This window comes from Pithys albifrons, chromosome 2 (assembly GCF_047495875.1).
Source record: "Pithys albifrons albifrons isolate INPA30051 chromosome 2, PitAlb_v1, whole genome shotgun sequence".
Lineage (NCBI taxonomy): Eukaryota > Metazoa > Chordata > Aves > Passeriformes > Thamnophilidae > Pithys > Pithys albifrons.
This window is the reverse complement of record NC_092459.1, coordinates 48,814,441-48,932,304: the sequence shown is the minus strand read 5'-3', so window position 1 is coordinate 48,932,304 and position 117,864 is coordinate 48,814,441. Positions and strand designations below refer to the sequence as shown.

Sequence of the window (117,864 nt, the reverse complement as noted above, 5' to 3'; positions counted from 1 at the left end):
CCTGCTTTTTCCAGAGAACAAAATTGTCAGTAGGATGGAGAATGAGTCTGATCACTGCAACATCCACTATTTTAACATATTCTCATTTGAGCAAATTTGAGCCTTGTGCTCCTCCAGATAAGAGCTGGGAAATTGTACTAGGGCTTGTGGAAGCAAGCAGCCCTGAAACGTTGTATTGCATGAATCGAGAGGCATTCTTCTAGCCACCAAGTACTGCTGGTCTGTCACAGACACGAAGCTTGCATAGAGCTGCTCTTTCTTCTACTCTCTTCCAGTCTTCTGTTGCATCTCAAGCCATCGATCCCACCAACTTACAAAGTAGCAGTGACCACTTCCACTCCTCCACAGATGTGTTATCAGAGCAGCTATTACCTGTCATCTATCACATCCATATTTATCAAAACCCCAAGTGTGCTCATATTTGCCAAAAGCCCAAAACCTCACTGTAAGTAATAAATGAGAGACTTCAAAAATGAGGAAGACCTGTGAGAGTCTGTCTCAGAATCAAAGATGACATTTAGCCTGAACTTTCTACTCTTATACTTACAAGTCTTTCTTCCACTGTGTAAAATATATTTCTTTAATTGCTGATTAATCAAACTTTTCTTCACTGTTTCCATGTCCCTGTCTTACTTTGTTAAGTGATGATGTATATATGACTCTGTCCATAGCTGCCCATGTCAGTGCATCAATTCTTAGTGTAACTCACTGTGACAGTTCAGCTTCTGGTTGCAAGGTCTTTGTTTTGAAGTTATGGTAAAATCACATTTGACCCTCTGACTTTTCTGTGATGTTTTGCTGGCCTGAGCACTTCAGAGTTTGATTCACGGTATTTCCATGGGATAATAAAACCTCTCAGCTACTAATGGTTTTGTCAAATCTTTTGTGAGCAGAATTCAATGTGATATTGTCTTTTGGTATTATGGAGCTAAATATACCTTTATGTTCCCTAAGAACAGGATTCTCCTTTGCTATGATGCCAGAAGATCCTCAGTGACATGGGAATTAACTGATTGGTTCTGCCCAGGGGGCAGCTAGGTTCCACTCTTGGGAAACAACCATTTGGAATCCTGCTGAAGAAAAAGAGGGACACCAAAAGCTCTGACAGGTGGACAATCCTACCCCATGTTTAAGCTCCCTGCTGCTGCAGTCAAGACTCCACCCATATGTACAATTTCAGTGTTTGGAAGACAGAAAGGAGAGGGCACTTATAGAATTGGGCTAGCTGGAGCCATAAGTACCATGAATGTTACAGCATTTTTAGTGCCTAGAAATTTTTATTATTATTTTGTTGTATGTCCACTGACAATTGTGATCCTAACAATATTGCTCAATACTGAGTGAAATCTAATTATGAAGCAGAAGTGTTAAAACATATGTTTGGCTTTTTATAATTTTCTATTCAAGAATTGCAGATAGATTAGATAGATAGATAGATAGATAGATAGATAGATAGACAGACAGACAGACAGATAGAATTGCCTTACTTTGTCTCAGAGTAAGTTTTCTGTGTCTAATCTGTTCACTTCGGCCTCCATTTGTAGTTAGTGGAAAAGATGTCTCCCAGGGATAATTCATATCAGGCACATTACCCAGTGGAACAAGTAATTTTCTCAACAAATTTGTTTCTCTTCCTTGTCTGTACTAAAAGGCTAGGAAGCTTTGCTTAGTTTTAGGTGAATTTTGTAATGGTGTAATGCCACCAAAATTCAACAGATTCTGTTACACAGTCTGGAGTAAATATCAGATGCATGTGCTCTGTAGCACAAGAGAATTATTTTTTTCCTGTAATATAGATGTGAAATATTTTTTATATCAGCATTCAGGTATTGCACCATTTCATCTTACTTTTTCTTGTTGCCAACACAGCACACTGAAACAAAATGTTTTTTTAATTTATCAGTGTGACTACCCAGTAACAACAATCTACTTGAGGGGTTCTCTGTTTTGAACTGTGAAACATTTGGAAGATAAATGCAGCAATAGAAATACAATTTGTCATTTATCTGTTCCTATGTAACTGCATGATATTTACTTGAGTCTTGGAAACTATTTCACTTCATATCCTCCTCAGACAAATGAACTACACGGAATCTCTGACATGATGTAGATCTCAGAACTATTTGGTAGGTTCTAACACCTATTTCTTTCCAAATATCTTGACAGTACAATAACAGTACAGTATGGTATATACCATTATTCTATAAGAAAATAATAAAGTAATTTCTCGTTATATCAGTGTTTGTCATTCTCTCTGCTTTGACATAGCATGGATCTGTTTAGCTCCTTCGGAAGCTCCATTTCTGGGTTTTCCTGATTCATTGCAAGAAACAATTTTAACCACCACCAATTCAAACAAGACAGCTTTCCCATTTATTTTGGTCTTTTCCACATCTCAGTGTTTACTTTTTGAGAGTACCTTGCTCTTGAAAATAGTAATGAAAAAAAAATCAGTGCACTTAGCTAAAAGCTCCTGTATTTCATGCCGTCACTGGCAACACCTTCTGAAAGGGTATAACCAGGAATAGGTAAGTATCTACCTATTAATTAAGGGCTCACAGCTTTGAAACATCCCCCATAATTTATATTTATTATTTCTAATAGTTATTTAATTGTTCCTTTTAATATATTAATTGTAATGATGGCTTCAGATCATCACTCACTAATAAGGAAAGATTCTTTGCTTTTGCATTCTTACCGCAGCTTCTTTCTGAGCCCTTCTCAATGTACTTACACCTCAGCAACTTCTTCTAAATAATTTTTCTAAAAATTTCCTTAGTTCTGGTGTCTCGAGTCATTGGTTTCGTGAATGCAAACCTTAGAGTGAAACCTTAGAGAAAGCAAAGGGAAAGAAAGAGAAGGAGCCTTACATTTTTTCCTACCAGAGAGAAGGATACTTGTATCACCTGCAGCTGCCATTCAGTGCTGTGGCTTCTCTGATGCGTGCAGGAAAAGGAGGTGGAGAGAGATGTAATGCATCAGAGAGGTGACATGCATGAGGCAAGGCAAGGCAAGTGGCATCCTCTACTGTGGGGCTGGAAACATCTGCTCACAGTGGGGAAGGGAAGGAACATCCTTCATTGCCCAGCTAGTCCAGTCCAGCAGCTAAAGCAGGGCAGTACAACCTGCACTGGTGCCTTTTGACTTCAGTAAGCTGTGTGAAAACCACTCCCAGCGTGATGCTGTAAAATCATGCAAATATGGTTGAACTTCACCTGTGCAGCCAAGGCAGTAAAATGCTAATATTCAGAACTATGCAACTGCAGTCAGCATGAACTGCCCAGGGGGATAACCATGTAGCAATGTGCAATACATGTGCTTATTTACACGAAAGTACCACAAGAAAACAAATTGATTACCTGGAAGTTGCTATTTTCCTCATGCCTGACTATACTCATCTTCTTTTTATAAGGTCTCATTCTGCATGGTTAGCAATTTCCCAGCCCACATTATATCACCCTGAACTTTCTTTGTTTTCATAATGTTGAAAATCTTTTCCCAGCTTGGTATTGAAAAGGTCCACAAACCTTGACTTGCCAATAACTTTACAAGCAGCATCAGATCTGTGAAATCAAAGGCTTGTCTGGCAAGTTAATTCAGCGTAGAAGCTTTTGATTTCCTTTGTAAAGAACAATTGCTCGCATCCAGTAGATGGTGATGTTTAATAATGTATTTCCTGCTCTGTCTCCAGATGATAAAGCCAGACATCTCTGTCTGTCTCTGCATTTGGCTATTTTACTCACTACCTCTTCCTATGATCTTTAAATGAAAACCTGTCCTGTTTTGTATAGAAGTGGACTGTTTTGTATTCCTTCGCAAAGAACAAACCTCAAAATAAATAAACTATGTATTACACTAACCCCTTCCCAGTTCACATATATCTCTATCCTCTACAAACACAGGGAGACTTTACACTCAGTAGATAGTTGAAGTAAACTGTATAGTCTGACCTTATGTAGCTACATGTAAGTAAAAATTTTCCATGCTTGCCTCTCTCTTGAGTTGATGTTCACAAGTTGTCTCAGGTTACTTATCTCGATTTTAAAATGCCATTTTTCATTATGTATTCCTTTTTCATTTGCCAAACTGGGAGAAAATGTTTGTATTCATATAAGTACATGCTCCTACAAGCTTACAGACTGAATAGCCACTTCACTATTCATGTATTTGCACTGTGCTTTGGTGGGCAGCATCCAGGAAAGGAGTAGTAAGGAGGCCAGCCAAGTTTTTCACTGGGCAGCTATACAAACATCTTGTGTTTCTCTATGAATGACCCAAGAATAGAGCTGAGCTTAAAGAATATGTTCACCCTTGAAGAAGTGGTTTTGAGAGTTTCTGCAGATACTCCAAGCAGCTCTGTTAGCCACACTTCTTCTTGTACACCTATCCTATCTGCAAACAGCTGCTAAATAGGTGTTAACAGAAGCAAACTACTAAAGTCAAGGGACTATTCTTTTTATGTAAAGCTGAGGCCTACAGGCTCTACCACCAGCTGGGTAACACTTGCTAAACTGCTGCATTCACAGACAGCTCACTACTGCTGAAAACAGGTTGTTTTTCCCTTTTGTGTCTCTCTGTCCACCCTATTCCTGGCCACACACTCCTGCTGCTAACATTGTGCCAGCTTCAGCACTAGTCATACACTTCTGTATCAGTTTAATTCAGTGAAATAACAAAAACGAAGACCAGAAGAAAACAATGAAGAGCTTTCTGACATTTCAATGAGTTAAATCAGCCCAGATGTGTGAGAGAGATAGAATATGGGCAGGATGGTACAGGTGGGACTGAGGGAAACAGAAGGAGGATGGGGTAGGATAGAGGAGGTATGTGAGAATGAGATTCAAATGGAGTAGAGCAATATTTTCTCACTTTTGTAGCAATAAAATCTGCTGAACTAACTGTGGAACCATAGACCTATTTGTAAATGTCATGGGTGATGTGCAAAAGGTGTTTTTTAGATTTATACAGCCACCTTTAAACAAATAATCTCACACAGTTACCATGCAACTTTACAATTCTGTAATATAGAACTAATGTCTCCTCTCCCCTCCCCTCCCCTTGCCTCCTCTATTTTTTAGGGAACATTACCAGTGTCCTTCCAACTAGGCATGAACAGAAATATGCTTTACTAGGAATCTACAAAGTGCTCTGTATCTGAGTCTGGTGTTCTGCTGCTTTGAATAATTCTGGTTTTAACTCCAGAAAAATCTTTTTTTTTCTTGAGATCGATTAGCAACAGTCTACAGAAACAAGACCATGAGTCTGCCCCTTTGCATATGCCCATTTGCAGCATATGCTCTGTGGTGAGAGGGATGAGGCTGTTTCCTGGATGGAGAGAGATTCACGCACTTCTTAGTCTCTGAGTTACAACAATTTCAGGAAAGGTTTTCTAAGGTTAGGAACCAAGTGTTTGCCATCACTGGTCCCTATTTGTCACTGATGAAATTGTGCTTCCCAGTGAGGGATATATTGTAGCCAACTATTTTTAAATTTTGGAACAGAAGTAAAAAAAAATATTATTTTAAAAAAAATTATATGTTTGGACAATATTTTAAAAAGCATTTAATAGATACTTTATGCTTAACAACAGACAGTGTTGGAGCAATTCAGTGCCTGATCCAGAGGCAATAGTATCCTTTCTACTGACTTCAATGGGCTCTCCATTAGGTCTTTATTTGCTAAGTAAACACTAGATAAAAGTTCAGGTTTTCGTATGTACACAGTCACAGAATATTGTACTCTAAGTAAAATCATAAGTTCTTGCTGGTAACAGGTTCTGGAATTTGCCCTGGGGGAATATGAATTTCTGTATCTCTGTCAGAGAAATTATGTTGCTTACTGTCAAAGGTCACACTGTTTCCAGAGCTTCTGAGAATAAATACTGGCCACAGATAAGATCCTTGGGATACCTGGGAGAGTGGACAGAAACCCAGTCATGCCCTGGGGACGACACAGTATGAAGACACAGAGAATCTACATTAATAGGGGTTCCTTGGTAAAGAGAGACCAAGTATACTCAGGTCAGGTTCCTGGTGGTCAGGGTGCTTCCCAAACCACTGGCATTAAATAAACAAGCTTGCTATTTCCTACTCTGTTTAATACACCAAGCCAAATATATCACTAAATATCTTCTCAGCTCCAGTGAACCTGAGCAAGTCCCTTCCTTCACCCAGAACACCTTCAACACCACCTGTTCCACCTGCTTCATGTTTTGAAAACATCAGAAAGGTCTTTGCTGTGACTCTTACCAACAGATTAAGTGAACAGAATATTTGTGTAGGATTTAGCAGTACATCCCACTACAATCTGAACCAACATGTGTATGGCACACTGAATGTTAATGGCATATTGAAGTGATGGGTGGGTTATTATGAGGGTACTCAGAAAAGGGTGTTTTAAGAGACAGGTTTTATTGCTTGCTTTTAGCATGTCTGATTTGCCCTTGGAAAAGTCACCTGCTCTGTGTGTAAAATGAAGTTAAATAGTTCCTTGGTTTGAGTTAGCCCAAAAATATTTGAGGGGAAGAACTGTTTCTTTTTGTGCATAATGTGCTATAGTTGCTTATAGTCTCAAACTTCAGAAGCATTACAAGTTATAATATATGCTGATACATACTTGTGGTGAGACATGGGACCAAGTTGCTCAGAAAAGTTGTGTGGATGCCCCACCCCTGGAAACACAAGGTCTTGAACACAAGGGCAGGCTGGATGAAGCTCTAAACAACCTGTTCTAGTGGAAGATGTCCTTGCCAATGGCAGGGGGGTTGGAACCACATGATCTATAAAGGTGCCTCCCAATCCACACCAAATATGGTTATATGGTGGTTCTATAGTATTTATTAAAAGGACCATTACAATCACCTTGCACAGAACAAAGAAGCTCTTAATATTTTTTACAGGCACGGTTTTTTTCTTTATAAGGACTCCACAAAAGATTCTCATTTATCTAAATTCCAATTAAATGCTACTGCTACATTTCATTAAAAACAAGGCACTTGTGAAATGCGCTGTTTACAAATTGGAACTAGCATAAATAAACCAGACTGAATAAAGTTTGGACCTAGTGAGAAAGAGAAAGAACCCATGGGAATGAAATTCCTGATAAGAAAGTCTGGAGATGATGTAATTTTCAAAGTATTTGTGTTGGATCAATGGTATTAAATAATTCTGACCCGAAAATTTGCTTTCCATTTCTTTTCTTTCATGCTTCCACTAACATTTGTTTCCTAATAATGCAATGCATATGCTACATTGCCATGTATTAAAACTGCTGTCTTCAAACACCTTGGCACTTAACAGATCACACTGTGTTTTGAATTTTAAGGTATGTCGAGGCATTTCTAAACATGATAGTCTCACAGTGAATCTGGAGATTCATCATGTTTCAGTCCTGGAGGGTACAGATCAGTCTTGTATAGCCAAAACATCTCTACAGAATTAAGCTGTAAATTACCCTGGTGTAATTCAGAAAATAATTCAGTTTTCTGTTTCCTAATTTCTTATTAATGAGATAGGACTAGACATGGCACCTATACAGAGACCTTTCTTACTGCCTTGCTTCTTAGAATCATGCTATTATGAATTATCTTTCATTAGCCTACAGATATATTCACAGACTCTAATGGGAACCATCATCATATACCATCATCTACCTACCATCATTGTCATCATTATTATCATCATCATGTTTTTATTGTGCCTGGTTGATGATTTATGAGTGCTCATATTTGAAAATAGTGGCATTACCTTTTAAAATAAAAATATTTTCTCAAGAACAATGAGAAAATATTTACAACCTTTTAGTACATAAAGAAGACTTATAAGAAAGATGAAGAAAGACTTTTGGCCAAGTCCTGTAGTGATGGGACAAGGAGCAATGACTTTAAATCGAGAGAATGTCAATTTACTTTGTGTATAAGGTAGATGTTTTTTATTATGAGAGTGGTGAGACACTGAAACAGGTCACCCAGAGAAGTTGTCCCACCCCTGGAAATTTCAAGGCCAGATTGGATGGAGCTCTGAGCAAGCCAGTCTAGTGGAAGATGTCCTTGCCTATGGCAGAGGGTTTGGAACTAGATGATCTTTAATGGTCCTTTACAGATTGAACCATTCTATATATCTAAGAATCTGGTGCCAACATACAACTTCTTAGATAAATGAAAGTCAAAGAATTCTGCATCCACATAAAGACAGTAGTATCTACATTTCGATGTATTTGAGATAGAAGAAGGATTTGAAAAGTTATAATATTGTGTACCAAACAAGTGTGATTTTTTTATCACTAGGAATGATGTGAAAACACACTTTCCCCAGTGAGTGGTGGGAATTTACACAAAGAAACTTATGTATGAAAAGAAGGAAACATTCTGATTTAAAAACAAAACAAACAAACAAAAAATCCAAAGCAACAGTAGAAAAACACTATATGGATTGGACTGAAACTCCTGAAGTTCTTTTTTGTTTCTACCCTTCTGGATAATAAAGGCAATATAAAACAATTTTGCTGTTGAAAGAAGTGGAATCTTTAGAGTAACCTGTAGTACAGGATTTTCAAAATGGCTCCATCTAACAGAAAACACTGGTAAATATCTCTATCTTATAAACATATGGATATTTAAATATACCTTTACCAAAATACTAACTTTTTCCCCTTTTTTTTCAAAACAAACTTCCTTGATTTTCTATGAAATTATTAAATTTCTGTCTGCCAGTGTGACAATAACCATTTCATCTATATAGGTAATAATGGGAGTACCTTAAAACTGAGGGAACTTGAATGCCTGAAAATCTACTGGAGAAAATGTCTGAAAATCTCTGGAGAGAGGTAAAAAAAAAATAAGGCCAAAAACTTCATATAGGTAATGTATTTTGAGGACTGAGTGATTGCAAAGAGGTTTAATACCAAACTTAAGATCAATCATGGTTTTATATACTGTTAGCTACTTTGGATTGTATTTCTCAAAGGTATATATAATCAGAATGCTTGTGGAAGTAACTGCAGATTAATGTTTTGATCTGTTCTTGAGGTAGACAATTCAAAGACAATTTCTTGTCAGGGAGCCAAAATGACTTACAGTAAGATCTTCTTTCCTATTTTCTTGTTAGCCAAAGTCAGTAATGCAGTATTTTTGTGTATGTAAGCTTTCCTTAACCAACTGTGCACGATATTCTGGAAGAAGTGTGTAGAATCTTATGTTAATCTACAAGATTTTAAGAGTGAATTTTTTCACAAGAAACATCCCCAATGAATTTAAAATAGGATTTTTTCCTCTTTTTTTCTCAGTCTTTAACTCTGAAGATTGAAATCAGCCTCCAAAGTGACTCCCATGGATTTGCTGTTTTGGGTTGTTTTCCTTATCTGAAAGGAATCTTTAAGAGTGTCACCTGTTCTGCCTGTACTCTCTTTGCAGATGTATGTTTACTTTTATAACACAGTCAGTTAAACCTTGTAAGGTAAACTGAGATCTTTTAAGTTCCCAAAAGAAAACTAAGGTAGATTAAAAAGTCCAGAATTAGTGTGACTACAATAACCTTGAACTGATAAGCATAAAACCTGAACTGAGTTAATTAAGGCATAAAACCTATCTCCCTTCAGGAATTAGCTGAATAAGAAGCTTCTAACATGTTATATCCTGTACAAATATAAGGAGGTTTAGGTTCTCAGAAACAGAGTTCCCCAAGACCTGCTGGCTGAGCTCAAGACTGCCTACAGTAGTTTGTCCCAAGCAAACCCTCCAACCCCACTTGGGTCTTCTATAGTTTGGCATCTGTGGACACTTACACCTCCTCAACACTACTGGAAGTAGCTTAATCAAAGAATCTCACAATAGCTGATGTTGGAAGGGACCTCTAGAAATCCTCTAATTCAATCCCAAGGTATCTTTCTCTGTATTAAATAACTCAGTGTTCAAGGAGAACATAATCAGGTTTGTACTAGCTCAGATACGTGGTTTCAAGCAGTGACAAGATGGGAACTCATACGAACTCAGAGCAAACGAAGGCCAGCTCTTTTCCTGGTGTGCCATTTAGATACTGTCAGCCAGCACATTTGGGAGACACGTACTCAATTTTCTCCTCTATCTGAAGGATCTTAAAACCGTGGTTTCCAAAAGTGTTCTTGATAAATTATGAGAAGAGAGGGAAGCAAATGATTTCTCACTTGTTTTAATGTCGATAATTGCATAGAGTAATTGAACATTTGGATGAGTATGTTTATGATATCTTTTAGTGATTAAGGCATTCTCTTAAAATAGGGTCCACCTGAGTTTCAGTCCATGTGTCCAAAACTTTTTCATTTCTCTGATTCAAATTACTGTTTAATACTACCAGTTCTGTTTTATCTCCAAAATGACTAAAGAAACTTGCTGATATTTTAAAAGAAATTTTTGTGGGACAAACACTGTAAGAGTTAAAAAGTCACTAAAAGTTATTTAATGATAATAAGTACAAGGTCACCAAGATGGCTATCGCTACTTCACAGAATCACAGAATATGCTGAGTTGGAAGGGATGCACAAGGATCATTGAGTCTAACTCCTGGCCCTGCACAGGATCATTCCCAAGAATTACACCATGTGCCTCGTAGTATTGTCCAAATGCTTCTTGAACTCTGGCAGGCTTTGTGCTGTGACCACTTCCCTGGGGAGCCTGTTCCAGTGCCCAACCACCCTGTGGGGGTTAATATCCAACCTAAACCTCTCTGACACAATTTCAGGCCATTCCCTTGGGTCTGTCACGGGTCACCATCAGAGAAGACATCAGTGTCTGCTCCTCCTCTTCCCCTCATGAGGAAGTTGTGGACTGTCATGAGTCTCTCGTCAGTCTCCTCATCTCCAGGCTGAACAGAACAAGTGACCTCAGCTGGTCAGGTAGTTTTCTGTCCCTTTAACATCCTGTATTCAAAACTAACACACTCAGATCCTCCACAATCCATTCCTTTGGAGATGTCTAAAAATTGTGACCACTTATATTTTTAAAACCCTATATACCTAATTTTATTTTAGGATGTCTTCATTATTAATAAGGCTGAGAGACTTGACACCGATTTCATATCTACTTGCCATTAGCATTTTCATGTGAGATATCTCCAGCCTGACTTTCTTGCAGATAGGTATTTCCAAAACATGCCAAGTATACTAACAAATACACCCCCTGGAATTTACAAATATATTGAGTCTTTGAGGAGGGTTCTTAATATTCAAGCCAGAAGGACTTTCTCAAACAAACTCTCAATGACATTCCAGTGAACAGAAGGCACTGGGAGAAGAAAGATTTGAGCCCCTTTGAGCCCCTTCTTTTATATAGGAAAGATGTCACCATAGGGTTGTCTATGGCAAAAGGACCCGTGGCCTCCAGCTCCTCAGGAGAAAGCCCGAATACCTAAGCTAGAGGTTTTCTTTCCCTCTGGGTGACCCTTTCACTACAAGCTGGGAACAAATATTTGCATTGTCAACAGATGAATGATATTTTTGCTCTCTCATTTTTCAATTAAGAAAGGAGAAGATGGATCAAAGGAGAGAGATAAAACCTGACGGAAAATTCTGAAAATGGCACCTTAGTAAGCTGGGTCATACCTACTATGCTGGTTCTTATGAAAAATTGTCCTGCATCCAACTTATGCATCTGACTATCTTGGCCAAATGGGATAGGGGCAGCCTTGGTGTATTATTTGAAAAAAGCCCCAGTTAATCTACAGGTAAATCCAATTTTGGAATGGCTAAAAATATTTGTCATCAACATCAGAAAATTTAAATCCCCTTGATTTTTCATGTCAAAATTGTATTCAACTTGAAATTTAATATAAGTAAATATACTCTGAAAGATCAGAGAAAGAAGCTAAGAGAAAAAAACAACTCTGATCTGAACTACAAAAAAATGTAGAAATTAGCTCTATTTCCCCTTTCACAATCCTGGTTTAATTTCTTTTATCTCCTTCGTAAGTAGCAGAGATGCACTGAATATGCATAACATGAACTATTAACTAAAATACTTCCTATAAAAGAAATAACTGTGAGGCTACCCAGGATGGCCCCGACAACTCCAAGGAGGAGGTTGAAGGCACTGTCATAGCCCTCCTCTGTGCAGATGATCCAGCATCTCAGTTCCACAAGAAGTACTCCAACAAGGTCATTTGCACTGGGGGAAATTCAACTTTCAAGGAACAACAGGAGGCACATTATAATATTGTGACCTGATAAATGAAAACAGCATTTGTCCTTCCCATGATGCAGCTCAGCTGACACCCTCTAGAGGACAAACCCAATGAACTTGAAAATTGAGTTAGTTTGTTTCTCAGGAATTAATGTGACCACTGGCTTCCATCCAAATTCCATTTCACAGTTGATGTGTTTATAATTTTTATGTTTGTTTGGTTTTTAACATCCTACATATCAAATAATGGGTATTTATCTTCCCATTTTTAAATTTTAATTAATATTAAGCTATATAGGGTCCTAAGAAATAGAAGAACTTTTAAAAGGTACTTGAAATTAAGTCATGAAATATATGCTGCTTTTCTTTCCCATTGTTTAAACTTCCTTAAAGGAAACTCAGTCAATCAAAATCATTGGGTTAAATACAATGGATCTATTGATCTAGAAAGCTGCAACTCTAGCCAATATTTAATCTTCTTAAAGTAAATGATGGGATTTTGTTTGAATGCTGCTGGGTTCGTCAAACAGGGCTGTTGCCATTATGTCAGGGTTGGTCCTGTCTTGAGTGAGGAGGAGTTACTCTACTCTTTAGAACAATGGTGAAAATATTCAAATTTCTTCTTTCCTTCCTTAACTATTTTGCATGCCTGGCAGAGGATTTAGCTGTCTGTTGTATGTAGGTTTGAAAGCAGCACAATTAAAACCAGTTTAAAATAGAAAGCAATGAAAAATATCTTTCTCCTTTAACAGTATCTGACTGGATGGCCTCCAGAGAAAAGATATTCCTGTTGGAATCTAAGTCATTAACTTCTCCACAAAAAAACCCAACAGCTAGGACAAAGAAGTTCAGCCAAAATGTTGGTGTTTGTTTCCAACACAGTATAGTCTCTCTTTGCTTGACCAAGCTACCAAAGGTTGCAAAACTTCCTTCTGCACAAGACCCATAACCCACCCAGGTCTAGAGGGGCAGGTGGTCCATTTACAGGCGGGGTCTAGAGGGGCAGGCGGTCCACTGCTGTGAGGGTACACTCAGTTGGTCTTATTCAAGTTCCCCTGGCTTCTCTTGTATGTTTTGAATTATAGATCCTTTCTAGAGGTATGGCACTGTTGCCAAAAATTTGTAAGCTGTAAAATTGCAAACAGTAACCCTCAGGATTAGCGCTGAGCTTGGCAGAACCATCTGAGCTGTTCCAATTCTGGTCTCTGCAAAGGGAAGCTGAAGTTCAGGTGGAAGAAGTAACCATTTTGGAATGGCAATAGGTAACGCTGGGGCATACATAGATACTAACAGAGTATCTTTGTCTCACAACAGATCCTCCAAAGCCTCTTAGAATTCTCTTGTGGCTCTCAGAGTAGTTTTGGGACTGTTAGGTACTGTTTACCATCTTTGTATAGTCCATTAAAGGCTGCATTCTAGAGATGATGGTGCTTCAAGATTCTTATACTTGATTCTGCCTGCCAGGAAATACACCTATGCAGATAACTGTGAAAGTCTAGTGCTGTGTCAATGATATGTCACTGAACTAGAAGTAAGGAACATTTTGTATTATACATGTATTTCTATTGCATTTAAGTGTGAAAGAAAAAGGATATTTGCAAACTGTTTTGGTCAGCTCTGCAGTACTAGAATAGGCTGAGCTATCTCAATAAGACTTCTAAGTACTTCTCATCACTAGTAGCAATTACAAGATACAGGTCTTGAAAACAAGTGAAAAAAATAAAACCCTTTTCTTTTGAAAATACTGTACACTGTGACATAAACTCTATGTAGCTGAATTGGAAGCACAGCTCATTTTGTAGTGTTTTTACAAATAACATGAAATTACCTACCAATTATATGTGATGCTTATTTTGTCAACTTTCACTTCCCAAAGTGACCAAGTAAGGGTTTTAAACTTATAGGTAAAATTCTCTTCTATAGAAGTTGATAGGTTCTTAGAGACTGCCCAGAGTAAAGTTCATTTTCTGCTTGTAATCATAAATCATAACAAATCTGAAGTTTCAAATGATCAGTACTCTATTTTCATTGAGTCCTTAATGCAATACTTAGTGTTAAGCCCTTAAAAGTTACATTTGACACTAAGGGTATATGGCTGAATATTTCTTGTGACTTGCTTAAGGAAATGGCTACATCTAAATAGACACAAGTTCTATACACAGAGGTATATGCAAGGTAAAGGAAACACTATGATATGTGGAACAAGGCTTTAATGTGCATTACATTGCTGGTAAGGAATGAGTACATGAATATTTGCAAGTGAATGTCTCGTAACTCAGAGTCAGTGTGTGAGTACAGTTAATGCTGTTATAAGTCAAGAGTAAAACTTTTGGAATTGCTGGAATTTTTGCGAGTCAATGTAGAAGCAGAATAAGCTCGTATCAACATCTGCCCATAAATGTATGGGATCAGATACATTAAAGAAAACAGAGGCAGTGGTTTACTGTGTGCACTGATCCAGCAGTGAGACAGCAATATGGAAAGAAAGAAGGCAGATGAAAGAAACACAGATTTTTATAATATAACAATGCTAACTTAAATAAGTATTAACATTTGCATTTGCAAGTAATATGTCTGTTGCATTTGCAATTACAAGAAATATTTTTTGTAAATGGATACTCTAACTACAAAGAGACTAGTGAGAAAATGAGCAAAATATAATAATTCAAATAATTTATATGCCATGCATTATACTTATCAGAAAGAATACATAACAGACATCCCATTTCTCTTTTTGCTTGCCAGGAAGTAATTCTTGACTCAAATTTTCTGTGTAAAACTCAGCTTTTATACCACCATAGACAATAAAGGCTCTGACTGAATCTGGGGTTTTTTTCAGTGTTTTGGCATACTACCAAAAGAAGCAAAATCTGAAGAAGTCATTAAAAGAAAACAGAAATAAACCAATGTCAGGATCAGAGGGAGATTATTGTCAGATCTGTGTCCCTTACGTGAATTGGTACTGTTTATTAGCTTAAGTCATGTTGATGTCGTAAAGAAGTTCACTTGGTGTTTACAGTTGGAGTTTATGGAAGCCAGGAGCCCAGACTCTGCTTCCCTTTTCCCCCCAGTTCCCTTCTGGCACAGTGCCTGATTCCTGTGAATCTAAGGGGAATGGTGACAGTGAGAACAGCTATTTCCCATTTCTCCCACTGCACAGGAGCTGCTGTTAGTGTGCTGGTGTCCTCAGTCAGGGGGGGAAGAAAGCAAAAAGTAGAACTAATACTATTTTTTACCACTGTTCTGTGTTTATCACATTAACCAGCCACAGAATCAGCCTGGCCTGTAAATACAGAACCTGATCCAAAGCCCACTGAATTCTTTAAGAAATGGGTGAGACTCAGAACCATGAATATTAATTTAACCAAACAACTTTTATACAAGGATTTTTGAACATATAGAAAAGGGTTGAAAGAAAAGCAGGTTTTTTGTAGCTTGGGGTTGGGTTTTTTTTTGGACCAGAGTTTGACCTAAAGCACACTGTGGCAGCAGAGGTCTTTTCTCAGTACTCTTTGGACCAGATTCTTAAAATATTGTCACAGAAGTATCACTACCATATTACATGATTGCTTCTTTGCACTTTGCACTCTCTTGGAACGTATTCAAAACAAGCCCAAATTTATACCAAAATATTTGCCATGCTTTTCAGATAATGTATAATAAACTTTGAACATAGCAAAACAGATTTAATGGCCAACATTTCCTTTTAAACTCATTTATCTTTCTCCCTCCCACTTCACTCCCACACCCCTGCACCCTCACATTGTTAGTCACAGCACTACTGTAGTACCTTCAGTAAAATAGCCTTAGCCAGTGAAGCAAATACAAGCACCTTAGGAGGTGTGACTAACTTTTGAGTGCAGCCTTTGTCCTTTGCTGCTCTTTACATATGACACAGGAGCCCTCGTTGCCCCTGCAGCTGGCTTAATTGACTTAAAGCTGGGAGAGAGGAAGTGAAACAGGAACATGGCATTTATTAACTTTTTGATCCCCTGCTTCGTGATAGGCACTGATATTGCTTTCTCTTGCCATAATGTTGATGACTTTGTGGGTGCCAGTTCTCCGGGGGACATTGTTATTGGAGGCTTGTTTGCAGTTCATAGCGAAATGCTGCATCCAAAAGAAGATCCCATCAAGCCAGTAATTCAGAATTGTGCTGGGTGAGTAATACTGGAAATTACATATATAGTAAAGAAGAGATTGCTGAAATTGGGCATGTAGCTCTTATATTAAGGTCAACAAGTTGTGGTCCTTTTCCTTTTCTTAGTCCTTAAAAAATACCTTGGACATCAGATAAATTTTACATAAATTAACATAAGATGATGGAGTACAGCAAAATTAGAGTAAAAATATTGTGGCTGCTCAAGGAAAAGAATGAGCATTTGATCCCATTTCAGTCTTCATAGATAATCAAATAACCTTGGAGGTTTATACTGAACAATCATTTAATTTCTGTGGAAATGCTAATTTGCTATAGGTCTGAAGGACTCTGTTTTGCAGCTGATCATTATTTGTTATGAGGCATGATTTAAACAAAGGCAGACTATTCCATTTTACCTAAGCCCACAGTCAGATATGCCCCCTGCCTCACAGGGTAGCTCAGTTATAATCTACAATAGTGCCTTGCACATGACATTGTAATCCTTTTTATAATTACTGTAATTATTACACTTTTAATTATAATCGTGGCATTATGTTAGAGAATAGATTACATATAAACACCATGTCATGTATGCATTCAGGTTGAGAGTGCCCATCAGAATATTTATTTTGTTGGCTCCAAATCCTGCTGTGCTTGAAACATCATTTTTCTGGAATGCATGAATAGGAAATCTGGTGCAGAATTTGATTTTAAGTATATAATAAAGCTTTACTAAGCCCAGGAATCCCAAGTATGTGTTTTGTTTAGTGTAAATACAGGTGCAAATCCTCAAATCCTATTTGAATTTTACATGCAACTTAATCCCACATCTGAACCCAATAATCAGACAGGCATGTAGGTATCCATTTGGATTTATATCAAAATATTGATAAAGTCAATGATTTTGTCAGGGTTCTATTATCTATGGAGTCGTAATTTTTCTCAGGTCCATCTGAAGTTTAATTTAGTTCCCAAGGTTTATAAACTTTAGAGAAGCTTGCCTGAGAGGAGTGTTGGTTATATTGCAGACACTTCTGCTAGCACAGTTCAGATGAAGTATCTGTTATAACATCCACTGGAGATGAGGGAAAAAACTGTACTAATTTCTTCAGGTCTAAAGAGGATTTCAGAAGCATCTATGTGACCTCTAGAGACTTCAATCTCTGACATATTTTCTTCTATTCTGAAATATTTAGTACTTTCTTTTCTTTGCTTCAAGCTTTTGGTGAAAGTAAATACATTTTTAAAAAGCTTACTGGCCAGAGGAGTTAAATTGAAATATTTTCACTGACATTGGCAGATATTCCAGAAGATATCACTTGCAAATTTTCATGTAGCATGAAAATCAAATTTTCAGTCCGGGTTTTTTTTTTCCCATAAAAACACTTTTTTGGACATATATTTTAAGTTTTGTGTTCATTTTAGTTAATCCCCCACTAGATGAGACAAAAATATATGGCTTCTAATCTTTTGTACACTGAAATCCAAGAAAATCACACTAAACTTACTATCCATCATTTCTTCTCAGTAGTTGTCAAATTCTAGGGCATATGCTCAAAACAGACTTTGCTTCAGCCTTGTTCCCAGCAATGTTTTTCTAAAAGATACCTTCTGTATTTCCTGACAGCTTTGAAATTCAAGTTTTTCTTCAGACCCTTGCAATGATACATGCTATTGAAACAATCAACAATTCAACGCTGTTATCTGGACTTACTCTGGGCTATGAAATATATGACACATGTGCAGAAGTCACAAAAGCCATGGCATCTGCTCTGAGATTCCTGCCTAAATTCAATTCTTCTGAGGATGCTGTAGAGTTCAAGTGTAACTACTCAGACTACATCCCAAGAATTAAGGCAGTCACAGGAGCCAGCTACTCGGAGGTGTCAATGGCAGTTTCAAGGCTATTGGCTTTGCAACTAATCCCACAGGTAGGTTTGAGAGAATTATATTATTTCAGACAGAGGTCAAAATTTACCTTAGAATAAAGGTGAAGTTCTGATCTTAGGAACTGAAAAAGTCACATATTTATTACAGGGCAGGATTTGGTTCTGCCTAAGGATTTCAGGAGAGGTGGACTTCAGTTCCAAATGGAGGATTTGATTCGCTTACCTAAACAAAAAGAGTAAGGAATATTTTGTGCCCAAAGCACATGCATCTGAGCTCTCAGGGTGATGCTGGACTCTTGTCTGCCTGGCTGTGCCATTAGTCAGTCCTGGTTGTCCCAGTTACTCCAATGTACCTTGGATGACAGTGAAGCACTTTGTTCAGACAGCAAAGTTCCAGCCACCATGTCTGGTCTGACAGGTGGTGAATATGACAATACTCAATCTCAAGCTAAAAAAAAAAAAAAAAACCAAACAAAACCCCCCACAAACAAATCAAATCTGAACAGAAATTTGTGAATGCTTTTCTACCCAAGAGAAATTAAGTGTTAAAGGCACTTAAAACCATGGACAAAAAAGTGAGGAAGATTGCTTTAAAAAACAGATTTACTCCTGTTACACTTCAAGCAGCTGTAGAAGAGATAGATCCACACTGGTCCTTTATTTCTGACCTTGCTAGGACTAGTACAGTCCCACAATTGTTCCTTGGCCAGTGTTTATGTTCCTACTTTCACCACTGTAAAAGTGTAAAGATCAAGGCTGGGACCAACAACGAAAAAGCAGATAACTTCTGCACTATCCTGTTTACACTTTCTTTTTGGCAACTGATATAAATTAACTCTGTAAAGTAACAACATAGTCATCAAACACATGGAAAGGACATAAAATCTGAACTAAAGATACCTTCTAACTGAATCTTCTCCTCTGCAATGGTAGGAAGTAATTCTGACCTCCTATGCCACCAGAGGAGCTATAGTAAGTATGAAAACTAAAATGCCACACTTGAACATAATCAAAAGGCAGCTTATATGAAAACAAACTTTCATCTATGCATTAGGGCATAGTTGGAAAATAAGACCCAGCAGATATTTCTTATCAATATCATCTGCAATATTCTGACATCAGTAAGACTAGGCATCCCCTCCAGACAGGTGACTTTCATTTTGGAAAGCTTAGATTTATTTTTTAAGAATTGTCAAGCAATGTAGGCAAAAATGTTCCAACCAACAGAAAAGGATTAAAACTAGCAAAATTTAAATAACAATGTTCTGTTTATGTTTTTCTAGCTACATTCACAAGAAAAATTTAATAAATATTTTGTATTGAAGAATTAGAGCATTCTGTAGTATTCGTTACCTTTTTTCTTTTTTCTGTGAGGTTATTCTAACAGATTTAATGATCCTTTTTCATATATAATAATTAAATCTTGGAAAGAAAGTGTGTATATGTATATATATATATATATATATATATATATATGGGTGAACTGTACTAACACAGTCAGTGATAGAAAAACACTGCAAAATATAAGAGTACTAGAAATTTGAATAGCAATTCAAGAAGTAGTTAATGCTTCCAACATTTTTAATATCATTTTGAATAGCACCTGAACAGAGTAAACCAAAATTTTTATACCATCATAACTGTCATATCCATTTTGAAAGGTTTTGTTCTCTGCCTTCACTGAACTTTATGGATGAGGATGAATGAAAGGTGGAACCTGGTACTGGGCACAAGTCTGCATCCTAAGATCAGTGAGAGGGAACTTGCCCTGTTTGGCTGCAGCTTGTTGATCTCACTCACAGGAGGAGGAAGGCTGGGCCAGGTTGGAAGAGAAAGCAGTCATGGCAGCTTTGGATCTCTTTTAGTCCTTTGGAGGAAACCAACTGTGTAACTAAATTCTTCACTTTTCCTAGGTCAGTCCTGCATCATCAGCTGAAATCCTCAGTGACAAAATCAGGTTTCCTTCTTTCTTCAGAACTATCCCCAGTGATTTTCATCAGACAAGAGCAATGACCCGCTTGATCTGTGAATCTGGGTGGAACTGGATTGGAGTAATAGCCACTGACGATGACAATGGGAGGTTCGCTCTGGAAAGCTTTGGGGTTCAGGCCATGGTGAACAATGTTTGCATAGCTTTTAAAGAAATGCTGCCAGCCTATCTCTCTGACAGCACCTTTCACATCAAAGTTGATCATGCAATTGAGAAGATTGTCAAGGAAACAAGAGTAAATGTTATTGTTGTCTTTATGAGACAGTTCCATGTGCTCAAACTATTTAAGAAGGCAATTGAGAGGAACGTTAATAAAATCTGGATTGCAAGTGATAACTGGTCAGCTGCAGTCAAAATCAGTACAATTCCCAATATCAGACAGCTGGGAACCATTGTGGGATTTGGATTTAAAAGTGGAGATATCTCCTCATTCCAAGACTTTCTGAGAAACCTTCACGAAAAGCCCACTGAAAACAACAAGTTCTTACATGAGTATATTATGCTTTTGTCAGTCTGTGCACAGCTGGAATATCATGATTTTCAAACATGCATTTCAAACCAGTCCCAGGATGATCTACTGGAAAACATTGAGAATAAACATCAGGTCTGGAGAGATGATTTTTTGAATGCTAACATTGAACCAGGATTTATCCAAAGTACTATACTTGCAGTCTATGCCATAGCTCATGCCATTAAAGGGCAATGTAAAGATAGAAACTGCAAGAATCCCTCTGCCTTCGCTCCCTGGGAGGTATGAAGTCAATTCTTTCAGGTTTCATTCTTTCTGACTAATTTTCATCTCGTGTTTGTTCCCATGTTCCTGGATTTACTAGCTTGGTCCTTTTACTTAATGACATTTTATTCCTCTTCCTGCTTTTCTGCACCTACTGAAATCGCAGACTGTGACAGAGCAGCAGTATCAAATTGCTGCAGTGATAACTACACTCCAGTTTTGTCTTTCTTTGACCCATGTGTTCTGCTGTACATATAGATGGCTCATGGATGGTGGTAACTGCATAACCACCATCTCCTTCTTGATGAGTGCAATAGCAATGGCTGTAAATATGTCATTCCACAAGTGTAAAAGGAATCTTTAACTTCTGGGCTTCATTATCTACCCTAGCACTTCTCCCATCAGATTCAGAGTGCATAGAGTAGGCACCATCTTGAATGAAGGGTTCATTCTGTAGGCTCCTTGCTGGAACATCTTGGTAGCTACTCAAGTAGGATAAAATAAAATATGTAGTCAATCTATAGTGGACTTACCAGCTCTTTGACTACTAATGGTTGGTCCTGTTGCTGTAAACCACTGTAATACACATCTATGAGTGCTCTTGAGAGATGGGGATACTGCAGAACAGGAGCACTGATCAGAGAGTTTCAATTTTCCTCTCTCTCTCTCTCACCATTGTATATGTTTTGTCTTAATTCAAGTATTTTCCTCTGTATTGAATCTCTGTTTGAAACTGAAAATGCAATACATTATTCCTTTGTCTGATCTCAATTTATACTGAAGTGACTGGCAGGAAAATTAGACATAGTATTTAAGATAGGTGAGGTAGTCATCATCACACTCTACTGGATGGGAAAAGAAGTGGAAAAATCAGGCAAGTAAACCTGACCTGACCTTTTACCCAAGAACCTGCTCAGGAGTATTCACTTTTACACACTTTTACTCAGAGGATTAAACAAATGTTCATCTAAAAGTCAAACAACCATTCTGACTTGCTCTGACCTCTTATCCTAGGTCACAGCAGGTCAAACCAAGATAGAGAATTTGAAAAAAGAAACAACAAAAAAAACAAAACCAAAAAACCAACCAACAAGCCAGTAACAATCAGACTCTTACATGAATTTGTAAATGCCAATGGGACAAATTCAGGACTGCTTTGTAGGAATGCAATTTTATGGAGCTATATTTACATCATTGTTGAACTAAATCCCAAATCATCAAAATCAAAAATCCTTTTGAGTTGTTAAGCACTTGTGTGAAGAAAACTGAAAGTGATCATTATTTCCCCTGTGCTGTTTTCATAACATGTTTTTTCTAGACTAAATTTAAACCTTTTGGTAAGGAAGAGAGAGAGAGAAGCTTAGGATCCAAATAATCCATATCACAGATCTTCATATACAGAGAGACTTTGCAAAAATAATCATTGGTTACATCAAAATGTTGCTAAACATTAGCTCCTTCTATCTGAAGCTGTAGATGTATTTGAAAAGCTCTGGTATCCTCATATTGTTAGAGAATTGGAAAAGTGGAGAAGAGAAATATTAAAAGACTAGTCTGAGTATAATCAACAAAAAATAAATGCTATTCAGTTGCACACAACTATGCAGCATCCAAATCAAATGCACTACTGGTCAGAAACACACTGCTGCTTTATAAATTACATGACCTTTCAAAAAATTACATTATACATGAAAAATGGTGTATTATATACACAAGATATGTTACATATATTTCACAAAGTCTATTGAGCTAGTATACCAGTCAGCATGTTTGCTAAATGTTATGAATATCACAAATGGATCCATGTAAGAGTGTGCCTTTCAAACACAGTTGAACTCAGCCTTTCACCAAAATATTGAATTTTTTCCTTGTCATTTAATGTCTATTGCCAACAACTCACTAGGCCTGCAAAACAATAAAGCCTTGTCTTCAATTAAGAACCACAGTGGCTAATAGAAGTCTTATGATCTCCCCATGGACTGGGAGTGGGGTTTATGTACCTTAACCTGTCCTTTTCTACATTCACACAGGTCTTTTTGATCTGGCTATTTGAGATGAGGGAGGCACAAATTTTCCCCTGTTGAACACAGTGGATTGAAATATGAAGCTGGACCCATTACCTTATCAAAGAGTTCTTGTTTTGGTATTTCCTATGACCTATCAAATATGGCCTTGCACTTCTTTGCTGTCGTGCCATTGATCTCTTCATCTGAGCAAACTGGCATGTATTGTTCATTTAACACTTCTGAGTCTCACCTTGCCATACACAACTTCAATCAGAGTCATAGCTGAGAACAATGCTAGAAATTTTCAGATATTTTGGGGGAATTTACTCTGAGAGAAAATGCTGCCCAGATTGAGTCTGATGACTGTACAGTAACAACAGGAGCACCATCACTGTTGCTCTTACAAGCAGAGGAGTGCCAAAAGACTATTAGTTCTCCCATGTAAAAATATTTTCTCTAAGAATATCATATCAAAATTTCCAAGGCTGGTAAATATACTAATATGAGTATTCGTACACACTGCATAGAGTTAAAAAATTAGGATTTTTTTATTAATAGATTTTTAAGGTCAACAAGATTGTCTATATGATGTAATTCTTTAAACAGGTATAAATAAATTTAGATTTGAATAGTTCTCTTACTCCTAAAAACATTTTTTTTCATTTGCTTAATTATTTTGTCACACTAACATGATACTGATGTATGTTATCATTCCTTATGTACAGCTTCTTGAAGAACTCAAAAAAGTGATAATCATTGATGATGATAATAAAGAATTCAAGTTCAACTCCAATGGAGATATGAGCACCAGTTATGATGTACTTCTTTGGAAAGAAATTGACGGCCACATGAAAATCACCACTATGGCAGAATATGATGCAGAGAAAGGTGATTTTATCTTTGAGGATGAAGAGAAAAAAAAAGATTTTCTGGATTTGAAGGTAATTTTTAATTTGTTGACCTAACATGTGAAATTTGTTTTATATGATTTCTTCTCCCTCCAGCATTTGCAACTGAAGCATGTGTCAGTTAGAAATCTCTCTTGTGGTTGAATGTTCTCCTTTAAGAGCAAAGAATCCTTTCTGAGCATATTCAATCACTTTCATGCACCCTGAGATGCATGTTAGCCTGTGAGCAACAATTTAAATTGATTTATTTCCCCAGAATTCTCCCAGAAGGTTTCCTAAGATGAGAAGTTATGTCTGTCCTGAGGATGCTACTCCAGAATGTCTCCACCTCCTTATGAGCACCATCTGGGAGGGAGAAGAAATTGCAGTGTACCTCAGGACAGATTCTCTTTTTTACAAAAAACCTCTTTGGATGGGGACCTGACCCCAGACCACAAGAGAAGGCCCTGATCACATACCCAGGATTGGGGTTTTGTGACTCAGAGATGAATTGTTGAGGGTCAGGAATGTCAGAGCTGTAGTACAGAGAACCCTCTAAAGTGTCTCCCCCAGGCCAAGGTGTCTCTCCTGGGCTCAGAGCAGCTGAGCAGGATTTTGGGATCTCAATTGTGAGGCAATTCACTCAAAATCCCCATCGGATGTTTCTGGACCTTCTTTGGAGCTGAGCCTCTGCAGTCTAAATTCAGGTTCAAAGCTGAATACGAGACTTAGATCTAGATTTTAAAGGTACATATAAATCCAGTGATTGGCATTCAGGGCTAAAAATTAAACTTATCAGGTAGATAATGCCCCATTCTATCACCTGTTGACCATGTGGAGAAAATACATGAAATATGAACTCTACCATGACTTTTTTCAACATTACTTTCAGATTCCCTTAAAATATGTATGACACCCAAAAAAGTGGGTACAAATTGCAGTATTACTGGAGGAGGTTTTTTTAATTTTTGTTCTCTGCACACTGCAGAAGGTTCAGTCAACATGCTCTCAGCACTGCAGACCAGGCCAGATGAAAAAGGTTACAGAAAGTCCACATACATGCTGCTATGAGTGTGTTTACTGTCCAGAAAACCACTACAGCAATCAAACAGGTAAAGAACTGTGATCCAAACAAAGGTTTATTTAGACATCAATACAATTGTTTTATTTGGATATGATGTGGCTTGACAACCTTGGGTTTGACTTTGGAATGGGATTTAAATATTTGTTTATGTTCAGTTTCCCATAAAACTTGGTGTAAATGCTTCTTAGAAGACCAAACTTTAAGCAATTAGATTGTCCAGGTGGCTAACATTATCCTTTGTTAGGATGGAAATTATGGCTGATTTATCAGTGAGACTGACTCTCATCAAAATAAAGCCTTGCTTTCCTGTCTTTCCACAGTACACCCAGTTCAACAAGGAAGAATTACTTAACTGTGAGGGTGGTGAGGCACTGGAACAGGTTATCCAGAGAAGTGGTTGTGGATGCCCCACCCTTGGAAGTGTCTGAGGCCAGGCTGGATGGAGCTTTGAGCAACTAAGTTCAGCAGAACCTGTCCCTGGCTCTGGCAGGGGGGTTGGACCTGGATGATCTTTAAGATCCTTTCCAACTCAAACCATCCTATTAGAATTATGAATCTATGAAGTACAAGGCTTATGTATTTTGCTTACCAGAACATTTTTTTGTCTTACCACAAAGTACTATGCAGTTTGATATAACTGTACAGTAATATTTTCTAGTACCAAGTCTGATGTGTACTTTACCAGTGGTTCATATACAGGTTTAAGAAAACATTTTCAAAGCAGAAAACTGAATATGGAGGAGTAGGATGGAATTAAGAAAATTCTGGCACCATGTACTTTTAGTATCCTGAGAGCAGAAGAAAATTAATTTTATTTTCTTATTCAATTAATTGTGAAATTTCTTCATTCCAGAGAATAGGAATTTCAAAGTAAAGGAACCCTTCAGATCATAATCTAAAGCAAAGTTTGTTCTTGCTATTGTATTTCCAAAGCAATCTGTAACAAGAATGTTGGGGTGTTTTCTTGTAAAAATAGACAAATGAAACAAAAATAGTTCAAATTTTTGTGAGAATTGATTATTTCCGAATTATTGTTCAGGTTTTAGTTAAAGTTTACCTGTCCAGAGCTCTGGCCAGGTCACATATCGTGCTCAGTGATGAGCAAGACAGTTTTAGAACCCTGGTCATTCTCCCTACACTCTCCCTGCCCCTGGTTACAGGCAACCCTTGCTCCCAGCTGGCAGGGGTTCGTCCTTTGCTCATTCTGCCACTGCCACCGCAGCCCTGCAGCTCCTCCATCTGGATGGCCATAGCAGCAGTCAGATGCAATCAGACACGTCGTTTCCCTTTAGCATCCCCTCCCACGTTGCTCCTGTATCTCAAGCCCCGAGAATCCACTTCTCAGTTCATTTATTTTGGCTTTCTAAGTTATCTTCCTTTTTTTCTGCTTTCAGATATGGATTACTGCTACCGATGTAACAACAAAACCTACTGGGCTCCCATCAATAGTACCACATGCTACAGAAAGACAGTCTACTTCCTTGCCTGGACTGACTGGTTTGCTATTTTCCTCCTCCTTCTGTCCACTTTTGGGGTTGTGTTGGTTTTGTCAATTTGTGTAATATTTACTAAAAACTTGAACACACCAGTTGTAAAGGCATCTGGTGGGCTGACTGTCTGCTATATTATTCTCTTCTCCCACTTCTTAATTTTTTTAAGCACTGTTTTCTTCATAGATGTACCCACAGGTTTCAAATGTAAAACTAGGCAAGCACTCTTTGGCATAAGTTTTACACTCTGCATTTCATGTATTTTAATAAAGTCACTAAAAATTTTGCTAGCCTTCAGCTTTGATCCCAAGCTTCAGAATTTCCTGAAATGCATGTATAAGCCTGTTCCCATTGTGGTCATCTGCACTGGAGTTCAAGTTATCATTTGCACCTTCTGGATAATATTTAGGACACCTTTTGTAAATCGAAATTTCTCAATTCCAAAAGCAATAATTCTGGAGTGCAATGAGGGGTCTATTGTAGCTTTTGGGATTATGTTGGGCTACATTGCTGCCCTAGCCTTTATTTGCTTCATATTTGCTTTTAAAGGTAGGAAGTTGCCAGAGAACTACAATGAAGCTAAATTCATCACTTTTGGCATGCTGATTTACTTCATAGCATGGATTGTGTTTATCCCTGTCTATGCAACCACATTTGGCAAATACTTGCCAGCAGTAGAAATCATTGTTGTTTTAATATCCAATTATGGAATCCTCTGCTGCACTTTTCTTCCAAAGTGCTATATCATCATTTACAAGCAAGAAACAAACACAAAATCTGCTTTTCTCAAAATGGTTTACACATATTCCTCTAAGAGTGCAGGCAGCGTTGCTGTTAGTCAGGTTTCTTTGGATTCAAAGTCTTCCAGCTTCCGAGCTACTATCTCAGACTCATGTGAAACTGAGAAAAACTCTGTGAATGGAAACTGCCATTTCCAAGTGCCTGGGCAGCCACTAATAAAAGGCAAAGTTCTTCCTAAAAATGCTGCAAGAACTACGGCCAGGAAAAGAATCTCCAGCATATGACTGGCCAGAGTTAAAGTATGGAAAGATAAAAAGCCATCTTAGAGGGGCATTTTTCTTTCAAATCTCTTTCCTTTTGGCATCCCCAAGGAGAGCAGACCACATGAAACCTCTCCTCCTGTACTTGAGCAGTTATCCATTACCAGATCTGAAAGACTTCCCTAGCTCTGAGAGTCCAGCCCTTTCTCCTGCAGGCTCCAAGATGTGCAGTCCCCTTCAGCAGCTCCCCTTCTTCCCCAGCCCACTCACACAGAGCTGTGGGAACCTATTCTGTAATCTCCCTTCCTTGAGTGGGGCAGAAGCATCACAAAATTATTATTTCTTACAGTCATGTAGGTGGGATCACCTGAGTTTACTCCACTTCTTTTGCCTCTTTGATACCCAATTGTTTAAGGAGCTATTCTTCTCATCTGGCCCCATTTCACAGATCAAAGAGAATGTTGTCCCAGCCTTTGTTTGCTAGGATAAACAAGCTGAGTCCTTTAGTCTCCACTTTTAAGATAGGCTTTCCATTCTCCTGAACTTCCAAAAGTAACGTTTTTCATCTGGTATCAGTGAATCTCTTTTTCTGTCTCCCCAAAACTACACACTTTATTATTTCAGATGGGTGCTCCACTAACCTTTAAAGTTCCTTGAATTTACCGGGATGGTAATGAACTAGATGCAGTCTATAAGAAAATTAAAGAAGTTCTTTGGAGCTCTGCAGTTATACATGTGTTAATTTAGTCCCCTCCCCCCCCCCCCCCCTCCCAAGAAATACAAGGATTCACCTCATGCACCACCTCTGATGTGCAAGGAGAGAGAGCTTACTGTGTTTGTCCCCAGATGTCCTCTTAGCTGAAAGTGTAAGGACAACCTGTAATGTCAAAACTTAAAGCCACTAATTGATTCCTCTCATGAGCATAAATAATGTAATGACCAATATCAGCATGGGTGCATCCAAGAAATTTTAAGGGGTTTAATAAATACTAAAAAATATGATTTTCATTAGGAACATGCCAATGCAAAATGTACATAAAAGTAGCACAAGATTGAATGGCCATGATCTGCATTGGAGGAGTCTCTGCTATGTAGCTTCATGGGCAAGACTGTGTTGTGCCTTCTGTACAAGAAGCAAAAGGTGCATTCAGAGAAGGAGGAATTTTTCTGTCAGGGTAATGGTACCACAGAGGTTTTTAGACTGTAAACGCCATTGTCAATCCAGAATCAATAAAAATACTATTCTATATTCTGAAAGCCTGGAACACAGAAACTTATTTTAACCTCTGTGACATGTTACTGTGTAATAATATTAAATTCCTTGAGTTTTGCTCATGCTTCTGTTTTAATCTGGAATAACTTGTTGTACCAGGCCAAAATAAAGTTTCAGTAGATTGTGCCATTGTTATGTAAATATATCTATTTTTATAAAATTTTTATTTATGTACTCTGAACCTTATTCATATTTTTCTATTTGTATTTTATTAAAAACAGCTATAAATCACATTTCAAAACTGGACATGGGCAACAAAATTATGACATGTAAACTATATATGTACTGTGTATCTATGAAGACATTTTGAAAGGATTTGAATGGCAAGGGTACAATTTACCTACAGACTTGTGTGATTGCATACGTTCTGTTGCTGATGGGAGGAATGAAGGTTTATGCATATGTGTTTATACGATGAATGCTATTCACACCTCAGTTGTTGCAAATACTTTTCTGAATATGAAGTTATGTATGATATTAGGTTACAATTCCTGTAATTTGACTGTAAATAGAGCAAGAATTCTCTCCCTAAAAAAGAGAAGCAAAGCTTACATTGCACAACTGTCAGCAATCAGCTGGTTAGAAAAGTTAATTTGGCTCAAATGTCATACCTGTATTTATTGTTTCTAAAAGTGTTGAGTGCAGCATGCCTTGAAGCTATATGAAAGGGAATGATTAAAGCCATATTGCTATTTAAAATTGAGTTTGCTTACTTAATTTCCTTCCCTCTCCACATAATCTTCTGTTTGGCCTTGGACAACAGCAATACAGACACCTGTAAGGTGTTTCCACTGTAGATCTCAGCCTGCATCTTAGAAATGTCCTTTAGGTTGAAAGTTGTATGTGGTAGGGCATTCCACCTGCAGGAGAATGAGGTAAGTGTATAGAGGAACAGGGCCTGGTGACAGCAATGTGAAGCCCTCTACCGAGATATCTTTAAAGAAAGAAACCACATATAGCAGAATTTCAAGGGAGTCTTACCTGCTATATCTAATTCTCCAGCTACGTGGGTCTTGTTCAAAGCACAGTCAATAATGGAGCAGAGAGGATATAACAGATTTGCTAACTAGATACCCTATACCCAGCTGTGTTATGTGCTTTAATTGTCTTGTCTAAAAGAAGCAACTGAAAGTATGTAGGTATAACATAAAGGGATTGTGCTACAGAGGATATGATAAAGCTTAAAATAGGAGTCCATTAAGCTAAAGAAGCATTTGTGCACATTCACTTGCCCAGAGCAGTTAGTATTCCACTAATCTTAACTGTTCCTGTTACCAGTCAAGAGACAGGAAGTGAGCCTGAAACAGACTTTCATCCCCACAGCACAGACCAGGAATCAGCTTCCAGAGTCAGTGCAAAGCCTCATCATGGTGCTCTCAGAGCTATGGTCCATAGGTCAGGTCATGTAGGCCCAAAGGGGTCAGCTTTTTTTTTTTTTCTGGCTCACAACACGCTCTCCTTACTTACTTTGGAAATGTACTGAAACTAATTCTCAAAACACTAACATCCCATGGCTCATTTTCTGTCTCTGAGAGCAACAGAGAGAACAAATGTCCCAAATACACTGCTGTCCACAGAGAAATCAAATGTGAGAATGTCATTAGTTGAGGTCAACAGAATGCTGTCCTGGATGTAAAATTTTTGGTCTCATGCATTGTTAGTAGTGTTAAATGATGCATTCTGAGGCCACTATCACACAATGTGCAATATCTTCAGCAAGACTGAAGACTATGAAGGACACCAAGTGTTTCAAATCCTCTTCTCAAGGGCAAAATTCTCTCAAGATTTCAGTAGCTCCATCTGTGGAAATGCCTTTCAGTTGCCCAGAATCTTTAGAGCAGTTCTTTGGCGAGTGCTGAATACTATCTATGTGAGCTCCAGACTACCTCCCATCAGCTCTGCTGATGACCATTGGAACTATAGTGACTCTAAATGTGTGGGTTACCATCATGAATAGTAGTTATTAGCAGTGTTTGGGATGCTGTTTATAATGTACAATGCTGAGCAGCCCAGCCCAGATGTGCTGACTCTTCCTACGCTTCCCAGCTGTGTCTCCAGGGACAAGGAGCACTGCTTAACACTACACCATTCTTTTTGAGCAGGGAGAAAGCAAAGTATCACCCTCTAGGTCATTTCTATTGATGTGTCTTCATCTCCTTGACAACATTCTGAAGAGAGCAGAGCTGCTTAGGGGGTGTATGTGAAGAACATGGGAAGCTGGTGTAGAGCTTTGCTTCAGGGAGCTAGAATCTTCTCTTTAGAGAAGAAACGAGATTTTTTTTTCTGAAATAGAATATGGGAAGATTGATTTTTTAATTTTTTTAAACTTGTTATGAGTTAAATTTTTTGAAATGGCTTTGATTTTTAGCAACTATAAGGACATATTGCTACTTTAATCATTTTGGAATAAAAGCTGTACATGTATGAATAAGAAAACATATGCATGGGATCACTTATTGAAGAAAAAATAGTTTTTTGTATGTCTTTCCAGAATAAAATATTCAAATGGCATTTTGAAAAAAGTTCTAATATCAAGGATGCTAGAACTCACTTTGGTGACCGATTTCTCATTTCCTCTATCCAAAAATTTGCTTTCAGAAAAAAATGCTTTTGGCTACAAGTTTGCAACCTTTCAGAAAAAGGTTTTGGCTACAAACAGTTTAAAGATCCTCATTTATGCTGTCATACTGAGCACAGGCCTTTAGCTGTTGCTGGGCAGTGATTCATCCCTGGGGAGTAAGATTTCCTCTGCTTATCAGTGGTCATTCTGGCTTTGGCTGATGCACATAAAATCTTCTGCTGTTTGGTGCATCAGACACAATTCTGTTGAGATATTGTCTAACACTGTCACTGGTATCATACTGACACGGGCTGTTGCTTAATAAAGGTGTATTCTGTGCTGACCGAACCTTTTATTTCAAGGATATGTTCACACTGAAATTTATTTGGTTGTTTGTTTTGTTTTGACTTGTGTGTTTGGGTTTCTTTGTTGTTTTGTTGTTGTTGGGTTTTTTACATGAAAGGAAAACCAAAAGAAAATGTCAGAGGTATATGATGAGAATCAGTATGTTTGAACCTTCTGAAAGCAGTAAAATGAGAGAAACAGGGATGTGGGCAGGTCTGTGTTACAGAATTTGAATTCATCTTGCTCTGAAACATAGAATCATAGAATGGTTTGTGTTGGACAAGAGCTTAAAGATCATCTAGTTCCAACACTCCCTTGCCATGGGCAGAGACAGCTTTCACTAGACCAGGTTGCTGAATACCCTGTCCAACCCGCCAGGGATAGGGCATCCATAACTTCTCTGGGCAACCTGTGCCAGTATATCACCAACTTCTCAGGAAAGAGTTGCTTCCTAATCTAAACCCACCCTGTTTCAATTTAAAGCCATTACTCCTTGTAATAGGTGTTCAAGACTCACTACATATCCTAGTAAAAAACCTCTCTCCAGCTCTCTTGTAGGCCCCCTTTAAGCACTGGAAGGCTGCTGCAAGGACTCCCTGGAACCTTCTCCAGGATGAACAACCCCAGTGCTCACCCTGTCTTCACTGGAGAGGTGCTCCAGCCCTTTGGTCATCTTTGTGGCCCTTTTCTGGGCTTGCTCCAACAGGTCCTCGTCCTAACACGAAGCTAAACTACCGCGGCTGTTTCTTTAGCCGAGTTTTGACTTGAACGCTGACCTTTCCACACTGGAGCTGCAGTCCGTGAGTACGGTAGGTGAATAGGATGCCTTCTCCGGAGGACCGTGCCGACGGCCGTCCTGTCTCGCCTCGCCTTCGGGCGCGGCTGGAAGGGTCCACGGGGCGGGGCGGGGCCGGGCGGGGCCAGGAGCAGGATCAGAACCGGGACCGGAGCCGCTCTCGCCGAGGCAGAGGGTCCCGCCGCTCCCCACCCCACTTGCCATGCTGCCGGCGCGCCTCCGTCCCGGGCGACTCCTGTCGTTCGTGCTGCTCCGCCCGCCCGCGTCGCGCCGAGCCGCCGCCGGGGAGCCCGCCCGGAGCCCGGGCACCACCCGCGGTAAGGGGGCATCGTCCGCGGTAAGGGGCAGCCGCCGCGGCCATGGCAAGAGGGGCCGCGGGGTCTGGCCCGCGGCAGCGCCCCGGGGCTGATGGGGAGGTGTGCGGGCGGACCCGGTCGAGGTGGAGCGGGGCAGAACTGCCCGGTGGGGCGGCCCGCGGATGGCACGGCAGCTCGGATGGTCCCGAGTCTTATCTTGCTGGCTTGGGTACCCACGGCCGCAGGCGGCGGGGCGGTCGAACTGGACCAGCAGGAACACTCGTAGCACACAGGAGTGCTCCAGGGACCGCGCGGAGGTCACTCTGAGTTGGCGAGACGTGGAGGTCTTATCCCTGAGTTGCTCGTCCAACGAGAGGAGGACGGTCAGGGGTTTCCCCTTCCACCTTTACTATTGCTACACTCCTAGTACACGGTTTCACGGGTTTTTTTTGTCCTAATCTTTAAGCTGAGCAGGCTCACAGGGTGGTTGCAAGTTACAAACCTTCGAAGTTTGACAAAAAAATCCTACTCTGGACTGGACGTTTCAAGACAGAAGAAGAGATTCCTCTGAGGATTCCGTAAGTGCACTGCCCTTGTCCAAGGGGAACATGGAGTTGAAGGGAAAACAGTGTCGTGATTCTGATCTAAAGCTTTTTTACACAGTTTAAAACAGTCAGTTTTTCAACACTGAACACTTGGAAACAGAGGGCAAGAGAATTTCCTGTCCTAGTTAGAGGTTAAGATGAGAAAATGTTCCTTGCTGGAGTCCCCAGAGCCTGGGATTAAGAATTGGATCCATCTGAGTAGACAGCCTTGGTTACATTTATGTACTGCCTTGTTTGTTTTGCTTATTCCTAATGTGCAATTGGAGAAGGATGTTATTGGTAAACAATATTTTCTGTTTATAGCTCCCACAAAGGGTTCTGAGGGAGCTGACTGTCACTGAATGATTACATTCAAAAATCTATGGTTTATTACAGAATTTGTGTTAAAAATAGGGAAGGAAGTTATGAGAGGAGCATCACCCACCAATGAAAAGCAAGCGCTTGATGTAGCCTTAGCCTTCCATTCTTGTTGACCCACTGGACTAGATGATCTTTGAAGGTCCCTTCCCACCCAAAACACACCAATTCTATCATTCTCTGACTTGCTAAAAGTTAGCATTCCCCATGGGAGTCAGCCACAAAACACATGAAATGCCTCTAATGTCAATTGCTGCCTTTTCTTAGGATGTTAGTGTGTTAGATGTCTGTCTCCGGAGCACTACTTTTTGTCGTCACAGTATATCCCTGTCTTGGGTGACATGTTGAGAATAAGCAGCATGCAGAGCTGTGCAAAACAGGTACATCCTCTGCCTGTTCCTTTTAAGTTCCTGACAGTTTCACTGTTGTTTGCTGAGCTGGACAGTGGCTTTCTGAATGGTCTAACCTCTCCTAAGTTGTATTAGTCTCACCATCTTCCCCTAGAGAAAGATTCAGACAAGGTCTCAGAAGCTGCAAATGCTATTTAAGTCACTGGGAGGTGTTTACAAAGGCCCATTGCATTTGCCAGTCCATATGCATACACACACGCACACAGATCATTCATTTCTGCGCAGGAGCTGGCCTGGCAAGTGAGTGTCACCACCTTGTGCTTTCTGAGTGAGCAGTCTTTTTAGAACTGTAAGACCATAAAAAGTAATATACTAGAAGTAGCTAGCAGTGGTATACTGGAGATGAACACAGGCACTGTTTGACTGTTAAAAAAGAAAAAAAAAGAATTGCAAGATGTTGCTACCTGTGAGCACAATGTAGCTACTGAAGATAATTGTACCAAAGGACAAATCTGCAGGTTTTTATTCAAGGTTATTATGGTTTGTTTGGTTTTTGTGTTTTTTTTTTAACAGCTGTCACTGACTTCAGCAGAGATTTACCCCAAGTCTTGATTAAGGATTGAGAAGCAAAGGCCATAATGTGCAATTAGGGAAGAAAATGGTCATGTCTGTTTTCCTTAAAGCAGAGGACGTGAAAATCTGCTTCAGAAGAGCTTCAATTAGTGCACTGTGAAATGTGATTAGACTAATATGCCACACTAATAACATTTATGGTTTTGCTGTTCTTGCTACAAATGGATTATTGGATTAATAATTTTACATGCTAGGTCTGATGTGTGGGTTGTTTTGAAGATGATTTTTACTATTGTACAGACCAGAAGCAATTAACTTAGAACTGTGGGCATTGTCAGTGACCTGCAAGAAACCTTGTGTGCACACCCCATGCTCCTGTGTGCCCTGGCAAGAAAGGGGGTAGTGTGGCATTGTGATTGGGATTTGCCCAGTTCCATTGCATTAAGCCTTAGAGAGAAGCACTGCATCCCTCTGCCTTGGTACTGGGCTTTCATGGGCAGAAATTCCACTGGAAAAACTCCAGATCTACCCCATCCCACCACATTATTCTTTAAAGTAAAGCTAAAAGTGCTTTGGGGGAAAAGAGACCATTACACAATCTTTACTTACAACACAAAATCAATTCTTTATGAAACTATTCTTTTTACATATATAGTTGTGGTTTTATACATACATACATACATACATACATACATATAAAACATACATTTGTATTCCTTATCTTACAAATACATATAAAGCATTCCAATGATGATTTATGAAAGGAAAATGGAACACAGCCAGCATTATTATGAACATCTTAAAAACTGTACTCCCATGCAACAGTACACGTCCGGCTTGGAAAAAGACTGAGCTGGAAGCTTTGGGACAATTTTCATAATTTCCTGTACTGCTGGTTCTGATGCTGTGAAATGACCCTTCCCCTAAAAACAGGACTCTGAGCACATTAGTGTAGGGTAAGATAAAAAGTAAAGGTCCTTTAATAACACAGGGCCTACAGCCCACAGGAATACATGACATGCATGTGCCTCAGTTCTTGTTTCCATGGCTTTTATAATAAGATCCCTCCAATCATTGCTTTACACATTTCTCAGTCCAGCCCCAGTTCCCCCCCTGGTACAACCCCTGGAATTGGGTCTGGGGACATCAAGACCCTCTGTCTTCATCAGCTCCTCTTCCTCAGGCACACAAAGGTCCCTTGGAGTTCATTCAGTTCTGGCTTTTGGGTCACTCTGACCTGTGTTTATGTTTCATTCTGTAGGCCTTCTGATATCCTTCAGCTCTACCTTGGAAAGGAGTCTAAACAAGATTAATTAACTAAAGGAATTTAAGCTCCATGTTCTGGGACAGGGGTAGTGATAGAAAGGCATTAAACTTAAACTGTTAGAAATATTAACCCTCTAAAAATCTACAACTACTGTGTTCCTAAAATCTACAAAATGTGAAAATCAGAACAAAAACTCCTTTGGCATCAGTTCTGAGGAGCCTTCTCAGAACAGGAGGGTGGAAATGGGAGCTGCACCAGCATGGGTTGCTGGGTCATACACCTCTCTTGCAGCTACTACTGCCAAATGGAGGGCAGAAGTTCTCGCTATTCTGTCTTTGACAATCAGCCAAAATAATCATGCAGATTGTCTTGTTTAGGTTTACTGTAATAATGAGGTGGCTGATATCAGCTGCCCACTTTCTGTGAGACTGCTGCTTTAATAAAGAACTAAAACCTCTAACACATAGCAGTACAAACTCTGCTTTAATCCAATCCATGTATTTAAAGTCCTCAGCCTACAGGACACCATCTAGACAGCTTAGATATGACAGTAATTGATTTATGAAGTTAATTTTGAATAAAAGGAACTTGCTTTCATCCCATATGGTTGACACCACATTTACTTCTCCATCTGTTCAAAACAGATAAACCCCCTTAACTTTCACTATGTTTAAATAGAGCTTAAGGCAGTTTCTGGTGTATTTACCCCAGGCATTTAAATGCAAGTATTTACTGCCTGAGTAATTTCTTCAGCTTAAAAAATAAATCAGTCTAAGTCCATTAAATGTTGCTTTTCCAAAGGAAATGGATTAGGATCAGAAAATGAGTGGTACATAACCAACCACAGCAAGCTGAAGATCCTTGTTTCAGAAGCTAATTCTATTTTTATTTTTCAATTGTGATGTCTGTGATGCTTTGAAGAAGAGATACTTTACTCTTTTGTAATGATTCAATTCAACAACTTTAACTGCAGGCCAGAGATGCTAGACAAGGCAAGAAATAAAGCTCGAGTGAAAGCTTGTTACATCATGATTGGACTCTCAATTGTTGCCTGCTTTGCGGTGATTGCCTCAGCTAAAAAGGTGAGTACAGCCTTGTAGCACACTTTGAAACGATGGAATTCTGTGAAAACTAGACAAACCTAAACCAGAAGCAGCAGCTTATACCTGCCCAAGTTTTAGCTAATATAGCCTGTTAGTCCCCGGGTCTGTGAGCAGTCGCTGCCCGTTCCTGAGGTTGGGTAGCTTTCCCTGGGGGGCATCGTTACTCCTACTATGCTACTCTTCAGATGTTTTCCTTCCACAGGCTGCTGCACGTCACGAGTCCTTAACAAGCTGGAACCTGGCAAAGAAGGCCAAATGGCGGGAGGAGGCTGCACTAGCTGCAGAGGCAAAGGCAAAGTAACTTAATATAAAACATCAAATGTCCTTATAGGAGCAAAATTAACTGTTGTGGAGAGCAATTAATGAGTTTCACCCATAAGTGGACAACTATAGTATGCACACACTGAAGCCAATTAGGGTTGTTAAAGCATCACAAGAAAGGGAGGGTCTCTTTTATTAGGGAGATATTCAGTGTACTTGTTGCATATAATTAAAGTTAGAATGTTTTGCATATGATTAAAAGCAGTAATTAATTTTAAAGGAGATGAAGTAGTTTCATAAGAATATCAGGTATCTTTGGTTAGATAACTAAAAAATACTTAAACCCAAGAAGTTTTCTGTCTGGTGACAGTGCCTAGTTTTTCAGCACACAAATCAGCCAGTTTCAACTCCATTGCACTCATGCTGTATTCAAACATGGCATGCATTTTCTAGTTTAAGAATCCACACTTATTGAACCACTAAATAAATACAATAAACATCTGTAAAATAGGTTTTATTGGTTTCTGTATGGTATTTGGAGATTTAACATTCCATAATATTGCATACTACTCATATGTGTTCTGTTACAGTAATGAGCTTGTGGCCTGGATTTAAAGATGCACTATTACTATCTGAAGTTAACATACGTAATGTAGTTTCCACACATTATATGAAGACATTGTGCTATAAGTAACTGAAATTTCTCATTTCAGATTTCAGTGAACTCTTTGAGGTCACAGTTAAAGTTCACATATCCATTTGCAGACCTATTACAAAAATCCTCAGTTGTACAATTTAATAAATTTAAACCAACTGAGAACTAACAACAGAGGAAAGGTAATAGTGCATCTTTACTATTTTCTTAAAGACAGGCCCAACAATAAATAGTTTCCAGTTGCAAACTTGTTCTACAGCTAGCATTTCTGTGCCAACTTTATTACTATTTTCTGATTGCTGCTAGCAACAGTGTTTAAAGCAAATACTAGAAAATTAAAAAGCTGTATGAACCAGTCCTTGGACAAAAGTGCAAAGATGAAAAAATTAGATATGATTTGTGTAACGAGAAAAAGGAACTAATAAAAAAAATCTTACCCTTGGCATAGTTGCATAGATTAGCTAGTTAGCATTCACATTTAAGCAGAATAATTGGTACCCTTTTAATTAAAACCAAAATTGTATATTTTTATATAGCCTTCATAACTGATGGGACACTTCAGATCCATATTAAATATGAAACTTTAAGCGATTTTCATATCACAGTTTTATTTTGTTTTCCTCTCCATATTAGTTTCATCTGTTTAGGCAACATCATCATAATCATGCCCCTACTTGCAAATGAGAACAACAGAACTGACCTTAAGTAATAATCTCTGGGTTTATATTGTTCATTTTTGTGCTTTTAACAAAGTATGATGTAAACCCAGTGATAAAATAGGAGAGGCCATCCTGTATATTTATCCTTTAAAGAATTTTTGGGGGTTTTTTTTAACAATTTTAGGGTAAACCAAATGTTAAGTTTAAATAATGATTTTCATTATTCAAAGTCTATCAGTTTTAGTTCCCTTTTAAACAGTTCCACTTAAATGCATCAGAGGCATGAAATATAGTTTATCTAAATGCGTAAAGTGCAGTCACTAACTGTTCACACATATAGAATAATATATCCACACAACTGAAATCATTCCTTTGAAACAAACAGAATACTTCAAATGTCCCCTTTTCATTTTCAAGTCTTTCAATCAAGATTTTCATAGTTCAGATTTGGTTTAAATTAGAGAGGATTACAAATGTAGTTTTTACAGGGTTCTTCAAATAAAAAGCAGGCACAGCTGGTTGTTATCAAAACAAGGTTGTTAGAAACAAAGGAATACCCTGTTACCTGAATAATTTTCTTACACTAGAGTAATATTGAAATTCAGCATTTGCTACTAATCTTGGTAGATTTCCATGAATGTTACCCTGTACTTTGATAGATGGGGGGTGAGGGGGAGAGCACGTGAAAGGAAGGTTGGTGTATGAAAACCTAGAAGTATTACGAGTAAAAAGGACGTAAGTACAATCACGTTACATGGAAAATTTGGCAGCTGTACTCAATATTATCACACTATTCGAAACTGCTGTATGCTGTACAAATCTAAAGTGTCATTTGCTAAAATATCTCATTATTCAGAGTTCATAAAGTAACTGCACTCATATACACTTCTTACACTTCTATCTTCCACTAAAAAGACTTCAAAGGAAGGTTTCTTCCCTCCAACTTACACCTTAGTCAAAACTGACCATTGATCTTAGAAAATCCACTTCAACTCCCACACTCAATTACAATATAGAATATATTGCTGTAACATCAAAGACAAACATCTTAGAATCTTAACTTGCATGTAAAAAAAAATCTAAAATATAAAATAGTACTGCAAATGATACCACCTTTAACCTGTATTTTTCAGTGCATTGAAATACTGTTTAGTAATAAGCACAGTGCCATGGGTGAGTGATTTGAAGTTTAAACTGCAGCTTTTTATGAAGCATGAAACACTCTCATATGTCACGGATTTCACTTAACCCAGGAGTTTGATGTTAATACATTAATTACAGGTAATAGAAAATAGCAATACTTCAGAGAAAACCCAAAGTATTAATTTCTCCAAATGAGATATACTACTAGTACACCAGAAACACTATTTATATGCAAGTTGAAGCAGAGTATACATTTTTCTGTATTCAAAACTATTAACGTAAATATTAGAATTCTATTTCTTTAGGTGTTTAACAGCAAACACTGTATATTGTAGAGCCTAAATAATTATATAACAGTAAGTTCTAGTTAGTTTTGGTGTCCACATACTTAATGCTATTTACAGTACAACAAACTTTTCCTTCAACTGGAAAGGGGTATTTCTATTGTCTTATCAAAAGAAAGCTGAATTTGTTAAGGAACAATTCAAGTGGCAATAGCATATTTGGTCAAAAAACAACACCTATGGCCTAAACTTTTAAGAAGCTACTGTACTAGAAAAACAAACATTGCAATGATTCTCAAACTAAAGTGGTGTTACCATATTTTGACAAACGACAGCTGTAAACCATCTGCTTGGTGATTTGTGCAAATCACCATCTCTGTCACTCATAATTGCAGCATTCCTGTGGTAACTACAGCAACGGCTTCTACCGCAAAATGCTGCAGTTGTGGCTGACTTGTAATGCCATTTAGCAGCTTTCATTACACAGCCAACACTGAATGACCAGCAAGCTTTCTGCTGATTCCAATTTGAAAACTTCTGAAATAGCCTTCCCACATAATTCAGAAAAAACTTTTTTCATATATTCAATATTATATTAGCTAATTAGCATTATATATGTATATCTCTTATGTCTTTAAATAGATTATATAAATAAATTCCAACAATGTGTTGTAAAGTAAGTAATGCATAAAAGTTTCACAATTTAAATAAATATTTTTCACATTCCAATTCAGCTTCTTACAAGCTCTTCTTTATTTCATGCCTTCGTTTTGAAGCAATGCTTTCGCTTCAGTACAAGAGGTAGATTTGATAGACTGGGCAAGTCAAGCTTACTGCCAAAAATGCAACTGTCAGTAACTGTATTGCTGATATGAAGTTTGAGACTACATGAAAAATTCAGAACCACTACCTAAAATTCTACCAAGTCTTAGCTTAACAGTTCTTGTTAAATCACATTTAGACATGATTACTCACAGTTATTTTCTGTACATAAGAGATAATGAAAAACACAAATACAAAACAGAGAACAGTTGTCTCTAACGCAATATACAAAAGTGCATGAGCTGCTTCTTCATCTATTTTTGCAAAACATATTCAGCTTTTCCTCTAACTTTGGCCATGAAGAAAAGACCTCTGAGAAAAACAACACAAAACCCAAACAGTACAAGCATTTAAATTTTATGCTTGTGTTTCACTTCAGTAGTTTAGAGCTGGAAACCCTCCATCGGAGCCTCTTGCTGTTGAAACACAAACTGCTGCTGACTTTCATCCACCTGAGGTGCAATATTAGAGTCCTCTTCTTCAACACCAAAATAATGTTCTATGAGTTCAAAGGCCTTTTGGTAGATCTCCTGGTTTTCATGCCTCTGAAGAAATTCAATTTTATCAAGTCCTAAATTAAAAATAAAATATTTTCATAAATCAAGCAGCTTAAATGATGAATTCAAAGGGAAACATTATAGTATATAGTGGTACTTCTTAGATAAAAAAAACGCAACCCCAAATCACCTCAATTCATCTGATAACACGGATTGTTATTTTCCTAACCCATGTATTTCTACTTCTTCATTTTCTGCTATCCAAATTAATTTTAAAACTACACTAAAAGCATATCAAACTAAGAAGGAGGAGTATCTCCAAAGAAATATGCCATGCCTACAAAGAAATTGAATCCATATAGGATTAGGATAGCCTAAAACTGCTTCCTATAACAATTTCTCAAATCCTGATTTCTTTTCTTTAATTCTTTCAAGTTTTCCCCAACTCTAAATTCTATCTTCTATTATGGAGTTGTCACTGGGAACAGTTTGATATCTTTTTCCAAATTTAACTGTGAGATTTGAAGATATTATCTTTCCAAAGGCTTACTGTTTGTGAGGTAGAGGACATAACCTCTGCTCTCTTGGCTGAAGGATGTGTTTGGCAGTCAGGCAGGTTGATACTAAACTCCTGTTCAGCTATTTAAGATAATTCAGTTTTCACTTAAGTCATATTAGAAAGAGCTCATATGAAGCCTTCTGGTGACTGCAGAGGCCAAAGCAAAGAGGGTGATATAATCAGCTGTTTTCCTTTCTTGGATTTATACTCTGCAGCTTCAGCAGCCTGTGCTTAAGTAGTAAAGGCAAAAAGAGAACCCAGACATTCAATAATCTGGAGGAGAATAAATGCCATTAAAGCATTCAGTAATTATTCCTCTTACACATTAAATTGCAAAGTTCTCCAAGTGCACTTGATTTTAGAAATTAAACTCTGTAACAGGCAATTCAGATTTAAAAATGCTTTACAGAGAAGTCGGTACCATCTAATGAGATATAATCATGGTCAACTAAAACTGTTACTATCAGTTCCTGAACGACAAATGTCTGCCAATTTTCTTATGTCAGAGCTACAAAAAAGGTAACTCTCCATAAGTAATGCCAATTTCATTACAAGCCAATGTTAACATGAGTTTTGGCAAATCAAAAGCCTCAAGTCCTGAAATTCCACAAATTAGTTTGATAGTCTGCCTTTAAAACATGGTTTAATTCAATAACTCTTATAAAAAGAAAGAGAACAAAATGATTTCACAAAGAAAAACTTACATAGTTCTGTGATCTGAAGTTGATTTTTCTATTACTGATATTTACTATGCCAAAAAGTGATCCAGCTTTGGGAATCAGAAAAACAAACCCTGATCTTGCATTCCTGTTGGTAATGGAATTGTACCAGACAGGACTATGTACTAAAGTAATGAAAAATATATTTAGGAATGGCTGATAAACTTATGCAAAGCATGGCTCCAATAGACTGCGTTAAATACTTCTGGGAATGTTTCTCTAGGGGGACATTTCACAAACTGACCACAGATAAACACCCAGATGTTTTCTGTATCTAACCACTTTCCCACCATGTTACATTTCTTAATTTATGATACTTAATGTCTGCTTAGTCTTGAAGTAATTCTTATATTAAACTTACCTACAAATTTCAAAATGACTCACAATAGTTTTGTTTTTATGGTCTGGAATAAAGAAGTTCAGGTATGTAGTTTTAAAAGAAGTATTTTCTTACCATAAGCTTCCTCTATAAGGGCACAGTAAGGATTAATGCCCATTCCATTTTGCTTAGACTCTTGTTCTCCAAGACGCAGAATATTTTCAAGTCCGTTTAAAGCCACCTGTACTATTTTTGAGTCCATCACAGTCAGGAGGTCACAAAGAGGCTTGGTACAACCCAGTGCTACCAAATACCTTTGGAACAGAAATAAAACAGAAGGAGGGGGAAAGAAGAAATGATAACCCAGTGTGTTTATTTGGACATGCCAGTCTACTGCTACTGGTACTTACTTTTTCTATAAAAAGTCTCTCCACAAATATACAATCCCACTGCATACAGTTTCTAAACAACTCTCCCAAAGCTTTACATTTTCAGACACTGAAACTGTTCATTAACTGTTCCAGTTGCGTTTGACAATTTAATATCAGCTCTGGAAGATAACTCTGTGAAAGCCTTAAGTGTAAATACCAGTGAAACAAAGCAGTATTAATCAATGTATTAAATTTGCAGCATGTCCTTCTCTGACTTTTCCGAATTTCTGTTTAGTCCCTGTACAGTTCCAAGGAATTGAGGCTACGTTTAGGACTTTGTTGCTGATTGTCAAGATTCAAATGCAGAAATCAGGCAGAGAAAACAGTAACACACACAAGCTTACCTGATCTGTTCAGGGGTTCCTCCTGATGTTGCATTGGTTATGGCCCATGCTGCTTCTTTTCTGGTGCGAAATTCAGCTTTTTGAAGAATTTCAATCAATATTGGAAAAATATTTGCATCTATAACAGCCTAAGAGATGAAATAGTAGTATTTTACAATTAATAAAGATTTCAGAACACTAACTACAAGAGTTAGTGATGCTTGCTGATAAAAAAGCAAAGGGTATTTTTTTAGAAGGTGCCATACAAACTAGAAATGCTAAACTGAAATTCAGAACTATTCCAACATTGCACTGGAGCAGCCATCAGAGTACCTTCTTTTTTTGATTTCCATGTTTCTGGTTGACAGAACAGTGCTTAATGGATTGGCCCACTTAAAAATCCTAAAACACATCCTGAGTTTTTGACCTGAAGATCAAGCCTCAGAACAAAATTTCACTTTGAGTTTTGTGGTCTCCACAGAGAGATTATGTCTGTAATCAGAGACTTCATTATGTATTGTAAATTACATCAAGAAGTGACATTTTCATCTCTGATTGAAGTAGAAGGGAAAAAATCATATTGAAACATGTCCCCTGACTCAGAATTCTCATTTTTATCAATCAGAACATTTTTTAGATAGCAGCAGACACTTGGAACAATAATCAGGATTTAATAATTTCCACAAAAATACAACTCAGCATTGATGAAAACACACAGGTTTTTTTTATCCAAGAAAAATGTCCAACATTTCCACTTTTCTCTGGACAAGTTTGTGCAAGACGTTTTGCTTCAACTTTTGAGAAGGAAAGTTCCTTATTACTTTAATACATATATTACAATGCAGAAGAAAATTCTAGATAATGTAGCTGTAGATTATGTTCCCACAGGCAAAATGTAAGTCTCCATATCAGACCTAAGAGAAATATCCATTTATTTTATAGCATTGATCAAATCTCTTTGAGAGAAATTTACCAGCTTCTCTAGTACAAGTCATGACAGCTATTTTTATTTGAAATAGTATTTAAAAATTTAGAAGAAGACATTTAAGTTAGGTAAAATTATCGACTAAAACACAACTAAAAGATATAATGCAGAGTCAGTGCAGTATTTACTTATTTGTCCTTATGACGAAAAATCAAGTGAAGTAGGAAAATGAAAACAAAACCAAGTAACAAATTCACAGACTTTACCTGAATCTGAGCTCTGTTTCCTGCCGTTATATTAGAAACAGTCCAGCATGCTTCTTTTCTAATAGATTCCTTGGGACTACTAAGCAAGTGCAGGAGACAGGGCAATGCAGAGCAGTTTAGAATTACCTACAATAATTTGAGAATTGAAAATTGGGCAGCACAATATACATATATATTTGCTTGTGCAATATACACATATATAAAAAAGATGAGTATTTTCCAGATTATTTCAAAAGATTTTGCAACACATTTATATTATACAAAGTATCACAAACAACATCCTGCAAACTTTGAGTGTTCAATCCTCTCATGTGTGAACAGACAATCCAGCAACTTCAAAGAATCTACCTTCAAATAAAAAAGATAAAAAGACTGACAGCAGCAAAACTAAATAAGGTTGCTTAAGGCTAAAATACGAATAAATAAAAATAACTGAGAAGTGTACATCTAATTTGTAGAGTTATTTGTTGGGGATTTTAAGAGACAAAGATTTTCTATTTAATTCCTTAGCTCTAGAGGGGAGTATTTTGTCCACAAAATACGTAATTAACCTTTTCCCTTATTTTCCTTTTATACTAATTCTGTCAGCCTCTTAGCCACAATTCTTTTTAAAGCAAGACCTGTCTTGGTATTTCCTGCATTGCTTCAAACTCAATTAAATTGCATAAAATTAAGAAAATACGCCTTTAGAACAGATTACATCAGTAAGATGATCACACACAAATTCATAGACAAATCAGGTATCACTGTTTTTACAAGTGCAAACTTGAACTGCCTTTGAAGACTGAAAAAAGGGGAAACATAGTAACTTACTGAACTCCCATTAAGAAAGGACAGGAGGAAAAAAAAGGGAAGCAACAGTCCAAGTACCACACAGGAACAAAGTAACCCACTACCTACAATGCTATAAAAAACTGTTCATTCTTGCATTAATTTAATATTTAAAATAGCAGCCAAAATTGTCAAATTAACAATAGATTTCTACAGAGCCTCTTTCAGTGACACATGGGGATACCTGTACTGGACATGCATTTTTGTCACAGTTTTTACAAAATTCTGTTGTGTCAAACATTTTTTTAAAATCAGCTGATCTTACCTGTGTTTGGATATCATCTCCAGTAACAATATTTCCAACTGCTCTTAATGCAGGGGATACCACCTTGTAATCATTATGCCTGGAGACAAATATTAAATTCCTTGATATTACCAAGTGTTAAAGCATAATTTTGCATTTTCAGTCAACATTTTTAGTTATAGAAAATACTGCATTACTTATTACACTTTCCCCCTTATTTTGCCAAATTTGACTACTGCAAGCCCACAACTGGATTGCTGATTCAAGGAACCTCTAAGGAACAACACAACTTAGAGCAATTTCTCTGCCCAGCATATCAATTTTACCCAGTTCAAGTATTATTAAATACAATACTGGAACATGCATCATTTAATGCCCACAGAAACAAAAAGGGTGTTTTAGGTGTACACTACAATTTAATAGGCCCTCCTTATAAGCACACTTCACCCTTTTGTAAGTCAATAATCCTAGAAGCCACCACACATGAAACACATATTCAGCTGCCTGAGTTGTGGGGGAAGGAAATTACTCAGTTGCCCTAGAGCTTCTATGGAACAGAAAGCAGCCTCACCTCTCCTGACAAATGAACTTTTCACAGGGAACTTTGCTGAGTTGTCAATGCTGGGAACAACTATCCCTGACCTACCCTGCAGCTCCAAGCAAACACATGGATTTAGTGCTCCTTTCTAGGAAAATAATGCATCATAAACTGCACATATTGGAACAGTTCAAAAGTGGCCCAAGTATGCCTCTGGACTTCGCTGAGTCCAACAACTCTGTATTAGAATAACATCTCCTAGAAAGGAAAGTACCACAGTGAGAAATTAATTTACAATTCAACTTTGGTCTTAAGTCTTCACCCTTCTATTCCTATAGGTACATGAAATCCTACATTAAATGTTAAAGAATATAAAGGAATACTTTGAAGAAAACTTTTATTTCACTGTCAATCTCAGGAACAATCCAAGGATCCAAGCAACCTAGCAAGCATCTTAAAAGGTTTCAGACTGAATTTATATTCATTACTTTTCACAAAAATAAATTAAGACTTGAGGTGAGAAAACAGAACTCAATTTTAACAGTACTGTAAGAGAATTATTTGGTGAAGAAAAGACTTACATAAGCAGCTCTACCAATCTTCGACATACTCCAGAATCAATAACAGCTTGAATTTTATCATTGGGACCATCTGAAAGGTAGGAGAGGGCCCAGCAAGCATCTGCTAATACATCTGGGTCACTGCTGAACAACAGTCTTGATAAAACATTTAAGCAAGGAGCAACCTAGGTTAAAGAAAAATATTGCATAAAATTAGGTGTTCTGTATTCTTCACGTTTCAAAAAACACTCTGCAAAGGCATAAATGTGAATAACTATTTACTGCCGAAGTACACAAGCACATTAATGAATCAGGACCTAAATGGAACACTTTATGATTAAACTAGATACCCAATTCAAAGTGGCAAATTGGATTAATTATGAATTTATTTAGATACTATATTAAGTATATAATTGCTCATCTTAAACAAAAACCATCTGCTTTTACAGGTAACCAGATGATCTGGAATTACTGATACTTTTTTTAATCATTCAGGGAACAAAATCTCAAAGAAATAAAGTTGGGGTTTTTATTGCTGTCTTTGTAGGAGTACTGGCAGTTATTTGTACTAATCAACCTAGGGTAGTTCACAGAGGACCCAACACTCACCAAACCAATCAAACAAGCAATATCTGATTTCGGCTCTCACTGCAGCTCTACCTTCCAGCCTTAATCTCTGGTAACTTCCGTACAGACAAAGCCAAATAAACTGGATCATCTTAACACCATTTGGAACTTGACAGGTTTCTGCTGCACAGCTTGGGAATCGCATACTCTTTGCAGAACTTAATTCTTTACCTTACAAGGGTTATGCAAATTCAGCCGCCATTATGTGTCAAACTGGTGCCATTGCAAAGGGTAAAAAGCAAAGGATCTATTCTTAATAGCAGCTCCCTACAGGGCATCCTTTTCTCTGAAGTTTTGTGCTCAAGCAGCAAGAAATCTTGTTGGTTTTTCCACTACCAGAACAAAACACTACTAAAGATATAACTTAGGCAGAGCAATTGTGAGATAATCGATTAATTCGCAATAGGAATCCCCCTTTTTTTTAGTATCTGTTCAAGAATTATTAAGTAGTAATGACAGTAATTACTAACTTATGATGTAAACTCTCTCCAGATTAACTTCAACAATTATTTAGACCCTCTTTTACCAGAATATCCAATGTTCATATTTTTCATGTGATCAACCTTATCAGGAATTAACTTCATAATGAAAACAAGAAGCTAAAACTCCTACCAGCCTCTACAGTGATCCTCTCTTTATAACCACATACTAGTGAGAAGAGGATAAAAGGGGAGAGCATACAGGCAAAAAACCTCTGTCGTCATACTCTGATTTAACTGCATCTTACAGAGCATAAAACTCAAAATTTTATTCATGCAGCATGCACTCACACACATAAAACAAACAAAAAAAATTAAAGAAGCTTCAATCATAACTCATATTCTCTAAATAATTTCTGGGGAAAAAACAGCCCCAAAGGGTTTAGTTCTGAATGTGTAATTTGTCCATCATTTCACACCAGTGAATGACTATTTGCATTTAACTAATTATAGTCTCAAGTTTTTAAGCAATGTGATTTTATTGTTCATCAGTGGCAAAGTAGATGATTTTTCACAGATACAACAGGTGGACAAGACTGTGAGGACATTAAAAACATAAAATGGAGTCTATATCCAGATTCAAAGATTCTGTTTGCTATAAAATATTACAAATATAGGTATTTAGCTTTCTGATTTCTCAAAATTACTTTATTATACCTTACTGAAGTCTGGAGGTGGGTTCTTTCCTCTACAAAGATTTGAGAGAGCCCAAACTGCATTTCTAGTTGTTGTAAGACGATTTGAATTTGTTAACAGTCTGTAAAAGAGAGACAACAATAATAAACAGTAATTTCTTATTAAAAACCAACTAATTTCATGTGTATTATTACCAAGAGTATCTCAAATCAGGATCAGAATTCCTGTTACTGGGCACCTGTTAAAATTTATTTCTCTTCAGAGGTCACATGCTGTAAATATTTTGTTAAAATCAGCTGAATTTGAACAGGTTACTTTCAATGGACATCTCATTCTATAATCACATAAAGTAAACCATTGCTTATATGAAAAATCAACTGATTTTTCCAAGGGTTTTTAGAAGGGGCTAGGAGACACAACCCTCTCTTGAATGAATTTTGATGGTTTCATTCTGAGAATGCAATTAATAATAATAAAAATAGTTCCATTAAAAAGTTAGATTTGAAAGCTCTTTTAAAAAAATGAACACTTTACTGTTTTTGCCAAATACACCACGAAAGATTCAACACGTGCACAATCAGGTTCACTTTCAGATACAGACTGAAATGTTTAGAACTGTTAATCCTTTAAACCCTCAAGGAAGGTAATCATGTTCTCCTCTGCTCTTTTAAACTATTTTACAAATGTTCTAAACAATTTTACTACTTTAACAGGTAATAAACTGGACAAAATTTGTGTTGTTCAAATTTTCTACCTGTGATGAAGCTACCTTACATACTTTCATAAACCTCAGTAAATGCTGGAATGATACTCCTAGTGAAGGGAAATCTTCTAGTGGAGTACATCTCATGTAACAACTACTCTCTGGGCTCATCTCAACAAGCAAATGGATAAATAGGAAGATTGAACTCGAAACTACTGGATAAAACTGGGGAAACCAGCCTGTTGCCCAGACAGCTGGAAATATACAGGTATGAATTAAAATCATCCTCTCCCACCTTACATATCCAGAAATCTGGCAACACAGAGTTCCGCACAATACAGAAATTTTATCCTGTCAAATAACACTTCTCTCCTTTTGCAAACATTGGAAAACTTCCAGTCATGGACTAATTAATTAAAGACATGCAGGAATCTCATGCAATCCAAAACACTGGTTTATAGCGACATAATAAAAAAAGAAGCATTCTCAATTTAGAAGAAAGCTTATATTTTTTTCAAGTATATTTTAAGTTGAAGTTTACAGTTATCTATACATGTACACTACAGTTATAGTATTAGTTTACAATACTTACTCCAAGAGGGGTGGCAATATTCCACAGTTCAAAACAAAGTCTCTGCACTCTGCATTATCACCAGCAATGTTTCCAAGAGCCCATACTGCCTTAAAAAGGAAAGCATCCAAGTGAATTTATACATGCTTGCAAATCAACTTTCACAGATAATCTACTTTCTACAGCAAATGTTTTAGAATAGAAAAAAATCCATGAGGAAAAAAATACACCAACAGTACATTTTTATCTTCCCGGAGACAGATCAACAAGCCATGAGGCAAATGGGCCTCAAAGCCTCTCTAACCCTACACACCCCAAAAAAGACAACTCATAAATGAATTTTAAGAAGTTATAAAACTACTCAAGAAAAGAGTTACCTGCTCCTGCACATCTTCGTGTTCTGAACTAAGCAACTTAATAAAAATAGGAACAGCTCCAGTTTCAATTACAACTTTGGTGTGTAGGAAAGTTCCAGACGCTATGTTTGTCAGAGCCCAAGCTGCTTCAAACTGTTGAGGAGCACAAAGACAACCACGTTAAACCACTCAGCAGTAAAACTTAAGTTCATGAAATACAGTTCAACATGAGAGTTACGGAGGTTGATTTCCCAACTTTTTTCCTACAACACTGAAATGCAGTTACTATTAGAGTACGTTCTATTCAATAACATCCTTGGCTTTTACAAAATCTCTATTTAGTAAGAACCTTCAGTAGTTACATTATTTTTACATTTTGGCTTACACCACCAACTATGAGAAAGATTTCAAATCCCTACTAACTAGTGAAAATCCCTTTTGTTTACTCTATATTAATTCTTCTAGTACGAATGTCCACGAGGCCTAAGTGCCACTCCCATGGCAAGTAGACAGAACTGTTTATGCCTACCATTAATGAGATATTTTGTGAAGATTTTCTAAAAGGGATTCAAATAAGCCTTCCAGTTTCCTGTATTTTTTATTATTTTCTAAGATTTTAGCTGAGATGTACTACAATATATTCAACACAAACAGAACAGATTTTGCTCACACATCAGTGCTGATGATCTTAATATACCATTCTGTAAATCCTCTTGAACACCTGTTTTCAGCACCCAAGTATCTGCCCAGATGAATACATCACTCTAAAGACTACTACGAAATTCACAAAAGTCAACTCACAATTTTAGCAGCAATAACTAAAATGTATGGCCTCAGTGGTTAAAAATAATTAAACGTGGTTATTAAAAAAAACAACATGTGCTTTCCAAAGCTCTTTCGGAAGGTTTCTAATCCATTCCAAACCCCCAAGGAGTACCAGCCAAACTCACTTGCAGAGTGTAATTCTCACTCCTCTCTAGAAATTTCACAAATCTCTGTACTACTCCTGGTTTTTGTATGACTTCGTCTATAGGTGGATTAGGCTCTAGGGAATAAAAACAAACATATCTGTGTAAAAAGACCAAATAAATTACTTTTTCAGTATGACATGAAACATGAATATGTTTGCAGTTCTTATAATTTCATTCAATCCTTTTATTTTCAAATGAAGGAGTTACAAACTTTTGACTTAAGAAGACTACACAATCATCTCTATAGCATGTTACAAATTAGTAAACACCCTATTATGTATAATAACAGTAGCACACACTATTATCCACTGGCATGTTAATAACACATTACAAAACACTGTTCTTCAACCAATAGCTCAGGTCAGTGGAAGGGCAATTATGATCAGATACTATTTTAAATGACCAAGTACACCTTTACCTACTAAGCTATACAAATACCAGCATCAACTCAAGAATTCTTGTCTTACAGTCCCAACAAAAACAAGTTACAGTTGTTGTTTTAGCAGACATGTAACTTTTCTCTCCTTGATTACAGAATGAGAATCAGAAACTGAATCACTGCAACAATTACTGTATGTTAGTGTGCAGTTAGTTACTGCTCTGGACACCTCAATCAAAACATCCTTGTTTTTGTTACTTTGTCTGAAAGACTTAGCATTAGAATAATGAAGCTTTCTGTATTTAGCCAGTAGGTCGGAAGAGATTTGGCACCATTTCTTTATAAACAGAACGAGAAGTTTCTGCAAGCACTATTTTAAAGTAAATCATAACTAAAGGTTAACTGACTGCAAGTATAATTCAGAGTAATACAGAAGGAAGCAAATGGAAAAATCAGGCAGTATTTCCCTACCTTTAGATAGTAATTTTCTGAATTTCTGAGTTGCTGTGAGTTGTTGATCAGGATCATCCGAAAAAATCATCTGTACCATATCTACTGTAATAACTTCTTCCTAAAAATGCAAGGAGGATTTCTTACATCTAGTACTATGCACATTAATACAGAACATTCTGAACACACTCCAAAGTATTTACCTCTGGAATAGGTACAGTAGAGCTGACATCAGGATCCTGAATTGGACTTTCTACCATAGATTCTTCATTTCCCGGGAGAGCAACATTTCGGCGTTTAAACAGCTAAATGAAGGAGAAATTTTTGGGAGACATTAGAACTTACCACAGAGTGGGTACTGATGACATAGACCTGACAAAAAGCTTTCATCAATACCAAAGAATTTTAACTACTCACCTTCCTACTCAGCCATGCAAGCGGAATCCTACATGAAAGTTTAAACAACATAAAGGAGAAGAACACTCCTATATCTGTATCTTGACAAACTGCACAGGAACACTTCAGACAGACATTTAAAAACTGATGTTCTTATTAGTTGTCAAATAGCAAAACTTTGACCCAAACTCTAGAAGAGAATTCAAGGTTTCAAATCCTTGCTGGAAATAAGAGGATTTTTTCAGTCCAGAAATAAGAGTATTTTTTCATATGTTTAAACCTAGACTAATGTTTAAGTCACAGGTGTCTCCTGTGTGTCCTAGTGACTTAAAAGGGTTTCTGATCACTTGGTTATGACGCTTTTGAGAGGTGCCTGGTGCTTCCCAAGACTGCAAAGGAAACAGATGTTCAACCTGGAGCTCTGGATTCTACTCCACAGGAAAGTCTGCTCAAGGCCTTTCACATATCCAAATACAGCTTCACCAACACTGAGCAATTCACAGCTCACCTAGAACTTACCTGCTCTTCTCTTTTCTGTTTCCGAAGCTGGATTCCTTCCTCCTCTCTTCGTCTGCGCATTTCTTGGGGATTAAGTGCATTATTCTTGTAGCTTTTCATTCTGAAGTTATCTTTGCCTGGGCTTGCCATGTTGTCTATTAAAAAATAAGAAAAATCACTCCAAACCTGCCATCTCCTGCACTGCACAAGTATCTACAGCAGCAGATGTATATTCCTACATCTGCCTGCAATATCCAGTTCCCAAACAAACATCTTTTAAGGTAGAAATCACAGAAAAATCTTTGCCTAGATAGGCATTTGTAAGATGCAGATTAAATGACAGTGCATCTCAAGGATCAGATACGTCATTAAAAGTCATAAGCTACTGTAAACAGAAATTGTGGGTCTTGTGAGCAAACTGCAAAACAAAATTTTGATTCTGTCAGCAAGTAAAAAATTTGCTTCCTCCTCCCATAAAGATGAAATTAGAAGTATTACTAATACGGACAAATCCAAGAAGAAGGGCTGCAGTAATTACTGCTTCATTTAATACCTTATGGCATTGTTTCTTTACTTTCACTGTCTTGCCAAATAGCCATACTCTTTTCCATTTCAAATTAACAAATTGTTGACTCACTCTAATTAATAGCTCTTTTATTAGGTAAGAAGATTAGGATCTATCATTTCAGGCATATCATTTGTGAAAAGATAAAAGTGATAGTTCATGATTCTGTCACTGGAATGATCAAACTGAGTAAAAAAGGTTGCTAAATAGCATGGTGCTTTTTCAAAGCTAAAACTGTAGCCTTCATCTGAGAAACAACTGGAAAAAGTATGATTCAAGACTCTACACAAACTGTCGCTTATCTGGAATTCTTCTCCAAGGAAAAAACGTGTAAACTAGAGCTCCTGAGCAGTGCACAATTCCATGTGAACTTCCATGCTGACACAATTTGGTTTTGGTTTGTTTGGATTTTTTTTATATCAGCAGTACCAAGGACTGCTGAGAAAAAAAACACAAGCTATAAGAGGAAAACAGACTGCAGACAGGCTGACATCAACAAGACACCCAAGGACTCAGCTGCCTGTTTCACCCAAACATATTTGCTTCACAAGAACCTAAGTAAACTACTGCCATCTCTGGACCACAGTGCTAAGTGTGCCACTGTTCAAAGCAAATTTCTAGCAACAGTCATGTAACTTTTGAGGCATAATTTAAAAAGATAACTTTTCCAACAATGCTACTGGCTTAACTAGTCCTAGAACAGCATCCCTTTCTTAATCACTCATGTCTTGCTAATTCAGTTGTAACAATAAAACCGTGAGGCAAAGGAAAGTGAACATGTAAAGTAACCCAGTCACCAGCTCTATAAAGAGTTAGAGAAGGTCAAGTGGAAGGAAAGTCTGATTAAAACTGTTTTCAAAGAGAAAAACTTAGGAATTTATAGCTTCGTTCCCTCCACGAGAGTTTTCGTACAGACATCATAAGGGCAAGAAGACTGACAGTCCTTGGTTTCACACCTTCTGCATCTCGATCCAAGCAAGCCTGAACTTCCGTGCTGCAAAACTACACCCGTTTTAACACCAAATCCCTCCACCCACCACATGCTGCATCTCGCCCACTTGCTGTGCCTAGACTAAGACCGATTATACTACTTTTTCTTCCCTCCCTGCCTACACAAGTCTCCCTAAACTCCGCGCCTCGCAGCATCGCCGGGTGCTGCTCAGGTAGCTTCGCCCCCGCCCAGACCGCCAGGAGTGCCCAGTCCGAGTCCGCAACCTGCCAGTCCGGGAGGACGGACGGACGGACTGATGGACATCCACCCCGACTACACACAGCGAGCAGCGAAGCCCTGGAACGTCCTCCGAACGAGGGCTGGGCAACTCCACTCCACCATCAGCAGGGCAGGGCAGGGGGATGACGGCAGAGCCCTCCTGACTGAGTAACCGGACAACAGCGCGGGGCGGCCCCGTCCCGCCCCAGCCCCGACCGAGCTGTCGTGCGGGCAGTGCCGGACCGGAGCCAGCAGGAGCCCGGCCTGCGCGGGGAGCCCGACAGCACGGGGCACGGCACGGCACGACAGGCACCCTACACCCCCCGTCCCGTCCCGTCCCGTCCCATCCCGTCCCGTCCCGTCGCACAAGCGGTGCGGTGCGGTGCGGTGCGGTGCGGTGCGGTGCGGTGCGGCCCCTCCCGCCCCTGACCCACGGCCCTCAGCGCTGCTCCGCCCTTACCCATCTCAGCGGAGCCTCCCGGCACGCTCCCAGCGAGCGCTCCCGCTCCTGACCCGCCCGGCCCCGCCGCGCCCGGCGCCGGCAGCGTACACCGAGCCAAGATGGCGGACGCCGCCCCGCCGCGCGCCGCACTGCCCGGGGGGGGCGGGGCCCGCGGCTCCCAGCACGCTCTGCGCGGCTCGTGCCCGCCCCGGCGCGGGAGGTGGCGGTTCCCGGCGGGAAGCGTGCGCGGGGCCGCTCACGGGATCCGGGCCAGTGCCATGGTGCGATGCGACGTGTGCGGGCAGGCGCTGCCCGCGGAGGAGGTGGCGAGGCGCCCCCAGCCGCCCCGGTGCCGCCGCCAGCCCCTCTGCCCGCTCTGCGCCTCGGGCTGCGCCGAGCTCCGCCGGCACATGGAGACGTCCCGCCCGCAGCCGGGGCTGCCCCGCTCCCCCTGCCCCGAGGCACCGCCCGAGTGCCCCTTCTGCGGGGAGGCGGCGGAGCGGGAGCTGGAGCAGCACGTCCGGGAGCGGCACGGGCACCTGCTGGGCGCCCCGGGCCCTGGTGAGCGGCGGGGAGGGAGGGAGGGAGGGAGGAAGGGAGGGAGGAATGAAGGAAGGGAGGGAACGGGGGCTCCTCCCGCGGGGGTCGGGAGTGTCAGTGGAGAACCGGCCCGGGATGAGCGCAGCGCGTTGGGATGCTCTCGGAGCGCCTCCTCCGCTGTGCTTGCATCCCGCAGAGCTCCGAGGCTCCTCCGTATGCAAAGGCGGGGCAGCGACCGAAGGCCGTAAGGGAACGTCCCTGGGAAAGGGGAAGCGAGAGACGGAAAGGGGAAGCGAGAGACTGAAAGCGGAGCGGCGACGCTGGAAGTATCTGCCCCGGAGCCGAACTGAGGACACACCAGTGCAGAGGAGCCCGCCGGGTTTTGCGTGCCCCCAATATGCTCTGTCGATGAAAGCAAATAGTAAAGCGCTGGTGTGGTAGGGACAGGGGGGGTTGCCTATTTAACATATGTTTGGTTGCAAAGTTTGGCTTTACCTCTTGGAGACTCGTCTTTGACGGGATCCCATGGAGTGGTTGCATTAGGTGCTAAGGAAAGGAAGTCTTCACTTCGAAGTAGAGCTAATCTCAGGGTCACAGAATCACAGACTATTGTGAGTTGGAAGGGACCCACAAGGATCATCGAGTCCAACTCTTAAGTCAATGGCCCACATAGGGGACTGAACCCACGACTTTGGCATTATTACAACTAAGTTTTAACCAACTTGGGAAAGATCCAGCCCCGAAGTATACTGAAGTGATAAACATTGGTTTGGACAGGAATATTCTCGGGAATAGAGTTGGAGCAAGGAAAATAGTTATTATTTAAAAATACTGTTAGGTTATTTTAGGCGTGGTCGGGATTTTATTTGGACTAGCAGTCCAAAGTTGCTGGTAGTTATGTCAGAAACTTAGCTGTGGCATCTTTGCTAGTGGGTAATTCCCTTAGAAGACTATCATGATGTAACAAACTATATACTGACAAGACAAACAAATGATGATGCAGAATGTGGCAGTATACTCAATCACACTGCCTAATCTGTGATTAAAATGTTTTTCTTAACAAAAAAACCCAACAGGTCTTAGCATTGAAGAACATCTTTCTTCTATGGGTGCAAATAATGCAGAGCTTGAATAGATAACTTAGTTGCCTGCATGGCAATTTCTACTTTAAAAATAGTTTTATTAAGAAGGGGGAGGGCGTTTATGTATGTAGTGTGTTTCAGAAAACTGTATGTGTCCAGCGTTATGTAAAATGCTGCTCGTGAATTTAGGTTATTATGTCACCAGGTTTCTTCCAGCCAGTTATGAACATTTAGCTTGGGCAAATGCTTTCCTGAAACAGCTACCATAGAATATTAGTTACTGTGTTTGGTGAGCCTGGGAAGGTACCAGTAATATCCGGGGACTCAAAAGGTGAGCAGCAAAGATGGAGTCAGGCACTTGTCTTTGGATCCCAGTGACAGGACCCTAGTCAAAATACAACGACTGCCATTTAAATGCAAGAACTCTTAGTTTTTTACTGTAAGAGTGCTCAAACACTGGAATATGTTGCATGGGGAGTGTCCATCCCTGAAATTCAAAAACTGACTGGAAAAGGCTCTATGTGTCTTAACTGGTTTAAATTTGACTCTGTAATGAGGGGACTAGATGATCTCCAGACATCCTTTTGAACTTCACCTGTTTTATGTGGTGCTCTCAATAGTAATACTAAAACTGCAGAAAGAATATTTAAGGAAATTCAGGAAGACCAACAAAGTAAGAATGACAGCACATTTTACTTTATTATTTCAGCCCACCATCTGCTGTGTTATCACATAAGTGTTCTCCTGTTAGCAGACCTTTTTATTAATGGTTTGATTTTTAAGACTAAGCATTTCTTTGTAGAAATATTGTCATAGCAAATTGTAGTCTGTAAGGTAAATGGGGCAAAACCTAATTGAATGAAGGAAAAAATGTCTTAAAGTTGTTATATATATATAGACACAAATTCTTTAGTGATTAAAAGTGTAACAGCTGTTCAGAATTTGCTAGCTTTCACTGGGGAATTTCAATGGCAATGCAAGCTTTATAACTGTGTCTTTATCTTAGACTGTATATCAATTAGGGTGGTGATTCTCACAAAAAAACCCTTAGGAATTGCATTAATCAAGAAACTGCATTTCTTTTTCAGACCCAGGGAATGGTGAACAGCTGTATGAATGTCCTATGTGCAGTCTTACCTGTACAAACCTTCAGATTCTCGAAGAACACGTGGATTTGCACTTAGAGGAAAATAGCTTTTCAGAAGGTACATGAAAGGATACAGGCTTGATGATACTTGAAAGCATTTACAAGTGTGAAGGTCAAAAAACTACATGATCCCAGCTTATGGGGATGAAAACTGGAATACTTTATTGAACACTTGACCACTTTTAAGGTTTCAGGGAGGCATATGCTAATAGGTAGGAAGGGTTATGGTAATTTCAGGAATTTATGGAGGGGAGACAGCAGGGGATTACAACACAATCTGATAACATTCATTCTAGATTCTTTTTTTATGTTAAGGCAGGAGACAGCTTATCTTCAAGTTGAGCATTACCAAACCTCCTCTGTTCTTGGTGTTGGAATTTCTCTCAGCCTTTGTTGACCAAGGCTTGCTGTTTAAGATTTCTAGCTCTTTTTGCTGTAAGCTGGATTTCAGATTCCTACATACAAGTATTTGCATGTTGGAGAATAAAATCTCACACAAAATTTAAATAAATATTTCTGTATTTAAAAGGGAATTGGACACACGTATTATAAAGTTAACATCGTTAATAGCAGGATCCTATCATTTGCCTAAGTGCTTTACTTAATTACACATGGTAAAAGAATTCTTCGTCTGTACATTCTTGTTGAGGAAATGAACTGCATAGTAGCCAAAAATAAAACTTAAATCAAAAAATGTTTAAAAGACATCAGTATTATATATTTGTTTTTCTAGCTCTGTAGAAGGCTTGTATAATGGAATTTACAGTGATACATTCCACTCCGATGAGCTGAAAATTTGTAGTTTATGAAAACTTTTTTTCCTCCGTTCTTTTCTGTTAATGCTTGTGCTGATTCATTAGTCATATTGTTACAGTAAAGGAGTAAAAATTAATTTTATTTATTAGAATAGCTAACAAAACTCCAGAGATTCCCTTTCCAATTCTCTGATCCTAAATTTGATTTTGTCACTTCCTTATGAGACTGCTGGCAATGGTCCTAGTAGCTAATTAGTGTGTGGTATTCAGGAAACTGGGACTTCTGCTAACAGTGAACTGAATCTTAGTAAACAAAAGCTGTCTTCTTAGTGGTAGAGTTATATGCATTATTGCCAAGTAATTGATGCAGAAACTGCATGAACTTTGTCCCAAGTCAAGAGTCAGAGTCTTGGTAGACTGAGTGCAGTCATTTCTGTTCAGTGTTTGTTGCTAATAGTAACTCAGAATACTGTAGGATGCATTTTCTAAAATTATTGCCCAGTTGTGTTGACATATGTCTGCTTAGAAAGGAATCTTTAAAAATTAAATAAATGATGCATCAAAGCATTATTAACCTTCTGATCAAGTCACCTCTCCCTGTAATGTTATTCTGGAGTAGGCGGAAACATAAGAGATCTGGAACTGGCTCAGCAGCTTCAGACTGAAGAAGATAAATGGCAGAGAGCAGAAGAAGAGAAGCGAGAGAGGGAAGAATTTAAAAAGCTGCAGGTACGCTAGTGTCTGGCAGTGGTAAACTTGTGAACAGTTATGCAATTAGAAACAGAGTATCTTGGAATTGTAGTGTCCTAAAATGTCCATACCAGGTCAGACATGTGCAAGTTACACAGTCTGTGTTGAGGGAATGCTGCAGGAATAGGATGGAAGCAAATGCAAGCTCTAGACAACCATGTGGCTCCCACAGGTGCTGGACTTGCCTGCCTTGAGCTACTTGGCTTTACTGCTTTGAGTGGTGCTTGCTCAGGACAGGGCTTGGTGCTCCCTGTGCATGCCATACTGCTCCCACCACCACACCACCTGCCTGTGCTCCACACAGCTCCAGTGCTCTGCCTTACAATGCAGCATGGAACATATTCCCTGCCAGAGTGCCAAAGGCCCTGAGCATCCTGACTGTATTCTTCTGGAATACCATCACCTGCTCCAGGTCCTGCTTCCGTCTGCCTCCCACCTCACAGCCCTGGTAACTCATTTCCCACTCCCTACCTCCTTTGCCAAACTGCCTTTGCCAAGAGAGAGGCGAGGGATGTGCCAGGTCTTCCAGGTGTGGCTTTTGTAGACCCACACATATATTCAGGAATGAAGCTTGGTCTACAACTAAAAAATAATTCTGAAGTTTTTATGTCTGTTTTTAAAAGTTACTGATAGTGATTTTGAAAAGCTGCATGCACAACAGGTGAATTTTAAAACTGTGATTTAAATCATGCATATTCCATCCCTAACAGAGGCAGTATGGCTTGGATAATTCTGGTGGCTACAAACAGCAATTTCTAAAGAATATGGAAAGAGAAGTCAATAGAGGAAGGATGCAGCCCTTTGAATATCACAAGAGAAAAGCTGACATGATGGAAAGTTTGGCTTTTGGTATAGATGATGGGAGAACAAAGACCTCAGGTAAAAATGCTGAAATTATACAACTAAGACTGTACTTTCTAGACCTAGATTGTAGTGAGTGAGCTGGTCTTTAACAAAACATATAATTGGTTGTTTAGTAATGGTTGCATCCTGGTTCTTATCCTTATTTTCTAGATCAATCTATACCATTATGGTCCTAAATTAATCAGGAAATTAAAGTTTGGTACATTCCCAATCTGTATTCTAATCTGCAGGCTTTACCTTTTTTTTCCCCCCTATGGAACATAGGGACCAAGTTGTCTGGTTAAGGGCACAGATACAGTATGTATCAAAAGATATAACTGTCTTATTTTAAGTTGGTTGCCCTTGACTGTATGGCCCTTTACTACTTAGTACTCATTGGTTCCTAATCTAAGTGTAGCTGTTCAAATTTACAGTAGCTTTTTATCTTGTGTTTAAGTTAATTGTAAAATCATGTAAGCTTGTCCCAGGTATGCACAGTGTTCCTCTGGTTACAAAATCCTAGAGAGGACTGGGAGGAGTAGACAACTACTGGATACATCTTTTAAGTGTTTTATAGTTGGTAGAAACATACAGTGCAGGTGGATTTCTATGCCCTTTGTCTTTCTTTTCAAGACCACAGTTCAAAGGTCTTTTAGCTTATTGCGAGTGGTTCTGTCTTACAAAGTATCCATTTGATTCCTGACAGGTAAAATAAAATTTCTTCCATAAAGTGTCTTGGGTGGAAATAACACATTTAAAGTTTGCATTCTTGGTAATGATTTGGATTTCAGAGAGGTGTTCAGAAAACAGTCTGTGGTGACTATGGTCTTGTCTTCACAATACCATGGCAACAAATGGCCTTTGAGAATTTACATACAGAGATTGGAGAGAGCATTCCTAAGCATATTCTTTCACATACTAAAGGAAGATTTGGAATATCCTGCAAGTGGATTATTTTAAAGTATTTACACTAATTCTTAAATTCTGTGCAATTCAGTTTTTCTCCTTTTTGTTTCTCCAAGGAAAATAAGTTGTGGGGAATAAAAGGTCTACATAGTGTGCATAAGTATTGCCATGTTTTTAAGGGGATGTTGCACTGAAGGTAGCAGGGGCGTAGGAATGTTTTATTGGTGACATACTTTTTCTATATCATTGTAAGAGTTTGTGTAACTATCACAGTTTATAATGTAGTCCAATCTGAGTAATTTAAAATATTCATTGTGAACAGTGAGAAAGTAGATTTCAATTTGAAAGCTTCATAGTACATAAATTCATCAAAGTACAGGCCATTGAAATTAAGTAGGTGCAATGTCTACTGGTTTTGTGATTTGGGTTCTTAATGTAATGTAGGATCATTAAGAAGCTTTAAAATAAATTATATTAATCTGCATCTGTTCCAGGTTGAAGAAAGAATCTTCTGAAAAATTTTATAGTTCATTTTAGAGATAAACTTTATATTTTGTCTTCTTGTAGGAGTCATTGAAGCATTGTGCGAGTACTATCAGAATGAGAACAAAGATGTGAGGCGTGTTTGGCTTTCAGCAGGAGTAGATCACTTCCACTCCTCTTTGGGTGACAGAGGCTGGGGTTGTGGTTACAGGAATTTCCAAATGCTCCTTTCCTCACTGTTGCAGAACAGCTTGTATAGCGACTGCTTAAGAGGTAATAAACAAAATGCTTTTTGTTTCACATGCCTTGGATGACAACCTGTTGGTGGATGTTTTGCCTTTTCAGTTACCCAGCAAGTCCTATGAGGTAAATGATGCCTATTAAGTGGTGGTTATACCATTGGGACTTACTGTGGAAAGCGTCAGAGAGGTGAATGCTGGCAAGACACGATGTGGTTGAATTTTTACCTTCATTTTTTCTGGTGCATCTCTGTTACATCAACTGCCTTTGATAAAAGAAGCTGAATATTTTTAATTAATAGACTATTTCCTAATAACTGTATCAACAATTCAAAAGCTTTTCTGTTCCAGATACTACACTAATTCCTAGTATACCAAAGATTCAGTCCATGATTGAAGATGCCTGGAGAGAAGGTTTTGATCCTCATGGGGCATCTCACTTCAACAACAGATTACATGGTTCCAAAGCATGGATAGGAGCATGTGAAATTTATTCACTGTTAACCAGTCTCAGGATGAAGTAAATACTGTTTTCTGTTGTTATTTTTAAGTGCTGATTTAAGTGCTGTACCTTCAAAGGCTAGAATTCCTAAGTGTCTGAGGACAAAGCCACCTTAATGACTTTAAATTTAACCAATCTGTAAAGAGATCCCATTTAGTGCAGCATGAAGCTGCAGAGATACATAAACTGAATAACTACTTAGATCATGGAGACTTGGTGCAAAATTATGCCATATATGCATAAATTCAACCATTGATTAAAAGCTTAATTTCACTAAAAGTTTCTTCTCAAGAAGAATCTGAACTTCAGTTATTTTCTATAGCTTTTAATTGGATTCTCTAGTGTATGTGTATCACATACAGAAAATCTAAGAGTAGTTTTTTAAAGCTTTACAACTTCTTGTTAGACTAGAGCATTTCTTTGTTATGTAGTAAATCTTCCAATTTGAAACAGTATATATTGCATTGCTTTGTAATTGTATGTCCCCTACTCATGTTTAAAAAAAAAGGTGGTAAGGACCACTTGATGCCTTATATTGCTGTATTTACAAAACATTCTTGGTGCAGGAGAAAGGACCAAGAAGTGAAAAAAAAAATTTAACAAACAACTGCTTGAAATTTTATTGTTGTTTTCATTCTCTGTGTTTCATAGGTGCCAAATCATTGACTTTCACAAACCAACTGGTGCTATGGGTACACACCCTCGTTTGTTTGAGTGGGTTTTGCATTACTATTCTGCAGATAATGAGAGTGCCACAAAGGTGGTGTGCACTTCCAAACCACCCATCTACTTGCAACATCAAGGTCAGTATCACTATATGCTAGTTTATTACTATTCCCTCTCTCTCTTTATGTGCTGCAATTCAGAGCAGCATTTTATAGTCCTTCATTGAATTGAAGGCATGGCTTTGTTTCCTGTAATTTTTTTTTATTTAGTCAGAGCAATGTTAAAGCTTGTATTTTGATTGGATGGATGAGCTGAATGTAATTGGGATCTCAACTTCTTGACATGTACTCTTTACTTATAACTATCAAATTTCAAGTAATGCCTTCCTTGATCTGCAACTCAGTAGTATGCTACAAAGAAGTAAATGGGATTTATATGTTTTTAAAATACTGAAACTCTATTTTGATACTAGGTCATAGTCGTACTGTTGTTGGAATAGAAGAGAAGAAAAACAAAAGCTTATGTTTGCTACTGTTTGACCCAGGATGTTCTTCCCAAGAAATGCAGAAACTGCTGAAACAAAACAGTGATGGAACTAATCTCAAACTGCTTCGAAAGTTTGTGGGTAGCCTAAAAGAAAAGCAATACCAGATAGTGGCTGTAGATGGGGTGCTCTCTTTGGAAGAGAAAGCTGTAAGTATTTCAGAAAATAGTTTCTGTACAAGAAAATTTACGACAATCTGCATCTCTTCTTTAATATTCAAATGCACATTCATATGTGTTTGCATGGTGGATTTTTTTCATCTCTTCACTTTCCTTGTTCTTTTTCTCTGCTACTTTCTGCTTATATAATCCCAGGATATCAAACCCAAACCCATTTTGGGTATAAATGAATGCTACCTTGATGCAGCTGACAACTTCTAAGTATTGTATGAAGCTTGCAGCTGTTTGCAGATGTAAATTAGGCTTTTTAAACTTTTCTTATAATGTTTTCTCATAAATAATTGTAAGCATGTAAATTACTTACATTCACAGTGCAAAATTATGTTCAGCAGTTTTTACTGTGATTTTGTAAAGCTGTGTGATGTCTGTCAGCCTTTGATAGTTGAAGAACAAAAGTGCATGGAGGCTGAGGCCTAACCATCCAATGTCTCCTCAGCTTGGACTCTACAGTTTGTGCATTCAGCTTTCTAAATGTATTTACAACTTCATATATTTAATAACACGTGTCTGAGGAACTTCTGTTTGAGCTGTTGTAATTTTTATAAATCCTTTCCACATGTTTGACTTTGGGCATTTTAACTTTTTTAAGACCGTAGTTTTGTCAGAAAACTTTTTGTCAGAAACTTTTTGTTTCTTAAGCTGTCTCCTTCCTGCACTAACAAATTGATTCTGAGGATCCATGTTCTAATGCTGTGGTCTCTTATGTTCAAGCTTCAGGACAGACTTTTATTTAAGCTATGAAATAACTGCTGACTGAATTATTTGCTCAACTGTATTAAACTTGTAAATTCAAATGAGTTATTGTCTTACCTATTTTCTAGCTCTGGCCATGTCAGAAGTATCAGTGAAATATGGCTATCCTCTCCTACTGACAAAAGCTTTAAAATTCAGGACACATTAAAAAGAAGTGTCATTTGCGATTGAGGAGGGGTGGGTTTGGTTTTAGTTTGGTACTTGGTTTAGAATGTTGTCTTGAAAGCTCCCATTTAATTAAGATGAAATATATCCCCTTATACTCCTTAAGCTAACTAAATTACTAATTTGGAAAAACCTCTTTAAACTGGTGATTTTGTTCATTAAAGTATTGTCTTTTTCTCTCTCCTCACCTATTCTTAGGCTCGCTGCCGTGCTTCTCAGGTCTTAACATCAGAGAAGATTCCTTAAAGGATACCTTCATTACCTATTTGTGGAATTTGCTGGACGCAAAACATTAAACTTCTCAACTGTGACCCTAACTCAACAATTTCTAGACTTAAACTATGTCTCCATAAATGCCTGGGGACTCTGGATAAGCACAACACCCGAGTAAACCTGTAGTTTTGATGTTCAGTCAAAACTCTGCCATCTCAATATAACTGTGATTTTGAAGTATTGCTGTCTTTGTCCTAATAGAAAATGTCTTGTTTTCTTAGTTGCTTGAATGAGCAACACATAGTCTTGTAGCAAACTATGCACTATTGTTAATAAGCAGTGGATAAAGATACTATGAAACTATTTTATTGGAGCTCCTGGTTATGGTTTCTCTCTGTAAATATATTTATGCTGCCTCTGTGACCAGTCCTGTATTTCTACAAGGTACAGTCTGTTCCACCCGAGATTAGTTTACTTTCAGTGAGCTGGCTTCCCTAGATGAATCACTCGTTAACGGAACACACAGATGGATCATTGTTGGTGTTGGCTGTGAGGCCGAAGGAAGTGCTGTCCAGAGTAGAGTGCGTGTGCTTGAGACGCGGCGGAAGACAGTTCCTTGGGGCAGATGAAGTAAATACTCCTTTTGTACCATAGATAAATTAAATAAATATATATTTTAAAAGTGTTTATTTCATTTCATCCTTTTTAAAATTTGTTTTTGTGGATGTTTTACCAAAGTTCCAACTTTTTTTTCAGACACCAACTGCACTTCCCTGCTGGGGAAGGCAAATTTTGGACCCTGACCCCTCCTTCCTGCTACACTGTCTACATGATTAAACTATGGTGACCGCTTTTGATTGCCAATAAATCAATGTCCTAACAACCATCCACAGCAGGATACAGCTTCTGTTAAAAAAACCCCTAAAACTACTCCAAATAATCATTTTGATTTGACAAAGAGCATCTAACTTTGGCTTTCCCATAAATTGTTTAGAAATGTAAAATAACCTTGCAGCTAACAAAATGGGTCTTTTGGGTGTTAGCTTCTTTCATGAGTCTCAAGGAACCAACTCTTTCTTCTCACTTTCAGACCACCTATTTTAGCCTCCTACTATGTTTTTCCTGCTTTTACCTGTACACAGTTACTTGATATGTAGCTGTTTCTACTAAGCAAAGGTGACCTCATGTAATTAGCAACAAGAAGTTCCTTCTGGAACTTTGTATCCCTGATACAAAGAAAATAAGTTACAAACAAACCCAACCCACCCAGAAAAAAAAATCCCATAAAACAAAAGAAAAACCAAACCCAAACCAAACAAAAAAACCCCATCTCCTAAAAACCACATGCTTATGTAACCACTGCGTTCCCCTGACCTCTTGACTTTAAACTTCCCACAAGAGGAACAATGATTTTTTTAATCGGAAGGAAAGACAAAATATATATATACCAATAATGCAACTATAATTTGGATGCAGTATCCTAGGCTTTGCAGTATGCTTGGGATTGTACTCCTACAGCATCTTGATGGAATTTTAATAATGCTCAGGCACCACCTATTCAAAACATTCAGCATGTTCAAAACTATGTTAACCCTGGTTGCAGTGCAGTGTTGCAACTCAGTATCACCTCCCTACCTGCATCACAGTGCATGCTTTGGACTTAGGCAGTTAAAGGCAAGATACAAGAAAGGTTGTCGGTGCCATGATTTTAAATTACTGTAATTCTGTTGCAGTTTATCAATGGGATTTTATTTAATTAATAAAAATTAGACTTCAGTCTAATCCAAAGTGCATAAGCAAATTTAAATATCCCACCTAAACTTCTTCCACCAAAAAAACCTTATCTCAATCCACTTCAGCAAACTAAGACACGCACACATAGCCAAGCTTACTCAGTCAAATTCCCTTTTATTTCACAGATGTTAATTGCTAACAAAGCTAAACAAACCTGCAGGTCAGATTGAGTCACTGAAACTTGTTCCAAAGACTTGGAGGAACAGACTTTATCCATTTTTTTTGTCACTTCAACCCTGATTATTTCCTCTGCTTTGAAATACAACAGTGAAAACATATTTAAACATTTTGTTTTACATAATTTTAACATTTTTAAGCTATACAACCTCTGCATGAAAACCAATAAATATGTTAATGTGAAAACAGACTAGCAAATTTTATTAATCTACAAATATCATTAACAAGAAACTTTATTTCATATGTAGATGATTCTTCTCAGTGACCAACTTGGAATATTTTCTGATTACTACATTTTGCACAGACTACACAGCATTCTTGGATTCAGTCCAAATTTAAAGAGAACCAATTTTCTCTTTTATGAAAAGAATGCCAGTTATAGACATACATAGCTGAAAATGGAAAGCAGCCTTAGGAATGAGTTTTTCTGCAGGTGAATTAAGACATATGAGAAGTAAATTAGGTTCAGTACTGAAGAGCATTTTAAAGTATTTTAGCAATTACACAGGAAGCTGGATGTATTAACTATGAAGCTTTCAACCCAATTGTATCTTTGGAAAAGTCAGATTCAATATCACATTAATTCACAATTTTTTAATGTATTTGGTAACTCTGCTGGAACACAGATCCTGCTTATTGCTTTGAAACATACAACACTGAAACCTAGATGCTTATCCAGAGTTTTTAGTAGCCAAAATTAAAAAGATCAAAGACAGTAGGAACAAAGGCACATGGTTAATTTATAAAAGTATTTACAGTGTCCTTGAACATTTATTTCTATCTACTAGAAATTCGTACATCTTGAATACAAAAAAACCCAAAGAAACCGTACTGAAACGTGTTAAAGGAGACCATCCGAAACAGATGTTCTCGAGTGATATGAGCAGAGAATCTTATATCCCATGAAATTATTTCTGGAACTAAATTTATAATTTTGAATATGGAATTTTCAAATATTAAAATTCATAAATTTATTATTCCTCTAAGCAATGTGGTACTTTAGTGCAACCCTCTTCAAAGATTGAAGCTGGCATAGTTAAGGCAGTCTACTAACAGTATTTAAAATTCAGCACACAGTGTTTAATCATTGAAGTGCCCACCTCTCTATCTGGAGAGCTGTCTTTTGAAACCTTCATCCACACCATCATCCTTCCAGTGATGCAGTTTCAAACACAGCATGTTTGAACACCACAGTTCTTGCAGTGTTTGGGGGTTTGTGTAGGTGGTAAGGGAGGAATCTAACTTTGCTTCAGAAGCAACTCTGCGGGATGGGTAACATCCCCAAGATGAAGTGTAGCTTCACTGCATGCTGTGCTAACCCTCACAGGCCACCAACAAGATGCTTCTAAAACTACACCCATTACATTCAAACCTATAAGCACTCTATAAATCCTGGTACTGTAATCTGCACTCCACTGATAGTGTTTCAACACAATCTGTTGCCAAAAGCAAACTAATTTTCCTAGGGTTGGTTTTGACATTTCATGGAAGTTAACTGATGCACACATTCAAAAAAAACCAAATCCTCTCATAACAAATCAACCAAACTTTAAGAGGACTTTGTCACATTCTGATTTTTTTCCCTACTGACTTGAACTAGTCATTTTGAAAATATTATTCGATTATGGTAAAAAAATATTCTAACTGTATGGAAATGGTTTCCCTTAAACTTTAATAAGGCTATGCAACAAAGGTGACTAGTGCTGCCTATCTACAGCTGATAGACTGGAGCATCAGAAATGATGTGAAATGTTCAAAAATTCCAGAGGAAAAAACCAAAAAATAAATAACTGCATGGTATGTGATCCCTTTTATTCACCAAAGCTGCACACGTATATTCCAGGTGGAAGATGGCAGAAGAGCTGCTCAGCCTTTAGATGCAGGTGTGTTTAGTGCTTGCTGTAACATCTTTCCATGTTGCTTGTTGCCACATCTCTTCAAAGGCCAATTATGAAGTGGGAAGGAAAAAATAAGAGAAAATAGAGAAGCATTTTCAGATAGATTGGTATTTCTCAAATTTCTCATTTGAAATATTAAAGTAAATTTATTTATGGTGAAAGTCATCAGAAGACCATTCTCCTGCATTTAAAATATTTTGATTTTTTCTTTGGAAAAAACACTAAAAAAAAAGAAAATCAATACACATTACTAAAACCACAGATGCTGTGGCTTTCCTGCCTGCCCCTCTCTCCTTACATATGTCCATACTGATGACAGAATCAGTTCAAATTAAGTCTAATCACTATCTAAATTAACAGGGTTGTAGTCCGGGTCATCCTCTTCATCCTCCAATTCTAAATCATCCATCTCTTGGAACAAAGATTCATCAACCTCCACATTGTTTCCAGCTGCAAAGAACAGAAACATAATTTATTTTCATGCAACTCGGAAAACAGTAACTGAACATCAAAATGCACAGGACTTTTTCATATTAGTTCTTCAATATAGGTATCTGCCAATTTCCTTGGCTTCTTATACATCAACAAGACACGGAGAAGCAAACACCACATTTTATCTTTTTACAGCTAAGGGAAGCTACTTTTCCCTCCTATCAAAACCCAGTCTAGAGAAATGTGACACAGGACCTCAGAACTGGAAGAATGAAATTAACATGTATAGTTGCCAGCAGCAAAGATCCTTTCTCCCCAGGACTGTTGGAAGTAGGAGCTCAGGACCTCACAGCTGGCATAGTTACAACTATCATAGTCACAAACACATTTGGTTTATAAAAAATTCCTTACACACCATATGCCTACATACACACATTTGCCTTCAGATTTAAATTTTACAAATACAGTCAAGCTTTGTATAGTTTCACATTTTCTTCTGAAAGAGATACTGCTGACCTGAGGATAAAACTTGAAGACTGCTGCTATTTAATTTGTATGCACCAACACTGACATCTGCTGGCCACAAAATAAGGTTCTATTATTTCACTGGACTGGAAAGATCCTTTATAACCATTTCCATCTAAAGATAATACCGTTATCCTCTGAAAATTAGTATTAAATGCTATTATAATATTAAAATACAGTTAGTAACTTCTTGCATCTTATGACAGAAAGAAAACAGCAATAAAATGGGAGTTTTTAATCATCAATAGCAAGAGGATTAAAAGTTAATGTATTAACCCCAAATCATTTGGTCACAGAGCCCAAATAGAGGTCTGTTTCTCCCTTGAGGCAGCCAATTTTGCCATTAACACCCTTCTTCACATTAGGCATTTTGGAGGAAGACAAGGTTAAATTATTCCCTCTAAAATAAACTAAACTCCCCCATATCAAGTTTATGCTCACTGAAATTCAAAAACTCTTTTTAATTGTTACTTACAAAGAATAGTCTTGACTCTCTTCTGCCTGTTTTGCAATACTGGCAAATAATGCAGCTGCATTAAAGAATTGCCTTAACTCAAAAATCAAGTATTTTAAGCTAGGACACCAAGAGGCAGTACAGCAAGTTAAATAGGTATGCGATCATGGGGAGATCTATTTGCTTTATTTCCAACAGATTTTCCAAGTTTCACATTTTTTTAGCTGTCTTACAAAATTTTCAGTTGGCATCACGTTGATATTTTAGGTGAGGTAACAGACAAATGTGCCCAAGCCATGAAGAACTCTGTTGCACAGAGGCAAATAGCATTTATTTTGACCTGTAAGATGTTTATTATTGGTGTTGAGGTTCAGAGTAGACAGAACTTCAAGACCTGTACTTTAAACCGGGGGTAAGAAGATTGGCTATTAGACAAAAAAACAAACCAAGAAGCAGGTTTTGCTTGGGATTTTTTGTTTTGCTTTGCTTTTTTTTTTAGCTTGTTTTGCTTAAAGTCCAATCACATGAATAGAAGCAATGGAAATAAGATCAGCTTAAGCTCAAAGCTGCAAATAAATATGCTTTAATCACCTTGAAAAGATTTTGTTATTATAAGAAGTTAAAATCACTTCTGTTTACTTTGAAAAACAGTATTTCTCAGAATGCTTGTCCAATGTAAAAGTAACACTGAGGTAAGACATAAAGTCAGGAATACAACACAGATTTTACGTAGGAATTTTGATCTACTTTAAGCCACTGTCTTTCAGTTGTGGAAACAAATAGAAATTTACCATCCTCCAAGAACTGGATGTCAGAAGTGTCAAGGTTGTGATCCATTTCAAACAGCTGTTTACCTAGAAATAAAATAGAAAATAATATATAAGCAAGTAGAATTCTGAAACAACTATTAACCTAAGGCAACAATAGTTAGCACATCTTTTAGCCTTTTCAAATTAACTAATTCTAGTAGTTCTTATTTTTTTTTAAACTGCTTGTTTCTCTAAGTTCCCCATTGTGTTTTTTGACTACTCATCAAGGATGCATCCACACCAACAAGGTTCTTACATGTGAAATGAGTCAGTGTTTCTAACAGTCACTTTGATGTCATTAAGGCTTTAATAAAGCGGGGCAGAAAACTACACCTTACTGGCCCACGGACTGTGTTCATTCCTTATTGCTTTAGTTTTCCTCTTGCAGTCCACAAGAAATCCTCTGTGGGAACTGGAAAAGAAATTAGCTGACTCCTCCATCTTTTTCCATATATCCCCTCATTCGAAAAGGAACTTGGATCTACACACAAATCACCAGCTCCAAGACATACACACACACTTCTGTGAAGGAAAGTAAAGTGAAGCCTTTCTGACTGGGTGGGAGGGACAAGAAAAAAAGGTCAGGACTCTTTCTGGGTAAATCACCCATCTTCCATCTACATTTGCATTGCTTATGCACAAAGAAGACTGGCTGCTGTCCATGGTAAGACTGGGGTTACATTAATGGCATCCAAGAATAAGCCTCGGTTTGGTTTTGTACGGGGGAGCTTTTATAAACTAGATTTGTATAGGGGAAAACAGACACAAGTTAATAACAAAACTTTTAAGAAAAGAAAAACTAGAAGGCTCATTTCTATTATTTCATCTCAAGTGTGTCCCCTGTACATAAAAATGTACACATTTTTATGAAACTCCCTACCATTAAAATTTCCATCTCTGTCAAATTTCATCAAAACTAGCCAAAAGTTTCAAAAGCCTTCAGAATTGAGGAGAAAACACAACAGTGATACAGCACAATCACACTGCTCATGCTTTCTCAGGTAATCAGGCTGGAAAGTTGATTCAACATCACAGGAGAACCAGTTCAAAGCTAAGTGATGCAGACTGTAGAGGAGAAAGCCCAAGATCTAATTCTTGCCTACAGGTTCTCATAAGAAAAATAATTGCCTCCACATTTTGCCCACAGGATACATTCAGCTTTCTACTGAATAAACTGTGATCTGCAAAACACAGAGACTGAACGACTGCTATGACAAGCTCTTTGCAAAAATATTAGAGCCATCCTCTGTAGTCATTGTAAGTTTGTCATATGCAGCTGCCAGTCTCTGTGTTGCTTCAGTCCAGCAACAGCAGCCCAAATTCCTACATGTGCTTGCATAATTTGAAGTCCCTGTAGGATCCAGCACAAAAAAGGCCAAATCAATACACTGTTGATGTAGATTCTTCCTGTGGCTTAACAAACACCTATTATTTCTGCCTGACAGCAGCAGCTCCAAGTGGTACACTGCCTTAAACACATAGTTTGGGAATCTTAATGATTTCAGCAGAAATCTTGTATCTATTAGCTTTCTATTTAGCTCAAAATCAGCACTCAGAAAGACTTCATGTGACATGGAGGGCAATATGCAAATACTGCATAAAGAGTTTCTTTATTACTATCATCTTTCATAGGAGAAATCACTTTTAGACTTATTATAGTCCGGTAACATTGCAGAAACTTTATAACCAGTGTTAAGACATACCACTTAATTTATTTTTGCCTGCTTGTTCTTCTTCTTTCATCTTTTTCCTTTTTATTTCTAGGAGTTCTGCATCAAACTTGGCTTTCCAATTCAGGAAATTCTCAATGGTAACAGGAGTGCCATGAAAACGTTGCTGAAGGAACAGAACACAAGGCTGCAAACACAACTTGCAAAGCTATAGGTGAAGATGAGCATTCTCTTAAGGATTTAAATTTCAACATTCCAAAAGCACTGCTTGTTGTGAAGGATTCTGAGAAATTAATCCGAACTTTGAGAATACACAAAGAACACATTCTTTACAAGGTTTTTTTGTCAAGGGAGTCTCCCTTCAGAGAATTATACGGAGGTGGAAACTCATGGAAAAACCCTGCGTACTACTTTTGGATGCAAGAGTGCAATAGTTCAAAATGCATCACTAATACAAGTTATGTACAAGTAGGCAGCACTTCTTATCAACCCTTAAGTGCAATCCACACCAAAATATTTTCCATTAAAATACATTAATCCTTTTATGTTGTTGAAACAGAAAAAAGGGATTATTGTTTCTCAGCTATTTCTCTGCCATTTTCAGAGACACTGAACCTTCCAAGTCCCATCATCCTCTAGCTATTTCTCAGGAAGTAAGTGAAGACTCATTAGTTGGATTCATCACAGCATATTCCATGAATGGAACAACTATTCTACAGCGGTTGGTTGAACGGACACGTACAAGAAAGACAAACTAGTCTTGAAAACTGGTTCCACTGCTTTCTCCCTATCCACTCAGTCTACAAAGGAAGAGAGCCCTCCTCAAACCATAGAGCCTGTCTGCAGCATGACATATCCTAGCCTTTCTTGCTCCCCATTCCCTCTTGCTTCTTCAGGCAAAAAATTATCTACAGCAACTTTGACTTCATTTGGGAAAAATCCTTGCCTCTTACTTAGAAAGTAATGCTAGATGGGATTGTGAATATGCAGGTAGTTTCTAAAAAGACTGCTTCAGAAAACAAGAAAAAAAATCACTTAAATGCACTAACAATCTTCTAGTCCCTACATTTCAATTATACTGTCTTTGAGATAGCTGTTCCATTCCCACTGCAAGTGAGAACTGCTCCTGTTTCAAACCCACTCATTTTAAAAAAGCAGTCTTTTAGTTGAAGACATTATTTTACATACTTTCTCTTCTTCTTCTGCTTCTCTCTCTTTCTGTTTCTTCTCCTCTTCTCTTCGTGTTTTTATTTGATCCACTATTTCATTTAATTTCTCCTGTACTGCTGAGACCAGAGTGAAGATCATTACCATTCCTAGATTTTCCTCTGCCTACAACACAAAGAAGGTAACTTCAAACAGAAGAACCTCAAACCTTCAGCAGCTGAATGCATAAGTATATTTAGAAAGCAGGACGTTGTGCAAATGCAGATAGCACAGCTGACACATTCTGCACCAGTCTTAAAAGCTTGCTGTAAAATTCAAATCAATCAGCCAGTTAAACCAGTTAGTAATCCCCACACAGGTGTGCAGCAAAACACAAAGATGTCCAGGTTATCAATACATTATAAGACATCTGGAAAACTTTTTCATGAATAAAATAAAACCTGTAGTAGAAATACAGCTCTAAAATCTGAGTATCACAAATCATAAGAGACAAGTCACTCTCCTCTCCTGAACTGGTTTATTCTTTAATTCTATTACATGCTCCTTGGAAGTGAGACAGTTTCCAAGGAAAACCAAACAGAACATCAGTTGACTGAAGGTCATATAAAGTAAAATAAAATGAGAGAATGCCTACTGAACATATTATGGCAATTTTAGGGCAGGGAGGACTTGTCAGGAATCCTGAAACCAAATAAGCGTTTCTTTCTCATTCCTTCACAAGGTACTCTCACTGGTCCCAATGGCTGAAGAGATCCCCTATCACCCAAAGAGTTAAGTTATTAAAAAGAATGAAGAATCAATATGGCATTTTTTAATATTTTCAAATAAAACTGAAATGGCTTATTTTCATAAATACTACATATAGAGTTAAACAAATTCACCTTAAGATAGAACTGCAAAAGAGGGGAAGCCCTGGGGCACTTCCATTTCATTATCTTACACACTGAATTAACCCTGTATTCTACCTCATCACCAGAGTTTACCAAACTCAAACCTCAAAGTCAGCCCCTACAGTACAGAATGGGTATCAGATCAGTAGCACATATTTCAGAAAACAACTGAGTTAAGAGAGAAATTCTAGCTAAAGTGTGAAGTGATATCAAGCTGTATCAAGATATTCCATTTTTCTTACCTGCTGTTCTAGCAGTTTCATAATGTCCATGACATCATTATCATCAAGATTCTCCTGTGAGACAATTTCATAAAGTGGAGTGTCATCAGGGTATTTTTCTCTATAGGTAAATTTAAGGGTTGTTTGGACAGCTACAAGATAAAAAAGACACATTCTTATGGTAGGAACTCTATATAACTTTATTTGCATACTTTTTATTGTATCAGCAGTCTAAAAATCATAAAATATAAAATATTTTTGCCTTGACACAGTCTTCTTAAACAAATATTAAAACAATATGAACAGATTTAAACATAAACCAAGAGTTTTGAAAAATTAAGATGATAAAATCTATATTTGCACAAACTATTACACTCTATTCACATTTGAAAGGTTTTTAGGAACTCAAAAACATTCTGTAGTATGGCAGATACTACAGCAGTAATGTCTTCTCCCTCATATTCTACTTAATACTTACTCATATTCTTGGAAAATGGTGAGGAATCCTAACAACAGATCTAGAGGGAATCTCAGCATATTAGCACTTTAAATTGTGTGCCTGGGCAATCAGCCTCTGTGTTGGGTTCCAGAGCTCCCCATAAATCTTATGACAAAAACACTATGTCCAGTAGAAGTTACTAAGCAGGGAACTGTGTAAGGATAATGCATTCAACCTGAAGCTGCCCAGAGCCAGGCTAACATGGAAACAATCAATGTAAAAGAAAATCAAGGTCTTCTACACATCCTCCCAGAATACCGGGAAGAAGCTTTCCCCTAGTTCCAGACTCACAGTTCTTGACAGCCCAGCAGTCTCTTCAACACAGACACCTGCTCCAAGCAGGACTTGCTCCTTCAAAATGGAACAAGACAGCACCAGCCTTCTGTTACAGTGACCCAGAATAGCAGCTTTCAAACTTGCTTGGAGCAAGGTTTGCATACAATGAGCCCATGCAACTGTTGATACTCAACAAATACACAGTGACTTGGGACCCACAGCCTCTGTTCTGGATCTGTTCCTTAAGGGGCTGCATGTTCGCAGCTCACAAACTCAACTCTTCCATGTGGCTGGCAGTTGCTAGAAAAAATCCCCTCACATGGCTGTAAGCTGCTACAAGGATGATGACAACCCATACTCTTTCAAACTACACTACAAAGCCTTTGAGATTCAGCAGAAAGCAGTCCTAGCAAGGCAGCATAACATTTCTGCAAACTAAACAAAGATCACCAAAATCCTTGAACTTCATTTGCTGAGCAATGTTTGCTGTATAAGGGCCATAAGAGGACTTAAACAGAGGTATACACAGTTGTTGGTGATAGAATTAGGCTTACACAGAAACTCCTTCTATATATAAGACATGACCAACTTACTTTCATCATTTTCTCCAGCTTCAGATGTCACAGTGATCGTAAAAGTGGTTGGCTTTTCTGACAACACTGTTTAAAGGAAAAAAAACAAATCAGAGAGAGATTCCTTAAATCAGACCATGATTTCACATCACTAAAACTTGTCAAGGACAAATGAATAAAGGAAGCTCTTGATACAGTGTTAAGGGCCTTTTTACCTTATTAATAAATACTTTTCAATTAACAGCTACTTTCCATATGATGTGACACCTGGAGTGCTCTTTGAATGAGAGCATAAAACACCAACAATACCAAAGAGTTTCTCATTTGGAAAACATTCTCTTCTGGCAGTTTCACTTTTTGTACCAATCTACGTGCCATCAAATGACTTCTGTTAGCGCATGGAATGTGTGCAGAAAGCTCCCAAAGCTAACTTGCTTTACTGTGCCAGATACGTGTGATGAGCCTCCAGTGCACTCTTGACCCTGGACTATTTTTACAGTATGTCTGCACCTATATTTAGGACAGCTTAATGTGAGAAATGCTTCTTAAAATATAAAAAAAGAATACGCAGAGTTTTCCTTCAAGAATGTACTACCTAATTAATGTACTAGAATGAAGTGTGTGAATTAGGAAACTGGAAAACAGATCAAGTGGCTCCTATGTAGATGCAGAGAATGCAAATGCCATGATCTGTATTTCACAGGCTGGAAACCTCATTGCACAATTCTGGGTGTCAGATCATATCCTAACATAAGGACTTTTCTGCATCACTGTTATAACCTATCCCCAAACTAGAACACATGCTCTCAAAGTATTCTGTGAATTTTACCTAATTGCTAATGCACTCTCTTTATTCCCCCTTCTCTTGGGCATAAAAGCATTACATGACTGAACAATAACTCTTGAGTAAACATCAGAGTAGAGGCTACCAGAGATCAATTCCTGGATCTTCAACTAATCTTTAACATAAAACTGAAGAATTGAAAAGATGTTCAGATTGAAGCAATGGGCAAATATCTGTGTGATGAAGTTAGATACTGTGTGACTTTGGGCAGGGCAGATACTGTGCAGGAAGGAAACTGGAAATGCCCTTTTTTTTTCACAGTTAATATTTGGATACTAAGCGCCCTGAATCTTGCTGGCTTAGCGAACACGGTAAAGACTCTTTAACTGTTTGATGGTAACTTGGAAGTCCTTAAAAACTGATGAACCAACGTACCCATGGTCTGAAAGTTCCAGCAACATGCCATGCTGCACCAATGAATTAAAGCTTGCCTTTGTTCCACCACAGACTAGAAATGGAATAAGGCTGAGAACATTTACGGAGCAAACAGCATCTTTAAGTACCCCAAAACATCCCGTGCTTCACGGTCGCTATTACCGGAATTGAAAACTGGTCGCCACACAAGCCAAGTCCCTAATTTCTACCTAGGGCCGCATCGTTTGAAAGGCTTCTCCAAAGCGCATCCTTCCCCCGGCACAGCGTGGGCTGGGACAGCAGGAGCCGAGGTGCGGCAGCGCCCACGCCGCTCGCCCGGCACGTCCCTACCCCCGAGCGCCACCGAGGGCTCTGCTCTTCCCGCCGAGGGAGAGCAAAGAAAAAGCCCGGCAGAAACCACCCAGGCCAGGGGGGCTCGGGAGAGCCGTGGGCAGCCCCGGCGCGGCCTCCCTCCCGTCCGGCTGCGAGGCGCGGGCCCCGCGGCTCACCCGTGAACGAGTCCGGGTAAATGGACTCCAGCGCCTCCAGCTCGTTGCGCTGCTCCTCGCTGTAGTCGGTCATCGTCGCCCGCCGCCGCCCACAGCCATGGGATCCCGGCCCGCCCCGCCAAGAGCCCCCGGCCCGCCGCCACTGCCCGCCCGGCCGCGCCTGCGTCCTCCCGGCCCGCTCCCTTCCCTTCCCTTCCTAGCATGCCTAGCGCTCGCGCTCGGCGGTGGATGCCTTTGGGCTGGAGAGGAGGGGACGGAGCGAAGGAGGCGGCGCTGCCGTGGCTGGGCTGGGCGGTGAGCGCGCAGGGAATCGGCCTGGATCCTCTTCGGTTGCCTTTACAGGGAGGCACCAGGTGCGGTGCCCTCTGCTCAGGGAATCCCCCCGGCGCTGCTGCTCGGCGTGTTTGCCATCCCGCCGTGCGGGAGCGATCCCGCCGCCACGCCCGCGCTGCCTCCCCGCCCCTCGGGACCAGCCGCGGCCGAGAGCGGAGATCGGCGGGCCCCAGTGCTTACACGTGATGGTGTATGGGCTCCCACCTGGAGAGGCAACTCCAGGCGTACTGTAAGGAGTGCACTACTCTGAGGCAGAACTCTTCGACGATCTTCCATTGAAAACTTAAAGGGATCAGCAAAAGGAGGCTCAGAGGTGACCTCTCATCACTGTCTATAACTACCTGAAGGGAAGTTCTAGCCAGGCGGGGGTTGGTCTCTTCTCCCAGGCACTCAGCAACAGGACAAGGGGGCACGGGCTTAAGCTCTGCCAGGGGAAGTTTAAGTTGGATGTCAGAAAAACTTCACAGAGAGAGTAATCAGGCATTGGAATGACCTGCCCAGAGAGGTGGGGGATTCACCATCCCTGGAGGTTTTTAAACTGAGATCGGATGTGGCACTGAGTGCCATGATCTAGTAAATGGACTGGAGTTGGACCAAGGGTTGGACTTGATGATCTCGGAGGTCTCTCCCAACTCAATTGATTCTATGATTCTGATGAGGATTCAAACCCAGTGTGCTTGGTATCACATGAGGGTACCGTGAAGGCAGTGGAATGGCATTTCTGCCAGAAATTGGAAGCTCGCTTGGGGCAGCTGGATAAATCAGTTGGTGGTACAGCTTGAAGTTAAACAGCACCTGCAAACTTCCCGGGAAATGTTCACAGTGATTTCAGGAGTTCATCGCATAGGCAGCATCACCATTATGCGTGTGCAGAACAGGAGTCAAGGGTAAAGACAGTGGGAGCTGCCATGCTTTGGGAGATACCTGCAAGGATGAATTTAAGACTGTCAGGGATTAAACAGCAGGAGACTCTGGTGGGTACTTCGTACAGAGTAGTTCTAAGGTGCAATAAGTCCTGGCCACGTGGCTAGTGTTTTTCGCATAGATACAGTTTAGAAGGCTAGAGTTTCCAGAAAACTCACTATGGACATAAAGGGAATTACTTTAAGTGAGAAAACTGGAATTTAAGTTTATTTTTGAGTTACATGACTCAGGTTTTAGCAGTCACAGTTCAGTACCAACTCACAGATTTTTCTCTAATCATTAATTGTTTTGAAAGCTGGTCCTTCACTACTCATCTATGTGTTTCAAAGAGCTGAGGAGCAAAGGGAAATACCAGATCACTTCGATACTACAGCTGTAGTACTATGGATTAATACATGCTAACAGGGTGATGGTCTCCATATCAGCAGGCTGACTTCACAGTGACAGATACAGTTAATACTTCCACTTAGTATTTTAAATTATAAACTACTAAATACAGAGCAGACAGTAGTTGGGATGGGACAAAATCAGAAACCACAAAGTTTAATTTAAAAATTAGGTGAGGAAGAAATTGACAGCTCACTCTTAACTGCAAATATTGTATCACTCTATTTGTATCTGCAAATATTGTTGTACTCTAAAACAAGAAAGGAAGTGGAAAGAATTCACGTAGAATAAAGGCAGCAGGTTTTTTTGGTCATTTGGATCCAGGCATCAGCATACCGATTTTTTACTAAACCTTTAAGATCCAAAAATCCAACAGTTGTGTGTATTCCAGGTTAGAGTGTTCCATCCTAAGTTAAAAGAAAAAACCAAAACCACAGAAGCACACAAATTGTTAAAATTAAAGAAACCCCCGATAATAGAAACTGCGGTCATAGAGAGGAGTGAGACTATTTGAGAGGAACAGCTCTGCAGATACCAAGTTCCATGTAAAAGCAGGGGAAGGAGTTGCTATAGGCTCTGGAGCTCAGATTCCCTTGCAGCCTGTGGCAAAGACCCAGGTGAGACAGGCTGTCCCCCATGGAAAGCCCATGTTCGAGCAGGCTCCTGGCAAGACTCATGGAGAGAGGAGCCCACACTGGGACAGGTTTGCTGGCAGGACTTGTGACCCTGCAGGGGACCCCCCCATGGGAACAGCCCATTCCAGAAGGGTTACACCCTGTGGAAGGGACCCATGCAAGAGCAGCCTTCTTGAAGGGCTGCATCCCATGGAAATGACCCATGATAGAGCAGTTTGTCATGAACTGCAGCCTGTGGAAAGGACCCATGCTGAAGATGTTGGTGGAAGACATCCTATGGGAGGTATCACACACTGCACTAGGGGAAGAATGGGAGAAGCACTGCCCCTGAGAAAGAAGGAACAGAGACAACATGTGTGGAACTGACCACAACCCTCACTCACCCTCCACCTGCATTACAGGGAGGGGGAGGAGGTATAAAATCTGTGAATAAAGGTGAGACAAGGAAGAAGGAAGACAGGGGCAACGTTACTTTGAGATTCAGTTTTATTTCTCATTGTCCTACTCTAAATTGATTGGTAATAAACTAACTTCTCAAAATGGAATGTGTTTTGCCTGCGACAATAAATGGTGAGTGATCTTCCCCACCGTATATAAAATCACGAGCCTTTCCTTATATTTTCTCTCTCTTGTCCAGCTGAGGAAGAGTGACAGAACAGCTTCGGTGGGCACCTGTTGTCCAGTTAGGGTCAACCCACTACCTATGAAAGCTTAAGGTTCAAATGAGTGATGTAAAGTGGTATTAAATATGCATCATTTTCCAGTTATTAAGTAGATAATTGTTTGCATTTCCTAAAATGCTTTTGTTTAGAAGTTTAATCTCCAAGACCAAACACACTTACCAAGATCTGCAATTTCACTTACTTCTGGTTCCTGCATTTTCTAGTAAAGTGTACCAAATAATTATATTTTGCCACTTCAACCACCTTGTGTCATTTATTAATAGCAGTAGTTCAGCATAAGGCTTTGGAGCACACAACATACATATATGTACATGACAAGACAACACTGTAAGCATTTGGAAAAATTATGGTATGCATTTCCCTGCAGCCCCTCAGAGTCAGAGACATCTGCACAGGGAGATAGAGAGGAGCTGAGTAACATCATACCACACTAAATTAATACAACAAAAACATCATTAAGCCCTTTTTCACTAAATTCAGTAGTTTTTAATCACAGTAACATTTATGGACCCAGTAGTATGTCTAAATCAGGTTTTTTTACAGGCAAAGCATATCGTACTGCACAAAATGCACACAAACACCTGAAAGGTTTTGAAGTATTTCTAAAAATGAGATGATCTTCCTTTCAGCCAGAATACCTTTCAACCCAGCTTGCCGTTTGTTGATACAGCTGCTACATGTTACACTCCTCTATCCTCTGCTTCAGTGGGAATTTTATCTCCTTGCCGGAGTTGAAAGTTCTCTCTAGACTCTGCCTTTGACAATAAGATTTCTCCTATGTTTCTTCTGTGCTACTGTAGCCACTTGTTAGCCAGTGTACTTTATTAATACAATACAGAAAAAAAATTGAACAAGAGAAGAAATAAGTAATTTCTGCTAGGGGTCTCTAAGAAAAAGCTGGATCACTGCTTTTGTTCTATACAGAATGGACCAGCTTATATAGGATCTAGTAAAAGTCTAGCTATTAAAGATCTTTTTTAATGGGAAGAAAAAAAATAGAAAAAACCTCATTATTTAAATAACTTTCCTTTTAGCACAACCATTAGAAAGCAGAGAGCTGCAGCTTAAAACAGGTCTCCCTGATCTAGACATAAATCACATCCCACAGGAGTCATGCCATCAGTAAAGGCATCTGTAAGCATTTGCTAGAAGACGGCATTAACAAGATATACTTGCTCACATGCTTTAGATATCAATGTAATAATGCGCTGGAAAGTTCTAGAACAGCTTAAGTCTGATACAGAGCTAAACAGGTTCCTGCTTTTCTGCAAGGTGTTGTGGTGGCTTGGATCTTCAGAGCTGTGTTATGATCAAAGGGTCTGCATCAACCTTCAAGTATTTTCCATTTGCACGCTCCTTGAGTGCCCAGTCATGGAGGAGACTGTAATCATAGTGCTCCTCATCCACTTCTTTTAGAAAGGCCAGTCCAGAAATAGCTTGCCACTCTCTGAGAGATGGGATACGAATTTCCTTTACATTTTCACTTCCTGGGACAAAGCCAAAGAACTTCCTTACATGCTGCATGGCATAGAGCCTTGAGTGCTGCTCCGTTGCCTCATCAAAGAGCTCCTGCTCATTGTGGACATAGCTGCTCCAGTATCTGAAATGTAGAAAGCTGAGCGGGGAAAAACAGCTTGCCAGGCAGTAAGACAGGAAGACAGTGATGACTACCACAGCAATCAGAAGCCAGCCAGCCACCTTACAAAGAGAAAGAAAGAATTATTACAGCTGAAAATACTCACAGTGGTAATTTCTGAGCACCAGAAAATCTATATGATCATTACTTGTTTTTCCTAGATAATAATGTTAACAAGGTATAAGCCTGGAAAGAGCCTGTTGCCATCAAACACAGTCTGTGCCTACTGGAGGCAGCTTTTTTATAAAATCACTTGCTTCTGTCAAGTTAAGAAAGTTCTGTTGTATAAATTTAAAGTATATTTCTTTCATAGCTATTTTTGTTAGAAGAGAAGCCAACTAACTTCTAGACTATATTAACTTACAGCCTGTTTAAAACCAATTTTTCCTGAAGGGAAAACTTAATGTTCCTCCGGTATGTAAACTCTTAGAGTTGAGTCTGCTCTAAAACCCAAGATTTTACATTGGTTGCCATGGAGCTCTCACAACCCAGGTCCCTTAGCCACCACATATTTCTTATGCTTTAATGAAGAAGCTTCATACCCTCCCTTGCTCTTTAACTTTCATTTGTCTTACTTGATAGTGCTTTTCAGGATACTACACAAGGAAGACTATATCCTCTCATAGCAGGTAGCAAATGGGACAACTGGACATAGTAATTTATGTACCTAAAATTCAGTTCCACTTAGAAGAGAAAAAGCAGACTTCAAAACACAGGGAGATTTTGTACTCAAGGCAGAAGACACTCATCTTGTTCTCTTAACGCTCTGCCTGCTAAATTAACTCTACCTCTCATCATTAGCTTCACAGGCAACAGAAGCAACACAAGTTACTTACTTGTGACTGGTATCTGAGTAGGAGAATCACTTCATCTCTTGCCCGGGTCATCTCTGGTGGAACTAACTGACTGCATGGAAATGTAGCCAATATCCTTCTGCGTTCACTATCAGTAACATTAGGATTAGCTCCATAATAATACGTGGGGACATACTCGCTCACAGCACAGACATAATATGAGCCATTTATCAGGGTTACTGCTAGCCATGTTACTGGAGCAACCAGTGCTCTCCCAGTGATGCTGCACAAGACAAAGCAGATCAGTTTGCAGTTCAGTAACCAGTTTGAGGTAGTCACCTTCTCAAAATGAGACCTTTTGCCTGTAACCAGCCTCCAAGTCTGGTTATTCAGGGCATAACCAACAATGAGAAGGATCAGTGCAGGAACTCCTAGGAAAGCCAGCCCATAAATAAGGTTCTGTCCAACATGACAGGGACAGCTGAACGTGAAAAACGAGAAAAGCTGCTGCCCACCAATTGTCAATATTGCAATTATAGCATTAGCAAGAACAACTTCTTTGCCTTTTAGAAAAGTTAACCACTTTGGAAGAAAAGTCATTTCAGATCTTACTCTTTACCAGATTATTTTGCTTTAAGTCCACACCAGCTTTTAGTTATATTTAATGTTAAAGGCAGGGCAGAACAAGCTCCAATAGCTTAAAAAAAATACCACCAAGCACAACACCAAAAAACCCTGCTAGTCTTTCTCCTCCCACTGAATTTCAGCAGCTTGTTTGCTAGGTTTAAATATGCTTGCAGACATCCACTTATGTGTTTTAATTGATTCAGTAATTTATCTCAGCAGTTCTGGACCACCTCACTGTTGTGAGCTCTGCCAGCCCCTTGCTAATTGTCTGAAACTAACAATAAGCTCCCCCTACCTTTTGGATAGCTTACAGTGCTATCAAGCTGATGACTAACCTGTCAGAGTTAACTGCCAAGCTGTTTGCTAATCAACAGTAATTAGCAGAAACATGGCATGAGACTAGGACATTTATAAAAAAAAGAGATCTTTCAGCTGTTCTCCATAAAAGAACAATCAAAGAGGGACTTGGCAAGTGGACTGATTAGGAAAAAAATAAAGCATTTAAAATGCTTCAACTTTAAAAATCAACCCATAAAACATTCCCTAAGTGGCACAAAGTTTGGAATCCCAGTGCTGTTTGTATTTAACTGTGGTTCTGGGGTAATTTGCTCTCCAAACTCAAGATGTAGTTAATTGCTGAACCACGATGATTTTAGTGTTTCACCTGTAGGTAGCAAGAAGCTGGCATATCTCTTTTCCTGTCAGTGCTGAAGGTTTCCTTTGCAAAACTGTTTTTTTTGGGTTTGGATTTTTTTTGGTAATGTATATTCTGCTATTCATTTCACACAGTGTCAAGCCAGCTGGTGTTTGTATAGCATGTTAGTGATTACAAGTTTTAAGATTTTCTGTAAGTATAGTCAGTCCCATTCCATGGGCAGAGATAGACAGAAATTTTTCAATTAAGCATTTCCAGAGCTGATTTCTGGATACTGCAATATATGGTCTAGGCTCTGAGCATCTCTCACAAATCAAACCTTATGGAGAAGGCTGAAAAATTTAGACCATTTCCCTCCTGGTAATTTTATCTGGATTGCAACTTTTTAATGGACATGCTATCCAGAAATTCTATACATTGCATAACCTAGGGTGATCTGAATATGAAAATACTTGTGTTTAAGTACTAGGAAATCTAACTGTCTGTAATATAAACATTTTTATCTAGAACAGAACCCAAAATTTAGCCAGAAAGTCTGTGGGGAAAATTGTCTTCCCAATACAGATGTCTGTCTCCAGCATGTGTGGACTTGATTATGTGTTATAATCATGTCTGTCTGCACAGCCTCTTCCCTCTTCTTGCAGAGAGGGTTGCTAATAATAAATTTCATCTCAAACAGTAGTTTTGGTGTCCGTGGTTTCCACTCAGATGGCAGAGACATTCTTTCAGCTGCTATACACGTGGATAGTGTGCTAAACATGTGTTGTCTGTTCACTAGGCAAGACCTGGTTCCTCCTGTGCTATGTTAGGGTGGATACCTGCTCGTTTCATCCCCATTCACCATCTGTGGAAGAGGTCCTTGTAACTGGCTCTCAAACTATGGGACACCATTACATGAACTTAAAGGCAATAGAGAAACATGCTGAAACATCCAGTAGCACTTTGCCACGACTTTTCTGAAGCATGTTGTTAGCTTCTTAGTTGTTTGGCCAGAGCAGAAGCACAACAAAATCACTGTATTATCTGAACATTGCCATTTTGAACCTTCATTTTCTTTCAGTATCAGAGGATTTTCAATACTATTTTTTTGTACCTAGTGGCATTACATTTTGGAAAAAAAATCAGTGAAGTAAACCCATCAAGCTGTTACAGAATTATTTTGAAGTCTCCCATTATGCCTCAGTTTGTTTTAAAATTTCTGATTGATTGGTTTTGAGTTTTCTTTGTGAACCCTTGTCTTATTTTGTTTATAAGGGAGAAAGGCTTTCCCAAGCATCATTTGTTTACTCAAGAAACACATTAGATGTGAAACTTAAGTGGTATACAGCACTGAAATATTCATAGTCAGCCTAAGGCTGTTGAATGAGGCAATTTATACAATCAATTTTGTACTTCTGCATTTTCACTTTGGCATTTGCTTTCATGCTCTGCTGTAAATGATCCTGCTGGGTCATCCTATTATGGAACAAATTATAGGGTTGGATCCAATTAAGAGCTTGGGTGGCACATCAAGCTTTTAAGTACTTGCCTTTGCAGAGGAACCCAGAGTCCTGTGGTAGACATTCAGGCTCTTTATCTGATTCCCAGGAAGAGTTAGTACTGAATGCAATCCAAAATACCACTACCTGAGGTGACAGCCAGCTGAACTCTGAGGCAAAGAAATGCTTATAGCTGACAACTGAGGAAAATAGGATACATGAGCAAACCTTAGCTATGGTTTTGCCTGTCATATTGCAGGGCTCTGTCAGTTGAACTCACTGTCAGTAATCTCATTTATGAGAAAAATTGATTTTTTTTTTAAGAACTGAGAATGGTTTGTCATTTTTTTAAAATCATGGTTATTGGAAGACATATTACACCTTCCTATCCTCCCATACACAGCAAACAGTTTTTATTTCTTGTTTGCCTTTTATTGAAATAAAGCAACCATGGCAGAAGAGAGAGATTGGTTTCAGCCCCCTTCTCCACCTGATCTACTAAAAACTTCCTCCCTCCCTCCCTCACTCAATCTCTTTCTTCCAAAATCTTGGTTATTATTAGTAATGTGTTGTGACCGTGGTGCAAGTAAGCTGTGTTTTCCAGCTGTCCCATTCTACTAGTTGCATTTAGTTTCCCCACAGAGAGGATTTAGATATTTATTGGATCAGAAAATGATTAGGGTTTTGTTATCTAATGGCCAGGAATAGACAAAGAGGGAAGTTTTCTTCTATTTTCCATCTGAAGATTTCTTCCTGTGAAGTTTGGAGGAGGAGTCTGAACCCTGGTCGCTCTAGTCCTGTGCACGTATTTTCATCACTGAGTTAGCAGTCAAAAGGCTGATGTTCTGTGCCTCCTCTAGCTGCATTTTGAATTCTATTTTGCATGGGATGTCAAGCCTGCCTTTACATATTAAGAAAGTATGCTTTGAAAGTACCTGCATGACATATTTCCTGTGAGAGCAGAGGGAAGCACTGCCCATGTCCTGTGTTCTGCCAAGTCACAGGTGGGATTCAGGCTGCCATGGTCTCTTGGGCCTGGTTAAGGGAGGAGTTCCTCTCACCTTAACCAGGATAAGCACTGACAAGAAAAATAATAAGCTTTATGATAAGGGACGAATAGAAACCAGTTAATGATTTTTTTAGATTACATGTTTTTCTGTGCTTTATAGGCAAATTTATATGAGGTTTCAGGTGTCTGCAGAGAGTTTCAGCAGAAAGTAGGCACTAAAATCCCAAAGCACCCTCTTGACAACAGTTCCTGAGAGGTGTAACCTAACCAAGGAAGTTTCAGCAGGTTACATTGAAAATGCTTCTACAGGCAAGGTGGCAGCAACAGCATTGCTTATTCAGAAACATGGACAAAGCAGCAGCCGAACTGGGATTCGAGTATAAGAACTCAGGTGTGAATTTACATGTGTACATGTATGTATTTTTCAAAGAGTGATGATGTGTCCTTACCATGAATTGCACCACTGGGTCCACAGTGTTCCTTCTTTATTATAGTATTGATAATGCAGAGTGAAGCAATTCCTCCATTTATTCAGAACCATATAAATAAAATAGTCCTCCTTTATGGGTAGCCTTAAGTGTTTTGCGATGAGTTCACTGCAGTTAAATTATGCTAATGACAATCTTTTACAGTTGCTTTTTAAAATGCAGTACAGTACACTTGTAGAATATGAGATGACTTGCAATGTGAGACATATTGATGCTTTTTGCCAGTTGGAGGCAATGGGAGAAACCAACCAATCTCAGACTCAATTTAGAAATGCAAGTAACTATCTAGAGAATTGTAATGTCTGGCTTTTAAAATTTATTTAAATTTAGATGTGGGAAATATCTACAATAGTTTCACTTATAAAATGGAGTAGGATTTCATAGGGCCAGAAAAGCACCTGCAAAAAAAAAAGGGGGGGGGGGGGAAGAAGCATATTATATTAAATTTGTCAACACCTCTTCATTCTGTGTAAAATAAAAGATGTTAGGATTAAGTTTTCCACAGAAAAAGCTGAAAATCCTTTTATCTGTCCTATTTTTTGTTGTTGAATTGTGTTGTGACTTTAAACTACCATTTTTAAAGTAAACTAATCTTCCTTATCCCAAATGAATCACATACAAATGGTTTCTGTGTATCTGTAGTAGTATATATCTGTATTTTTACTCTAACACTGAATCTATTAATTAATAGAAATTTAATAACAGCATGACTTTCAGACAAGGCCATATATTTTTCCTTCCTCCTGAGAGGGCTCAGTGGGACTGTATGTGCAAGTAGGTCTATAAGGACTGGCATGCAAATCTAAACTAACCACATAGGCCAAATTTACTACAGGGGGAAACAGGCAAAGTAAGCCTGGATATTCACAATAAGGATATTTACAAATAGGTATTTACAAACAAGAATAATAGGACAGCCCCTAGGAACATCGTTAATGAAAGTGCCATTTGCACAAGTTGGTAGCTGTAGCAGTTACAGAGTTTATTCCTCTGGGAAGCTGGAAGCTCTCTAGATCTGTCCTGACATCTTTGCAGAATCATGGTGGTAGCAGTGCCTTATAACCCACCCTGCCCCTGCTTAGGCGGACATCAGCTCACCAGACTAAAGCTGTCAGAGCTGATAGAAGACTACTTCCTTTAAGTTGGAAACAATCAATTTTTAATTACCCCCTGCAGCAATATATTGCAATTATGTTTTTATTCTTCAGAGAGGAAGCTTTTCTTAACTCTCCAAACACCAAACTCTGATATAAACAAGATAATTAATTTGCTGTCTCTAAAAACCTGTGAATGTGTTGGGGCTGTTTGGTTTGACTTCCCATGGATGTTTGCTGTGTATTAATCTTAATGACAAAGTGGTTATTTATGCTTTGGACAGGGGCTGATCTGTTGCCAGTAAAATTCCTCCCAAAGGGCTCAGTATACATAGAGAATAGGAGGAGCATCAGCAGCATTACAGACTGCAGCAAACACATCTCATGCAAAAGGCAGAAGAGCAGAGAGGAGAAAACTTTAGAGAAAAGAAAGAGGAAATACAGTGATTGAGAGAAAACTATGCTGCTTGAGGAATAGAAGACATAAACTAACAATCAAGTACATCAGGAGTTACACAAGCAACATGTCTCGGTCACCAGGAAGAAAACAGGAGAACCACAAAATTGTAAGACATTTTTGTAACCTGGGATTAAAATTGTGCATGGAGTAATAATAAGCTATTATTGTATTGATGTATATTATGCAGTCATATTTCTGACTAGTCTAAAAGTACTGAAGGGATGGGGATGAGTCTGCCAGTGAAGAGCAGAGGTAGTGGCAGCATTCATGACTACTATCTCTAGTACTGAGATTCTGAACAGGCTTAGGAACAAGGGGCACAAAGTTTCTGAGACTGTAATCTGTTCAGAAACACAGGTCAAAGCGCTTTGAAGTGATTTATGGTCAAAGATAGAAATGCTTGGTAAGTTTATTTGCCTCCTTAGTTAGATAGTTCTTAAGTGAAACACAGAGAGAAGGAGATCTTTGTTCTGTGTTTGCATGGTTCAATTCCACACAAATGTTTCTTCAGGAATTTAGAGCCCTAGGGCTCTCTGTATGTTGAATGGTGATTTTTAACAGGATCTTGGGCAGTGGAGAAGGTCCAGAAGGCTCTACCACAATGTTGTGTCAAATTCTGAAAAGGATACAGAGATCTCCACTGAAAAAGAAATAGAAGAATTTAATATAATTAGGGTTAATAATAATATAATTTAGGTACATAAGTACAAAAAAGTATTCCAATGAATGGTAAGAGTGGCTTATAAATGCGATAAAGCTGATATAATATGCTTGAGTTTCTCTAAGGTATTTTGCTTAATACAACACAGACTTTTTGCTGAACAATAATAATAGAACAATACAGAACCTGTATGACATCCATTTACTCCATTAAAAACTTGTTAATGAGAATTTGGCCAAGCATGCAATATTATTGTAAACAGTAGTTATCACCAAGGTGAATTTAGGAAATGGTTCCATATTAAACTCCAAGCTTTTGATGTGAAGGCAGCAGGAAGACATCTTTTCACCAAGCTTTTCTTCCTTTGCTCATGTGATTTGTTCTATTGTTTTCATTGTTATTCACTATTTTTTCCACAGGCTATAAAGAGAAAGCACCTCTATTCTGACCAGGGCTGTACAGGGCTGTAGTACTTCCTTAATTAATTCTTGTCTGAGAAATTTAGTGTAAGCCAACTTAGTCTCTCACCTAAAAAGGCCCCCTAAAAGCGCTACTCCTGCTAAATACAGTCAGTTCTGCAGAGCATGGATGTGATCTGGCAGGGCAGCGAGGGAAGAAAACTTTCCTCCAGATTGGAGCACAGCTGAAGATCCCAGACTTGCACTTGTGACAGGATCACTGTAAAGTTAGGCCTCTATCATGTTCAGTTTCTCTCCATACTCCTTGGGCAAGTAACTGTAATCCTCATCCATGCCCTTCATCTTGTTTTTATTCTTTACACTTGTGCTGAATTATAGTATTTTTTCATTATTCTGAGTTAAACCTAAACTACTTTTTAGGTTTTTGGAGAAAACAGCTGATGATTTGAATCAGATCAATGCTACCTTTGTGAACTGCTGTTCCTATTGCAAAAGAATTAATAGCTCATGGGCTCTATTATTCTTCCTGCAACTAAATGTTTAAAATTATTCTTTGATGGTATTTGACAGCATTTATCAATGCAACATACATATATGCAGTGATAGGATGCAAGAATGCACCTGATGAAAGTAACTACAAGGTATCCCAGGAAATGGTATTTCTGACAAGCAAAATCCCTGCACAGACTCAAGTGACAATCAATTCAAATTCTGTCACACTTGAATTGTGGATTTCAGTGATAATGCATCCATGGACAATAGTTTCTGTATTAATGTAAATGTTATTCTCGCTTGCTTTTAATAGAGTAGCAGCTCAAAAACATGAAAAAGATTAATTCCAGTTTACTGCATTTTTGATTTTCCTGTTTCCTGGCAGAGCAGAGAACTTTTTGTACTGACTTATGGGGCTTTGGTAGCCCAGCTGTGCAAGGAGTATGAAAAAGATGAAGATGTCAACACCTGTTTAGATAGCATGTAAGTACTACTTTAAATGTTCAACTTTATCCATAATGCTCTCTGTCCACCTATACATTGCCTTTCAGCTTTCTGTTTGTTATCCTACAAGTTCCAGCATCCTGTTTAGGGTTACAGACATGACAGGGATGCTGTCTGACATTTTGTCAACAGAAATAATGTTTGTGTTAAGATAAAAAATTAGCTTTCGAATTCTCTGAAGAAAAGTATCAGGTTTGTTTTCATATCTTACACTTGTTCCTTGTTAGTCCTTTTGTTACACCAATTAATATAAGTGTCTAAATTTCATCTCCTATATCCATTTATTTAAGTTGAACTTCCTCTCTTATTGGATTAGGAGCAGTTGGACCTCTAACCTTTAAAAGACTGTACAGCAATGACTGAGATAGCACAAGAGGTCAATGAAGAGGGATTTTTACACAGATAACCTCTTTGGAAAATAAAGATCCTATGTTTACAAGATCCTGTCATCCTGACAAAGATTCCTAGGCATTACTACCATAAAATAATGATATAATGGAAAATAAGCAAGAAACAATATTTGAACTGCTTAACAAGAAGATATACTAAGATCTTTGGCAGGACAGTAAGGCTTATGTTTTCAGGCAAAATGGACATGCAAAATGGATTTACAACAATCTCAGTGGACAAAATACCTGACTGCTTTACTATTAACCTGAATGTTTGCAAATGAGCTGTAGTCCAGTAACTGTCTACAAGAGTGAGTTAAAAAATCATTGTTTGGAATAAAGATAAGTAATTTATTCACAAACTTAGAAGGGACAACATCCCTCAGATATTTATATTATATTCATCTCCCATTCAGCTCTGATGAAAATCATACATTTGAAAAATGCAGAGACTTCTGGAAGATATGGAGATAGATTTTGCTCATTATGTTTTCATTACTATAGCTGTTTCTATAAAATCCTTTTGTTTTGAGGAAGACTTGATAATACAATGACAGTTTTCATTAAACAATATGTCTGTTCTTTACTTCTGTGATTATGAAAACACGCCCAGCTTCAGGAAGAAAACTCATAGATTAGCAGACCTTGACAGGTGGGGACAGTATTCTTATCTCTTTCTCTGTCTGTACATATACAATCCATAGTGAGAGGGGTGTGTTTCACTGTTCACAGTTGCCAAACTGCTGCTTTTCGATTTGTTATTAATTTGACTTTGCCAATCCAAGGCATAAAAGTTGAAAAGTATGTAAGTAGTCATGTATGTTGCCAGTACATACCTCGTTTAATGCTGATGACGTATTTGCCAGTGTTGTTGATACTTAGGCAATAGATAGATATTTCATTGTTTCTAGATGCATGACCTACTGCAATTTTAATCTTCATGCTGCCAAAACCACTTTGTGGTCATCACATTAGACATCAGATCACTTTTTGGCTTCTTGACAAATATGTGGTACATAAGCCGATGAGAAACTCCATCAAGTTCAGGCTGCTTCACTGAGGGTGTAGAGCCTCTGACAAACAGGCAGAGGCTGCCAACATCCACATAAATGGAAATGAAAAATTCCCTAAGAACATTGCTGAGCTGAGCATGCATTTTTTCATAACATTTGTGTCAATCTCTTTTCTTTTTACAGAAAATGCTTGGGGACACACCTGTTTTGTACACTATGAAGTTACTGACCTTTGTTAACATGTGAGAACTAGGAATGAATATTTGTTTCATAAAAAATTTCTTTGTTTTTCATCCTGTTTTTATATTGTAGTATTTTAAATACAAAGTGAAGGTGGTGGTGTACTGAAACTCCATGTTGACTAGCAACTTTTGGGGTTTTTTTCTGCAAATATCTAGATGAAGGGAGGGAACATGTTAGAAAAACAAAGAGGGAATTGTGGAGGAAGAGCAAAAAATAAGGTGAAGAGATAAGAGGAGAAAGTGAAAGAGATCAGGTGTGAGTCCATTTCCTGTGGGTTTTCCTGGCACTTGAATGCTGCAGTGAGGTGCCCAGGATTTTCTGAACTCCATACCCACCCAGTGATGAATGCTGTGACCTGAAGGGACAGTTGCTTTGTTCTCCTTGACAGTGACAGGTGAGAAGAAGTCCAGGGATCCCAGAGGAATGGTGGAAAATCTGTCCTATGTTATCCTATCCTATTTTTAGTGACAAAACAGTATTAATCAGGTGTATAGTTTGTATGTTATTTATTTATTAAATTTGTATATCTAATATCTAATATTCATACATGTAAGTGTATATATAGACAATATTTAGATAAACTATAGCCAATTTATATCATCCTTTCCAGGAATATCATCCTTAAAGAAGTATGATTCCTCAAATGACCACATGAACAGCAATTCCACTGTGCTGCAAAATGTGGCAGAAAAAAGAACATAGACCAGCAAAATCTGTTGTCATCAAAGCCACCCAATAAGGAACATGCAGCTGTTTTTCTGAGGAAGCAAAAGAAACACATCAGGGGAACAGTAGGTGGAAAGAAGCTCCCCATTTTGAACTTTAATTTTCTTTGTTTCCTCCCTAGGGGATACAGCATTGGCATAAGGCTGATTGATGACTTTTTAGCTCGTTCAGCCGTTAAAAAATGCCGCAGTTATTCTGAAACTGCAGACATGATTGCACAGGTAAGTAAGATTTATGTCTTTTAAGGCTTCATCAGATTCAGTGGTCTTAGCTTTTCCCTCCTCTTTCAGTTTACTCCAGAACAGTTACCTACATTTTCTGTTGTATCATGATTGTCATATCAAAAAACACTCCACAATCATATCCAGCTTCCACTGGATGAAATACAGCCTTTTCCTTATCTACAACTCCATAACACAAAACACAAAATGGGATGCCACCTGTGAGAGGCTGCCAGCCCCTGACCTAAAGTGTCCGTAAAGTCAGTTGCTAAGCTGAAATTAAAATTCTTCTATTTCTAGCAGTCAATGAGGCATTTTTCCAATAGAATTAAAAAGGTGGGTTTTTGTTTTGTTTGTTGTAGATTAAGCTGATTTCTTCTACTCTTTCCAGAGAACACAACAACTGACAGAAAATGAGCCAGTTTTAACAAACTTAAAATCATTTATTCCCTCACCTTTTTCTCTTTCTAGGAACATAAGCCTTAACCATCTCATACAGATCTTAAACTTCACTATTCTTACTTTTACCATTTAACTCTCCTTATCATCTCCATAATTATCTTAGATGTTTTTGTATTAAGAATAAGCTGCATGATTTTTCTAAAAAAGAAAATCTAAATGGTAGCAAAGAAGTCATGTAAGAAAGGAAAATGAGAGGAACATTCTCCTGAGTACCCACAAATCTAATAATAAAATCAAAAAGATAAAATAAGAGTGTGTACTTTCACCTTCTTTGATGAAAATTTCCCTTTCATTGAGTAGTTGTTCATCCTTCTGTCAGACAAGAAAGATTTGGAGGAACCTTAGTGGCAACACGTGGGCTTCTAAAGATGTACTTTTGCTTCCATGGGCAATTCAGAATTCCTGGGGAAGCTCAAAGAGAAATTCAGAAGACATCCAGCCCCTTTAGATTGCTGAGTGACTGTAAAGGAGGTGATAGTTCATAAGTACTGAGTTAGCTCAGAGTGACTCCTGCTGAGGTCATGGTGAAAGATCCATTTTATCCTCGATGGTTTCCACCTATGGAGTGTTGTCAGTGAAAATACACCTGGCCTTTCCCAATGGCAAAAAATAACCACACTTTATAGCAAAAAAGTTTGCAACATAGTCATTTATTCTAAGAGGAGAGATCAGGCCAATGGTTAATTGAACTGAGATTTATTTCCATTGGCTTATTTTAGGACACGAAAGTATGCCTGGCATACTTTTTGATTGCTTGAGAATTACCAGCAGCATCAGGTAAATGTGAGCAGTATTGTTAAACTGCTGACCACAGAACTGGGAAGCAGCAAGCTTTCTCTACAATGAACTAAGGCACCCATATGTGCTAGTTATACAGCAGTATCTTAGCTCAAAGTGTATGTAGATATTACCAGATGATATGTGATCCTGTTCACATTAACTGTATGAGAAATACCTACGTTACATGTAACTCAAAAGGAGGGTCAGAAGTTAGGTTATTGTTCCAAAATACTTATCACAGCGGAATTGATGGCTGTCACACAACTGGAGAAGAAAACTCTTTTTTTCCTGTTACTGGTATGGATATAAGGTGCACACATACAAACACACATGTATGTACACTTTATCTGCCAAAGTTTAAAGGAGAAGCAGATGACAGTACTTAGCTCATAAAAGAATGGAAACTTAATTTCAGCTTTAGTAAAGTCTGTTTTGGAGTCTCAAATCAGGATGAAATTTAACAAAGCTCCTCCTTTGGAGCAGCTGAGCTGGGGTAAAGGATCCACTGGAGATAGTAAGGGTGACAGAATGGAACCCATGAGACATGCAGCATTTCAATCACTGTTTTAAAATACAGTCTCATTTAAAAAATGGTCCCAGACTGCAAAATCACATTTTTGTTCACTTTTACATTCTACTTCAGGTGGTATTGGTACTTTATTTTCATGCATATGTCAGATATTTGGTTTTCTAGGTCTTATTCCTCATGGTTCCCTTATTTACAAATGCTTTATTACAGTTGAACCACCACTCAAGTACAGAGGAATTCAACAGAAAATACAGTGAGAAATTCATTATCAAAGAAAAAAGACATTATTTCTCTGTAGGTTGTACTTCAAAAGAGACTTACTAATAGAAATAAAAGATTAATTGGAATGATTGGAACAAACTTGAAAGGACTATTTTTAGCAAACTAAAAGAGGAGTTCTTTAGTAGGAGTATAGTGTTTCTGAGGCAAAATGTGATATGGAAAGCATTTTCACATTTCTTTGGCAAAACATTTAAATACTCTTCAAGCACATTTGTCTGAGGCACAAACCAACAAAACACATGTAAAGAGACCCAGCAAGTAACTGCAAATACACTGTTAAATTTTTCGGTTCAGAATCACACAGCTGTTTACATGATCTCTTTACCTCTTCAGCAGCAGCGAGAAAGAGCATAAATACTTAGCTGTACTAAATCTTTTATTGTATAAATATGTTTGAGGATGAGTAAAACCAGTTCGAAGTTAAAGTAATCAAGATAGTTATGTAGTTCAAGCAGTTAGAGCGAAATGTACTGTAAACATAGCTGTTGTCCAGCAGTCTTTTGGAAAACAAAGGAAAAGTCTGTAAGGTCAGGCTGTGGGTGTTCCCTGAGGAAATGGAAAGTCGAAGCAAAGAAAAAAAAATTTAAAGTGAAGACTACAAAGCCACTTTCTCATATTAAGAAATAAAGATAGAGGAAATGTGCACCCAAGGCAGTGACTGAGGGCTTATAACTTCAAGCACTGGTTCAGATTGCAAAGCCTGGGATTTATTCCTGCCTTATACTGCACAGGAGAAGAGCCAAAGGGTTTTGATGATGAGCCAAAGTGAGCCTTTGTAAGAGTTTCCATGGTGCGTACTGTCTTCTCATGTTGGTCCTGTGACTTGGCATGGTTACAGTTGGGACTGATTAAAAAAAGAACAGGCCATGTAAAAGTGGTAGGTAGTCAACTGTTCTGTAAAGAATTAAAAGAAGTTTGTAAGAAAAGTTTGGAATCAGTAACGGATGGCAAGACCATTAAAGCAACTTGCCTTACCAAACACTGACTGGAAAAATACTAAAAATGAAAAGTATGCTAGCAGAAATATTATTTTGGCTGCTTTTCTCTTCTAAGAAGATTAATCCTGGTCCTTCATTAATCTAGTTATGATGCCATCTGAAAGTACAATTTTTCTTTTTTTAACAGTCTGTGCTTACTTACTTTCTTTCATTACTTATGCAAACAATGTTTTATAGTGAAAAGACCCCAGTAATCTGTTAAGGGACTGATAAAGTAGGCTTCCTAAATATTTCAGTAATTCTAGACTGTATTTGAGCACCATCAAAATGTTAATGAATTTTATTTGTGCCGCTTGAGAGAGTTGGAATGCTGATTGAGACTTTGAAAACAGGCTGGGGTACATTTTTAATTCTGACTGCATAGTTTTCTTGTTTGACATGAAGCAGTATATAATTTCATAGAGTTGCAAGCAACTTTTTCAAAGGAGGGATTTTGCTTTTTATGTTTGTAATTTTGATGGCAAGCTTACCTACATGTCTAAATAGATATTCTTTTTTTTTTCCATTTCATAGGTAGAAATAAGATAGATTTATCAGTATGACTTTTAAACCAGCTCCTTCATTTTACTTCACAGTCTTTTGGAGTCACAAAGACTGAGAAGACCTGTGTTTTACCCTCTGAGAAGCTATAAATGCTAATTTTAAAGTAATTAAAGTAATTATTGTCCAATCATGGCCTGTTTTGTTGTTTGTTTTTTTAAAATACTCATATCTATTAATTGAATTACTTATCTATGTGCTTAAATTATTTTTCCTGAAAAGACATTTTCACAATTTTCACTTTATAGCTTTGCAAGTTTGCCCTAATTTGATGCTCTATTGCAAACCAGCTACTCATTTTGCATATTTTCTATGCAAGTTCTCTTTTACACAGGAAATTTGAACAATAGAATTTGGACAGACACATCATACCATAATGCAAAGTACAGCTGAAACGGTAATGTTTAGGCATTAGACTGTAGACCTTTTACAGAGGTTTGATTCATCTTCTTATTGGCCCTGTGGTGAAGTTCATATTGAGTTGCAAGCTCATTGATGTACATTAAACATATGAGCAGCAGATGTGTAGTGGAAGAAGAGTTAAAAGAATTTAAATGAGTAAACTGAGTGACAGAGCACAGAGAATTGAGCAGAAATTTCTTGTTTATTTTTGTACTCATATTTTGATGGACATCAGAGTTAATGCAAAATCTAAGTTTTCCAGCAGAAAATGTTGATTCTGCTGTTTGGTTTTATTTGTTGGACTTTTTTTTTCTCTCTCTTCATTTTGTTTTGGACAGAGTTGACCATAGTCTTTGTCCCTTCCTGAGCTGCCCTGGCAGCTGCTGAATTTAGGGACAATGTTGATAGAAAACAGCTTTTGTGATAGCAGCTTGAAGGACAGAGTTAAATTTGCCAAAAACAGATTCCATTTGAAAACATAAGATCAAACTGGCTTTTATTTTTGTCTGGTTTTATGGAAATATTCCAGCATCCACATGGAAATTGCATTAAGTCAGAGGCATTTTTGTAAGATAAAACAGTCACACAGCCCTGGGAATGAGGATCAGTGAGAGACGGGTTCCTACCATTGCAGCATGAAGTGTTCAGCAACTGCTCTGGAAGGTGGAGGGACTCTCAACATGAATTACCTGTAAACATGAAGCAGGGTAAGGATGAGGAGAGGGGAAGGCACCTTGGTTTTATCTTTCCATAGTAAAAGAGTAGAATGGGCTGGGAAGTGCTACTGTTTCATATGGCCTTGACTATCCAGGTGCAGAGCTTTGAGCTTCTGAAGGAAAAAAGGATGCCTAAAGCCTTAAGTGGGATCTCTGTCCTCCCACACTTCTGTCAACCAGCTGTGGTTTTGACTCTGTATTCCAGGTATTATATCACACTGAAGGCCTTATATTTACATCAACCAATATGTTTCCCACATTCCTTGATCAAGTCATTAACCTACATCGTGTCCTCCACTTTGCATCCCTGCTTGCTTTGGTTTTCTGTGGCACCACTGAGGAAGGAGGTGGAAAGACAGTTTGGGGAAAGGAATTTTGGCCTGGGCATCAGGATGTGTCTCCTTTCCTCTTGCATGTGAGGAGGTGAAATGAGACTGAACAGAAGATGTTGGGACAGTTCTCATAAAGAAAGATAAAACCAGAGAAATGGTACGGGTCATATACCCTGGAAGTCAGTAGATGCTATATACCAGGAGAGGAGCCCAGGGAGAAAATGCTTGGTGTATATGCCAGAAAAAGTGTCTGCCACGGTGACTTTCATTTTGGCAGTGTTGCATCTCTGGTTTCAGCTGCAGCATTTAAGTGTATAACATGTTCTAAGTCTTCTGCTAAGTGGATCTTCTGGGATAAAAAAGTTTAAAACATTGTCCAAAAGGTCACAAGTTTTCCAAACATTAGAAAAAATTCTAATCAGACAGTGGAATTAACTCTTGGATTTTATTTTGTAAAGAATAATTGTCTGTATATGCATATAGATGCTTTTACCTGCTGAAAGAAGCATAGTAAATATGAGAACAGCTGGGCAGAGTACCCAGGTTTGTTGATAAAAGCCTGACTCAAGCACAGCAAGATTATGATTCTTTGCAGACTCAGACTGGCAGTAAAATGCTGCATAAAAGCCTGCCCAGACACCCCAGGGAAAGTAACATTGTTCTCCTTTAATATAGTTTTTTGAAATACTGTGGACACCGTGTGTGAGAGCCACATGGTGAATTCCAAGGGAGTGATGTAAAGCGTAGGGTGCTGGGGTGAAATGAATTTGTCAGAGGCACCAATTATGTAGTTGCCTCATCTGCCAGTTTTTTCTTGCTCCAGACACTAAGTTTTCTAAGATATCCAGAAAAATGAAAATCAGTCTTCTGCAAAAATATTTTCTTGTCTTAAAAAGTGGATTTCCTTCCAGGCCCTCTGTTGTACACTGGTGGTACAAAAAATATTACATAGCACTACAGGCTGCACCCAGTGCCTGAAACCTGCTCAGAGCTAGAACTTGATACCCATGCAAACAGAAATTCTCAGCTGGAGAAGGTAATATGAAGAAAATGTTCTACAGGGGCAAAATATCCAAAGACACAGAAGACTTGAGGGATCACTGATACCTCAAAACAAGGCTGTACCTGCAATTTTTCTGAAAATTACTGGAAAGCTTTTACTTTTTGTGGGCAGTCAGAAAGCCACACACATCTTTTATTATATTCACACACTTTAGATGATGTTACTTAATGATAGTCTTTTGATTTACATAGGGTGAGCATACTACAACGTCTTTTACATAGGATATTGGTAAAACCCTCTTGTAGTAGTCATTATTCATCTCTTTTTGCTGTCAGCTCTTGCTGTCACCCAATGACATTAGTAAAGCATGAATCCTGGGTGACACAGGAGTGCAGCCTTTTCACTCAGGTGTATAACTGGGAGGGAACATGGTGAAGAAGAAAGAGGCCACTGCGAAGAAATACAGAGATGAAACCAGCTAGAAGTATGCTATATTAGTAAGATATAAAAAAAAGCTGAAAATATATTTGATTATGGTATTTCTCTTCTGTCCACAAAGTCCATCATTGTCTCTCTTTCCTCGTTAATTCCTTTCTGGCCTTCTTCAACTAGCTTGTGAATTGTGCTGTAATGCTGTTTGCCACTGCTGAAAGAGTAAAGCTGTGAAGCATCTTCCCATGCCTGAAAAGCTGGCAGGGAAATTGGTTCTGGCTCCTTGTTTTCAAAAAAGCACTTCAGGTTTCGTTCACTCAGCTTGGTGGCATACAGCTGGAAAATCTCCTCCAGTTGCTCCTTCTCTGTCCCCTCATACACTCTCCAGAACATCAGCTGGAGGTGGCTGACTTTTGACTGGCAGCTGGCACAGCAAGTGGTTAGCAGGGAGAGAAGAGCTGTGGTAACTATCACACACCAGCCTAAAATCTGGGAAAGCAAAGGAAATGAGTTTCAGGTTAAAAAGACCCAAGTGAAAATGATACTTAAATGTAGTGTTTGACTTACAATATCTGTAATGGAAAAAGTCCTGTCAGAAGTGGACTTCTGAAGAAAATGAAGAAGCTAACCCAAAGCTGAGGGGTTTAATGTTGTTTAAATGTACAAAATGGATTCCATTGGATTCCATTGTTCTTTTTGCAAAGTCACTCTTCTCTTTCCCAAAGTCCCCTGAGATAACTGTTATCTCACCCCTGAGGAATGTATCTAGTGTTCTGGAAGAATGTTTCAAGAAGTATTCCCATTGGATGCTATTTACTCCTTTCTATTGGTTGTTAACTCTGCATTCCTATTGGCACGGAGCCAAATCCCCCTTTGCTTACTATTGGTAGCTTTGTGATCCCCCCCAAAACCCATATAAACCCTGAGCAATAAACTCACTCTCTCGTCCCTCTCCTGTGGTCCCTGTGTGGGTCTTTGCAGGCTCCCTGGGGGCCACGTGGTGGGGGACTGCAGGGGAGCACCTCCCCTCTAGGTAACGGGTTAGCTCCCGAACCTAGAATGCCCCTCAGCCATTGCACTTAAATCATGGATGTCTGACAGTGTCACCACACTTAGTAGGGAGGGCCTGCTGCTCCTTTTGGAACCCTACCACAAGCACCTCATTCCAGTTTGCATTTGCTGCTGGCATTGATGTTAATGGAGCATCCTTATGGGAACTGAAAGAGAAATCCATGAGGATTGAGACTTCTCAAAAGTGGTCATTTTGGGGTCTCAGGAAGGCAAAAGCTGGGTCATTTTTACAGTGGAAGGTGAAACACTCATGCAGAGTTGGCTCATAATAGTCCGACTGTCTCACCATCCCATGTTATAACAAAGGGAACTTGGATAATGGTTTCCTGAAGAGACATAACCAGTGCAATGGCAGTGGCAGGTTCAGTGAAGATGATTTCAAATCAGACCTCAACTACTAGACTGTACATGAAGAAAAATCTGTAAGAGGTGTAAATTATCAATCCAGTAATATTATGGCTGAATAGAGCTATACAGAAAATAAGAGTGGACCTGAGAGCAGGCATTGTGCCTGGGTAATTTAGAGAAGATGATGAGTTTATTGCAAAACTGTAACTATCTGGCACTTAGGATACTGGAATTGCTCTCTGTATTCTGTCACACAGAGGGAAAAGTGGATCTGGAGAATAAAGTATCAATTACTAGATGGTAAAGGGTTTTCTACCTCCTGAAAGGTTTGAATAAAATTACCCAACAAAAAATAGTATTAAAACACAATTTTAAATCATGATGAACTACAAAACCAAAAAGTGTAGTAACTTTTGTCCCAGATCAATCAATGTTTTAAACTGTGATATCAGTTGGATGTGTTGTTTTCTGACTTCCTTTTAATTAAAAAACAAACAAAAACAACAAACCAAACACAACTGCATTAAGGGGAATATAGAAGATGGTCTTAAATTTAAAGTGTTCCCCAACTGTTTTGTCAGGATATTCACTGGAACCTATGCTATCATTGTGAACATTTCTTGACTTTGATGAATCAGTCCTTTGTAGTGGAAAGAACTTTTACATCAAAACTGGTTTAAAAATTACTTTTTTGCCTAACTCTGTGAGAATTCTGGAAGGGCATGACAAAGAAGAAATTGCATGTGCATTGGTAGGTCTGTGCTAGCACTGTAATAGAACCAAATTCATCTACCCACTGATTAGAAACAGTTTCTGTATTTTCAGGGAACTTAATTTTTGCTGAAGTATGCTTGTCCAACTCAACCATTTTTTCCATAACAGCTTCTGAGTTTGACGGAATTCTGTTAAGAACATTTTTTTTAAAAAGCTACTTCCAGGATTACTTCCTCAGCAAGGGCTGAGTGTGGGAAAATGTGCTTGAAATTGTCATTGTGGGATGTTTTCCTCTGAGAAGAGCAGAAGTGTGAACATAATTTTTTCATGCCATGTGCCACTGGCCTAAGGCAATAATTTTACTCATCTATTCCATTGCAATGTGTAACATTTGCCAAAAAAATTCAATACTTGTTTTTCAACAGTGGAAAAAATTCCAATGTGGAACAAACATGCTAGGTTTCAGGGACCTATATGAACTGGAACTGATTTTCCATGCTCCAATGGTGATGAAGTGGAGAATTGCAACCTGTCTCATATGAACTCTTGCACTAATGTTAAAAAAAAATAACCACCAGTAAAAATCTGTATTTAGATGAGGGAATACAAAAAGTTTCCTCAGGGACGTGCGTGAAACAGAGAATCTTTACAAAAAACTATTCTTAGGAACAGGTATAGAAGAATAGTTTAGCTTTCTTTTATTTTTCCCAATCACTTTGTTCTGACTGATGATTTCTATGAGTATTTGAGAAATTGCTCTTTTTATCACATTTTCACTTTCTTGCAGCTTGGAAAATGAATTCATGTATTCACATGCTATAAAAGGAGTCACTGGTCTTTCACTGTTTCCTATACATATAACTTAAATTCTTAAGCACTATTTGTTAGTTCCATCTAAAACTCTCAAATAAATTACTTTGTCTGCAGTGAAGACTCTGTCTGCATTCCAGTCCTATTTGCAAGAGGACTTGAAAATGAAACTGGCTCTTAGAGAGGAAATTATTCCAGATGGATACAATTGTCTGACAAAAACTTCCTGCCTCCACAGTGTTTTTCTGTTTCTGTGGCCTTTTCCCCCCCCCCTTCCTCCACTGTTTTGATTTTTTGCCTCTGAATATGTGTGTGTTACAAAGCAGTAAGGAGAGCTGTAGCACATAAGTATTGTAAAATGTAATAAGATCTCAGCTTTGCATGTTCTGCTTGCTTTCTGTTAGTGTTTCTGCCTTCTTCTAAGCAGGGCAAAAACATGCACACACATGGCATCATGAATATGAGGAACACAATCAGAAACACATTATGTAGACAGTCAAAAATCTGTCACAAATCTTATTTTCTAGTATTTCTCTACTGTGACCTAAGATTTAAATGCAGTTATCACACTGTAAATTGTACAATGTACAATTATTACAATTGTTTAAATTAAGAGAGGATGGTATGAATTTTTTAATGGGACAGACCCCTTTAATGGGGTGACATCTGTTAATTCAACCTCCTAAACAATCCAGTTGTTTTGTTCTCTCTAGAGGTATTTCCATTCATGAAAGAAGCTTAAATTTTTCTGATTTTATTGACACTGCCATCAATGCCCTCCCCAGGAAGTATGAAACAGCTCAAACTGAACTGAAAGATGGATTGGATTTTGCAAGGCTGCACCTTGCCAAAACATTTTTTACAGGAAACCAGTTGTTTTAACACAACATCTGACACCAGGATCTTCCACAAACAGCAGTACAGTTTGCATAATGTTCTTTATTTGTAATTTTTTCTTACCTGGGACTGTGCTTGAAGTGTTCGTCTCAGTTCATCACTCTCTGAAAGGGGCATGGAGCTTTTGCCACAGGCAACCATGTGTAGCTCTCCAAAGCACTTTTCGGATTTTCTATCGCAAACTGCATTCAAGTAGGTAGGATTGTCCAAGCCACTCATGGCACATTCATAAAAGGTCCCGTTGAGCAAAGCTACAGAAAGCCACATCACTGGGGCTACCAGGGCATTTAAAGTGATTTGTCCAAAGACGTAAAAGAAATGGCAGACATTCCCTCTGGGGAATATTTTCCTGGGATTCACCCAGCAGCCTGTAAAGAGTTTCCAGGTCTTGCTGTTCAAGAAGTATCCAATAACTAGCAAAACAAGAGCTGGGGAGAAGAGAAATACCAAACCGTACCTCAAGTTTTCACCGCTGCAAGGGCATCTGAAAGCAACAAGAGAAAACACACGTTCACCTCCCATTGTCAGCAGCGCCATAAAACTGTAACCTATAGCAGTCTTCCGGTTCATGAAAAACTTTAGGATTGTTTGGAAAGCATCCATGTCTGATGCTCACTGAAGAGGTAAAAACCCAGGCGCGTTTACCTTCGCAGCAGTCTGCAGCAGGGGAGAGCTCTCCCGGGAAGGAGCAGCGCTCCGACCCGCCCGCCCGCGCACTGCCGAGATAACGCCGTGATGTCACTGTCGGCAGAACGGCGCCCACACGGGACCCCTCCGCCAGCAGAGGAGATGCTGCAAGTTTGCAGTAACATCCATCCGTAGTAGCAAGCAAGCAAGCAATACTCTAAGTAATCAAATAAGTTTTCAGTCTTGGCAGTCGTGTTCTTGGCAGAGTAGTTGTGGGGTTTTTGTGGCTGCAGGTGGATATCAGTGAAAACACACTCTCGCCAGCTGTAGGAGGTCTTGAGCTGTGACGGTAAAAGTTGCTGGCACTGTAGTGAAGGACCTAATATAGAGGCTAATGGTCCCAGGGGAGTGTGACATGACTGAAAGCAGACGAGTGATAACAGTAAAACCACTTTGTGTGAAGTTGTAAAGACAGGAACATCAAAGACAGGACAGACAGCCTTCTGCTGTGTTTTCCTGGACCATCACGTAACTCTGGTTTTGCAGTGCTGGCTCAAGCTGATCACAGCAGAGACAAACCTAGTTTGAATTCTAGCCTGTCTGGCTCTTCCCACTGTTTTCCTGGGGCAAAACTACTCTACAGGATGTTGCATTCTAAACTTTCACCTCTGGTTTGCACATAACAGATTCAAGCAGCAGAATTTCACCCTTTTGCAGGTTGCTTTCAAGATGTATCTTGGGGTCACCCCTAGTGTGAGTTGCAGTAGTGCCACAGGAAATGAATTCTCCTTAATCCTGGACAAAAACCCACTAGTGGACTTTGTGGAGGAGCTGCCACCAGAACGAGCATCACTTTGCTACTGTAACCTCCTCTGTGGGGTGATTCGAGGTGCCCTGGAAATGGTAAGGAACTGCACATCTGTTTTCTCCATTCTTTGTTAATTCGCAGAGGCACAGGAAAGCAAAACCACTTGCTCAGATAAAGGGAGGAAGTACAGTATTGTTTAACCTTTCAGATTAAATGTCTATATCTAAATAAAAGAGGGCCAGACTGATACTGGATCCTGAGGTAGAGACTCACACAGATTGGCTCACTTCCACTCTGTTCCTGCGCGTCTCTTCAGTGGCTGATTTGGGTGCAAAGGTCAGGTGGTATCGGGGAGCCAGCAAACAGGTAACGTGGGGAGCCAGGGAGGTTGTGCTGGGGGCCTCCACTGTTCCTTGAACCTATCACACTTTCCTGCACAGCTGTAGCCAGTAACAACCCTGATTCAAATACATACAGATAAATAATATTCTCAGGTTACCACAGCACCTGCTGAAAGGGGGAACAAAGTGTGGATAAATACAATGTTAAAACCAAAGCATCAGAATTATATCAGATGGCATTGCAAATTTTGTTCTTAAATGTAAGACTTCTGCAAAATAATAAATAAAGGACATAATTTGAATATTACGGAACTGTAGACCTTCTGTGGCTTTTCAGGGAGATTACTTTTGGGCTGCTTTATGTTTCTGGCAATATGGCACATCTATGTTTCTGTCTACTTTGGCATATATCTTATATTTCAAGAGAAAAAACTGAACAAGTATTATGTATGTACGTCAGTCTCAGAATTATAGTATTTGATACAAGACTAATTAACAAAAGTATTATATCATAAATTTTAGTACATAACCAGAAAATTCTATGATTACAAAATCATCAAGCATACAATTTATGTTCTCAGAAGAAAGAAAAGCACTAGAATGAACGGTAGTGTGTTATACACATTCCAGAGTGTATAAACTTCATTTTTATTAACTTAGTCAGGAAAGATATTTTAAAACAATCTAGAAATCTGTTTCTTATGAAACCCGAGAAAGGGGGTCCTCTTGTGGTAAGAGAGAGAGAAAGCTCTTACATTGGACAAGGGTGGAAAACTGGGGATTTCTATGCTTAACTGATCAGAACTGATTCTTCTAGGTTCACTTAGCAGCAGAAGTTACCTTCCTCCAGGACAGGCTGAAGGGTGATGCTGTGACAGAAATAGGAATTACATTTTTAAGGAAGCCTGAAGACAGAAAGCACAAAAGGAATAAATGAAATAAATATCGGGGCAAACCCTTGATGAGGGTTATTTTGTTCCTTTTGGTTTGGAAGAAGACATACAGGGTAAAAATGGTTTTGCTAAGCTGGCTGCACCAGCCACCTGGTTGAAAGGTGAAGAGAGCTGGGCTGCAAACAGGAGGGGCAGGGCAGGGCAGAGCAATGTTAATTGTCATAACATAGATATCATTAAAATGATCAAAATGACCTGTCCTTTCTTCTCACATAACCATGCTCTTGATCTTAATGAAAGTTTTATGGCAGTATTTAGTGTGTGCTGGATGCAAAATATTTGTTTGGACACCAACTATTCTCAGATAAAGATGACCTTTTCCTGCTTTGTTTGTCAGTAATGTTTCAAAGCATGGCTACTAGGAGATGCTTAATTTTCCTGACTGCTCTGACAACGGCTGCAATGCTTGTATCACTCTAAGCTACGGGCCTTTTCACGTCAGCTTTCCCTTCAAGAACGTTGATCTTATGACCAAATTGAATAAAGCATGGTGTATTTAACGTGTAGTCACAGTACATCTGTAATCTAAGGAAACTTGAATAAAAATTCTGAGATTGCTACGCACCTGGTTTGGTGGTCATTGTGTCTGCTCTTATCTGAGCTTCGCCACTAGCTTGTTGAACATCTTCCCCTTGGCAGTGGACTTTTCACAACATGACTGGGAAGTAGAAAAGGAGCAGCCCTTGGGGACTTCAGGGTTCATTCCCACGAGATCTATACAATCCTCATGGGCCAGTCCCATGGCATAAAGGAAAGCACTCTGGACTCTGAATCCCAAGGTCCTGAGTTCGAGTCTCAGTGGGGACTGGACCGTCCCCTGGCAGTTCAGTGCCTTCCTGCCATCCTATCCCGTCACATCTCAGATGCTCAGCAGGGTCAGCCCCTGTTAGTACTGGGTGCTGTGACAGTCCCGAGGACTTCACTGTCACTGTCCAAGCTTGCTCTGCCATGGCAGATGGACCTTAGGACTTAAACGGTGCGGCCAGTTCTGTGCACGCTGTGCCTCACCTAAAAAATCCACTGCACAGGCTGGAAGGGCACACCCACGCCCAAATCTTCATTCGCAAAGTCTGGCCATACACATATACAATCCTCATGATAATCCTTCTCCTGTGGTATGTCTTAATAGTGGTGACAAAGTGTAATGGAGCTTTAAGAGAGCAACTTTGGACAGAACAAAAACTAAGCTATTCATTACCCAGTCTTGGTCTCAGCAGTTTTGCTACCAGTAAGAAATTACAAAATGTAACAATATTGTGTAACAATGTATTAGAACCAGTAACAAGTTTTGTGGGATTTTTTGTTTGTGGTTTTTTGGTTGTTTGGTTTTGGTTTTGTTTTTTTTTGTTGGTTTTTTTTTTTAATCAAGTCTGAAAGGTCTTGTGGAATTTATATGATTACAATGCCTGATGCAGGAGCTCTTGGTGGGGGTTTTACAGGTTATGTCTAATTGGCTGAGATGGACATGTGGCTGACCACAAAAAACGGTTCTTTATAAGCCAATGGCCATTTTTACTTTTTTCAGCAACACCGTACTAGCCAAATATTCTCAATTTTTTATTACTATCTTGAAAGTGAATAGTCTATACTGTCCTTGTTTTGTGAGATACAGTTCTCAAACATCTGTTGCATAGACTTGCCAGCAGGTGTGTGTATGTGTATGCACACACCTATGATAACATTTTCTCTCTAGGTCTGACCCAGCTGAAAAATATCAGTCATCACTTTGCAGTGACATGTAAGCTGACTTCTGTGTATTTGGAGCCTATTAAAGAACTTCTGCCTGCAGACATTAGCTAGCAAAATCTGGGATGTATACTATACTTTTAAAGCAAGGACCACTAGCATCATCCTGGGACCTTGGAAATGTTGTCACGCTGGCTTTAGTATGATCAAGGCTTCCTCCCCTTCCTTCAACAACAAACATTTGCAGTGATGCTCCATGTAGAATATCAAAACTGTTTCTTTTGGTTTTAGTATTTCAGAAGAAATGCCCTGAAGAAATATTTACTTAGACACGATAAGATTTGAAGGATAAATTTCCACTGTGCAAATGAACATAGAGGAGAAATGCCTGAGCCAGTCAAGGGAGCACAGATTAGAGATCAAGCCAAGAGGTGACATGAGACTGCCAGACCAGGCTGGGTGCTAGTTCATGTTCCTGTCAGATCCTGCTTGTACATCTGTCCAAGCAGCACTAATTCCACTTGGCTCAACTCTATGCTGGGCAGACATGCTCAAGTGCAGGTTTTGCTGTTAGTGGGGTTTTTTTGATATTTTATTCCTACTCTGAATCACCTCATTTATTGGATCACCTCATCCACTGTACTGTGAAGATGGACTAAGTAAATGTTAGGTAGAAAACTGGCAAAAAACATTAGGAAAAATTAGTGATTTACACTATGTTACCACTAGTTGCTGGCATTCATTACCTTATGCACATACTGGTTTTTGCTTGTCTCACTTGGTAGAATATTCATAGAAGTGTTCCTCAGTGTTTCATTTTAGTGGGATTAGTTCTTTGGAAGGTGTCTGACAGAGCACTCACAAGTATGCTGAGGCTTCTTTTTGAAATTTCTTTCATTATAAATGTAATTACCTACAGAAGATATGAGTATTACATAAAGGTGAGGAAAAACCTCAAAATTCAAACATGACTGTGCAAAACCAATATATAAATGTCTGCTCCTTTCCTTGTACATAGATATAAACCTTTTCCTTCCCCCAAAAGTCACCTTATCCATGAAAAAATAGGCTGTCATCATCACCAGCAAATATGAATATATGTATCACAGTCTCATTTGAAGCCTTGTCTTACTGATTTTATTTAGAAGTGCCAGCTCTGTGTCTTCCTTGGAAAGCCTGGTCACCTTTGGTAATACAAGCCTGAGAGTTGTGGCCATGAGTGGGACTGGTAAAAGTCCACTCAGATGCAGCTGAGAGAATTAACATGAATTTTGAGGGTGTTTCCTCTGCAGCTTCTCTCCAGGAAGTGAAATAAGGCATGGCTTTCCTAGAAGGCTTTCAGTCTATTCTGAAGTACTTTATTGTACTTCTAAGGTAAAGCGTGGCCCCAGCAAGTCAAGGAACATTCGGACACTGATCACAGTAGAGCCAGGACATTGTTTCCTTCCCATTTACAACATCTGAGAGTAGATTAATCTTTCTCTAGATGTCAATGGACAAAGGAACTCTTCAATATGAGAGGTAAAAAGGGAACATTTTTAACTGAACCATGCTTCCTGGAGGCACAAGTAACAAACTGGACACTTTTTTAATTACTCTGTTACTATCAAGTTTCTTGGAAGGAAAAGAGCACTGAGCAAGTCACTTACTGTGATGAATTATTTTAATAAAAACTCATCTACACACAGAATTAAATCTTGTTTTCCCTTTATGTATTATCTTTGCATTTTATAGTGAGAAAGAATCTTCCAAGCTCATTATATTCAGCTAGTTAAAATAGGCTCTTCCTTTTTCCTTGGAAAAGAAGTGTAACAAAACTTCTTGGGATTCCTTTCTGTCTGTCTGAATAGTTTCCAAGTTTACTGTGAAGAAAGAGAGGATTTCTGGGAGGAGTAAAACAACAGCCCAGATGAAACAATCTCACTCACCTCTCATAAATGCCCTCTTAAACAAAAGCTTTTCAAATGAAAACTGAACTTTATCATTCTTCATTCAAAATCAGTATCTTTGTTGCTCATATTAGATGTTATTTGATAAGAATATTACTATTTGTTAGTACGGATTACACATTTATAATACCCTTAAGTATGTGACTGTGCTTTGAATGTTTGTTAATATGTAAGCTTCACCTATACTGCCATGTTATGTAAAAGCCTAACCCCCTCAAGACAAGTTAATTTACATTTAGACTCCAATCTGGATAAAGTTAATTAGTGTACTTGGCAGGGGCAAACAAACATAGCTTAGGTGTAGCTTAGGTAGTTTAGCTGCTGATGCCAGAGGAAAACCACTGTATGTAAGATTATATGTTTTAATAATCCCATAGTAATTAAGTACTTTTCAGAAAAATAAATGGAAGAATGTAAAAGTTAACTTTAACATTAGTGTATTTTCCCTGCAGCATTCATCCAAATACCTGTTTTTTTTCATTAAAGAGCTTCACAATTGCAGGAAATGAGCAGTAGAGACAATTATGAAGGCTTGGTGCAAAAAGTGACTAAGATCAGGCAGTGGTAATGAAAATTCACTGCCATGGGAGCTTTTAGCTTCATTAGTACTACCTAAAGCTCCTGGTCACATAGAGGTGAAAAGACTGGAAGCTATTTCCTCAGCAATTCAAACTGATACGCAGCTGAAATCATTTGGATGGACCCCTTTGTTGTACACAGATAGCTCCAAAATGCTAATTCCTTCGCTGATTTTAAAAGATACTGTCCTTGCCTTGAGCAATTGCCTGAAAGTAAATATCTTTCTGCTTCACTGAAAGCTTGTCAAGTGAGAGCTAAAACTGAGCTGAAATTGTGATCACCTTTTATATTCATTTTTGTCTCTTTGAAAAGTGTTGGTATTGTCACTCCAGCTGTCAAGTGGCCTTAAGATGTTTAGTAATAATCTGACCAATAGTATGAACTGACATCTTTGCAGATGCTGATAATTTTATATATGTAGCTCTTCGTAGTGAACAACAACATATGAAAACTCCCATCGTGACAGATGTATTTATTTAAACATACTTCAACAAAAGTAATAAAGTATATTTAAACCCAAATTTGCTGAGGGTTACAACTGTCATCTTTTTACATAAAAAATAGCATAGATTTCAGCAAGAGTGCAGAATAAGACACTTCTTACATCAGTGGGGTTAAAAAACTGCCAGCATTGGAAAGGATTTGTTTCACTAAAACCCTGATTCAATTGCATGTGTTTCATCCACGAATCCTAAAACAGTGGGATTCTCACCTTCTTCCTGGAATTTGTCACTGTTGCCTCTGTTTGTGCTCACATACTTGTGTATCATGCTGTAATACTGCTCTTTTGAATTGAATGTATACAAGAATGAAATCTTCTGCCAGTCTTCATTGGTGGGAGTATGAAATGGCACCGGGTCAGTGGCTTCAAAAAAGCACTGTATATTTATTTCCGCCAGCTTGCTTGCATGCTCTTTGGCTTTGATCTCAAAAAGTTCCTGTTCTTTTTTTGAGTAAATTTTCCAGAACTTGAGCTGAAGATAGCTGACTGGGGAGCAACAGCGGCTGATACATGTTGAAATCAGTGCAACAGTCATGATGGTGGCTATCAGGAACCATCCTATCAGCTTGAAAAAAGACAGGTTAAAGGCAGTTTTGCATAGTATAGAAAGTAGCACTGATGAAAATATGAAAACTGTAAACAAAGACACCCTGAAGTGCATGTAACTGTCTACTTGCTGCCAAAAGATGGGATGCCCAGCATGCAATTTATTCAGCCATATAGAGCTTCTTCACCCTTGAGCTGGTTTGTTGGATTAAGGATGAATACCAAAAAAAGAGAAGGTGAACTGGTTATTTCCTCAGTTATATCCAGTTTTCTTAACTTTTAAGACAAGATAGTGACCATCAGTTTCTACAGCTGTGGTCAGATTTATGATACAGAGGGTACAGAATCACCCTGCCTGCCTTGTGCTGGGAATCAGACAGACTGCTGACTATGTCCTATCTGCTTGTCCAAAGTAACTGCCTGAGCCTGCAAAAACAGCCAGTTGCCACAACACACAGGAAAAGTTATGTTCTGTACATTTTTAGGCAGGACACAGATTTGGCTACTGAATATGGGAATTCATTCTTGTTTTATATATGATTTTAACATCCTTAGGTAAGTCTCAGATGTCCCATCAAAACCAGGTGTACTAATAGATGCTGGTGCCTCCTTCATCAAGTGGTTCTTAGCTGGAAGCTCAAGGCAGAGATCCTGCAACATCCCCTTTTACCTCAGGGTGTCTCCCCCCCCCATCCCCAATGAAAATTTATTGAATGCTAAAGAAAAAGGAGTTGGTGTTATTTTTTTTCTTAATTTTATAGACAGTAGATTAAATATTAAAAATAGTGGTCAGTAATAGAAATACTCTAACACTTTTTCTGGTTTTGTGTGACTGGATGTTTCTTTCAGATTCCACTACAATGTAAGTAAAAGTCAGTCCTCCTTGATTTTGCTCCTTTCCTACCCTGTCTGAATTCAGTGGTATAGAGTTTGCCACTTGTCAGCCTTTTTCTTGGAGAAGGACCATGCTAAATATTTGTGCTAAACAGGAACTTACAAAAATCCAAATAATTACAAACTCTTACAAACTTAACTCCTTTAACCAGCCTTAATGATTTCCTGAGAAGAATTTACAAATCCTGCTTTTCCTACTGTAGTTAACACAAGATCCGTTCAAACCTAGAAACAAAACTGAAGTCCTGCTACAATTTTGAGGTTTCATTTCACTCAAAAAAAAAAAAAACCACCCACACACAAGTGCTATTTTTTTGATTATGCAGTTTGCCTTCAGCACAAGAAACTTTAACAAGACAGATATATATTTTAACTAGTCTTCTAGAAAACAAGTGTGAAATTATTGACAGGTTCAAGTGTTGAGATTCATAGTGAAACAAGCTGTGCTTATTTGTTTCACTTCCCATTTCTCTGTTGCAAGGAGTCATCAACTTCCCTCTACTAGTGATCCCAGCTTCCCGTCAACCAAAGCATACTTACAGGAATTTGAAATATTTAGAGATGTAAAAAGTGGAAAAGGAGAAGAACTTACACGCCTAAGTTAATGGAGAAGACAACTTGCTGTGGAAAGTCCCAGTCTCTAGGCTGGTTTCCTGCCCAGCTTTGAATGAGGTTTTGTAAATTACAATGCCAGACAATTGCCATACAAACATGCAAAACCAGAAAGTAGCATAAATATACACCTATTGCTTTTCTCTTACATTTATTTGCTAATGAATTTTTGCTAGTCATATACTTCTGGTCCATGATATTATATAGTGTAAGAGAGAAGGACTGCTTACAGTCTCCAGCAGGCACCACTATACATTGAGGAGCCAGGGCTCAAGGCCATAGTGTGAAGAGAAGAGAGATGAGGCTTTACCTGAGACTGTGCCTGAAGGCTGAGAAATTCATTTGATATCTTTGTTGATAACTGCTCATCACAGGGTACTTTGAACAGCAGATTTTGGCATTCTTCTCCTTGATTTTTGCAGATGAAGTTCTTTATCAGGCTGTTCCCACTGGCTGCACACTCATAGAAGTTGGCTCTGAGCAGGGCCACTGCTATCCAGGTAAAGGGGGCCACCAAGGCTTTTGCTGTCACCGGCACCAACACCTGGCAGTAGCGGGCACAGTTTCCCCAGGGGCTGCAGTCGTGGCACTTCTCCGGAGGGCAGCTGCCTGTCAACAGACGCCATGGCCTGACGTTCACCATGTAGCCGAGCAGCAAGAGGATAAAGGCAGGCACTATGAGGAATACAGAGCCATACAGCATGTTTGCAGAATTGCAGGGACATTTGAACACCACAGCAGAGAAGATTTGCTCACTGGCAGCTGTGAGCAGGGACACAATGCTGTAACCCAGAACAGTTTGGTGGCGGATGCAGAAATCCAATGCTCCACGTAACCTATCCATTTTCTGCCTCCCTGTACTTTGAGGAGAGCAAAGACTCTGTCAGAAAAGGAGAGTTAAGTGTCCTGGAGCTCCCACAGTTTAGAGAAGCTTGCAGAGCTTTCACTTTCTGTGGGTGGTGGTGATGCAGTGAGGCATAGAAACAGTTCTCCTTGGAGGAAATAAAAGAGCATGTGCTCACTGCACAGTATCAAGGTCAAGCAGAAACCACAATGGAAACCCATTCCAGTTTCAACAGCAAAACAACAAAGAGCTTTATTTCTATAAAATTAGTTTGCACTTGTCCACATATGCCTTGTAACTAGCAATGGCTAGTGAAGTTTTCAGTGAGACACTAGATTCAAAATGGGAATAAAATGTGAGAAAACCACACAGAACTGTATATGGATTTTTATCTGGCTGTATTTTTAGAAATAAAATATGGCTTGTTCTCTTATGGAAGAAAACTCAACTACGATCATGTTGATTTTTCAAGATAATCAATCAATACTTTTAAAGTTGTAAGAGCAAATTATCCAGTGCACACATAGCAATGACCCAGCAAGTGATCCCCTCTGAAGCTTCAGCTACCAGAGTACTATTTGCCAGGAATCAGATTTTTGACTCTCTCCTCTGTATCAAGTAGTGGCAGCTTTGTAGCCCAGAAAAGAACAAAAAAACTCCACCTCTAAACCAGCAGAAATGTAGAAGATGTCATGAAGTGGAAAAAGCTTACATAATGAAGAAACATATCTGGAAGGGATTCCTGGGCATGGAAGATTGAGGTATCTGTGAAAATACTTGCTCAGCATCTATACATTTCATTCATTTCCTGAGGGAGCTCAACCAGACCCCTAGCAAAGGTTTGTCTTGTCTGAATCTAGATGAGGTGAACTCAGAACTAAGGAAGTTGAAGCTTTATAGCCAGGCTGTAGGCTCTGGTCCTGAGGATTTCACTGTCACCATCCAAGCTCGCTTGGCAGTGGCAGATGAACCTCAGGAGTTAAAGGGTGGGGCCAGTTCTGCGCACACTGTGCCTCACCTAAAAAATCCACTGCGCAGGCTGGAAGGGCACGCCCGTATGGGTAAAGCCCTTCCCAAACCTTCGTTTGCGAAGCCTAGCCATGATGATGATGATTCTTCCTGGGTATTATCGTGGCACAGAGTTTGACCCCAGGCTCAGGCAACCGTTGCCTCCAGCTGAGCCAGACTTACAATACTGGCTACTTCAGGCAAGACAGTAAGGCATGATGCTGCCTGTATCACTTAATGTATCACTGGGAGCTGTAGAAACTAATCATGGTAGAAGCAGTTTGTTGAAATTCTGAGACCCTAAGTTACCTTCAGTGAACTTTGGGAGTAATTTAAACAGTCTAAAGGGTTCTTGCAGCTCTTTGGGGAGCTGAGTAGGCGTCACAGAGGTGTCAAAGCAGGTAGCATTGGTTCAATTGGCTGCCAGGTTTGCGCCAGATGTGCTGTGCTCCATGCAGGGTTGCTGCTGCAGAGGAAACCATGCCACTAACTGAAATACTTGCCTTGGTCTGGAGGAGATTTTGTTATTATATAGCAGTATCATACAAAGACATACAACTTAAAAGTGTGTAAAACCAGCAAGAGTGAATCACATTGAAGATTAGTCTGACCACATCTTGGTTACACCCAATAGCTGAGGAGGAGCACAAGGAACAGGGGAAGGAAGCTTGGGAACGCACTGACACCCTGTGAATTTGCATTTCAGGGATTTCCTTTCCATCTGACACCTGTTGACGTATTTATTCTGTAAATTTACCTGGATTCTGTTTTAACCCATGCAGACTTACTGACACCCAAAATATTGTATGGCAAGTGTGCTTAACCTTCATTCAAACCTGACACCATCCCATTGGATGCCTCCAAGATCTGGAAGGGAAAGCGATAAAACAGTGGATCCTTGGTGTCTCCATCAAGTCATGATCTTGTACGCCTTTATCACAGCCCCCTTTTTTTCAGATGGAGAAGCCCCTAATACAGTCATATATGAGGACCTCCTAATACGGTCATTCTTCATCTTATGTATACCTTTGTATATTTTTTATCCGTGTTTCCACCTGAACTGTTCTGTAGGATTCATTTTTCACATGAGGGAAATGGGAAGTATACCAAATTTCAGTGCATCGAAGGTGCTGCTGAACCACAGTTGGCAAGAAAGACATATTGACATTATTTATTTTCCATTACCTTGCAATAATTGCTAGCATTTTAACTGCTTTTTTGTAGTCCATGAAGCACTGAGTTGATATTTTAGTGAGCTATGTATTTTAATAAAAAACCCCTCATTCCTGAGGGGTAATCTCAGTAAGCTGAGTCTATCAGTGTATATATGAAGGTAGGATTTGGTTTCACTTTGAAATACCACTTCTTCTACAATTAGACCTGCCATTTTGCTTTCTGGTCAGGTAGTCTAAGAAAGTATATCTCCAGTTCTTTAAATTAGAGGTTATTTTTTTTAATATCAAGAATAACTTTGTATTATTGGCAAATATTGTTGCCCTTATTCTTACTTAGAAGCAATTAGAGACAACTAGCACAGCTTGAAATGAGAATTCACCATATCTGAAAAATTCTTAGAAAATGTCACATCCCTGGAAGTATTGCAGGACAGGTTGGATGAGGTTTTGAGCAGGCTGGTCTAATGGAAGGTGTCCTTGCCCATGGCAGGGTTGGAACTGGATGATATTTAAGGTCCCTTCCAGCCCAAATCAAAATTTGATGATTCTATGATTCTGTGTCAACATGGCAGAAATAACAGATGCAAGTTAAAATTGCTGCAAAGGCACATCCTGACAGAGACAGGGACATGGGCTGCCTCCAAGAACCACAGGTTTAACAAGAGAAATGAAGGACCAGTGGCAGCTCTATGGAACAGATGACGGCCACACAGGAGAAGAAATAGAGCCAGGCAACCCTGATAGTTTTCTTTCTGAGCCTAATTTTAGCAGTGTTTTATTTATCTGTTATAAAATATGATTTCAGCAACAAGCTTCCTGTGACAAGGGAGGGGAGCTCTGCATGAAAAAGGATTAACCCTCCTCCAAGCAAACATGTTTCCCATAAATATTCACAGAAAACTGTGGCTGAGAGAAGAGAGGCCACCCGAGTTGGGAAGTGGGGCAGTAGCTGTGCTTGGAGCCAAGTGGGGTGCAAGGGTGGCCGGGGTGAGCCCAGTGGCTGCTTTGGGAGCTTGGGGGTGGTTGCCGGGGGCTCCTGGATATGATGAACCCTGGGGCCAGGGAGTTACAGAGCCTCTGTT

General features: G+C 38.8%; 9 protein-coding genes across 13 annotated transcripts; 4 read left to right on the top strand and 5 right to left on the bottom strand.

Moving 5' to 3' along the window:
* The first annotated feature begins 15,916 nt into the window (after positions 1-15,916).
* On the top strand, positions 15,917-28,773 carry GPRC6A (G protein-coupled receptor class C group 6 member A). The gene is made up of 6 exons (XM_071547880.1): positions 15,917-16,308; positions 17,917-18,220; positions 20,092-20,919; positions 23,633-23,848; positions 24,783-24,906; positions 26,273-28,773. The coding sequence occupies exons 1-6, from the start codon at positions 16,115-16,117 to the stop codon at positions 27,391-27,393; spliced, it is 2,787 nt and encodes a 928-aa protein (XP_071403981.1). The 5' UTR covers positions 15,917-16,114; the 3' UTR covers positions 27,394-28,773.
* Positions 28,774-32,483: 3,710 nt separating this feature from the next.
* FAM162B (family with sequence similarity 162 member B) lies at positions 32,484-40,792 on the top strand. The gene is made up of 4 exons (XM_071548955.1): positions 32,484-32,660; positions 33,106-33,217; positions 36,765-36,873; positions 37,097-40,792. The coding sequence occupies exons 1-4, from the start codon at positions 32,546-32,548 to the stop codon at positions 37,193-37,195; spliced, it is 435 nt and encodes a 144-aa protein (XP_071405056.1). The 5' UTR covers positions 32,484-32,545; the 3' UTR covers positions 37,196-40,792.
* On the bottom strand, positions 35,125-55,349 carry KPNA5 (karyopherin subunit alpha 5). Its single transcript, XM_071548954.1, has 14 exons — positions 55,232-55,349; positions 53,018-53,151; positions 52,306-52,407; positions 52,124-52,223; positions 51,253-51,347; positions 50,324-50,455; positions 49,968-50,056; positions 48,694-48,793; positions 46,952-47,115; positions 45,854-45,932; positions 44,758-44,883; positions 43,588-43,715; positions 42,948-43,126; positions 35,125-41,289 (listed from the first exon to the last, which is right to left on the bottom strand). The coding sequence occupies exons 1-14, from the start codon at positions 55,233-55,235 to the stop codon at positions 41,102-41,104; spliced, it is 1,620 nt and encodes a 539-aa protein (XP_071405055.1). The 5' UTR covers positions 55,236-55,349; the 3' UTR covers positions 35,125-41,101.
* A 66-nt stretch (positions 55,350-55,415) lies between these two features.
* ZUP1 (zinc finger containing ubiquitin peptidase 1) lies at positions 55,416-65,667 on the top strand. Of its 5 annotated transcripts, none has more exons than XM_071548949.1 (10): positions 55,416-55,774; positions 55,950-56,174; positions 57,924-58,040; positions 59,357-59,466; positions 60,198-60,366; positions 61,804-61,992; positions 62,310-62,478; positions 63,112-63,263; positions 63,671-63,819; positions 64,966-65,667. In XM_071548949.1, the coding sequence occupies exons 1-10, from the start codon at positions 55,492-55,494 to the stop codon at positions 65,011-65,013; spliced, it is 1,611 nt and encodes a 536-aa protein (XP_071405050.1). In that variant the 5' UTR covers positions 55,416-55,491; the 3' UTR covers positions 65,014-65,667. The 5 variants fall into 5 exon arrangements, with proteins under 5 accessions (XP_071405050.1, XP_071405049.1, XP_071405051.1 ...); XM_071548948.1 differs by having other exon boundaries at positions 63,599-63,819; XM_071548950.1 differs by lacking the exon at positions 55,950-56,174 and having other exon boundaries at positions 63,599-63,819.
* A 3,079-nt stretch (positions 65,668-68,746) lies between these two features.
* On the bottom strand, positions 68,747-78,251 carry RWDD1 (RWD domain containing 1). The gene is made up of 7 exons (XM_071548947.1): positions 78,072-78,251; positions 76,386-76,451; positions 75,039-75,169; positions 73,928-74,071; positions 72,773-72,905; positions 71,052-71,114; positions 68,747-69,299 (listed from the first exon to the last, which is right to left on the bottom strand). Exons 1-7 carry the CDS (start codon positions 78,142-78,144, stop codon positions 69,187-69,189), a joined length of 723 nt encoding a protein of 240 aa, XP_071405048.1. The 5' UTR covers positions 78,145-78,251; the 3' UTR covers positions 68,747-69,186.
* A 2,565-nt stretch (positions 78,252-80,816) lies between these two features.
* On the bottom strand, positions 80,817-86,713 carry CALHM4 (calcium homeostasis modulator family member 4). Its single transcript, XM_071548944.1, has 2 exons — positions 83,506-86,713; positions 80,817-82,731 (listed from the first exon to the last, which is right to left on the bottom strand). Exons 1-2 carry the CDS (start codon positions 84,061-84,063, stop codon positions 82,327-82,329), a joined length of 963 nt encoding a protein of 320 aa, XP_071405045.1. The 5' UTR covers positions 84,064-86,713; the 3' UTR covers positions 80,817-82,326.
* Positions 86,714-89,193: 2,480 nt separating this feature from the next.
* On the top strand, positions 89,194-106,971 carry TRAPPC3L (trafficking protein particle complex subunit 3L). Its single transcript, XM_071548946.1, has 5 exons — positions 89,194-89,380; positions 91,232-91,329; positions 93,843-93,942; positions 105,603-105,788; positions 106,852-106,971. Exons 1-5 carry the CDS (start codon positions 89,339-89,341, stop codon positions 106,969-106,971), a joined length of 546 nt encoding a protein of 181 aa, XP_071405047.1. The 5' UTR covers positions 89,194-89,338.
* On the bottom strand, positions 98,631-105,220 carry LOC139668860 (calcium homeostasis modulator protein 5-like). The gene is made up of 2 exons (XM_071548945.1): positions 104,322-105,220; positions 98,631-100,907 (listed from the first exon to the last, which is right to left on the bottom strand). Exons 1-2 carry the CDS (start codon positions 104,859-104,861, stop codon positions 100,518-100,520), a joined length of 930 nt encoding a protein of 309 aa, XP_071405046.1. The 5' UTR covers positions 104,862-105,220; the 3' UTR covers positions 98,631-100,517.
* A 4,687-nt stretch (positions 106,972-111,658) lies between the features above and the next one.
* On the bottom strand, positions 111,659-117,239 carry LOC139668332 (calcium homeostasis modulator protein 6-like). The gene is made up of 2 exons (XM_071547879.1): positions 114,066-117,239; positions 111,659-112,268 (listed from the first exon to the last, which is right to left on the bottom strand). Exons 1-2 carry the CDS (start codon positions 114,597-114,599, stop codon positions 111,852-111,854), a joined length of 951 nt encoding a protein of 316 aa, XP_071403980.1. The 5' UTR covers positions 114,600-117,239; the 3' UTR covers positions 111,659-111,851.
* Between the last annotated feature and the right edge of the window lie 625 nt (positions 117,240-117,864).

What these genes read in the sequence shown, in the direction of transcription:
- GPRC6A (XM_071547880.1), top strand. Translation starts at nt 16,115, where the DNA reads ATGGCATTTATTAACTTTTTGATCCCCTGCTTCGTGATAGGCACTGAT. An exon ending in GTAATTCAGAATTGTGCTGG is followed by an intron (nt 16,309 to 17,916) that starts GTGAGTAATACT and finishes ATTTCCTGACAG; the next exon opens with CTTTGAAATTCAAGTTTTTC. An exon ending in AAGATTTTCTGGATTTGAAG is followed by an intron (nt 23,849 to 24,782) that starts GTAATTTTTAAT and finishes TGCACACTGCAG; the next exon opens with AAGGTTCAGTCAACATGCTC.
- FAM162B (XM_071548955.1), top strand. Translation starts at nt 32,546, where the DNA reads ATGCTGCCGGCGCGCCTCCGTCCCGGGCGACTCCTGTCGTTCGTGCTG. An exon ending in GAGCCCGGGCACCACCCGCG is followed by an intron (nt 32,661 to 33,105) that starts GTAAGGGGGCAT and finishes CTAATCTTTAAG; the next exon opens with CTGAGCAGGCTCACAGGGTG. An exon ending in TGATTGCCTCAGCTAAAAAG is followed by an intron (nt 36,874 to 37,096) that starts GTGAGTACAGCC and finishes TTCCTTCCACAG; the next exon opens with GCTGCTGCACGTCACGAGTC.
- KPNA5 (XM_071548954.1), bottom strand. An exon ending in ATATTGCCACCCCTCTTGGA is followed by an intron (nt 48,794 to 49,967) that starts GTAAGTATTGTA and finishes TCTCTTTTACAG; the next exon opens with ACTGTTAACAAATTCAAATC. An exon ending in GAGATGATATCCAAACACAG is followed by an intron (nt 44,884 to 45,853) that starts GTAAGATCAGCT and finishes AAATTATTGTAG; the next exon opens with GTAATTCTAAACTGCTCTGC.
- ZUP1 (XM_071548948.1), top strand. Translation starts at nt 55,492, where the DNA reads ATGGTGCGATGCGACGTGTGCGGGCAGGCGCTGCCCGCGGAGGAGGTG. An exon ending in GCTGGGCGCCCCGGGCCCTG is followed by an intron (nt 55,775 to 55,949) that starts GTGAGCGGCGGG and finishes TGCATCCCGCAG; the next exon opens with AGCTCCGAGGCTCCTCCGTA. An exon ending in TCTGTCGATGAAAGCAAATA is followed by an intron (nt 56,175 to 57,923) that starts GTAAAGCGCTGG and finishes TTTCTTTTTCAG; the next exon opens with ACCCAGGGAATGGTGAACAG.
- RWDD1 (XM_071548947.1), bottom strand. Translation starts at nt 78,144, where the DNA reads ATGACCGACTACAGCGAGGAGCAGCGCAACGAGCTGGAGGCGCTGGAG. An exon ending in TTACCCGGACTCGTTCACGG is followed by an intron (nt 76,452 to 78,071) that starts GTGAGCCGCGGG and finishes TCCTTTAAACAG; the next exon opens with TGTTGTCAGAAAAGCCAACC. An exon ending in AAGCAGAAGAAGAAGAGAAA is followed by an intron (nt 72,906 to 73,927) that starts GTATGTAAAATA and finishes CTGTTCCTTCAG; the next exon opens with CAACGTTTTCATGGCACTCC.
- CALHM4 (XM_071548944.1), bottom strand. Translation starts at nt 84,063, where the DNA reads ATGACTTTTCTTCCAAAGTGGTTAACTTTTCTAAAAGGCAAAGAAGTT. An exon ending in TACTCAGATACCAGTCACAA is followed by an intron (nt 82,732 to 83,505) that starts GTAAGTAACTTG and finishes TCTCTTTGTAAG; the next exon opens with GTGGCTGGCTGGCTTCTGAT.
- TRAPPC3L (XM_071548946.1), top strand. Translation starts at nt 89,339, where the DNA reads ATGTCTCGGTCACCAGGAAGAAAACAGGAGAACCACAAAATT. An exon ending in AACAGGAGAACCACAAAATT is followed by an intron (nt 89,381 to 91,231) that starts GTAAGACATTTT and finishes GTTTCCTGGCAG; the next exon opens with AGCAGAGAACTTTTTGTACT. An exon ending in TTCGAGGTGCCCTGGAAATG is followed by an intron (nt 105,789 to 106,851) that starts GTAAGGAACTGC and finishes TGATTCTTCTAG; the next exon opens with GTTCACTTAGCAGCAGAAGT.
- LOC139668860 (XM_071548945.1), bottom strand. Translation starts at nt 104,861, where the DNA reads ATGGATGCTTTCCAAACAATCCTAAAGTTTTTCATGAACCGGAAGACT. An exon ending in CACTTCAAGCACAGTCCCAG is followed by an intron (nt 100,908 to 104,321) that starts GTAAGAAAAAAT and finishes TTGCTTTCCCAG; the next exon opens with ATTTTAGGCTGGTGTGTGAT.
- LOC139668332 (XM_071547879.1), bottom strand. Translation starts at nt 114,599, where the DNA reads ATGGATAGGTTACGTGGAGCATTGGATTTCTGCATCCGCCACCAAACT. An exon ending in GCCTTCAGGCACAGTCTCAG is followed by an intron (nt 112,269 to 114,065) that starts GTAAAGCCTCAT and finishes TCTTTTTTCAAG; the next exon opens with CTGATAGGATGGTTCCTGAT.